Source organism: Triticum urartu, chromosome 7A (genome assembly GCF_056163025.1).
Source record: "Triticum urartu cultivar PI428250 chromosome 7A, HENAU_Tu73, whole genome shotgun sequence".
In the NCBI taxonomy this organism is placed as follows: Eukaryota; Viridiplantae; Streptophyta; class Magnoliopsida; order Poales; family Poaceae; genus Triticum; species Triticum urartu.
In genome coordinates, this window is record NC_141879.1 from 671,692,859 (window position 1) to 671,837,037 (window position 144,179).

The 144,179-nt window shown below is 47.3% G+C and overlaps 6 protein-coding genes, 1 long non-coding RNA gene and 3 pseudogenes across 7 annotated transcripts in view; 2 read left to right on the forward strand and 8 right to left on the reverse strand.

The window, feature by feature from the left end:
• Positions 1–6,105, reverse strand: part of LOC147961281 (MADS-box transcription factor 30-like) — a 7,934-nt gene extending 1,829 nt beyond the window's left edge. Inside the window, exons 1-2 of the mRNA XM_087535510.1 lie at positions 5,500–6,105; positions 5,166–5,370 (exon numbers count right to left, since the gene is read on the reverse strand). Coding sequence (XP_087391636.1) covers positions 5,166–5,370; positions 5,500–5,731 — 437 coding nt within the window. The 5' untranslated portion in view covers positions 5,732–6,105. The remainder of the gene's footprint in view (positions 1–5,165; positions 5,371–5,499) is intronic.
• Positions 6,106–7,327: 1,222 nt separating this feature from the next.
• On the reverse strand, positions 7,328–8,439 carry LOC147961282 (uncharacterized). The gene is made up of 2 exons (XR_015610811.1): positions 7,900–8,439; positions 7,328–7,772 (listed from the first exon to the last, which is right to left on the reverse strand). It is a non-coding gene; the product is annotated as an uncharacterized LOC147961282 (long non-coding RNA).
• A 7,821-nt stretch (positions 8,440–16,260) lies between these two features.
• On the reverse strand, positions 16,261–19,600 carry LOC147961283 (aspartic proteinase nepenthesin-1-like). The gene is made up of 2 exons (XM_087533745.1): positions 19,594–19,600; positions 16,261–17,718 (listed from the first exon to the last, which is right to left on the reverse strand). Exons 1-2 carry the CDS (start codon positions 19,598–19,600, stop codon positions 16,442–16,444), a joined length of 1,284 nt encoding a protein of 427 aa, XP_087389871.1. The 3' UTR covers positions 16,261–16,441.
• A 671-nt stretch (positions 19,601–20,271) lies between these two features.
• Positions 20,272–21,807, reverse strand: LOC147961284 (aspartic proteinase nepenthesin-1-like). The gene has a single exon (XM_087535166.1). It carries the CDS (start codon positions 21,785–21,787, stop codon positions 20,456–20,458), a length of 1,332 nt encoding a protein of 443 aa, XP_087391292.1. The 5' UTR covers positions 21,788–21,807; the 3' UTR covers positions 20,272–20,455.
• Positions 21,808–45,055: 23,248 nt separating this feature from the next.
• LOC147961285 (uncharacterized) lies at positions 45,056–46,674 on the reverse strand. The gene has a single exon (XM_087535777.1). It carries the CDS (start codon positions 46,288–46,290, stop codon positions 45,196–45,198), a length of 1,095 nt encoding a protein of 364 aa, XP_087391903.1. The 5' UTR covers positions 46,291–46,674; the 3' UTR covers positions 45,056–45,195.
• Positions 46,675–65,180: 18,506 nt separating this feature from the next.
• Positions 65,181–66,598, forward strand: LOC147961286 (uncharacterized). Its single transcript, XM_087531701.1, has 2 exons — positions 65,181–66,327; positions 66,564–66,598. Exons 1-2 carry the CDS (start codon positions 65,181–65,183, stop codon positions 66,596–66,598), a joined length of 1,182 nt encoding a protein of 393 aa, XP_087387827.1.
• Positions 66,599–71,191: 4,593 nt separating this feature from the next.
• Positions 71,192–73,794, reverse strand: LOC125530485 (nuclear transcription factor Y subunit C-4-like). Its single transcript, XM_048694879.2, has one exon. The coding sequence runs from the start codon at positions 72,493–72,495 to the stop codon at positions 71,737–71,739; it is 759 nt and encodes a 252-aa protein (XP_048550836.1). The 5' UTR covers positions 72,496–73,794; the 3' UTR covers positions 71,192–71,736.
• A 1,545-nt stretch (positions 73,795–75,339) lies between these two features.
• LOC147961287 (pentatricopeptide repeat-containing protein At1g43980, mitochondrial-like) lies at positions 75,340–76,597 on the reverse strand (annotated as a pseudogene).
• A 3,550-nt stretch (positions 76,598–80,147) lies between these two features.
• LOC147961288 (uncharacterized) lies at positions 80,148–81,277 on the forward strand (annotated as a pseudogene).
• Positions 81,278–96,587: 15,310 nt separating this feature from the next.
• On the reverse strand, positions 96,588–97,858 carry LOC125530486 (auxin response factor 13-like; annotated as a pseudogene).
• Positions 97,859–144,179: the final 46,321 nt, after the last annotated feature.

Below are 144,179 nucleotides of genomic sequence, written 5' to 3' on the forward strand. Positions count from 1 at the left end.
ATGGGCCTGGGCCTCACTCTAGACTATGGGCCTGGGCCTGTACAAGACAAACACAACATATATACTTAACACCCCCCTTCAAACTTAAGGTGGGTCAGCAGCATCTGATACACCAAGTTTGAGAGTGTGAAACCTATGCTGATCTCTAGTTTGTGCCTTGGTGAAGAAATCTGCGACTTGAAGCTCTGATGGGACATATTGTAGCTTGACAGTTGATTGTTGACAATGAGATCGAGTGAAAAAGGCATCCACACCAATGTGTTTGGTCAACTCATGCTTGACTGGATCATTAGCAATCTGAATAGCAGCAGTGTTGTCACAAAGAAGAGGTGTTGGTGTATGACATAAGACACCAAGATCATCCAATAGCCAGCGAAGCCATACAATCTCTGCTGTAGTAGTAGAAAGAGCCCTAAGCTCTGCCTCGGCGCTGGAGCGAGACACAGCAGTTTGCTTCTTTGATTTCCATGCAATGAGAGATGTACCAAGAAATATGCAATAGCCAGTGACCGAGCGACGATCAATAGGATCACTCGCCCAAGTGGAATCAGAGTAAGCATGAAGCTGGAGCTGACTGGAATTAGCATAGAACAAGCGGCAAGATGTAGTTCCCCTTAAATACCTAAGGACTCGGAATAGGTGACCATGATAAACTGAGGTGGGAGCACAGACAAATTGACTGAGAATATGGACTGCATGTGCGATGTCAGGTCTGGTCACTGTGAGGTACACTAGACTGCCAACAATGTGACGATAGCGAGAGGGATCCTCAAGAGGAGTGCCATCAGTAGGACGCAACTGCAGATGAAGCTCCATAGGTGTAGCAGCAATGCGCGTGTCAGTGAGACCTGAGCAAAGAATCAAATCCTGAGTGTACTTTTGCTGGGAGATATAGTAACCATCATCAGTATGCTCGACCTCAATCCCGAGAAAATAGCTGAGAGACCCCAAATCTGATATCTGGAATTGTTCACTCAATTTTTTCTTAACAAAATCAATATACCCAACATCATCTCCAGTGATCAACATGTCATCTACATAAAGTAGAAGCAATGTACGGCCATGCTCAGATGTATGAATGAAGAGTGCAGGGTCATGTTCACAAGGAGAAAAACCGGCAGCTTGAATCACAGAACTAAACCGCTCAAACCAGGCACGAGGGGCTTGCTTAAGCCCATAAAGAGCCTTTCGAAGACGACAAACATGACCTGATGGAACCTTGATACCTGGAGGTGGCTGCATATATACTTCCTCATGTAAATCACCATGAAGGAAGGCATTCTTCACATCCATGTGGGAAATTTTCCATGACCGAGTAGCAGCCACAGCAATTAGAGTTCGAACTGAAGTCATGTGAGCAACAGGAGCAAATGTCTCATCATAATCTTTCCCATGAGACTGCTGAAAACCTCTTGCAACAAGGCGAGCCTTGTAGCGTTCCACAGAACCATTTGACTTGGTTTTAACCTTATACACCCATTTGCAAGTGATAGGGACTGAACGAGGAGGTAATGGTACCAAATCCCATGTACCAGTACGCTCTAAGGCTGCAAGCTCCTCAGACATAGCCAGTTGCCACTCAGGTGACACAACTGCCTCCTGATAGGTACTAGGCTCAGAAACAGCCCCTGCATATAAGTCCTTTTTGTATCGCGTTGCTAGAGAAGAGCCGTCAGTGCAAGGATCAGTAGTACTGGCTGGAGGAGTAGAAGACAAAGGCATAGATGACTGCGTGTCACATGGAACTTTAGAACGACGAGTGTAATGGAAAGTATTGACTGGAGGAGTAGAATAACGACGAGTGTAATGGAAAGGAAGACTATCTAGAGGTGGAGCTAGTGGAAGAGAGAAAGGAGCTGGTGAGGAAGGAGATGAAACATGTGGTGGAGATGGTTCTGATGTTAGGACAGAGGAAGGTTGTTCAGCTATGGACTCATCTAAAAAGATAGGTGGAAGTGAAAGAAACGAGGTAGACTCTAAAGAAGTTGAGGATGATGGTTTAGTGGAAGGGGAATAGAAGAAGGGTTGATCCTCAACAAAAGTGACATCGCGAGAAAAGCGAATGCGGCGAGCAGAAGAATCATAGCAACGGTAGCCCTTATGTTCAAGACTATATCCAAGGAAGACACACTGAGCAAACTGAGCAGTCAACTTGGTACGCTCACGAGGTGCTAAAAGAACATAACAAGTACAACCAAAGACACGGAGGTGGTCATACGTGGGAGGAGAACCAAACAAAACCTCACCAGGACACTTGCCTTCAAGGCGAGTAGAAGGTTGGAGATTAATAAGATAAACAGCAGTTGAGATAGCTTCACCCCAAAAATGAGTGGGGACAAAGGAAGAAATCAGAAGGGTACGAGCTGTCTCAACAATATGGCGATGCTTACGCTCAGCAACGCCATTCTGAGCATGGGCACCAGGGCATGAAAGCTGAGGGAGAGTACCCTCAGATGAGAGAAACTCACGAAAAGCAGTAGATAGATACTCCCCCCCGGAGTCAGAACGAAAAACACGAACAACACTGGAAAACTGAGTATGGACCATATGTACAAAAGCCTTATATATAGAAAACAACTCAGAACGATGCTTCATAAAATAGACCCAAGTATGTCGAGAGTGATCATCAACAAATATGACATAATGTTTGTGGCTACCTTTCGAAACAAAGGGGGAAGGACCCCATACATCAGAGTGCACTAAATCAAAAGGATGACTAGAATGAGTAGTGCTGGAAGAGTATGGAAGCTGTATTTGTTTCCCTAGCTTACAACCCTTACAGTGAAAACCAGCATCTATGGAAACATGACCCAAAACACCTTGTCGAACAAGGGTAGATAAACGAGAACCACACAAGTGACCTAAGCGATGGTGCCACTGGGCAAAAGAAAACGACGAAGTGGATCTTGATGTTGATGCAGCCATCTGGAACGCGGATGTGGTGGAAGCTGAAGGAAGGTGTAAGGTGTCAAGGATGTAGAGGGATGTGGATCCTCTACGGCGATGGCCAGTTCCAATGACCCTCTTGCTCTGACGGTCCTGCACATAACAAAATGAGTCATCAAAACCAACAAAGTAGTTCATATCAGCAAGCTGGCCAACAGACATAAGATTCATGGACAGCTCTGGAGCAAAGGAGATGGCAGGAACAGAAAACTTGGATGTGCAAAGAGAACCCTGATGAGTAATAGAACAAGGTGTACCATCAGCAGTCTGAACAGAGGCACCATCCCGCACTGGCTGGCAAGACACAAGCTGAGAGTGATCAGAGGTCACATGGAAAGAAGCTCCAGAGTCCAAAACCCAAGGCTGGGTTGCAGCAACAGCGGGCTGAGAGAGAACAGATGTAGAAGCACCCCTCGCTTGTTGCTGATAAGGAGCTTGCTGCTGATAAGGAGCATGGGGTGCACGATGCTGCTGATTGATGGCCCGTCTAGCCTGAAACTCAGCTAACAACTCTGGATGAAGCTTGAAACAACCATCTCTGTGGTGTCCTGCCTTCTTGCAGAACGAGCAGACGACAGTTGAAGGTGTGGCCTTGGAGGCACCTGGCCGTTGAGGAAAAGCCAGAACACTAGTGTGTAGAGTCTGCGCAGAAGTAGCCCCAAGAGAACGGAGACGAGTCTCCTCAGCGATCAAGCTAGCAAGTGCCTCTGTCAAGGTGGGAGGAGTCGTACGACCAAGCAATTGAGTGCGAATGTTCTCAAAGTCTGGCTTGAGACCCATCACAAACTGAAACATGAGAGTCTGATGGTCATACTTTTCCTTTGCTGCACATGACTCACAACCAGAATTACCCTTTGGAACCATGGAACCTAGCTGCCCAGTGATGCGAGTGAAAGCTCCATAGTACTCTTCTATGGACATGTCTTCTGGCTGCCGAGTGTTGTGTAAATTCTGCAACAAGGAGAAATGAAGTGCACTGCTGGGCTGAAGGTAGCGCTGCTCAAAGTACTTCCATATCCCTTTAGCTGAAGTGTGATGCTCAAGACTCATTCGGAGTGAGGGTTCAACACCCAGAATTAAAACTCCCATCACACGATCATCGATCTTTTGCCAAGACTTCCTTGCTGCATCATCATTTGGACTAGGTGGATCATCTGTCAGATGAGAAACAAAATCAGCTGTCCTCAAGACAGTCCGGGCAGAAAATGCCCATTCCCTGTAGTTTGAACCATCAAGCTTGATATCTATGATCAAAGAACCAAATTCGAAATCATTTCTTGCCATAGTGGTGAGCGGTCAGCAGCTGGAAACACCCAATCTGATAGCAGCTGCAGGCAGCAACAAGAGAAGAGCAGCAGACAGCCACAAACAGAAGCTGGATCTGGATCTCACTGGATAGAAGGTGGAGCTTGTTGGATCTTACTGGATAGAAGGGGAACGCTTGGAGCTTGCTGTAGAGCAGGGAAGGCACCAAGAGCTTGCTGGAGATGGCTGCTGGAGAGCAGGGGAAGTATTCTCACAGAGTAGCTGTGAGGACACACAGAGGAGCTGCTGGAGAGCAGCTCCTACAGGTTGATGACGAAGATGGGATGGGGCAGCGATGTGGATGTCTCCTCACCAGACAAATCCGCCTGAATCACCTCACCGGCGGTGATTTCATGGGTGGCGGCTGGAAGAGGGACTAGGGTTTGGTCCTGCTCTGATACCATGTTAGAAAATGTGAGAAAGAAAGAATGACCGAACAGTTTTCTGTATTGAGGAGGAGAGAGATATATACAAGGTTACATGGGCCTGGGCCTCACTCTAGACTATGGGCCTGGGCCTGTACAAGACAAACACAACATATATACTTAACAATACTAATGTCATACTCTCTTTCACACAAATGACAAATTAATGGCGTCTGCACAGCAGATCGATTGGCATTGGATAATTCTTAAGGTTTTCAAGTGACTTGAGTAAGTTAATCTGAAGAGAATGCAGAATCTCGCTTGTCGAGAATGAATCACCGGTGCACCACACACATATAAACTTGTACTAGTATTAAGAAGAGAGCAATCCGATAGTAAACACGGCAGAGGGGGCACCAAGCTAGACAGAGCATCGCAGAACCAAATCCAGAGTACTAGGCTTGAGTGACAGAGCAATCCGGAATGAACCGAGACGGTGGAGCCATGAGACTGGGCTGAGAAGATGGAGGAAGGAACGGACGGGCGAACCTGGTGTTGGGGCTGCAGTAGTGGGCGTGCCTGCCGCTGCCGGCGCCGTCGAAGACGAGGACGCCGAGGTCGACGTCGCAGAGCACGGCGAGCTCCCGCGCCTTCTTGAGCAGCCCGGCGCTGCGCTTGCCGAAGGTGGCCCGCCGCGAGACGTCGTTGGCGATCCGCCTGATCTCCACCCTCCCGCGGCCCATCTCCTCTTCTCCTGGAGCGGCCGAGCATGCAAGGGAAGCGCACGCCGGTCAGTGGCGGCGGTGACGGTACCATCAAGAAGAGATTCGCGGCAGGAGGAGAAGCATTGCGGGTGTCGTAGACAGGTTTGATTGATTGTTACCTTGTGTTGCACGTTTGCTACGCTTGGTCGAACGCGGACGCGGCTGCTTTCCTCTTGATCTTGTCGAGTTCTTGTTCCTTCGGGGCCAAACCTGAAACTGTACTTCTGAAACGAACCGCAGAGGTAGCAGCAGGAGCAGGGGGGCTATATGCAGGGAGCAGAGCACCAGGAAGGTTAGGTCAGGTGGCTCCTCTCCTGCAGTGAGAGAGAGCAGAGTACGTACCGGCGACATGCAGTGCAGTTTCCGGGAAGCTTCGTCCGCGACTGACTACCGGAGTGGAGTGGCTTTGACCACTCTGCTCCTGTGGTGGCAGACCGGGGCCCCTCCTTGTGTATGCAACAGTTTATCGGCTTTCAGCAGTGTATCCCCGCCGGCGTGACCGAGCGACTGTAGCAGCAGAACACAGTAGAATTCAGAAGCGGGCGCGGGCGCCTTCATGCGTTGCCAATCCGGGCAACTCCTCGGGTCGGCGCGCCTCCTTCCGGGCCGTGGAATTTTGCCGTTTACGGCCTATGAAGCCAACCTCCGTGCTTGACCACCGGCGACCGATTTTTCCTGCGTCACCAGCGCACTACAGGTAACCGCTTCTCTTTCTACGAGGTACGTGGGCACAGTAATTTTTTTTTTTAGGATCGTGGGCACAGTAATTCAGTCGGTAAACTATTCTCCAACCGCGTACGACTATCTGCCAGGGGAAGCTCATCGTTCTTCTTTAATTTCCGGCCCTTGTTCTGAAGATTTATTTTGTGGACAAATCATTTCAATTATCTTTTTTTAAAAAAAAATTCTGATATATTCATCAAACATCATGACAGTACAGAGAAATCGTTCCAACCGATTCACACGAGTATTCGTGTTGGATGGTGCACTGCTTATCATCCTCCGCTGTCTTGTCTCATACTTGAAGCTCACCATTCGTATCTGTATTTTTCAAATTTCATCAAGGAGTTTCTGTTTATTACACTTGGATTTTACCTAGATCAAAAATAAATCTTTCACCCCATATAGAGGTTTCTCGGTTGGGCCAAGCAACTCTATCTGTCAAAAAACTGCCCTCAGAGGCGATTACGACGAGCCTCCGTTCCCCACCATCCACAACCGGCCACGTTGAACCCATCCATGCCCCCCACCTATCTCTTATGTGTGATGTGAGGGGTAGGGAACCATGATACCTCTATGCATAGATAGGACCGGATTCCATGATGCCCGACGGAATATCCTTGACGTTGTTGGCCGCCTCAATCTAGGGATAAGTTCTCCTGGCCAACTAGAACAACCGGAAAAACAAGAGTCCCTTATATGTCGCCCTGATAGGTGACTCCGAGGCTCGCCTCCCGCCGACATCCCCCCCCCCCCCCCCCCCTCTCTGCCACCACCCTGCCTTCTCTCCGAGATGATAGGTCTACAAGTGTTAGTGTTACAACCTGAAGGGAACCGTAGAGTTCGAGCGGGCACACATGTGGAAATGAGGGGAAACAACACTATCAAAAGCTAAATCCTTCGATATGCGTGCACAAATACGTACAATTTTACTAACCTCTCTCTCCCCAACACCACTCGAACAATTTTGGGTGGTGACAAAGTGACGTCCATTACGACCAATTCATCAATTCGTGGTGTACTCACGTACACTAATCGCGGCCCTCCCATTGAAGCACATATTTTGGATAAGGAAAGCACGTTTGTTGATTACGACACATGTTCGCATTTTCCCTCGCCTTCGCACAACGAGAAGTCGAGTGTAGTCCCTCACAAACAGCCACTATCTGCACGATGTGAATCCAATGACGGAGAGGCGTGAGCATGCCGGTAATTACAACAAGATGGTGCGCGGGCAGCAAAACATATTTTCCATCGAAAAAATCATTGAAGAATTTTACATAGCAGTAACTGCAGGCATGCAAAACTTAGGTCTAGCCGCCTTTCTGTCCTTCTATTGATGCATGTATATAGATTCGAGCATTTAATCTTTGTCTTATGTGCTGAACAAATCTCCGATAGATCATATTGTACTACAAATCCATAAGAGAGAAATAACCGGCATTATGATGGTAATTGCATTTTTTTTCTTAGAAGTATATAAGTAATTTTTTGCTGAACCGACCGAAAGACAAAATGGTAATTGCATTCTTTTTCTTGGTTTATCACTTCCATTTGAACTTGCCAGAAGACTGTTCTTCATCTTCAGCCAATACAGCTCCAAGTACCGTAACTGCGCCGCTAGCGGCACCGGCGAGGAATGAGCCGAAGCCACCACCCTTACCTTTTTTTCCTGCATACATGGTATTTCAATACGTGTCTTATGTATGTCCCAAAATAAGGTTTTGCATTCCGGCCCTTCCTAGCAAGGTAACCATGACAAGCAATGACATGGAGAATGCGAAAGATGTGAAAAATACCTTTCTTTGAAGACTTCTTCTTCGATTTATCATGGACGTCATAGCCAGCGGGCTGCGCATGGCCATGTTGTTGTGGATACCCGGCCGGAGGGTATCCTCCGGGTTGAGGATACGCACCGGGTGGAGCTCCGTACCCTTGCACCGGAACAAATGGCATAGGGTAACCAGGCCAGCCCGGCGGAGGAGGGTATCCGCCGGGGTAGAATGGGGCCGGAGGACGCAGACCAGGAGGGCCTTGCATGCCTTCCCTCTTTGATAACTACCTGGATGGACCAGAGAATTCACAAGGATGAAGCTACGATCATGGTAATTCGAAATGCATGTGGACGATTTGCAAGAGATGATAAGATGTTACCGGTGAGGCGACGGGGAGAGAACTCCGAAAAAGATGGTGCCGGCGATGATGAAACTGGAAGATTGGCTTGAAACTTGGGAGAGAGATTGGTGCTGGTTTTTCATACGGTAGCTAGTAGGTTCTTCTCCTCATGCCGGGGATAACAACTTGTGAGCACGGCTGAGAGCAAAACCAGGGCCAGTCGGTGCAAAGTTTACTATCTTTAGCCATTCTATTTGTTCATGTGGATGCACATCAAGATAGGATCCTGGAGGGGTTCATCTTGACTTCTTCACCATGCACAACCTTCTTGAGCCAGACTTCTTTTTGGGGCTTTTGACTGGGCCTTGTGCACACCCGTGTTGGTCTGATCGTCTCCATTTACTTCATTTTACCCGTACTTCTTTACCGGCCGATCCAAGATTCCCAGCCCAAACTTGTATCGCACGTTAAAAAAAGTTGTTACCCACATCGATGTCTGAATTCAGAGCATGGATCGACGAGTAATCATCTGAATTCCAACGGCCCAGAGAAATGGAGTAGTACTCCTACTACATCTTCTTTTCTTTAGCCACACAGGGAGGGAGTGCATGACCAGCGCAACGACTCCTCTGCCCCGGGGGTGCCTCCCTCCCTGCCCGTACCGTACCTCCGGACGTACGACACTGCTGGTCTCGGCGAATGGAGGAGATGCGTGTCGGTGCCCTTTGCTCTAGCACCAAAGAGAAGCATCAAGGAATGAATCAGACGCTCTCTCCTCCACATTTTTCGTGCCTTGCACCTGCAGGACTAGCATCTTTGACTGCCCGGCCGGTGCGTCGAGCATCTTCATCCACGTACCTCTAATTCGACCCCTCCAACGTCCGCGGATACATCCGGTCAGTGACCTGATGTGTCCGTTTTAAGACCCTATTTATTCATCCGCGCAGCTACTCATTTTCTTCCTCATATGTTCGGTCACTTGCACGTGATTGATGGAGATGAAGAAAAATATAGAAAAGAAGGAATAAAGAAAGAGAAAAGGTGAAAAGAAGGAATATGTACAGGCAAAAGGAGTCACAAAGCCAAGGCCAACGCAGCTGCCTCCTCCTCCTCCACCAAAAAAGCTAGGGTTTGTACCTCTCGCCGGCTCCGCCGCAGGTTTGCCTCGTCTCCGGTGGTCCTAGGGCCATAGAGGCGAGGTGGATCCTGGCAAGGGCCGGCAGGAGGGCTCCGTTGTTAGTCGTTTCTTTCAGATTTGTTAGGGTTTGTGTCCTACTCAGAAAGACGAGACGGCGGTGGCTCTCTGAAAATGGAATAAAGGTCTTCCCATCTAGCCCTCGTTCCAATGGTGCGTCTAGCATCATTGGTGGGCGTGTGGTGGTGTGTCTCCGGCGGATCTATCCTCGGTGGATTTGCTCGGATTTGGTTGTTTTTCGTCCATGTTCGTGTGTCGTCGGATTGGATCGTTTCGATCTACGTTATCTTTCATTGGCGGCGGTTGCTGTTTTGGTGCGCTGGTCCTATGGGGCCTTAGCACAACGACTTTCCGACTATCTACTACAACAAGTTGTGCTCGACTCCGGCGAGGGAGGGGCGCTGACAGCGGCGCGCCTTCGGCTTGCTTCAGTGCTTGTAGTCGTCGTTAGGTGGTCTACGGATCTGGATGTAATTTTTATTAGTTTTGGTGTTCGTTGTACTGCCATGATTGAAGATGAATAGATCGAAAGTTTTTCGCAAAAAAGAAAGAAAGAGAAAAGGTGATCCGGGGTGGGACCGTGTCTTACGTGGTGGATTGACCAGGCGCGCTCGGGTCTGTGCGTGAGCCCTCATATCCTATCCATATTTAAGATGGATATGATGGTTCGCGGACAGTCTGAATATATAGGAAAGATATGAGAAACGGGTCCCGTTGGGTCAACTTTTTACTATTTTTTACTTTTCTCTCCTGTTCGATCAATGGTTCATGTGTTCGTTCAGTCAATTTAAGAAGTTTGGTTGTAAATGCTCTAAGGGAAATGAAAGATGCGCCAAGAACGCCGTGAGCTGAACGGAGAATTACGGTTCGCAATCATGAGTGTGTGTGATCACTTGCTGTAGCCGTACACCTACGTACTGTTCCGCTACGATGAGCCATGCATGCATCAAAGTTCACATACGATGGTGAATAAAGATACACACATCTCGTCCAAATGCTCGTCTAATAAGGTGCTCAACAATCGTATATACTTTGATCACATATCTAATTCATCATGCTTCCTAATTTTAGGCCCTCTCGTTTGATTAGTGTTCTATTTTGAATTTGGTTCACGATTTTAACCGGGTTAACTATTTCTCAACGAGCTTTCTCATTTAGTTCGGATATTTTAATTTTGGATTTCATTCACAATTTTAGTTGGATCAATGATTTCTCAAATTTATTGGCAGCAACCAGCCTGTAAAAACACATTGGTCCCGTCCATCCTCTCATCGTCTAAAAAGAGAAGCGCCAAGATCGGACATTATATAGAAACGATATAAGTACATGCGGCATCAATGCAAAAAATTCCCCCACATAAGTATTGGTTGATTAGCAGAAAACACGGAATTACACCGCCGAGAAAGCCCACTAAAACACCACATTAAAAAGGAAGAAATCACACTATCATCTTTCCCACGCGTTAAACCAATTTCTTTTTCTCTTTATGGAATCCTAAGAACATCAATATGGTGCAACGAAGCGCACCCAAACCTTCTAGTAAATACTCTATGCTCCCTATTTTTGGAGCTCTCTCATTCAATTCAATTGAGATGTTCAACTTTGGATTTGTATATAGTAAATCCCAAGCATCCAGAAGTCTGTAAGACCTTAGGAAGGTACTAAAAATCAGCGTAATTAATTCGACCATGGATTAACCTATCGGAGGAAGTATTCCTACTCCTTCTAGGAGGAGTCACGTTCTGTTATATTGACTGAGGCAGGAACAGCCATTAGCGTGCTTACAAGATTGAAATGATCACATAGATTCGGTTGATATACAGAGAACATGGTAGCTATGAGAGAGGGGATAGAGATAACGGTAGTTGAGATTACAATGAGTACAAAACGTACCGTCTAACATCTTCCCTTAATCTTAGCTACCCTAAATTTAAATTTCTATTCAATTCTTCAAATGACCTTCTTGGAAGAGCTTTAGTGAACCCGTCTGCTATTTGATCCTTCGATGAAATGAATCATATCTCCAACTTCTTTTATGCAACTCTTTCTCACACAAAGTGAAAAATCAAACTCAATATGTTTTTTCCTGGCATGGAAAATAGGATTAACAGACAAATAAGTTTCTCCTAAATTATCACACCATAAGAAGCGCTCACAAAGTTCCTTGATTCCCAGTTCTGCAAGCAAGGATTCCACCCAATTGATTTCAGCAGTGACATTTGTCTAAGATTTGTATTCAACCTCTGTGCTTGACTTTCACACCGTGGCCTGCTTTCTACCACTCCAAGAAATAAGGTTATGCCAAAAAGTACTGCAAAACCTCCTGTTGATTTTCTTATCATCATCCCAGCAAACACAATCAGCATCAAAGAAAGCACTAACAAGTGTAGAGTTGGATCGCCATTTGAAGCCTAGTACTCATAGTGTGCTTTACATATCGTACAGTTCTTTTGACAGTTGTCAGTGTGCAGTGGTAGGTGCATGCAGATATCAACAAACCTACAACACTCATGTATTTCGTGCTCTCTTATTCTTTGAGGGGCTCTCCTTCATATGTTGAAAGCTTTTTTGAGAAAGACAAAGTTGTGGGTGAAGGCTTGCGGTCCTTCATTCTCGTACGAGTCAGAATTTCAATGGCATATTTTTCTTGCTTCAACATTATGCCATTAATCCTCCAAGGCAAACGTTGAGCTCAAATCATGAAGTAGAGCATTAATAGCACATTGTGAGAAGCTTCTAATAATTGTGTCATCAACATATATCAACACAAATATTATAGTGTTTGCCTTGTTATAGACAAATAAAGAGTTGTTAGTTTTGAGTTCAACAAAGCCAAGACATTTTGGGTGTGTTTGTTTTAAGTCTTGGGACACGTTGGCCTGCCCTGGAAGCTGCCTGAGATGTGCCTGGGTGGTGTTTGGTTTGCAACCTGGAATCTCAGACACATGCCTGTCCTGGTGGTCACCTGCTCTTGATTAGTGTGGCTAGTTCTCAGGAAACTTGTTTAGCCTGGTCCAGGCGGATGGAACCGGACGCCTGGGTTCCAGGCATCTTGTTTAGCCTGTACTTGATACATGCATGTTGTACGCTCTGTCACATCACACTGGCAATCTGTAATTTTTAATGTTTAAACATTTCTCCCAGTCCAGGCTTCCAACCAAATAGCACATCCACACACATGCCTGGCTAGGCAAATTTCTTCTTTTTCCCAGGGCAACACCAGGCATTGATTTTTCGCAGGCATGAGATCCAGGACTTGAACCAAACACACCATTTAACTCTGAGCTTAACCTGGAGTATCATGCTCCAGGTGCTTGCTTTAGTCTGTAAAAAACCTTATCCAGTTTGCACACATAGTGACGTGTTTTCTTATCTTCATATCCTGGTGGTTCCTTCATGCGAACCTCCTCTTTCATGACACCCCGTGAAAACGCGTTTTGTGCATATAGCTGACTCATGCTCCACCCCTATCATACAACAAACACATTTCTTTCTAAGTCATTATTTTTCTAGTTTTCTTAGTTTTTATTTTATTTTCATTTTTTACCTTTTTGTATTGTGCCCCATATCTTCCAAATACACAAACAATTTCAAACTTGCAATATTTTTGAATTTATCAACAATTTTCAATTCTCACATATTTTTTAAAACCTCAAATATATTTTGAATTAACGAACATCGAGTTCATGAACATTTTTTTTGAATTCATCACATTCTTTGAATTTATGAACTTTTTATATCGCAAACTTATTTTGAATTCATGATTATTTATTGTAATCATTAACATTATGAATTTTGTGAACATTTTCCCACACTTTGTATACTATTTTTTAATTCTTGACATTTTTTAAGTTCACAAACATTTTTCAATTCACGAGCATTATTTGAATTTGTGAATGATTTTTTATTTTTGAAAACATTTACAAATTTGGGAACAACTTTTTAAACGTGTGAACATTTTTTGAAATCACGAACACATTTTGAATTCATGTTTATCTATTCATGAATATTTTTTTAAACATGAACATTTTTTGAATTGCGAACAATTTTTAAATTCTCAATTGTTTTTAAAATCTTGAACATTTTGGAATTCACAAACATATTAAGAGTTCGTGATCATTTTAATTCATGATTTTTCCAATTTCCAAACATTTTTTAATGCGTGAACTACATTTTAAATTTTCAAACCTTTTTTGAAATCGTGAACATTTTTCTTATTTGTTAATATTTTTTCAATACGTGGATATTTTGTGAAACCATGAACAGATGTTCTATTCTGAAAGATTGCAAGCATTTCTTAATTTGAGTTTTGAAAAAAATTGAGAACATTTTTTTAATTTGGGAATTTGTTCTTGAAATTTATAGCATTTTTTCCGTTCACGGATGTGTTTAGAAGTTACAGACATTCTGAAAATTCATTAACATTCGGAACCCCATAACTTTTTGTGAATGCATGGAACACATTTTTTCCCCAGTTGTGGCCTAGAGACAGTAGCTGTCCAAAAAATTTCTTTTTCCAATGAGGCGTCGTACAAATCAGCAAACCATATAAACAAGTGGAGCATTGATAAAACTTTAAACAAGCGGATGAAGAAATGGACCGGCCCGATGACAGTCGGGGAGCGCTGACGTAACGTTGTCGCGAAAGGAAAATAAATGCTCCCCTCTCAACAAGTAATTTTGTTGTTTTTTATTTCTTCTTCTAATGGTAAGTTTAATGCACTCTTCTCTAGGGTTACTCTATAATAGATAAGTGTCTGTGAAAACTATAATAAGAATAGAATGTTTTTATCAACTTTTTTTTATTTTAGTTGGTTTTACATAACAATTTATGCTAATATGAAAATATATTACTGTATATTAAAAACAATTTGTGAATTCAAAAAATATTCTTGAAATAAAAAATTATATTAAACAATTCTTGATTCACAAAATGCTCATGAACTAAAGAAATGTGGGTGAATTTGAAATGTAATAAAGAATTGGAAAACATGTTCACGAATTAAAAAAATATGGGTTCAAGAGATGTTTATTATTTCAAAAAATCTGAATTTTAAAAATATTTGAGAATTTAAAAATATTCTTGTAATAATAAATGTTCACAGATTTAAAAACATGTTCACTGATTTGAAGAAGCCTTTGTGAATCCCAGATATGTTTATATACTGGAAATAATATCGGTGAATTCAAGAAATGGCCACAGATGTAAAAATGTTCGAGAATTTGAAAAAATGTTGACTGATTTCAAATAAAATTGCTAATTAGATAAATATACACAAAAAGAAAAACATATCCATGAATTTTCAAAATGTTTGTGAATACCAAAAAAAATATTTAAAAAATTCCATGCAATTGAAAAAGTTTCCGATTTGCAAAGAAGTTTGCAAATTCGTGAAATTGAGCAATATTTGCGCTACAAAATATCGCGTCTTTGAAAAATGTTTGTGTGTTTGATTTTTTTTAGAAAATTGAAAAACTTTTACTAACTTAATTTTTTTTTGCCAAAAATGTTTTACTAACTTCTACAAAATATCCATGAATTAAAAAGGGTAATATAAAAACACAAAAGAGAAATCGAACAAAAACAATGATGAAAATGAAGGGAATGTTCCTAAAATCAACACAGAAGCTTCCAAAAATCTGTTCTCGGCTTGTCGCTGATAACGCGAGTGTTTCGGTTCTAATGGCCCGGCCCACCTTGGCATGGTAGTGGCTGATCGCGAAGGATACCGCTATAAACGAGAAGCAATACATATCATTTTCAGTGGGGTAGCCGTGCGTTCTCCTGGGGAGTTGATTCGACCATTGGGTTGGGCAGTCATGGTTGGGCCCATTGGACGACGGCGACGATGGCGCCGCTCCGGCACTAGCTCCGGAACTTCCAGTGTTTTGTGCTAGTCCGAGACTGAGGCAGTTTTCTGACGAATGGTGCTTGAAGACCATATTTGCAATGCATAAAAGACCAGGTGTATCTTGGCATGCCCCGATAGTTGCAATCGATACGCTTGATTCTCCACATGTGTCAACATTTGATAGGAGCTGAAATACCTGACGAACTTGGCATTCGCTAGCTACACTAGTGAAGCTTGAATGTAGGGCTGAACTCGAAGGAATACCTAATCACTGGCGATGATGAGCGATCAAAACATTTGCGATTTGCAAACTCCTTCATTTCTGTTGAGCTTGATGCAATGTTGGTGGAGAAGTGCAATCATCAGTTTGCGGTCTTCAAGCCGTTCATGCAAATTGGAGCCACAGGGAGTATGACTCTACGACGCCAAAGTAACAAGGTTGATGTCCATACAGAGGGAAGAACATCATCATCCCAATAGCAGAATCATATGTATCCGAATTTCGTCAACGATATCCGCTTACTCCACTTTACTGGGGCAAGAGCTGATGAAGCATCGCAGGTACCACTCGAAACACTGATTGACCTTTTATGTTTGAAACACTTGCACCGTTTTGAAAGAAATTGGATATGAAGGAAGAGCAAAGTCTACCTTATAATGTACTCCCTCCATTCACACGTATAAAACGTTTTAGATAATTTATTAATACAAAAGGTATACAGACTAAAATGGGTGAACAAACACACTAAAACACATCTCAAAACAGATCGAAGTGAACAAAAGCAACTCAGAGTACAAAGAAAGGGAAAAAGAGGGAGAACAAACAACAACAAAGGGAAGAGCTACACATCCTTTTTTCCTTGCATTCCAAAATGCCAAGTGCATATAGCTTTTAAATCAACAATTTAAAACTTGACCACAAAAAATATTTGATTGAAGCAATTTCTTGGAGAGCAATTGCACAATGCACATAACCTCAAATTCTAATGATTACCAGATCGAGAATTGCAATTCAACATAGAGTGGTAGCAGCAGGGTGATTGAAGTGGAAACTCGAAATACTTGTCCGAGCAACCTGACGCTAAGCATCACCCAAGGACGGTTATTACATTTCACCTGGCTACTTCACTCTGCAACCTGATGGTAATTTATTACCCGCAAAGCACGATCTAGCTGGAACTAGAAGAGGAGCACCCAGACTAGTAAAAGCGTAGCCAGCGACACCTGCGCCGGCGCTGGAGCTCCCGAGAACGTCAGCTGGCCGCCGCCGTCGCCATGGATGTCGTAGGTCATCGTCCTGCCGGTCTGCAGCAGGCTGCCTAGGACGGACCCGCCGGTGGTCGACGGCAGTATGCTCAGGCACGTCGTCTGCCCGTCAGGGACGGGCAAGAAGTAGTTCTGCGCCTTGAGCTCCATCGTCGCGTGGGCGCCGTCGAACACCAGGGCCAGCTTGGGAACCTTCTTCAGCTTGGAGAAGTGCTGCGTGAGGAAGCACAGGCTGTGGCCGGCCGTAGCGTTCACCGGAGCCAGGCCCTGCGATCGGATCCTGCTCATGAGCTCCCGTCTCAGAACCGTGTACGCGGCCGGCTCGAGGTAGGTGAAGGGCAGGGTGGTGCTGAGGAACACCCCGCCGGAGCCGTTCGGCCGGACGTCGAAGGTCCCCGCCGAGATGTCGGTGAGGAGCTGCCCGTCCACCTGCAGGCCGGTGAGGTTGACGTAGTACAAGTAAGGGTTCTGGTTGGGCCTGGCCGCCAGCAGCGGCGTGTGGCTGCCCTTGACGTCGGCGTGGTGATATGCGGCGTCTCCCCAGCTCAAGCTAACGAAGGCCTTGCCGTTGTCGGGGTCGTCGGGGAGCACGAAGAAGTAGGAGAAGCTGGAGATCTGCCGCTGCGAGACGAGGGAGAGGGGGCCCCTGCTGAATCCGACGAAGCCGGAGACGCCGTCGAGGCCGTCCCGCAGCGTGACGTTGTCGCTGCAGCCGAACACCATGTCGGTGAAGACCCTGTTCCCCAAACCGAACGCTTCGGTGGCGAGGTAGCCGGACGTGTTGCCGGCGCCGTAGATGGGCTCTACGTACCCGCAGCGGGCTGCGCAGCCGTGGTCGCCGGGATGGCAAGTCCGGTCGGCGTAGTGGATCTGGCCGAAGGAGCCGGAGTTGTTGCGCACGGATGATGGGCAGGGGGCGATCGGGGCGAAGGTGCGCCTGAGCCCGGGCCCGCACTGCACCCAGACGAGCTCGCTGGAGATGTCCATGACGACCGAGAGGGTCTGCAGGCCGACGGAGAGGTCGAAGGTGAAGGCGCTGAACGTCTGCGCCGGGATGACGAGGCCCTCCTCCAAGTGACCCCTGTTGGCCCAAGCCGACCAACGGACACCATCGATGACGCACTCACCGGCGGCCACCGGCGCCACCAGAAGGAGAAGCAGAAGAAGCGAGCAAGCTGCAGCTGGGGCAGCTGCATTTGAGCAACAAGCCTAGTGACCCTTATATATGCAGCACAGGCACGTTGAAATTTCCATGCGCTCTCCTAGGTTGTGATCCCTTTTCACAAAATAGACCTCCCAAGTCTTTTTTTTCATTTAGGTTAATCTACCTCTTGTTTAAATACACAAATCTGTAAAAGAATATATTACAATAGCAAACTAGCCAGATCAACAGGCCCTAGTGATCACTATATATACACACTGCACTATCATCTTTCTAGGTTTAGGCTGTACTCTTCCTCCTGTTTAAATACATCTACTGGGTTAAAGCGTGAAGCTTGAAGGGAATAAATCAAAGGTGTATTTATCAACCATGTAAGCATGTGTTCTGCATTTATCAATGCTGCAAAGGCACCACAGTCCACAGCCCCCCCCTCCCCCCCTCCCCTCTCTCTCTCTCTCTCTCTCTCTCTCTCTCTCTCTCTCTCTCTCTCTCTCTCTCTCTCTCTTCTTGTCCCCTTCTTCTTTTTTTGCCTGCAGCTAGCACAAGGATAGCTACCTAGAGTGGAAATCAAATCAAATCACTGCCAAGAAAAAAAAGAGAGAGTGAAAATGGAATCAGACATGGCCGGACTAGCTGTTCATGCTTGAGATTAGTAGTATCACCAGTTGGATATCAGACATAATGCATGTGGATGCCACTTCATCAAACCCACATTGTCCAAAACTGATATATATGATCAAGGTGTGAACTCAGCTGGTGGAAATCACAGGGTTCAAAAAATAAGTGGAAATCACACGTCCGATGGGGGTGGTAAGCGAGAACAAATAATTTGCGGGGTTCATGTGAGCGGTGTGAGCCCTATTGTTTTTATCAATAGCATTGACCAATTTAACATCATCATCATCATGTCATAATTTCTTTTTGGTACTTTGCACATAACTATGAACTAGTACCTTGTGAAGCACCTCGCAAGAATATCCATTAAACATGCTCCAAATTTATTCTACCTGAATTAAAACACATATTAGAGATAATGTTGAGGTTTAAAATGCATTTTTGAAAAAAAAATTCATCAAAAGAAAACATAAATCAACATAAATGTGATCAATGAAATGTCAAATTTTCCATGGGCTCATACTATGGCCTTAGGAGATAAGTGAAAAAGCCTAGCGAGGTTTGACACAAGTACGCTTCTACTTTACTTTGTAATGGGTGGATCTCCTAGGATGATACTTATTAAAGTCAAACAATGAGGTCTCTAAGGACAGTTTATTTCCTTTGTACATGTACCTTCGAAAATACACTGAAACATATACTTTACATTAGTATCGATAAATTTAACATCATATTTCAAATCTTTAAATATCTATCCACCATACTCCATACTTTTTTTTGCATGATCTAAACGAGTGATTAAAGGTAATGTCAATTTGTAACATTTTTTAGATTAGCATGCTAATTTTTACGATTAAAATGCATTTTACCATTTTCATCCAAAAATAGAAACTAACTTGATGTGATCAGAAAATTGTAATTTTTTGCATGTGATCATATTTTGTGTGTGCGCACTAGGTAAAAAGTCTCACGATAGGCGGTACACATGATTTTCGGCAGGGTAGCCGTGTGTTCTCCTAGGCCATTGATCCGGCCCATTGGGCAGGCCAGTCATGGCTGGGCCCATTGGACGAGGCGACGCTGGCTGCGCTCCGGCACCTGATCCGGAGCTTTTAGTGTTTTGTGCTCGTCCAAGATCCGAGGCAGTTCCTAATGCATGGTGCTTGACGACCGCTACTACAACACATAGAAGACCAGGTGCTTCTTCGCATGTTCCAATAGTTGTAGTCGATAAGCTTGATTCTCCATAGGTGCCAACATTTGGTAAGAGCTGAAATACCCAACGAACTCGGCATTCATACGCTGCAGTAGTGAAGTTTTAATGTAGTGCTGAACTCAAAGGTGGATCTAATCACGGGTGACAACAAGCGATCAGAATGTTTGTAATCTGCAAACTCCTTCATTTTCTATTGAGCTTGATGTACATGTTGATTTGCGGTCTTCAAGCCATTTGTGCAAATTGGTTGACACGGAACTTATGAGTAACAAGGGTGATGTCCATACAGAGGGAAGAACATCAACGTCTCAATAGCTGAATCATACATACCCGAATTTTGTCAACGGAATTCACTTATGAACGTGGATTAACCTTTTCTATTTGAAACACTTGTACTCCTTAAAAAAATCGGATATGAAGGACGAGCCCGGTCCACCTTATAATATACTCCCTCCGTTCATAAAAATTAGATGTTTTAGTTGCTTTAATATGGACGACATACGGACTTATTTGTTAACGGAGGAAGTATTTCAAAACATACCGAAGTGACAAAAACAACTCAGAGTACAAGGAAAGAAAAAAGAGGAGAACGAACAAAATCAAAGCGAAGAGCTACATCCCTTTTTTCGCTTCCATTCCAAAATACCAGGTGCGTGCATTTGGAGTAAGTTTTAGATAAACAATTAAAAACTTGACCATAAAATATAGTTGATTGAAGTAACTTAGGAGAGCAATTGCACAATGCACATAACCTCAAATTCTAAATCAATACCAGATCGAGCACTGCAATTCAACATAGATTGGTAGCAGCGGGATGATTGAAATGAAAACTCGAAATGCAATACAACAATATACTAGTACTTCTCTGAGCAATCCGACTTCACTGAGCAACCTCACGCTAAGGTTATTGCCCGGTGGCATGATCTAGCTGGAACTAGAGGAGGAGCACCCAGATGAGTAAGAGCGTAGCCAGCGACACCTGCGCCGGCGCTGGAGCTCCCGAGAACGTCAGCTGGCCGCCGCCGTCGCCATGGATGTCGTAGGTCATCGTCCTGCCGGTCTGCAGCTGACTGCCTAAGATGGACCTGCCGGTGGTCGACGGCAGTATGGTGAGGCACGTCTGCCCGCCACTGAAGTTCCAGAAGTAGTTCTGCGCCCTGAGCTCCATCGTCGCGTCGGCGCCGTCGAACACCAGGGCGAGCTTGGGAACCTTCAGCTTGGAGAAGTGCTGCGTGAGGAAGCAGAGGCTGTGGCCGGCCGTAGCGTTCACCGGAGCCAGGCCCTGCGATCGGACCCTGCTCACGAGCTCCCGCCTCAGAACCTTGTACGCGGGCTCGTCGAGGTAGGTGAAGGGCAGGGTGGTGCTGAGGAACACCCCGCCGGAGCCGTTCGCCCGGACGTCGAAGGTCCCCGCCGGGATGTCGGTGAGGAGCTGCCCGTCCACCTGCAGGCCGGTGAGGTTGACGTAGTACAAGTACGAGTTCTGGTTGGGCCTGGCCGCCAGCAGCGGCGTGTGGCTGCCCTTAGCGTCAGCGTGGTCTGCTGCCCAGCTCAAGCTAACGAAGGCCTTGCTGTTGTCGGGGTCGCCGGGGAGCGTGGTGAAGTAGGAGAACCTTGAGATCTGGAGCTGCGACACGAGGGAGAGGGGGCCCCTGCTGAATCCGACGAAGCCGGAAGCTCCGTCGAGGTCGCTCAACATCGTGACGTTGTGGCTGCAGCTGCAGCCGAACACCATGCCGCTGACCTTCGTGTTCCCCAAACCGAACCTGTCGGTGGCGAGGTAGCCGGACGTGTTGCCGGCGCCGTAGATGTTCTCCACGTACCCGCAGCGGGCTTCGCAGCCGTGGTCGCCGGGGTTGCAGGTCCGGTCGGCGTAGTGGATCTGGCCAAAGGAGCCAGAGTTGTTGCGCACGAATGATGGGCAGGGGGCGACCGGGGCGAAGGAGCCGGAGTGGTCGGGCAGGAAGGTGGGCGTGGGCCTGAGCCCGGGCGAGCACTGCACCCAGACGAGCTCGCTGGAGATGTCCATGACGACCGAGAGGGCCTGCCGCCCGACGGAGAGGTCGAAGATGAAGGCGCTGAACGTGCGCTCCGGGATGCCGAGGCCCTCCGTCAACTGCTCCGAGTCGGCCCAAGCGGCCCAACGGACACCATGGATGACACACTCATCGATCTTGGGATTCCCGGCGGCCACCGGCGCCGCCACCACAAGGAGAAGCAGAAGAAGCGAGCAAGCTGCAGCTGGGGCTGGCATTGCTATGGCCATATCGTAGTATCGTCTCTGGATGTACTACAAGCCAAGCTAGGCGTAGTGACCCCTCTATATATGCAGCACCGGCATGTTGAAATTTCCATGCGCTCTCCTAGGTTACGAAAATACACCTCCCAAGTCTTCCTTTTTTTCATTTAGGTTAATCTTCCTCTTGTTTAAATACACAAATCTGTATAAGAATATATTACAATACCAAACTAGCCAGATCAACAGCGGAAGTACCTTTCTACACCAATGCTCCTGGTATGAATAGTAAAATCAAAAAATAGAAAAAATGTTCAAAAAATTCTGAAATTATTTTGTGACATACTTTCATATATGTTTGTTGTGCACGCAAAATTTCATCGCGAAATCACATTGGTGGAAGACGTGCCAAAAAAAAACAAAATCAGAGCTCCAAAATGCTTTTGGAAGTAACATTTTCAGAGCATATATTTTCTTTTTTTACCACGCCTTCGACCAATATGATTTTGCGATGAAATTTTGCAGGCACAACAAACATTTATGAAAATATGGCATAAAAAAATTTCAGAATTTTTTGAATTGCTTTTAGTTTATTTGATTTTACTGTTCACACCAGGAGCATTTGCTCCTGGGTGTAGAAACTCCACGTCCGATCAACAGGATATAGTACTCTCTCCGTCCTACAAGGTAAGATGTATTTGCAAGCTGGGGAGTATAATATACAGTTCACTCTCGTCTCTCTAGGTTTTGGCTGTAATCCCTCTTCACAAAATAGGTCTCCCATGTCTTTTTTCTATCTACAGCTAGGTTAATCTTCCTCTTGTTTAAATACATCTATTGGGTGAAAGCGTGAAGCGTGAAAGTATCGAAGCAAATTGGATCAATCATGAAGACGCGGGTGGGAGGAAGGATCCGCGAAATTTCTGCTTCAACCAACCAACAAAGATGGAGGCCAAGAATTACTCTACTGCTACTGGGCAACGCATGTGGCACTGGCCATGGCTTTGGCTCTGCTGCCTTAATATAAGTGGCCGGAAATGGTACTACGCGCTTTTGGCTCTGCTTCTACCCATGATGCTACTGTACTCAGCCGTCACATTTACTGCCTCCCTCGTTCACCCTTCCTCTTTTTTTGCCTGCAGCTAGCACAAGGGTAGCTACCTACAGTGGAAATCAAATCAAATCACTGCCAAGAAAAAAGAGAGTGGCACGACTAGCTAGCTGTTCACGCTCCCAAGATTACTAGTATCACCAACGGTATATTAGACATAATGCATGTGAATGCCACTTCATGAAACCCACGTTGTCAAAAACTGATATGATCTACAGGAATCAGCTATTTTGCCGTCTGCCACGACGGACGGTAAAGGCATGAACGGCGGACGGCAAAGACCTTTGCCGTTAGCCGCGGACGGCAAAAGGCTCCGGCAAAGTAGGCTACGGTAAACAGCTACTTTGCCGTCTGCGGCGGACGGGAAAGAGAGCGGACGGCAATAATTGCGCTGTCAGTCCGTTAAGTGGCTAACGGCAGGCCTTTGCCGTCCGCCGCTGACGGCAAAATTTCTAGTGTCTTTGCCGTCCGCCGTATGATGTCATCTACACGTCACTACATGGCAGGTTCTTTGCCGTCTGTCACTGATGGCAAAGTGCAGGTTCTTTGCCGTCTGCCACTGATGGCAAAGTCTTTGCCGTCTGCCACTGTAGGCAAACTGACCAAATGGGTCAGCTCCCAGGAAGCACAGCTGGATGCCACGTGTCTTCTTTGCCGTCCGCGGCAGACGGCAAAGAGCCCGTTGCCGTCGGTGGCAGACGGCAAAGAGCCTGCATATTGGCTCTTTTATCTGTTTTTTATTAAATCCAACAATTTTCATCACAAATATATATGACATATATAGATATATTTCAAAAGGCCATTACAGAGCAAACATATAAGATATCCAACACATAACTTCATCATCCAACCATATATATTACATGCATAGTTCCATCATACATAACAAGTTCAACATAGAGGCATCCAACCATATATATTACAATAGTTTCATCCAACGATACATGCATAGCTCAACGATACAAAAGAAACAGAGAAAGGGATAAGGAGCACTCCATCTATGCAAGCTTTCGTCAAGTGAATGAAATCTGCAAAATGAAAAATAAGAAAGTTAGAACAAGAAGAGTAGAACAAGAAGAAGAGTAGAACAAGAAGAAGACTAGAACAAGAAGAGTAGAACAAGAAGAAGACTAGAACAAGAAGAGTATGTCATTTATGAGCTAACTTACGTGAAATGGATCATATATGAGCTAACTAAGTTGAAATGGGTCATTTATGAGCTAGCTAAGGTGAAATGGATCATTTATGAGCTAACTTAGTTGAAATGGATCGTTTATGAGCTAACTAAGGTCAAATGGATCGTTTTTGAGGAAACTAAGGTGAAATGGATCGTTTTTTAGCTAACTTAGGTGAAATGGATCATTTATGAGTTAACTTAGTTGAAATGGATCGTTTTTGAGCTAACTTAGGTGAAATGGATCATTTATGAGCTAATTTAGTTAAAATGGATCTTTTTGAGCTAACTTAGGTGAAATGGATCATTTAAGAGCTAATTTAGGTGAAATGGATCGTTTTTTAGCTAACTTGGTGAAATGGATCGTTTATGAGCTAAATTAGTTGAAATGGATCGTTTATGAGATAACCTAGGTAAGATGGGTCATTTTGGAGTTAACCTAGGTGAAATGGGTCAATTTTAAGCTAACGTAGGTAAAATGGATCATTTAGGAGCTAATCTAGGTAAAATGGGTCATTTTTGAGCTAACTTGGATGAACTGGATCATTTATAAGCTAACCTAGGTAAAATGGGTCATTTTAGAGCTAACTTAGGTAAAATGGATCGTCTATGAGCTAACTAAGCTAATTATGCAATTTTTGACATAAGTAAGCTAAGTACAGATCGTTTTAGAGCTAACTTAGGTAAAATGGATGGTTTTGGAGGTCAGTAAGCTTATTAAGTCATTTTGGAGGAGAAGAAGCTAAGTCTAGGTCATTATGGTAAGCATTGGAGGAAATAAAGCTAAGTCTAGGTCTTTATGCATGTGTTAAGCAAAACACTAGATAAACTTACCAAGATCCAGGAGGTGTAGGAGCGGGGTGGCTCGTGTCGATAGCTGGAAAAGGATCATGCGATGCTTGTCTGGAGTGACGCTGCACCAAAGATCATTTCCAATGTCTTGTTAGCATGATGACACTCAAATGTTAAGACTAGCAAGTAATGTCCATTCAAATAAAACTCACCGTGGTCCCAGGAGTAATCACTGGCATCGGCGGAGCGGTCTGACCTGTCTTCTCGCACACAGACTGCACATTTGGTTTTGACGACTCAGTCATACTAGTTAGTAATGAGACAAACACTACATGAATGTTTTGGCTAATCTGCAGAAGAAACTTACCACAAGGAGCTCGTACATGGCTCTTGCCTGCATGTCATTCCGTGCCCTCTCCTCCTCCATCATCTTTGTCGTCCTCTCCTCCAACTCCCGCTGCCTCTCCGCCGCCTCCGCCAGAAGTTTCTCCGTTCTATCTCTCTCACTCTGTATAGCAGCCTGCAACACCACTCACATGACCATTTGTAATCATTGATCAAAGCGCACACAATGTAATGGAGAAAGATAACTGAGTACGTATCACTAACCATGATGGCGAGTTGCACTGGCCGTTCACGAGGCCTTATCTCAGGAGCGGAGCTCGGCTGGCGCGCCTTGATCTCCGGGAGAGTGCTAGGACAACGGATAAGTCCATCTCCAATGGCTATGGAGCCATGGGACCTCCCGCCACCAGATATCATCACCAGCTCTGGATCAATGGGACCCTGGCTCGGGTTAAAGTCCTCCCCTTTCCTCGCCTTCCCCTCATCTCTATATCTCACGAGCTTGTTGTGGGAGGAGATGTTGGTGAAGTTGTTTGCATCATCGAGGTCAGACTGAGAGAAAGCCTTGACTTTCTTGAAAGAGGCAGTGTGGGCCATGGCATACAGGTCGTACACCTCTGGCACCTTATCCGCCTTATTGTAGCGTGCCTGAAAGAGAGAAACAATGAAAATTAGTAATTAAAGGGCTCAAGCTAGCATGATGAATGAATTGCATGAATCATGAAGCAAACCACATACCCAGTTGCGCCCGAACTGATATAAGTTGGAGCTGCCTTGATGGTGTGGCACACCTTCCATTTGGGCACGTTTGTCCTTGGCCTCGTTGTGGAGGGCTAGCCATTGTTTTGAGCACCACTCATCGACCAACACCTCCCAACAATCCATCCGATCCGCACACCATCTCGGAGGCGCCTAAGTTAGCAAATAGAAACTTGAGCGCTACGGCTAAGAATTACTAAATGAAGGAACTTAAGTAGAGAAGGCCTTAAGAATTAGCTTCATGTACTGCTCCTTACTCAGGAACTTATCGCGGCACGCCGGCTTGGTCTTCTTGATACCACGCAAGGCGTAGCAGTCTCGAACAGCCTGCACCCGAGCCTCGTGCCGTAAGTTCTGGAGTAGGCGCTTGCAGACGTTCTCGATAACATGTGCCGCGTCCTCCTTGTATCCCTCCTCACACCTGTAGAATGTCTGCAATCAAATGAGACAATATTGATTAGTACAATTAATAACTAGCTAGTTGAAGATTTTTAAATGTGTAAAGGAGAAATTACCCAGAACTTTCTGATCACCATGTCTGCCCTCGTGTCGCACACGACACCGTCGATAATCTCATCCGGCGGGGCCGGGGCAGCCACGTAGTGCTCCCAGCTCAATCCAAGCTCTGGAAGCCGACCCTCACTAGGCAACGTGACAAACCCCGGGAAGTTTTGCCGGCAAAGAACTCCAAGGACGGAGTTGGGCCGGCGGACACTATGATGGTGGTCCCAACCCCTGCAGCATGACAAGGCCAACGCATTAGTTATTTGAAGAAACGTGAATGCAGAAGGTACAAAAATATTAAATGCACTTACGTACCTCTCCCCATCAGGGAAAATCAACCACCACTGCTCGCGGGTCACCGGCACGGACGGGAGCCGTGTAGCACCACGCTGGTAGACGTTGCCCCCCCTCCTCCCCCTCCTCATCAGTCGGCTCCCCGCCATCATCAGCATGGCCACTCGGCTCCCCGCCATGCTCAGGCTGACCCGACCAGGTACCCCATCCAGACGTGTGCTCCTCCGGGGTCTCGTGGGCCCAAGTCTCGTGGGCCGAAGGCCCGTCGACCCGAGGCTCGTGGGCCGAAGACTCGTGGACCGGAGGCTCGTGGACCGGAGTCCGTGCAGCCTCCTCCTCAGACGAGTCCACCCTAGCAGTCACGTGCTCGGGTGAAACAGCTAGGGGCGGTGGCGAGGAAGGCGCCGTAAGAGTCACCCTACCTCCTCTCCCGCGACCACGTGCTCCACCTCCTCTCTTCTTCTTACCTCGTCCCCTGCTGGGCACCGCGGTCGACGAAGAAGGGCCCGGCGGTGTCGCCATACTGTCCAGCAACGCTCGGCGGAGAGGTGCGTGTGGAATGGAAGACCTCGCACCACGCGCCGACGAAGAAGGGGCCTCGGCGCGCTCCCGACCAACGCCCACCATCTTTCAACACCTGCCATGACAAAGAATAAACGAAATTAGTACAACATAAAAAAGTACCGACATGAATAATAATATGTATATCACTTAAGTGTATCATCATCAAGTACAACATAAAAAAATTGAATACCTGACACTACTAATAATCTCGATCAGTATCATCAATAAATGCATAATCATCATCATCACTATAATCAATGATGGGCTCATAGGGTTCATTGGCATCAACATGTGCAAGGCCACCTTGACGTAATCGGTCAAGCATTGACAGGTCATCCGCAGCAGTAACCTCTTCTTGTTTCAGCTCTTCTTGTTCCTCCTCTGGGGTGATGTCGGATTCATTGTCGCTGTCTACTTCAATGTTTTGGGGTGAAGTATAGCGGTTCTTGAAACGCTTTTTGGAAAGACGTGTCTCTTGGAAGAATTCTCCTTCATATGTGTCTGGGTTAATGTGAGGTTCATAATCCTCTTCCTTTGGGGAGAAAGTCTAGCACGTGGCGGCACTTCATAAACGACATCCCAACCTTTCAGATTTGGATTAGTTTGGCAGGCCCACGGTAGATAGAATACTTGGGTCGCCTGTTGAGCCATAATATAGACATCAGGAACATCTAAATGAGTGCTTTGGTTGATTTCAACTAGCCCTATATGTTCATGAGTCCTTCTAGTCTCCTTCGGCTGAAACCAATAACATTTGAAGACTACGACATTCGGTGGGTTTTCACCATAGAACAGAAGTTCATAAATTGCTTCAACTCTCCCATAATACTCGGTACCTCCTTCGCCGATAGCAGATACACAACAATTTGTAGACTTTCGGTCGGCCATAGATAGCTCTTTGCCATAGGTACGAAAGCGATACCTGTTGATGTCGTACTTGTCAAATGAACGGACCTTATAGTCAAAACCATTAGCGACTTGTCTCAATTCGGCGTCCATAGACTTTGAATTAGCCTACAAGTTTAATATGAAAGGATTGTTGCATTATGCACAAATTAGCGAATGAAATGAAATTTTCTAATAGAAATTACCGTTTGTTTGAACCAAGAGATGAAACCGGGATAGCCACCTCCTTGCTTTGCGAGAAGCTCATACTCTTCGACAGAATCCTTTTGGATCTCCGCTCCATACGAGAATATGGCGACGTATCGACTGTATGACATATCCAGGAATAAGAGCAGTTCAAAGGAAATAGAAGTTGCGAAACAATGTACCGAGAAGTTACTCGATGTACGGCCGCACTTCTATCAGGTTGTTGAAGATATACAACTAAATGGTCCGCCATTCTTCGTTATCCAAAGATACTGGATGTGAAACACTAGCTGGTGCGAGATTCCCTTTGAATAGGCTGAGGTTGGATCCACCCTTTTTAGGCTCGTCAGCATTGTACCGAGGCTTCGGATTATGCAAATGACGATTTTTGGCTTCGTAGTGCGCTGTTACGAAGTTTGCCGCCTCCTCTGTGATGAATGCCTCAGCCATCGATGCTTCAATTCTATGTTTATTTTTACATTTTTCTCGAAGCGTCTTCTGCATCCTCTCAGTTGGGTAGCACCAACGATTTTGCACGGGCCCCCCCAATCTTGCCTCGGTCGGGAGATGCAAAATCAAATGCTGCATTGGATTAAAGAAGCCCGGTGGAAAGATCTTGTCTAACTTGCAGATCAACTCCGGCGCCAACTCTTCCATTTCTTCTAGCACGCCAGGCGATAGTTCTTTCGCACAAAGAACACGGAAGAAATAGCTGAGTTCTGCCAGTACTAGCCATTCATCCTCAGGGATGAAGCCACGCAACATCACCGGCATTACCCGCTCAATCCATATGTGCCAATCATGACTCTTGAGACCAAATATCTTCAGTTTATCAAGATTCGCTCCCCTCTTTAGATTCGCTGCATACCCATCGGGGAACATCAACTGCTGTTGCACCCACAAGAGAATTTCCCTCATAGCTGGCCTTCCAAGATTGAACCATGCCTTTGGCTTCGTCCAGTTCTGCTTTCCTTTCGGTTCTTTCATGTTTTGTAACGGCCTATCACATAGCGCCTCCAGATCGACTCTAGCCTTATTATTATCCTTTGACTTCCCATCTATGCCGAACAATGTACCAAAAAGTGCCTCGGCGATATTCTTCTCAGTGTGCATCACGTCGATGTTGTGTGGGCAAAGGAGGTCTTTGAAGTAAGGCAGATCCCATAAGCATGTTTTGTGAGTCCACGCGTGCTTAGTATTATACCCCTTGAAGTACCCTGGACGTTGTGGATCTGGCTCGAGAGCGTTTAACTGATCCAGGGTCTGTTGGCCTGTCAATGCAGGTGGTGCAGAGTTTTTGACAACTCTACCCCTGATGAAGTTCTTCTTGTCTTTCCTGAACTTATGGCGAGGATCCAGGAACTGTCTATGCATGTCGAAGCAAGAAAACTTGCGACCGGCCTGAAGCCAATGAAACTCAAGAGCTCCCTTGCATGTGGGGCACGGGAACCTTCCATGCACACACCAGCCAACGAATAGCGCATACGCCGGCAAGTCATGCGTCGAGTACATGTACCAGACACGCATTATGAAGTTTCGTTTGCTAAAGGCGTCGTATGTCTTGAACCCATTATCCCAGGCTTCTTGCAATTCGTCCTTAAGCGGCTGCATGTACACATTCATATTTTTGCCCGGATAGTTGGGTCCTGGAATTATCAACGTTAGGAAAATGTTCTTTCTTTGCATAATCTGTCCGGGGGGGAGATTGAGTGGAAAGACAAATACGGGCCAACAACTGTATTGGGCTACCGTCATACCAAACACACTGAACCCATCCGTGCTGATGCCGACTCGAGGATGCCTAGGATCTGCCGCTTTGTCAGCATGTAATTCATCAAACTTTTTCCACGCAACACCATCCGATGTGTGTACCATCATCAGATTCCCATCTGCATCTAGTTCGGTTCTTTTGCCTGTTTTGTGCCATGTCATCTGTCTGGCCGTCTCTTCGACCATGAAAAGACGTTGAAGTCTTGGTACAATTAGCATATACCGAAGAACACTAACGGGGATTTTGGTCTGTGTCTTCTCACCCATACCGTTGTCTACCACAATATACCTGGAAGACTTGCAAATGGGACAATAGTTCAAGTCCGCATAGTCAAGCCTAAATAAGGCACATCCTTTCTCACAGGCATGTATCTTCTCATAGGGCATCTTCAGTGCACGGAGGATTTTGTCCGACTGGTACAGGTTTGCAGGCATTACATGGCCTTTGGGTAGAAAGCGTCCAAATACTTTCATAATTGCGTCATAGCATTCTCTGCCCAAGTTGAACTGAGCCTTCAGAGCCATTACTTGTGAGATGGCATCCAACTGACAAAGCTCAGTGTGCTCGTGGAGCGGACATTTCGAAGACTCCAACATTTCATTGAAGGCCTTTGCAGATTCCTCCATCTCCTCGTCCGAATCCCGAGCATCATCATAGCCTTGCACCATGTTTTCCATCCCGGTACCATGCTCGTCGGTGCGACGACGATCCACCTCAGCTCGGTCACGTTGGGCAGACTCACCATGAAATGTCCACACCGTATAATCGGGCGTAAAACCACTCTTCTGCAGGTATTTGCCCATTTCAGCCTCTGTCTTCTTTTCCCAATTGCCGCACCGGAAACAGGGGCACCAGGTTTTCTTTTGGACATTTGCAAATGCGGCTTGCACAAACCCCTTAGTTTTTGTGAACCATTCAGCGTTCCATTTGTTCTGACCAGTGTGACCGGTATACATCCAAGCACGGTCACTCATCTTGACTTTCAGAGCTATTGGACACACAACAATATATATGTAATTCACCATGTATATATTCATCAGTTGATCTACTTTGTCAATTTTATTACGTCCATGCAACCTACACTCTAATAGGTAATGATAGGTCCTAATCCCACCCGTGTATGTGTAGATTGGGTTCATTTTCCCATGCTATGCTCCGGATCCGACGCAAAATTTCGGCAGCACCTCCCCACTGTTCTCCTGATACACGTCTCTGCAATAAACAGAGAGGATGTGTACCCGGAGAACAACAGGGGAGGCACTGACGAAATATATGCGTCGGATCCGGAGCAAAGCATATGGGAAAACGAACCCAATCTACACATACTCGGGCTGTCCATCGATAGCGTTGGACAATTCGAAAGAATCAAGGTTATAAATATGCAAATGCATGCATATTTATAACTATGACGCTTTCGAACGGGAGACACATATTGGTTACGCATACTGATGATTCAAGACACATATATAGCTAGCTATCAAGTTTCATCGGAATAGATCAAATAATTAATGGGGGAGGAGGACTTGTCATTTGTGCTCACCCACGAACGAAGGGGCAGAGCTCGTCAAACGCACGGCGAGGTCGTGGAACACCAAACCTCGCAGCGATGAAACAACTGCACATTTAAAACTACACGATCAACACAATTATATATGATGTTTTTCATAACAAAATCGAAAAATATATGACCTAACTAATAATTCACAAATATATGACCCCGTCGGCCTCTGGAAGGCCAAAAGAACACCTTTTCGGGAGGTGTCGGTGGTCGGGGTGTCCTGTCGGTGTCGGGGTGCCGTGTCGGGGTCGGGGTGCTGTTTCGGGGTCGGGGGGTCGGGGTGTCGTGTCGATGCCGGGGTAGTGTCGTGTCGGTGTCGGGGTGTTGTTTCGGGGTCGGGGTGTGGTGTCGGGGTCAGGGTGTCGGGTCAGGCTCGGGGTCGGGGTGTCGGGTCAGGCTCAGGGGGTCGGGGTGTCGGGGTCGGGGTGTCGGGGTCGGGGTCGGGATCGGGGTCGGGGTCGGGGTCGGGGTGTCGGGGTCGGGATCTCGGGGTCGGGGTCTCGGGATCGGGGTGTCGTGTCGGGGTGCCGGGTCGGGGTCTGGGTACCGTGTCGGGTCGTTTTTTTTCCTTTTCTTCTTCTTCCTCTTCTTCCTTTTCTTCCTTTTTTTTCCTTCTTCTTCTTCTTCTTCTTCTTCTTCTGCTTCTTCTTCTTCTTCTTCTTCTTCCTCCTTTCCTTTTTCCTCTTCTTCTTCTCCTCCTCTCCTCTTTTTTCTTCTTCTTCTTCCTCTTCTTCTTTTTTCTTCTCCTCCTCCTCTTCTTCTTCTTCTCCTCTCCTCTTTTTCTCTTCTTCTTCTTTCCTAAAACTAAACTAAACCAAAACCTAAAACTAAAAAAACAGAAAAAGGAAAAAACTAAATCTAAACCTAAAACTAAACTAAAACTAAACCTATAAACCTAAAACTAATCCTAAAACTAAAACTAAATCTAAACTAAACATAAACCTAAAACTAAAAAAACAGAAAAAAGGAAAAAAGGAAGCAGAGACTCACCTGGGTGGAGGAGGGGGGCGGTGCGGCCTGGGGCGGCGGAGGAGGGGGGCGGGGCGGCCTGGGGCGGCGGCGCTGGGCCCGGCCGGGGCGGCGGGGCGCGGAGGTGCCTGGGCGCCGGGGCGTGGCGGCGCCCAGATGGCAGGGCGGCGGGGGGCGGCGGGGGCGACGGGGCGGGGGGGCGCCGGGGCGGCGGCGGGGTGGTGAGGCGACGGGGCGAGGGGCGCTGGGGCGGCGGCGGGGTGGTGCGACGGGGCGGTGGCGAGAGGTGGGAGAGAAAGAGAGAGAGGGGGGGTGTGGGGCGCGGCCGTTAACGTTACGTGGGGCCCTCCCTCTTTGCCGTCCGCCACCCTTTGCCGTCCGCCTTCTTGCTCTTTGCCGTCCGCTAGTGGACGGCAAAGAGGGGGGCTGTTAGGTTTTTTTTTTGCAGCTCGTCAGTGGGGCCCCTCCCTCTTTGCCGTCCGCTAGCAGACGGCATGCTAGCGGACGGCAAAGAACTGGCTGATGGCAAATTTGGTCTTTGCCATCAGCCAGTTCTTTGCCGTCTGCTTTTTGGAAGCTGATGGCAAAGAGCTTCTTTGCCGTTTGCTAGCGGACGGCAAAGAACTGGCAGATGGCAAAGTAGCTGATTCCAGTAGAGGAGTGAACTCAACCGGTGGAAATCACGCAGTCCAAAAAATATGTAGAAATCACAAGTTTGAAGGGGATGCTAACTGAGAACAAATTGTTTTCGGGGTTCATGTGAGCGGTGTGAGCCCTGTTTTTCTTTTTTTGTCAATTGCATTGACGAATTTAACATCATACGGCCATTCATCGATCATGTCATAATTTCTTTTTGTACTTTGCATATAACTAAAAACTAGTACCTTTTGATGCATTTTGCAAGAATATCCATTCAACATACTCCAAACAATTTCTACATGAATTAAAACACAAATTAGAGATAATGTCCAAATTTAAGATATCTTATGGCCATGTTTGGTTCGGCTGTGGATTTCTAAAAGCAGCTGTGAAAAATCTGCTGTGAAAAAATAGCTGTGGAAAATCTGATGTGAAAAAGATGTATGTCATTTGGCAAACCAGCTGATACAACTTTTTCAGATTTTGGCCCGCAGCGGAATCAGATTTTGGAAAGGACGTCCTGGGCTGCTTCCGCTTTTGGTTCAAATTTTGGAAGTGGATTTCTGGAATCGGATTCTGCTGGGTTCGCCCTTTGGTTCAGATTCTGCTGTGCGGCAGCGGAATCCGTCGATAAAAACTGAACCAAACAGGACCTATATCTCATTCGCTACCTTGGGTTTAAAATAATTTTTTGGCATTTTTCATCAAAATGAAACAGAAATCAACATAAATGTGATCAGCGAAATGTTAAATTTTTCATGGGCTCATACCGTGGCCTTTAGATGAAAAAACCTCACGAGATCTGATAAAAGTGTGCTCGTACTTTCATTTTTAATGCGTGGATCTCCTAGGATGGTTCTTAGACATTCAAGTAAAAATATAAGGTTTCTAAGGACAAACTATTTTCTTTGTACATGTAATTAAAACGGATTGAAACATATAGTTTACATTATACTCCAGACTTTTTCTGCATGATCTAAACGACTGATTAAAGATAATGTCAAAATTGTAAGATATTTTAGATGTCTTTCGCTAATTTTTGGAATTAAAATGCTTTTTGGTATTTTTCATCAAAAAATAGAAACTAACCTAATGTGGTCAACAAATTGTAATTTTTTGCATGGGATCATATCTTGTGTGTAGGCTCTTGGTGAAAAGTCCCACGATGTTTGATAAAAGCTTTTGTACTTTATTTATATGGATGAATCTCTTAGGATGTTTCTTTGATATTCAACTCAAACTATTACTTTCTAATGACCAATCATTTTCTTTGTACATGCAACTTAAACAATGGTCTAGATCATCTACTTTATCATTAATATTAGCAAATTTAACTTCAAGTTTTCACTCGTCATGTCATGTCATATTTTATTTTTTTCCCTACTTTTCAATACCCAAAACAGGTACCTTGTGAAGCTTGCAACAATATTTTTGCAATGTACTATAGAATTCTTCTACATGAATTAAACTTCATATTAAAGATGATTTCAAATTTTAAGATTTTTTTCATATCTCATTTGGTCCCTTCTAGGCTTTAAGTTCATTTTTGACATTTTTAGTCTTAAAAATAGAAATCAATCTTAACATGGTAAAAAAAATGTAAAAATTTGCATGGGCTCATAATATAGGTTTAGTAGATAGATGAAAAAGTCCCATGAGATTTTTCAAATGATTATACTTTACTTTGTAATAGACAGAGACTATTCTTATTTGAAAATATTATCTAGTGCACAAAATAGGCAGTCACCGATAGCCGGGAGGATAAATGATTGTCACCTCATGCCATTGTTTACCTACGAAATTTACTAACTTTTTCATACCTCCCCACCTTCGAGACCAGATGGACTCTATAACTCACCAACGTGTATCCCAATGAAAAGGAAAACAACCCAAGTGTGTAGGTATACATCTCTCCCTCCGCTGAAACCCTAGTCAATCGCTGCATCTCTCCTTTCCCATCCCGTTCTTCCACCTTCTCCCTTCACTGCTAGCGAGGAGGCTGCATTCACCCAAGTGTGTAGGTATACATCTCTCCCTCTGCTAACCATCTAAACAGATGGCTCAAGCCGCCGCTAGTGAGGAGGATGGCCCGATACCGAAAACCATTAGTGATTTCAGTACGGTGGAGAGCATGGCCGGATGTACAAGAGGGGATCACACACGACGGGTTTTACCTAGGTTCGGGCCATCATGGTCTAGATAATACCCTACATCTACTTTGATTTTTATTAATAGTGGAAACGCCTCGTCTGAGGGGCTTATAGATGGGATGTGGTAATGGCAACCATGTGTCGACCAAAAGTTAGATGCCCCCCGATCTACCCCTGCTCTCGCCTTATAAAGGGGATGAGATCTAGGGTTTACATGTTTCCTAGCTGACCCCGCCTCTAAGTCGGTCGAGAGGACCATGGCTTGCATGCTCAAATGGTGATTATACGGAAGTCGGGCTTCCTATCGAATCAAGGTCCATTGCATGCAGCCTAGCATCCTAAGCCCAGAGCCTAGCCCATTGATTGGCATGTTTGCCGATGGGCCACCCCCGATATAGTACACCATCAGTAGTCCCCGAGCCTATCTCGAGTTTTGAAATGAACCTGTCATCCGGCTTCCTGGTCCTAAGCCCGACCCATTGACGGGCCTACTGGCAATTGGGCCACCCCTGGTACAGTGCATTGTTAGTAACCCCTGAGGGAGCTCTGATCCGCCGCCCCCACACACCAATCTACCACCACCACACGTCCAGGCCCGGCATCCGTGGGGCAACCCGTCAATGAGTCCGGCGTGCGCCCCGACTTGCGAGGAGGGCAGCACGCATCGCCCAGGGCTGCCACATCGGCCTTTGCCCCAGGCATGCCCAGACCCGAGCAGTGTGTTGCCCCCGCAAGGAGCAGAGCGACCTGTCGAGCCCGGCCTCCATACACCCCGTTTTCACCTGCCGAAACACCTGCACGACGAGACATGACCAGCCATCTCTTGGATCCGTCACTCTCAGCTCTACAAACACTGCAAGGAAGGCCCCTGCCACCACCGTTGGCCGCACGGGCTTCACCCGGGGGCATCCTCCGGCGACGGCGTATGGAAGGGGGGGGGGGTGCAAGGTTGCGGCTCCCAGGGTTTGGATGAGGAGCGCCCTTGAGACACCCTAGGCTGGGTCGACGCGATGCATGTTGAAATTCCCATGCACTCTCCTGTCCTAGCCTCGATCTCTCTAGGTTGTGATCCCTCTTCACAAAATCGACCTCCTAAGTCTTTTTCCCATTTAGTTTAATCTCCCTCTTGTTTAAATAAATAAATTTGTAGAGGAAACTAGTGCAAGCTAGAACAATCATGGAGACGAGCGGGCGCGAGGAAGGCTCCGCGAAATTTCTGCTTGAACCAACAAAGCGTGGAAGGATGGAGACCAACATGACTCACATGCAGCACTGGCCATGGCTCTGGACGGGCATGCCGGAAATGGAAACCACGTATTTGCAGCAGGAAGAGGACGTTGGCGGGAAGAGTACATACTGCACGCTTTCGCCTCAACGTGCAAGCACTTATTATCCATGATGCCAAGGGCTGCCACATCTGCCTTCGCCCCAGGAACGCTCGTACCCGAGAAGCGTGTCGACCCTGCAAGGAGCGGAGCGACCTGCCAAGCCCGGCCACCATGCACCCCGCCGCCACTTGCCGAAGCACCCGCATGGCGAGACACTACCGGCCGTCGCCTGTATCCGTCGCTATTACCTCCAGAGACACCGCAAGGAAGGCCCCCGCCGCCATTCTTGGCCGCACGGGCTTCGCCCGGCGGTGTCTTCCGGCGATGGCGGCATGGGAAAAGGGGGAAGGGGTGTCAAGGTTGCGGACTCTTTGGTTTGGAAGAGGAGCGCCCTTGAGCCGCCCTGGGATGGGGCGACGCGATGCATGTTGAAGTTTCCATGCACTCTCCTGTCCTAGCCTCCATCTCTCTAGGTTGTGATCCCTCTTCACAAAATTGGCCTCCTAAGTCTATTTTTTAATTGAGGTTAATCTCCCTCTTGTCTATAAATAAATAAAATACGTAGAAAATAGTGCAAGCTAGATCAATCATGGGGACGCGGGCGCAATGAAGGCTCCGAGAAATCTCCGCTTGAACCAACAATCGTGAGAGGATGGAGGCCAGAATTAATTACTAGGCAGTTGCATGCAGCACTGGCCATGGCCCTACGCTGGAAACGGAACCCAGAATGACTTGAACAGTACATGCAGCACTGGCCATGCCGGAAACGCAAACCATCTTGCAGAAGGAAGAAGACGTCGGAGGGGCGTACTACTACACGATTTTGCCTCAACGTGCGAGCCTCTGCCCTGCATCAATCCATGATGCAGCTACTCTACTCAGCTGGCCAAAGGCACGATGCGTCTCTCTCTCTCTCCCCCGTCACGCATCCTTCCTCTTTTTTCTGCCTGCAGCTAGCACAAGGCTAGCTAGCTATAGTGGAAATCAAATCAAATCACTGCCAAGGAAAAAAGGAGAGTGAAAACTCGGACCAGGCATGACACGACTAGCTGTTCACACACTCGAGATTAGTAAATAACCAGTGGGATGTCAGAGACAATGCATTAGGATGCCATTCATCAAACCCAAGTTTTTTTTTCTCAATTCTGATTTTTTTTGGTAGGGACAGGAAATAGCGGTTTGCAGAAAATCTAAGAATTTTAGGATTTTTTTTCGCCTGGAATTTTTAAACGAATTTTGAATTTGAATATTTTTGCTTCAGAATATAAATTTTTTAAGCCCTTTCTCACGCAACATTGTAGCCGTTCGAGTGGTCAGCCCGTCTTACCTTCCTTCGTAAGCTTGCGGGTTCGAACCACCACTCCAGCTCGCTGCTATAATATTGCGCCTTACCACCGAGCTAAGGAACATCTTATGTTTGCAAAGCAATGCGCGCTCTATTTGATATGAGTTAGACGATTAAATTCAAATAAATTCAAAATTTTAGGACGGTATTCAAACGTTTTTGACGGGTAACGGGAAGGCTTGTTTTCGACCGGTTTTCAAAGATCTCGGCCAAGATTAAAAACCCTGATCAAACCCACATTTTCCAAAACCGATCAAGGGGTAAACTCAAGGAAAATCATACAATTAAAAAACGAAGTGGAAATCATATGTCGGAAGGGGATAGTAAGTGAGACCATTATTTCTGGGGTTCATGTGAGAGGTGTGAGCTCTAGTATTTTATAAACAATCTGGTGACCTAGACACACACACATCTATTCTATCTATGTATTATTGTTTATAAATAGTACATCACATTTTAATCAGTGTAGAGCGAATAATCTAGAAACTCTAAAAGAAAAGTACATTTGGTCGTCTCATTTGCTGGTTCTATATAATTAGATATGTTTAATTAATTGGTTTTTCTGTATATTAAAGAATACATGACAGATTGACCAGAGTAGACAAATAATCTACACACTCTCACAAAATGCAAAGCATCCAGTAGTTGATCTCTGTAAGTGTACTTGGACAATGCACCTAGGGAGCAGCGTAGTAATATACTCCCATCATAATCTAATATAAGAGCGTTTGGATTACTAAAGTAGTGATCTAAACGCTCTTATATTAATTTACAGAGGGAGTACAGTTCAATAAATTTTCTCGTTTCCTGATGCAATATTTCTTTCCGTACATAGATTATTTGAAGCATGACAAATGTATCTCAAGGTTATCAAAACAAACAAATAGAAATTCCGAAATGACTAGACAGTAGCTTTTACTCCTCATGCCTTGGGTACTCTACCAAAAGGGATGGAGTAGTCATTGCTTTGCAGAAAATAAGGTAGCAGTAGCTAGTGTAAGTTTGCTTATCTTTGGAAATACTATTTATTCACTCTGCTCCACATCAAGAATTCAAAATTGATGCTCCAAAATCTTATTTTCAAACGCATTTTGGTGCATCGATTTTTTTTGCCACATTTTTTAAAAATGTCATTACATGATGAAATTTTGTAAACTTTGAAAATATTGGTCAATGTTTCACACAAAAAAGTTCAAAATTATTTGGATTTTTTTTATTTTACTGTTCACTCAAGATTACATGAGCTAAGGCTTGGAGCATCTCTAGCAAACCCCGTATAAGTGGTCAAAGCTGTAAAATAACTATTTTTACAGTTTTAGTCAAAAAAACGGATTCGAACAGACCCCTCAAAATCATCCGACCCTTCAAAATTTTTACAAGACCTGCAAACACAGGGACAGGCTAGGTGTCAGTTGACTGATTTTTGTTTTCCGGTCAGTCGACTGACCAATAACGTTTTCAGTCGATTTGCTCTACTCGACCGTTCCAGTACTACCTGCTCACTTCATCATCCAACTGCTCATTTCACTTCACGCATGCATGTATTTCTTCCTTGCTGCGTCCGCATGTACATATCGGAACATTTTTTAATGGAAACTAACTAATCTTATTCTCATGGTGGCAACTATACGTACGTAACATAATCTGATTCTCCTGTGTAATATTCAAGCGACAATCATGCACGTCCCTATTCAATCGAGCCTAAAATAAAAATAAACTTTCTAAGATATAATGAATTATGAACATTGGGACTGCCCTTTAAGAAGAAAGAACAAAAAATAAAATTTAACGACAAAATTTGTGCATAATTTACACATAAATTGCGGCTTTTCTTAATATGCAACAATAATAATATAATAGTGAAATTTTTGCAAAAGATAAGTTGTATACGAAAAATGAATTAGTCGCATTGGTATTACCCGTAAAAAAATACAAAAGATATTTAAAAATAATAATAATTTTTTTCCTAAGGAAGAATGAATTAGTGCTATAGCTAGTACCCTTTAAGAATAAACAAAATAAAAAATAAATGATCAAAAAAATTGCACAAAGTTTACGCTAAAATTATGTTTTTTAATAATATGCAAGAATAAGCATATAATAAGTGAATTTTCGCAATAAAATTTTTTCAAGAAGAAATGATTAGTGGCATTGGTATTACCATTTAAGAAGAAGATGATGAAAAAATTGCATACAATTTGCACAAAAATGCCCCTTTTGTAACATGAAAAGCATATAATAGTAAATTTTTGTGAAAAATATTTTCCTATGAAGGAATAAATTGATATTACCCATAAACAAAATCAAAATAATGAAGTTTTCTAAGAAAGAATGAAACCCTTTAAGAAAAAAGAAAATGAAAAAGAATTTTTTTTCAAAACTTACACAACAATTTGCACTTACATTGCACCTTTTGAAATATGCAAAGAATAAGCATATAATAGTGCATGTTTCTCATTCTACTATAGTTTACACATAGTGTAACTGAAATAATGTATTTCCTTTAAGAAGTCAGAAAATAAAGAAAAACTTGCGCACAACTTTGCACCGAAATTGCACTTTATCGTAATATGCAAGAATAATCATATAATCATGAAATTTTGGAAAATGTTATATAGTATTTGTTTGTATATAATTACACTCAGCCAAAAAACCACAAAAAACAATAAATGAAAGAAAAAAAAGAATAAACACATAGAAACATAAATAGAAATAAAAAATGAAGCAAAAATACCTACAAAAGACAAAATTAAATTTCCGCAAATAGGGGTCAATCGATTCCACATAGCCCAACTCACCATCAAAATGATATTGAAAAAAACAAAACAACACAAATCTCCAAGCAGAATCGGACGGTCACAAAATCGACTGGTCACTTTTTTTCTTAACCACCTTATAGCCTCATATATTCATCTCAAAGCATGCATGAATACTGTGGACTTTAGCGGCTGAAACTATGTTAGGTTGTGATGCAAGAACACGTACATATAGGCGCCATGCGCACACAAACATACAGACACACCCACATGCATACACACACAAGCACCACACACACTCATCATTAGCTTTTTGGTTGTGCGGATGGAGCATAATTAATACTAAAACTAATACAAAACTAAAGGAGATTTTTAAAGAGAAAGGAATTAAATTCGCACAAATCATTGGCATTGGTATTACCATTCAGAAAGAAGGAAAATGGAAAATAAATTAAACAAATGATGGAAAAATTGCAGATAACTTACACAGAAATTGCATTTTTATAATATGCAAGAATATATATATATATATATATATATATAAGTGAAAACTAAAGCAAAATAAAAAACTGAAATACAAATAAAACAATAAGAAAATGAAGTTTTCTATGAAAGAATGAATTTGTGGCATTGGTATTACCATTTCAGGAAAAAAACCTAAAACAAAATCAAAGTAATGAAGTTTTCTAAGAAAGAATGAAACTCTTTAAGAAGAAATAAAATGCAAAAGAAAAAACTTACAAATCTTGCACACAATTTGTACTGAAATTGCACTTTTTGAAATATGCAGAGAATAAGCATATAATAATGCATTTTTCGCATTCTCCTATAATTTACGCATACTGTAACTAAAATAATGTACTCCCTTTAAGAAGAAGACTTAAAAAAACTTACACACAACTTTGCACTGAAATTGCACATTATCATAATATGTAAAAATAATCATATAATCATGAAATTTTGACACATATTATATAGTATTTGTTTGTATATAATTACACTCAGCGAAAAACCCACAAAAAACAAAAAATAACAAATAAAGGAAAGAAAAAAAGGGAAAAGAGAAATGCATAGAAACAGAAAGCAAAAATAAAAAAATGAAGCAAAAATACCCATAAAAGAAAGAATTAAATTTCCTAAGGAAAAATGAATGGTCGGCATTGGTATTACCATTTAAGAACAAAAAAAATGGAAAAATGATCTGAAACAAACAATGTCAAAATTTGCACGAAATATACATAAAAATTGTGCTTCTTTACAATATGCAAGAATAATCATACACCCACGTGCGATATGGCATGTGAAAAAGGGCATGAGAAATTGGCGAGGAAAGGGTGGGAAGTGAGTGGGAGAAATCTGCGAGAAATCCTACTATAATTTCCATAGTGTAACTGAAATATTGTATTTCCTTTAAGAAGAAACACAAAAAAAAACTTGCACATAACTTTGCACCGAAATTACACTTTATCGTATTATGCAAAAATAATCATATAATCATGAAATTTTGGCACATATTATATAGTATTTGTTTGTATAAAATTAGACTCAGTCAAAAACCCACAAAAAACAATAATAACCAATAAAGGAAAGGAAATGGGAAAAATAAAAACCCATAGAAACAGAAAACAGAAATAAAAAAGTGAAGCAAAAATACCCTTAAATAGAAAGAAAATCATATAAACAACTATATAAAAGAATGACAAAATCTGCACATAAATTGCTATTTGCTATAATATGCAAGAATAAACACATAATAGTGAAATTTGTTGCAAAACAAAATTATCTAAAGAAATAATGAATTAGTGGCATTGGTATTTGATCCATGGTTTCTCTACTTCTCCGGATCAAAATAATGAACTAGTGGTATCCGTATTAACCTTTTAAGAAGAAAAAAGTAAAGAAAAACAATAATGATAACATTTGCACACGGTTTGAATAGAAATTGCGCTTTTTTATAATATGCAAAAATAAGCAGAAACAATGAAATTTCACAAAAAAAATCCTAAGTAGGAATGAATTAGAGGTATTGATATTACCCTTGAAGAATAAAGAAAATGAAATAAAAACTTGAACAAAATTAAAATAATGAAGTTTTCTAAGAAACAATGAATTAGTGTCATTGCTTTCCCATTAAAGAAGAAAGGAACTGAAATTAATAAAACAAATAATGTATTATTCTGCAAACTATTAGCACAGAAGTTGCGCATTTTTAGTGTACATATAATCATAAAATTTTGACACATATTATATAGTATTTTTTTATATAATTACACTTAGCCAAAAACCCACAAAAAACAAAAATAACCAGGAAAGAAAATGGGGAAAAGAAAAACCCATAGAAACAGAAAACATAAATAAATCAAAAAATATCCAAAAAATACAAATAAAACCAAATAACAAAGAGAATCAGAAAAACAAAAGCAAAAGCACATAAAAACATAAAAGTATTAAAAAAATCAAGGGAGAGAGAGGAGGGCTGGATTGCAGAGTTAATGGGCTCCGGCCCAGAAATGAAATCGATTGACCCAAATAAGGGGTCAGTCAAAAACAAGAGAAGCCCACACAACAGACAACACAGGTCAGAAAAAAAAACGCAGCGCGGATCTTACAGAAAAATCCAATGGTCACAAATTTGACTGGCCCAAAAGTGAAATTTCAGCTGACTGAAAAGTAGCTAAATTGGCAAACACACACCCGAGACCCGTGTATCTTCAGTTTCAGAGACAATTTTGCCAGGGCTCTGAATACCAGTCAACGCTAGCAGTTGGGGAATTTCAGCTCCCGCCAACACCTTCCGCCCATAGGCTCGCCAGAGACTGGCCAAAATTCGCGTCGAAGCTTCATGTTGCTGCTGCTTGTGTAGCTGCGCGGACGCGATGGCCGACATCGACCTCACCTTGGCGCCTGCCGCGCCTTTCTCCTGCGGGCCTGGCCAGCAGCGCCCACAGCAATCACATAGCCCGCATCCGGCCGCTCGGCCTTGGGCGCCGCGCACGCCGCGCGGTACGCCTCGTCCACGACTCGTGCGTCATGGAAGGTGGCGGCAGGGGGAGAAGGAGCCAGCGTGTGCGTGCGGCCATGGCGGGCGGGGGGATGCGGTCCGGGGGCGCCAGCTCACGGCGGCGGTGCCCAGGACTGCAGCGGAGAGCATATGGGCGGCGGGGGATGGGCCAGTCGGAGGCGCAGCCGGAGGGGTAGTGGCGGATCAGGCCTCGACCAGTCCGTGTGTGAGGAGGAAGAAAAGAAAAAAATATATGAAAAAAGTGGGTCCCACGCCTGTTTACAGGTTGATTTAAAGTTTCTAATCTGCCGCGCCTATTTTCGGCCCTTATCCGAGACATGTCGTGAACTGTAAACACAATTTTAGAGTTCGCGATAAAAGGGGTCTGCTAGAGATGCTCTTAGAATAGCACTTTTGAAGAGTACACTACTACTTTCATGTGAAACCAACACTTACAAAAAGCACAACTAACAAATGTGACTCCAACTCAAAATAATGCTCTTGTTTTTCATTTTTTTTCTTTCCAACCAAGTTATTTCAGTTTTATATCACAGAATAAAAGAGTGAACAAATTGTAATTCCAAAATGATGATAAATCTTGTCCTCCTATCCGTTCCACGACCTTGTGAGGTCAACTTACCAATATCTATTAATCTTATACGTTTCAACATTCGACATGTTGTGTCTGTCAAAGGACGTACTATGGTTACTTGAGATTCTCTGATGTATGAGGCATTATCTTTTGTTGTATTTGTTCTTTTTAATAGTTAACAGCGCACAAAGGTCGCAAGATGCCAACGTATTTTGATGATTTCCTAAGCAAGCGACCTAACTCCTCGTATTTTATAGTTCCGCAGCAACACACGGGCATTGTGCTAGCTAGTTGATGTATAAATCTAGGCTTGGAATCTGTGTATGGTATGCAGGAGAAATTGACACTGAGAAAAAAGAACCGCTCCATCATTTAAAAGTCACAAGGCTAATTGCAGTTCTTTTGTATGATTACATCCAGTTCAAGTTACTTGAGTTCGTCCAAATGCACATCTGGCTGCTGGGCTGGATGAGAAGAAATTGAACACACTGGCTTGGTTTGCTGCATATTTACGGCAGTGACTAGAGTGATACAGTATAGTTCATCCAAACATGCAAACTGTCCAACATCTTCTATAGGAGTAGAGATATAGTAAATCCCAAGCATGCAAACTGTCCAACATCTTCTATAGGAAGGCACTACTACTAGAAATTAGCCTAATTAATTTCTACCATGGATTAATCATCGCACACGGTCACTGCCGTCGCTTCCTAGTGGCAGTGGCAGTGGGAGTGGCTCGCCCTCGGCCGACATTGGTCAGGTACTTCTTCGCCTCCGTGACGTGCGAGCTCTCCCGTTGGCGGTGGCGGCTCTTGCACACGAAGTAGACCACCACCTGCGCCACCAGCCCCGCCATCACCGCCGCCCACAGCGCCACCGCCAAGGTGATCCCCGCGGCCACCCGGAGCCGGATGCCGAGGCCCATCCTGTCGTCCACAACCAGCGCCCCGAAAGCCAGCTGCACGGCGACGACGCAGCCGTCGGTCGTCCAGAAGACGGTGGCCGCGGCCCAGTACTTGCCGGCGAGCAGCTCGTCGCTGATGTGCATGCCGGGGAAGCCCCAGTCGTCCTCCAGCACCAGCATCAGGCAGGCGACGCGCCACACCGCGCCGATGTGCGCCGCTCCGGCGAGGTACGCGGCGCTGCCCAGCAGCAGCGCCACCCGGGGAAGCTGCGCGCCGCTCTCCTCCTCAACCGGGGTAGCGGGGGCGAGAAGGTGGTGGTGCGCCAACCATGCGGCGGCGCCGAGGAGTGCGGTGTAGCCGAGGAGGAGGAGGAAGGCGTGGAAGGTTGTGACTGCGAGGCGCCAGGCGACCTTGCGGGCCGTCCGGATGAGGCGCGTGGCGCTGCGGGAGTCGCCTCCGAAGACGGACCAGAGGAGCCTGGCCAAGAACCAGGGGACGGTGCGGTAGTCGCGGGCGATCGTGCGCTTGTCGCGGTCGTCGGTGACGCCGTAGCGCGGGGCGACGCAGAAGACGCAGAAGGCGGCGGCGCAGAGCGACTGGGCCACGATGGCGAGGAGGCAGGCGGCCTCTACGAGGAAGAAGAGAGCCCAGTTCGTGTCGAGACGGAGGAGGCTGGCGCCAGCGTGGGAGGAGGAGGCGAGGGCGTCGGAGAAGAGGGCGCGGGAGACGGCGATGTGGGCGAGCAAGGACAGGGTGAGTACGACCACCTGACCGGCCAAGAAGGCGGAGCCTGCTGGAAGGGAGCGGGCGACGCGGAGGGCCTCGCGGCAGATGCCGGCGAGCCCAAGAGCGCCGAGAGCGGCGAACTCTGGGTTCTGCTCCATGGACAAGAGCTGTTGCTTGCTTGTTACTGAGGAAAAGAAGTGGGGAAAGGAACAGGGACGAGCGCTGGTAAGGTGATATGTAGTCAGAGGTGGCCGCCACAGAGCATGGCGATCATCGCACAGCACGGGCGCATCTTGGTCTCTCGCGCAGCACAGGGCATGGCGATCTGTGGGCTTGTGGCAATCCTGAAAGAAATAACCCTGACAACCCACGCCTCTTTATGCTGGGGACGACACTGCATTATCTTCTTGTGTCGCCGAATGATCCATCATTTAACAGTGAGTATATCTGAAGATCTTCTCTTTAGAGTTTACATGGAACAAGTGATTCCAAGATTTTGAGCTCCCTTGTAAGGATAAAGAAATCTTTGCTAACTGGAATAAACTCATGTCTTGTAAGTTGTAACCATGATTTGTGTGGGAATTATTTCCCATTCTCCCAATTCTACCCCTCTAGTTAAATTGGTTAAATTCGTTTCAATTCCAATCAATTTGTGAAACAACAATTTTAAACGAGTTTAAATTATATCCAATATTGGTCTTGTCATCAGACTTTTAAATATATATATATAATCGAAACTAAAATTCTACTTAAAAATATATGAACCATCTAAGAAAAAAAAAGAATGCTAGTAACATTTTCGATGAGAGGTGGGATGGAGAATGGCAGAGTCATGCATGCACATTGTGTCATTTACTTTGCCATCAAAAAAGTTAATGGGACCAATGATGTGGCTTAAATTCGGTATACCAAGCGAGAAGCAAAACAAATACGTGGAATACTACATACTCCCTCCGTAAAAAAATATAAAAAAGTTTAGATCACTAAAATAATGTTCCAAACGCTCTTATATTTCTTTATAAAGGGAGTACATGTTACTTCCTCTGTAAAGTAATGTTAACGATCGAACGCTAGAGAGTTTGTACCTCTCGCCAGCTCCGCCTCAGGTTCGCCTCGTCTTCCGTGGCCCTAGGGCTATGGGGGCGCGGTGGATTCTAGCAAGGGCCGGCGGGAGGGTTCCGTTGTTAGTCGTTTCTTTGAGATTTGTTAGGGTTTCTACCTACTCGGGAAGACGAGACGGCGTCGGCTCCCTGAAGATGGAAAAAAGGTCTCCCTTCCTAGCCCCCGTTTCGATGGTGCGTCTAGTATCGTTGGTAGGCATGTGGAGGTCTGTCTCCAGTGGATCTATCCTCAATGAATTTTCTCGGATCTGGTTGTTGTTCGTCTATGTTCGTGTGTCTTTGGGTTGGATCCTTTCGATCTACATTATTCTTCATGCGCGGCGGTTCTTGTTCTGGTACGTTGCCTATGGGGCCTTAACACGACGACTTCCCGACTATCTACTACAACAAGTTGTGCTTAACACAACGGTGGTGTGCCTTCGGCTCGCTTGTAGTCGTCGCTTAGTGGTCTACGGATCTGGATGTAATCTTTATTATTTCTGGCGTTCGTTGTACTACCATGAATGACGATCAATAGATCGGAAGTCTTTTTGCGAAAAAGGTAATTTAGTGATCTAAAAGCGGAAATTTGCTTTTGGAGGCCTCCAAATGTAAAATTCAAATTTCATGAATATTCATATTATTACAATTTAAAAAATTGTGTAAAAAAATACAGACATACATGAAGGCATAATGCACAAGTGTATAAATTTTTAAGAAAAAATACGTTGAAATGAGTGATGAGTAAAAAAGAAATAAATCTGGAGCTTTTGAACACATGATACTATTCATTCTACCAGACCATGAATTTGTGTTTTTTTGTACAGGCCGCATTTCAATGTATTTCATTCTGAAATTTTACACACATACTCCTCACATCCTTGTTTACTTGTACAAAAATTGTTAGTCTTTTGAAACAAAAAAATTGAATTTTGAATTTTTCAAAAATTCAGCCTTCATGGAGGCCGAGATCCAAAACGCCATACATATCTAAAAGGTCTTATATTCTTGCGAACCAACCTATGGTTCGATGGTTAGGAGCGCAGTGGTATCTCCAGTCCACTGGAGTTCAAGTCTTGTACTTACATTGGTGCTCGCATTTTTCTGGCTTTATTTCTATTAGTATTTAATTAATCCTATTAATCCCTGTTTTTCCTAACCGAGACAATTGCCTCGCATCCCTTCGGTCATACCCCTTCGAGGGCTATATATATGTGTAATCCCATCATCAATGAGAAGGACGGTTCACTTTTACATCTCTGTGTTTGTCTCCTTGGTCTAAATGACGGAGTTTAAATTGAAGGATTTGGGTAAACCAAAATATCGCTCGTTACTACAAATTGAGCATCTTCATTCATACATTATGATGTACTATGTTGTATATATTCAGTTATTCATAATATATTCGAGAAATTCATTGTGGACTAACCTTATCCATCCATAACTCTCATGGTAGTTCATTCTCTAGACGTTGAGATATTGGGACTCAACGTTCCATAATGCCATTGGATCCACCAAACACAATTGTTTGGTACTCAAGAATATCTTTCGATATCTCCAAGGCATCAAACATCTTGTCCTGGTTTTTAGTTTCACATAAATGTGAACACCGATATCATTGGATACATCGATCAGATCGTCACTATGTCAGACCGTAGACAAGCTAAGTATTCCTACTAGATGTGGTAGCCCTCTCATGAAGAGTCTTTGAAACAGACCTCATGGCTACATCCACTAAACCATTATCTCAACGGTAATGTTTCTTGTGTTGTCTGGATGCAAACAGGTTACATAATAAGCAATATTGCTATATTGCATATCTTGCAAGTCAAATCATGTAACTGATTTGCTCATGAAGTCCCTACCAACTTCTATGTTCCAGAAATATATTCATGGAATTGGTATGTGATGGCTTCAAAATTTGCAAGAATCAGGGGAAGTATCTTCCTGAATTGTTCCTATTCAATCCATTATAATATACTCTTTTTCTCTTCATGAGTTTACTATACAGGTTCTCATAAAGGTTTTCAATGAGGTAATATCAACATGAGATCATATGCCATACTTTCTGTTTTCCCCGCCGGGGTTTTTAAGAAAGTATATATGGCATATTTATTGTCCTCTAAATTCTATGGGTTTTCTCATATTGAGTTAAAAGAGGCAATAACTATTATATGTTGCAGCAATTTCTCCTTATTTTTTCCACTGGGTTTGCAGGAGTTTTAGCAACATATCAAACACATGTATCCTCATTTTTCCCACAAAGTTTTGGAGGAGTTTTCAAGATGATTATACTTACACTAACAAGCATGGATTAGGGAGAAAGTTAGGATTTAATTAATCATATTAATCCCTGCTTTTCCTAACCGAGGCGGTTGCCTCGCATCCCTTCGGGGGTTATATATGTGTGTAATCCCATCATCAATGAAAAGGACTGTTCACTTTTACATGTCTGTGTTTGTCTCTCGTTCTCACTCGAAACAATTTCAGGCCTTCCGGCAATGTGCGTTTAGTGAAAGAAGACGTTCCCATCAAGTACGGAGGCGTTCATAAGGGTAAGTGTACGAGCGTCTGTGTATGTACTGTGTTAAAGAAAAAGTTTTTATAATATACTTTTCAAAGGCAGTACATGTGATTTCAACATTCTTGGATCTTAAAACAACTGGATGGCGGATGCTTGCCCGGTATAGATCGATATGGACGAGATAGAGAGTTGCTGCTACTGGGAGAAAAATCTGCTTGCTTCAAGGTTTGGGCTTGGACAAAGGCAGAGCTCCTCCGCGTGGACGCGCATGTGCAGGGCAGGGTGAAAGAAGTTTCGTAGCACCATCGCACCGTGTAGCTCCCTCCCCTCTACAATCTACATTGCCGATCTGGGCAGGCTATCGCATGCATGGGCCACTCTCCGGCTCAGCTTGCCGTTTGCATGTCATCTTTAGGTTGGGAGACGACACATCTATCAGCTTCTGGTGTAGTCCTATTCCTAGCTCGATCGGACGAATGCGAGCCTAGCCAGCCATGCATCCTGCTACAGTATTTGGGAAGGGCATCGGGGAGGGAGTTTCTTTGCACCACGGTCGTCTTGCTCTCCAGCGCCACTGATACGCGGCGTGCGTGCAAAGAAAGCCAAGCCTGAAGCCCCTCCCTTTCTCTCCCTCCCTCCCCCCCTCAAACACGGACTGATGCCAACACCGCGTACCCCCTAGCCGCTACAGCATTGCCGATCTCGGCAGGCTCCCTCGGCTCGGCTTGCCGTTTGCGGCGAAGAGCTATTGCAGAGCACTAGCGCGCATGTGACCACTGCATGCATGGAGGCAAAACAGACAGAGAAAAGGCGCGGGGGCGCGGTGACTGCTCAAACCGCGTCGCCACTCGGCAACCACTACGAACGAACACAAAGCAGCGGTCCAGTCACTGTATTTCACCGCCATTAGCGAAGCTCTTTTATGATGCTTGTTTACTCTGGCCCTGTGTGAATCTTCTTGCTCTCTTATGAAGTTCTCGGGATTGTTCGGCTGGGCATAATGCAAGCATGTAGAGATATTGTTCGATCTCGGGATTGTTCGGCCGGCCAGCAGCGACGGCTGGCATATCGATCATCCCACCGGGTTGTGATAGCGGACGTGGACGGTGTCAGTTTTGAGGCTAGAAACGGCATGCCCTTTTGGACATGTCGGTTACTTACTTGAGGTGCTCCAGCTGAATCACCAATCATGATTCCACTGTAATCTCGCAAAACACCAATGGACACTCGGTTTAAAGACGGACTCAGCTGGAACCGCAACATGGACTGAAATTTCGTACGAGACGATAGGAACCGCAAGGAAACAGGTCACTGAACAGAGAGGTAGCACGCCACTCAACGTTTGCATGTCAAAAAGGGGCCATTGCCAGATGCCAACTAGAAGTAGTAGTTTGATGGACACGGTATGGTGAATTTCAACCAGTTGGTTCACTCGATGTAAATACAAATGTTTTCTATCGTGGCGACAACCCATGATGCTCTACAACTACAAACCCCCTGCGAATTCAGTTACTTGCTTGCCATGCTTCGGCTGAACGACAGATCATCCAACTGCATGTGGTTTCGCAAAACACCATGGGACATTCAGCCAAGACCAAATCAGCTTCACCAGGATCAGAAAAACTTCATACAAGAAAAACACATCACAGAAACAGAGCTAGTATGGCACTCGAGCTCGACGATTGCATATTGAACAGACATAACCGGAATCCAGAGGCCAACTTTCAGTTTGGAGTAATGGAAATGGACACGGTATGGTAAATTTTAACCAATTGGTCTCGAAGGATAATCCCTTCGCTATAGACACCGCAACAACAACAAAACTTGCATGAAGGAACCTCTTTAGATATAATCTATTACGAAACCTCAAAATTGGTTTGGAACTTTGGATTTTGTGGCTAAAACGAGGATACTGAATTTTAGTGATGGCTCACATGTTGTCAGCCACTTTCAGATTGCTCATCCTCCTTCTCTTGCTGTTCCTGACAATCTATCCACACATGCGGCAAATGGCCCTGCGACACCTGCTGGCCACCGTATACCATTGCTGCGCCTGGCACCTGCAGCTGGGGCGGTAGTAATACGGGTATGCGCCAACCGGAGCCCCCAAGGGGGCGGCGGCAGCCTGACTCTGTGAAGCCGGAGCCACCAAGAAGTCGTAGACATCAGTCCAAGCAGCAGCAGTGGCAACGTCACTCTTCTTCAACATCCGGCGCTTGTTCTCCTCGGTGACCATCCATGACGTCATCATCATCTCCAGAGACGTCATGATCTGTGCCTGACCATCCGCCTGGATCCATCGCCTTTAGATCCACAGACGTCACGAGGAAGGCCCTTGCCAGTTGCCACCACCATTGGCCGCACATGCTTCGTCCGGTGGTGGTGCAGGGAAAGGGGAGGACCAGGCGATTGATCCTAGGGTTTGGAAGAGGAGCGCCCTTGAGCCACCTTGGGATGGGGCGACGCCAGGGCCGACCCTGTGTTTCCACAGGCCCTAGGCGAACTCAGTGACATGGGCCCTTATATAAATTTCAACCAAATTTGACTATAATAATTCAACTGACTCCATCAACAACAGTAATAACTAAATTCGAACCGACTCCATCGACAATAATAATACTAAAAAGATAGCAAAATGAAACTAGCATGCTATGATTACCTCAAATAAGAACCAAATTCAACTGACTCCATCAACAACAATAATACTTCATTGCTTCAAAAAAAATTCTTCGGACGTTTCTTGATGCAATAATACTTTCTTTCTTTCTTCTCCTTTTTTCAGCACCCAACAATTGCTTCTTCTTAGGCAACATGGCAGGATATTGTCCTAAAATCATGAAGAAAAGAGGGTACAAAGAATTAAGAATTTATACATCGGATGATTGGAACCCTAGACATACATAAGGATATAGTTGAATACGTACATATTAAATAAAAAATAAAATATACTACTGAAATTGTCAAATTGGGATCTGGGGGGATGGATCAGGTCATCAAGAACATGAATGGATCATGGATATGTATACGTACTATTACTAACTCTGGATTGTGGTGTGCTCATGGGCTAAAGAAACTGACGGATGGAATGGATCATGGATTACCTCGTTGGCTCGTTGCAGCGGCGAGCCGGCGGCGGCCGTGACGGCGAGGCGCCGAGCGCCGAGCGGCAGGTAGGACGAAGAGATTAGAGACGAACCGTCCAGACTCCAGACGAAGGAAAAGAAAAAAAAATCCCAGGCCGTGGCACTCTCTGCCTGACACCACGGAGAAAGCAGTTTCAGCAATGTTCAATGCGGCCTCTGCGATCTTACTCGGTGATGGGGCGTCTGAAAGGTTCTGGACAGATAACTGGCTCCCGGAGGTCGTTCTATCGCAGCAACAGCACCTGCGTTGTTCTCTTTTGTCAAAGACTCCGGCTGCTCAGTCCGGGAGGCTCTCCATAATCAATCTTGGATCAGGGATATCTCGGGCGGAATCTCGGTGCAAGCTCTAGCGCAGTATCTATCAGTTTGGGATCTAACCTCCGATACAAGTCTAACGCCTGGTGTGAGGCATCAGGCCCGCTGGAAGCTTATTAAGGGGCAAGAGTTCTCGGTCGGCAGTGCGTACAAGATGTTGTTCATGCTCAATATTCGTTTTGCTTGCAACAAGCCAATCTGGAGATCCAAAGCATCACCACGATGCAAATTCTTTATGTGGTTGGTCGTCCATGGCAAGTGTCTGACGGCCGATAATCTGGAACGAAGAGGTTGGCCTGCAAACACATCTTGCTCCCTCTGTCTGTCAGCGCCGGAGGACTGTACACACCTATTCGTTCACCGCCGTTTCGCCCAACACCTCTGGTGTCTATTCAAGTCTTCTATTGGGGCACATTTTACGATACCGGATGACTCTGACGGCTGCACTGAGGAGTGGTGGCTGCGCGCGAGAGCAGGCATTTCCAAGCCAATGCGCAGGAACTTTGATACTATTACAATTCTGTTGCACTGGAGGCTGTGGAAAGAGAGGAACTCCAGAGTTTTTGACCAAGTGACGAGCAGTGCTGAAAGAGTCCTGGACTTGATACGGGAAGACATAGCAATATGGCGCTCAGCAGGCTGCATATATAGCAGACTTTGGTTCCTAGCGAGTCATTGGCATTTGTACGGTGTTGTAATCGTTATATTGTGGGGTTTGTCAGACTCTGGTTTCCAGATCTAATTCGCCTAGACTGCTAACCGCGTTGTACTTCTTCTTTCTTTCTAATAAAGATCGTCCAAGGGCCCTTCGAGACGAAGGAAAAGAAAATGAGCAGCCGGTACCGATAGCTAAGACGCTAGCGTAACGCTTTGTAATCGATCGCATGGGCCTCGCGCCCTAGCCCATCTTTTTTTTTACCTATTTTTTGTTGGGCATTAGTATGTACTAGTAAGTTGCACGTGCTGAGCACGCTAACATATAAAGACGACACCCGAATAATCCATCATTTTTATTTGTAATGCTTATCTTAAAAATACTCAATATGTCTAGAAGTCTAATGCCGCATTGCAATTTTGTGAAATCCATATTCTAATGTCAAATTTCCCTCGCTAGGTGCTCTGGTTCATTGGCCATCAAGCGTGACGCTTAAGTATTGCACCCCAATGAATGTTACATATTAGTTATGTGCGTGCATAGACATTTCATTTGACATACATTGTTTTTTATATTGCTCACCATTCATGCCTAATGGTCCAAATACATGCGAGATGCAATGCGTATTTTTTGCATAATACATCTGACGATGGCACCTCTCTCAATATGCACGTGGACGAATCAGACCAAGTTAGGACCTGCAACCCTCAAAAAAGAAAAATTAGGGCCTGCAATGACCACTTACCTACTTTTATGATTTAGATGTACATTTTCATTCCTATATGACCTAGTTGAACCTTAAATAATTTTAGGACCTTGGTTGTATTTTACATTTTTACATATCAATATGAAAAAAATTGGATTTTTTTTGGAATAAATACATATTACATAACTTGAATACCTTCAGAATACAATAAATGTTCCGACCCCATCAAGAGATATATGATGGAAGAAATCTTGGGTTATAATAGCGTAATAGAGTTTTATGAGTTATACAAAAACGTGTTCAGGTGAATGTAAATAAGATGACACAACTTAATTTTACCGTGGACAACTCAGTATCAAGATGTGGCTGTTATAACATTTCAAATAAATGTAAAGAGTAGTTTTAACCGTACAAACTCTTGATTGAATTTGTCGCCTAATAAATTAATTGCAGCAAGTTTCAAATATGAATTGCAGAGTTGTAGCCAAATATTTCTAGTATTATAATAAAAACATATTTTAATACGTTCATGTCGGATACAAATATTTAATTTACTCATGTTGATGATTGTTCATTTGATGGTATATAATTTTCGTAAATTAACATCTCAAATTTGAAGTATTGTATTCATTGCACATTTATTATTCCTTTAGTTTTTACCTGTGAGTTCCGATCCAACAAATGGCACATCCAATTCCATGGCCTAATGTATCATCTAAAATCTGAAACAGTGAGCATTAGAACGTGAAGCATCCCTTTAGTTTCTTCTATGTTTCTGGTATTAGTAGAATCTCTTGATGATTGTTCATTCTCTTGATTGAATTTGCCGCCTAATAAATTAATTCCAGCAAGTTTCAAATATGAATTGCAGAGTTGTAGCCAAATATTTCTAGTATTATAATAAAAACATATTTTAATACGTTCATGTCGGATACAAATATTTAATTTGCTCATGTTGATGATTGTTCATTTGATGGTATATAATTTTCGTAAATTAACATCTCAAATTTGAAGTATTGTATTCATTGCACATTTATTATTCCTTTAGTTTTTACCTGTGAGTTCCGATCCAACAAATGGCACATCCAATTCCATGGCCTAATGTATCATCTAAAATCTGAGACAGTAAGCATTGGAACGTGAAGCATCCCTTTAGTTTCTTCTATGTGTCTGGTATTAGTAGAATCTCTGTCTTAGCTTGGAAGAATGTGAATGTGACTGGTACTGCTACCTGGGCCAACTGCCCGCAAAATATCCTGGAGAGTGGCGCGTCATTTCTTCTTTTTACGACAGCTAAATCATACTCCAGGTTATGTGACTTTTTAATTTTTAAACACAAAAAAGGTTATACGACGACTCCAGGTACTGGCTTGGTCCAGCAAAAAAGAACACATTCAGTGGGACCGGCCAGAATCCCTTGGAGAGTGGGGTTGCATGGCATACGTTTCTAGAAAAGTCTTCCAGCTTCTCTTTATTTTACTCCTGGAGAGTGGGGTTGCAGTGGAGTATTACTTCGTATAGGAAAATCGCCTAGCTTCTAGATGCTCCGCACAGCTGGTTGCATTTGGGACAGACCTGCTACTCACAGCGTGAGAGGCGAATCCAGCGCATGCCAGCCGTTGGATTCGTAGCACAGATGACTGATGAACGGTAGATTTGAGCATACTGTGAGAAATCAATGGCTCGTATCAGTCCAATGTCGTTCTGGCGGGAAACTAAGAGGCAAGTGGTAAATCCAAATTCAAAACTGCTACACTATAGTAGTAGAGATATGTACTACATCATGGGCCCCCCTCCCGCCTGGGCCCTAGGCCGCCGCCCCACCGGCCATACCCCAGGGCTGGCCCTGGGCGACGCGATGCATGTTGAAATTTCCATGCACTCTCCTGTCCTAGCCTCGATATCTCAAGGTTGTGGTCCCTCTTCACAAAATAGACACCCCCAAGTCATTATTTTCATCTAGGTTAATCTTCCTCTCGTTCAAATAAATGAACCAGTAGAGAAAAATAGTACCATAAGCTTGATCAATCATGGAGATGCGGGTGCGAGGAAGGCTCCGCGAGTTTTCTGTTTCAACCAACCAACAAAGAGTGAAAGGATGGAGGCCAGAATCACTCAGAGCACTGGCCATGGCTGTAGCCGGGCACTGGCCATGTACCACTTGTTTCCAGCAGGAAGAGGACGTGGGAGGGATGTGGCACGCGGGCTGGTACGCAGTGGCGGAGCTTAGTGGAGATCAAGCTGGGCCATCGCCCCCCCCCCCCCCTACCTAGGAGATTTGTTCATATTATCATAAGTAATTGCCCATAGATTCATAGAAATCTAGCCTAAACCTGATGTTAGTTGTCCCCCTAGCCCATTTGCCCCTCCTAAGATGTGTCCCAAGTACGTACGTGCTTTCGTTGCCTCAACGTGCACGCATCTGTTGTGCATCAATCCATCATTCAGCTAATCAACCCTGGGTACGTAGTCATAAGTAGTACTACTTCCTTGATATTACTCTCAAAAAATATGTAATAATGGTGGTAGTAAAATGGCAAGAAGAAATTAAACACTCTTGGATTGGTTGGGTGGCTGTTACTAGTGATGCGGCTAATCTCTCCCCCCCCCCCCCCCCCCCCAAAAAAAACTAGTGATGCAGCTAATCCAAAATGCTCAACAATCATACTTATAGTGGTACATACTCCTACAAATCTCAAGCATGCACAATGGCATTTTCGTAATAAAAAAAGTAAAATGGCATGAAGAAATTAAACACTCTTGGATTGGTTGGGTGCAGAAGGCGGTTACTAGCCAGTGATGCAGCTAATCCAAATGCTCAGCAATCAAAGTTTCTTGATCTTGTGCACAGTGGCGGAGCTACAGTACCAAACATGGACGGGCCGGTACAAGGAAAAGCCCATTATTTTCCTTAAATTGGCCCAGTCTAATATGAACCCCCCACTGTTTTTGCTCTGGGCTGGGCGGGCCGTGGCCCATCTAGCCTTGCTGAAGCTCCGACGGTGCTTGTGCAGAAAGGTACTAGAAATTAGCCTAATTAATTATACCATCGGTGCTACATAGGATTACTAAAGCCGGCGGCTGACGTTGACGACGCTCTCGTGGGGTGGCTCTTGCACACGAAGAATACCAGCCCAGCCATCACCGCGTGGAGCAGACGGCGATGTGGGCGAGCAAGGACAAGGTGAGCACGATAACCTGGCCGCCCAAGAAGGTGAAGCCTGGGGGGTGAGAGCGGGCGACGCGGAGGGTCTCGCGACAGATGCCGACGAGCCCGAGAGGCCGGAGTGCGGGTGCGGCCTCCTCCATGGACAAGCTGCTGCTAAGAGATCGAGAAGAGAGAGCCGATGCAGGGGAAAATAAGCAAAGAGAGACGATGGATGGACCAGAGACTGGACTGACTCACCAACAGAAGAGGCCATATATATAATTTGCTTCTAATTAAATTTTAGTGGCCACATTTATTCTTTAAGTACATTATCTCAGTAAGCTAACACTGTTATATATATATATATATATATATATATATATATATATATATATATATATATATATATATATATATATATATATATGAGACTAAGGGCCGCATGCATCATCATGATGCTGAGGCCAGGGGTATACCTCCATTTCCAAAAAAACGTAGGCAATGCTGAGCTGAGGGTGTACCAATCTGTATCTCGTGCACGATTCATGTAGACATGTTTTGTTTAGCACCAAAAATGTATGTCTCTGCCTCGTTATTTTTGTTCTAGGGCAACGCAGTTGCTAAAACAAAAATTTCACGACTTTTTGATACGTGAAAAGTAGTACTACATCTTTAGCACTATCACACGTAGACGGAGGGACGGCCACTCGGCGTCGACGTGTGCAAGGCATGGGGGAGGAAGTTTCGTAGCACCATCACACGGCCGGACGGCCATCCGGCTCTCGGCCGGACACCAGTGCACGCCCTGCAGAGCGGGGCCCCTGCTTCATTCCCCGGTACACCAAACACGTACGGACACATGCGAGTAACAAGAAGAGACGCACACAGACACCGTGGCTCCTTCTCCCCCGGTACATTGCCGATGTGAGCACTGAGCAGGCTATCACGCGCCCGGCTCATGTTGCCGTTTGTGGCGAGAGCCACTGCAGACGCCACGATACACGATTTCGGCATGTGAGTTGTGACCCGTCGCTAGGGCCTTTGGCCCAACAGAGAGAGAAAGGCACAGCACGCGGTGGCTACTCAAACCGCGTCGCCACTCCGTTACTACTACTGCCACAAACCAATGGCTGTTTTTACATATCACATTATCACAAAGACTAATAAGCCGAAACTGAGAAAGTAACTCTATGTATCATCACAATTACCGTGGCGTTAAAAGAATCCCAAGCTGGTGCTACCCCCTCCAGAAAATCACAGACTGCACGGCAAGCATCCTCGCGAACCAGCGAGTATAACATGGCCGGAAGCCCATCTGCCCCGGTGCCTTAGCTAGAACCATGCATCTAAAAACAAAGTCTCCTCAATTTCCTCGTCCGAGATACTAGCAGTCGTTAACATGTCATTCGTGTCATCCGTGAATACAGTGATAACGTGGCCACCATCTCCCGCATCGCCTCATCCGTCGAACGTTTTGTCACGTCCTCTCTCGGAAGCGCCTTGACCGTGTTCTTTCTTTTCTGATGTGATGAAGCGCGTTTCTGAAAGATATGCAAATTTAACCCCAGTTTGCATAATGATTCAAACGAAATACAAATAGAGTTTCACAACCAAACAAATATATCATAGTTTACAAAGACAAATAAAATTTAAATTGTCTCAAATAAATTTCAAAAAAGATACATCTCTTGGTTGCCAACGTGAGCTCACATATACTCAACCAAATTATTCTGCAACTGCATGTGAGTTTTTCAATCACACATTTGATGATGAAATTGGGTGAACTATGCAAACGTTACCGCTCATCCATGCTTACTATTTTCACCCTGAAACCCTTGGTCATAGATATGTTCCAGGCGCTCATCATCTACGATCGTATTGTGCATGGTCACACAAGCAGTCATCACCTCCCACAACTTCATGGTGCTTCAAGTTCTAGCAGAATATCAGATGCCCCGTCGAGATTGCACAACACAAAAGGCACGCTCCACATCCTTCCTAGCACTCTTTTGCTCTTGGGCAAATCTCTTCCTCTTCTCTCCTACAGGGTAGGGGATTGTCTTCACAAGAGTAGTCCACTGAGGATAGATACCATCAGCTAGGCCATGGTTGTTAACATTGACCTTCAGGCAGTTGCCTTCTGTCATCCTTGCGAACACCGGAGAGCGCTAAAGCACGTTGATGTCATTGTGAGAGCCGGCCATATCGAAGAAAGAGTGCCAAATCCAGAGATCTTGTGAAGCCACGGCCTCGAATATGACGGTGCAAGTTTTGTCATGGCCCTTATACTAACCCTGCCAAGCTAAAGGGCTGTTCTTCCACTCCGAGTGCATAAAATCTATGCTACCAAGCATCCCCGGAAAGCCCCTGCTGACATTCATCGTTAAGAAGCGGGTTGTATCTGCATCATTTGGCTCTCTCAAGTACTCAGGGCCAAACACTGCTATTACAGCCTTGTAGAACATGTACATGGACTCTAGGCACGTGGACTCGCTCATACAGACATACTCGTCAATGTAATCACCGGGAACTCCATATGCAAGTATCCGAATAGCCGAAATGCATTTTTTTATAAGATGAGAAGCCAATCTTTCCCAGGGCATCCTCCTTGTACTCAAAATAATCATCGTACCCCACCAACCCCTCCCGGATATGGTTGAACACATGTCTAGCCATATGGAAACGACGCCGGAATAGGTGGTGTTTGAACAACGGATTGGTGGTCTCAAAGTACTATCCAGAGAAGGAAATGGCCGCTCTCTCGGTTGTGATTCAACGCCGGAGTGTGCCCCGAGATTGAGCCCCGGAACATCGGTCGCTGCCTCTAAGGTGGTCATGGACGACCAACACACCAGCCACAAAGCTCCTCATCGTCCAACGAGGAATCATCCGAGTCGCAAAGGAAAATGTGGAAAAAGAAATCATCGTCGGAGTCCATTTGTACCTTGCAGGCAAACTGTCGAACAACTGCGGGTGTCGTCAAAGAAGCTCGTCGACGAATAGCCTCGCGCTTCCGCTGGACCTGGCAGCAAGCCCTGTTGGTGTCCGGCACGCATGGCGGTGTCCGGCGAGCGTGGTCCCCGCGCTTTGTCCGCTTCAAGCAAGGCCGGGGGGCGCGAGGACGAGGTGGTGTTGGCGGCGATGTTGGGGAAACAACGGCAGTGTGGCGATGAGGTAGTGGCGGCGACGACGTTGGAAGGTGGCGTGCTGCGGGGGGGGGGGGGGGGGGGGGAGGGGGGGTGCTGGCTGCCGATGCGAGGAAAAGAATGGCTATGTGGCATCGACTGGTGGGCTGGGGGAGTAGGCGCGCGTCGCGCTTCCGTTTCATGTTCTCGCCGATGCAAACGAGGCCTAAATTTGGTCCCGGAATGGGTCGCCTGACGCACAAAAAGCGAACGCGTGTCCGTCTGAGTCGGCAGGTTGGGCTGACTTTTGTGTCCCAAATAGACATGCGCGGATGAAATGGGTCAACGTTGGAGTTGCTCTTCAGGCTGTTCACACTCAGGCCGGACCGGACGTCGTCGGTCCGCGTGGACGTGTGCAGGGCAGGGCAGGCCAGGGCACGGGGGAGGAAGTTTCGTAGCACCACGGTCGTCTTGCTCTCCCTCCGGTGCCAGTCATGCGCGGCGTACGTGCAAAGAAAGCCAAGCCCCTCCCTCCCTCCCTCAAACACGGTACTCTTGGACATGAAAGAAACACGGGCTGATGCCAACACCGCGTGGCTCCCCTCCCTAGCTAGCCCCTACAAGAAACAATGCCGATCTCGGCAGGCTACCGCATTGCATGGGCCATGCCCACGCCTCGGCTCAGCTCAGCTTGCGCAAAATGATAGAGAGAGCTTCAACCTTAGATTAAAAAAGTTTCAACCAAATGATAAAGAGAGCTTCCGTCAAGCGCCGCTCAAGAACGAAAACAGTTTCAAATCATTTACAGAAAAGTTTCGATCGTGGATGGAAAAAGCTTCAACCGTGTATGAAAATAGCTTCAACCGTTGGAAAAAAAGATCCAACCAGACACTCCAAACCAAAGAAAAGTTGCCAACGTTGAGAGAAAAAGCTTCAACCGTATATGGGAAAAGCTTCAAACGGCTATCCGCGACAGAAAAGCTGTGGTTGCAGTCCGCGGTCACCTCGGTCATCGCCGTCGCGCACCCCGGCCACCATGGGGTTGCAGCACATGGACATCGTCGTGGTAGCACCCCGTCGTCCCCGGTTGTAGCATCTCCCGTGGTCACCCCGGTCGCCGGTTCGATCTCGCGGACACAGCAGCTTCGTCAACACCCTGCATCACCGCATCTAGCCCCTCGTCTCCGCCATTGCAGCTCCTCCTCTCCCATCTCCTACCTTGAATCACCGAGGGTTGGCGCGGCTCGAAGCTCACCGGAAGCCATGACCATGGGGGAGGGGTGGAAGAGAAGGAGGAGGCCACGGCGGCAAGCATGGGGAAAAAGGAGAGGAGAGTGCCCGACAATGGAGACGAGCACCGGAGCGAGAGGAGGAGCGCGGCCATGGCTGCCCGCATTGGGAGAGAGAGAGAGAGTTCCCGAGAGGAAGAAGAAGATAGGAAAAGGGCGAAGCGGTACATGTGGGCCTGCAAGGACGCGTGGCTCCGTGGTATTGCTGGGTGTGCTAGGCGCGCGGGAGCGAACGACACGACCGGCCGAAGCTTCGGCTGGTCTGCCGATGGGAAACGTTTCCCTATTAATTAAGCTAATTAGAATTAAGTTAACTGTTAGATAGGTTGTTTGGTTCTCAAGCAATCATGTACTTCTGTGACTCTCAAGGCAACTATATAATTCCTTGACTCTCAAGTAACTATGTGTTTACTTGACTGCCAAGTACCATGTGTACTTCCACCTCACATGGGCTGGCAGTAACCTCAAATGCCCAGCCAACGAGTCGACGCCCCGTCCTCCCCACTTCTATCATCAATAAAGACTAAGAGCATCTCCAGCCGCGCCCCCAAGAAGGCCCCCCAGGCGATTTTTCGGCCGCGGGCGCCAAAAAATCGGCGCAGTCGCGCCCCAAGGGCCCAGTTTTCGCCGGCTCGGGCCGAAATTGGCGCCGGCGGACCCAACCCGAACCCGGCGCGCTGGGGGTCGCTCGGGGGCGCCGGGCGAATCGTTTTTGGCGCGAAGAGCCGCGGGCCAACCGCGTCAGCGACTCGACTCTCTTCTCGCCGCTTTGTCGTCCTCATCGCCTCGTTTCCCGCGGCGAATCAATGCCAAAGCTGCGCGCTGCGCGCGCTGCCGCGCCGGTCAGCCTCCATTGGTGCCTCACGGGCGGCGCAGTGAAGGCCGGGCGACGCGCGTCCGCTCGGCTGCCACGCCATCAAGCCACGCGTAACGCGCCGGCCAAGCCTACCACGCGGCTCCTCCGCCTATATAAGCCGACCACCAGCGCGCCGGAGGCACGCACAGATACTGCACCGCCGACGCGCCCATTTCTCCCCTCCTTCCTCCTCTCGCCGTCTCCAATTCAGAAGAATGGCCGAGCACTTTCCAGGCGACGGCGCGGCGGCGAATGGCTTCGGGTGCCGCCATCTTCACGAGGACGAGGCTCGCCTCCTTTTCGAGGCCGAGTACTCGGTCCCGCCGGACATGCGGGTGCCCGGGGCTTGGAGGATCAGCGCCGGCGGCGTGCCGGTGCCACCACCACCCATCGGGGCGGGGCGGCGTGCGGAGATCGCACGTATCGGCGCGTCCCTCCGCGGGCGGCGAGGGAGGGGCCACGGTACGTCCCCGACAGCTCGCTTTGGGAGCCCTACTTCCGCCGCCGTCACGCCGAGCAGCTCGAGGCCACCAACGGTGTCGTGCCCTCCGGCAGGCTCAACTCCGAGGGCCGGCGACGGTGGTGGGGCGTGCCCGGCCGCACGTTGGAGGCCGTCCTCGAGTACACCGAGGGCGGCAACACGCCGCGCCTCGAGTACCCCGCTCCCCCGTCCTTCTCACGCCGCCGTGGAAGCTCCTGGACGCCGAGGCGCATGGAGCAGCCCGGGGCGTCCTCCTCCTCGTCCGGCCGCTCGTCGGGCTCTCCCTGCCTCCGCCCCGTCAAGCCGGAGCCCCAGGACACGCCTGTCAGCGCGCGCACCCGCAGCTCCGGCAGCCGCATCGGCGACTCCGCCCCCTTTTTTCTTTTTTTGTAAAATATGTTTAAATTTGAACGAACTCGCCGATATTTGCATTAAATTTGAGCCGTGTTTGCGCCGTATTTGACTTTTTCAAAAAAACGTGGGCGCCGCGACTAGGGGGCATCACGCCCCCAGTGCGCGGTTTAGCGCCGGTGCGCCCCAAGGGGCGATTTTTAGCCCCTCCTGGAGGGCCAACGGCTGGAGATGCTCTAATGGATCATCTTTCATTCAACTCTCTCGTTTTTTTACTTTTTACTTCAAACAGTTCGTTCGTCTGCACACAAGCATGTAGGTAGAGATACTACTGTGCATGGCCGGCTGGGCGCTGCACATGGCCAGCCAACAGCAGCGGGTTGTGATAGCCAACGTGGACAGTGCCAGTTTTGAGGCTAGCTAGAAACGTACGTGATATCATCATCCAGCTGAATGACCCATCATCTACTGTACGTAATTTCACAAAGCAAGCACCACTGCACATTCGGTTTAAGATATATAGACTCGGCTGGAGCCGCAACATGATCACAAATCTCGTACGAGACAATAGGAACCGCAAGTAAACAGGTCACTAGTACGCCACTCAATGCATATCAGAAAGGGGCCATTGCCAGATGCCAACTACTCCTAGTAGTTTGATTTTCACGGTATGGTGAATTTCAACCAATTAGTTCAGTCGATGGAAACACAAAGCTTTTCTGTCCTCACGACAAGCTAGCCATGATGCTCTACACTCTACAGCCCCCTGTGCATTCAGTTGCTTGCTCGCCATGCTTGCCCGGTGGATCGATATGGACGAGATAGACAGTTGCTGCTACTCGGAGAAAGAATCTGCTTGCTTCAAGATTTGGGTTTGGACAAGGTTAGAGCTCCTCCGCGTGGACGTGTGCAGGGCAGGCTGAAAGAAGTTTCGTAGCACCATCGCACCGTGTAGCTCGCCCTCCCCCCTACAACATTGCCGATCTGGGCAGGCTATCGCATGGGCCTCTGCCCATCTCAGCTTGCGGTTTGCAGATCAGCTTCTGGTGTAATCGATCCTAGCTCGATCGGACGAATGCGAGGCTAGCTAGCCATCCTGCTATTTGGTAGGACCTCACCTTTTCTTCTTGATCGCTATTTGTTAGCGAACGTGTGTTCGTGTCCTCTGTGCATGCCTAGTTTTTAGCCTAGCATCGGTTGAGTCAGTTGAGCTGTACATATATAAACCAGTGTAACACCAGATGATGAATACAAGAGCTGTTGCACGCCCTCTCTCTCTATATCTCGCTCTGGCTCCAACATGGTATCAGTTTAACTGAGATCCGTTTCTTCCGCTGCCCCACTCTTCCCACGCCATGAGCTCCTCCTCCTCCAACTCTTCCACCGGCGACTCCTCCTCCGACGAGCCGTTTGATCTTCCGGTTGCCACCCAAACCCTGCCCACTCTTCAGGTCCAAAGCCTTCGCATCCGGGACCACGTTCTCATCACCCTCGACTACGAGAAAGAAAACTACGGCCTCTGGCGCCGTCAGTTTCTCTCCGCCCTCGCCAAGTTCGGCCTCACCAATCATGTCGACGGCTCGCCGGCGCAGGCTACATCCGACTGGGCGCTCAACGACTTCGCCGTCCTCTCGTGGTATAACGCCACCGTGACGCCCTCAACCTTGGAGATCGTCCAGGAGCGCAAGAACTCAGCGTACACCATATGGCGCTCGCTCCGCTCGCTCTTCCGTAGCAACCGCGATGCGCGCATCACCTATCTCCTTAATGAATTTCACAGTTTTCTTCAAGGAGATCTTTCCGTCGTTGAGTACACTTCTCGGCTCAAGCAGATGGCTGACACCCTTCGGGACCTCGGCCATCGCATCAAGGACCGCGACCTCGTCCACAACGTCCTCCGCGGCCTCGACGAGCGCTTCCAGCACGCCGTTCCCCACATGACGAGTGGACGTCGGCCCTCCTTCATCAAGCTGCGCTCCTTCCTCCAGCTCGAGGAGCAGCGCCTCAGCCGCCAGGCGCGCGTGGCCGCGCGCACCGCACTCATCGCCCAGGCCAGCGCCTACTACGCGGCGCGACCTCCGGCGCCGGCGCCGGCGCCCGCTCCGGCCTCCTTCAACCCGGCCCTGCTCGGCCCTCTGCCCCACGCCGCCGGCAGCTCGGCCGGCTCCTCCGGGGCACGCGGCCGCCCAAAGAAGCGCAAGGCCAACCCAGCGGGGCCTGGAGGCTCCTCTTCCGGCGGGGTTGCTCCTGCTGGGCTTCTCCCTAGACCGCGTCCTCCTACTACTGTCGCCGGCACCTTCCAAGGGATACTTGGTGCCCGGCCACCTGCCCCGACTCCGCCCCAAGCGCACCAGGCCACAACGGTGGCGTCGCCTTCCCCACAATGGGATCAGGCGGCTCTCATCGCCGCCCTCAATCAGATGGCGCTGCATCCGCCCTCTGCACCCGGCGGCGAATGGGTCCTCGACAGCGGCACTTCGTCCCACATGAGCTCCGGTTCCGGTATTCCCTTCTCCCTACCCAACCCATCCTCTCCTTCTTCTATCATCGTCGGCAATGGTTCTCTTCTTCCCATTACCGGCGTCGGCTCTACTTCCTTCTGTACCCCCTCCCGACCTCTCTCCCTTCTTGAAATTCTCATCTCTCCCTCCCTCATCAAAAACTTAGTTTCCGTTCGTGCTTTCACTCGTGACAATTTAGTTTCAATTGAATTTGATCCCTATGGTTTTTCTATCAAGGATCTGGCCACAAAGACGGTGCTTCTCCGATGTGACTCCTCCGGCGACCTCTACACCTTCGCCCCGTCAAGCCACTGCCTCACCGCCGCCGTCACCGCCGACTTGTGGCACCAGCGCCTCGGCCATCCTGGAGCCGCCGCCCTTGCCAAAGCCTCTTCTTTTTTTGATTTCAGTTGTAATAAAACCTCGACGACACATTGCGAGGCTTGTCGTCTAGGCAAACACACTCGACTTCCCTTTAGTTCTTCTTCCTCTCACACTTCTTTTCCTTTTGAACTTTGTCATTGTGACTTATGGACGAGTCCGATCTCAAGTGTATCTGGTTATCAATATTATTTGGTCATTTTAGATGATTTCACACACTATGTCTGGACCTTTCCCGTACGCCGCAAATCTGAGGTTCATAGTCTCCTTGTTCAGTTTTATGCCTACGCTCAAACACAATTCTCCCGTCCTATCCTTGCCTTTCAGACCGACAATGGGCGTGAATTCGACAATCTCGCAAATCGCTCACTCTTTGCCTCCTACACGCCTCCATGCCTCCTCGTTGGTGGGCCGAAGCCCTTGCCACGTCCACCTATCTCCTAAATCGGCGTCCCTGCAAAGCCAATCTCCTCACCACACCATACGAACTTCTCTTCGGGACCCCACCCGATTTTCGTCATCTCCGTGTTTTTGGATGCCTCTGTTATCCCAACCTCATTGCTACCGCCCCACACAAACTCTCCCCTCGATCAGCGGCTTGCATTTTTCTCGGTTACCCGGACGAGCGAAAAGGCTATCGTTGTTACGACCCCATTACCCGGCGCATCCTATTCTCCAGGCACGTAACTTTCGTGGAGTCTATCTTTCCATTTAAAACGCTGCCAAAATCTCCTGAAGACTCGCCCGAATCAGCTCGTGATCCACCTCCCGCGGACTACGTCGACGTTGCATGGCCACCGCCTACCCCGACCCCTCCTGGATCGCCACCTGGCCCACCCATGCAATCCCCGCCTCCCACTCCGCACTCCACTCCTTTCCCCACGTCCCCGCCCGGGCCCAACTCTACACCCGCTGGCCCACCTACCCCACCAACTCCCATGCACCACGTCTCTCCAGAGCCGCCTCCTGTGCATGTTCCACACCCAATGCTCACGCGTGCACGCCATGGAATATTCCAACCGAACCCAAAATACGTCAATCTGCATGCCACCACAATCTCTCCAATTCCCACGTCCGTTCGAGCTGCTCTCAACGACCCGAACTGGCGCTCTGCCATGCAATCCGAATTCGATGCTCTCCTCGCCAACTCCACGTGGACCCTTGTCCCTCGCCCACCTCACACTAATATTGTCACGGGCAAGTGGGTTTTCAGGCACAAAACGAACGCCGACGGATCCCTCGAACGGTACAAAGCTCGTTGGGTTGTCCGCGGCTTCACACAGCGCCCGGGCATCGACTTCGGCGAGACTTTCTCTCCGGTGGTAAAGCCAGCGACGATCCGCACCGTGCTCACTCTGGCGTGCTCACGCGGCTGGCCGGTGCACCAGCTCGACGTGAAGAACGCCTTCCTTCACGGCCTCCTCGACGAGCAGGTCTACTGCTATCAACCTGCTGGATTCGTCGACGAGGCTCGCCGCGATCATGTGTGCCGCCTCTCCAAGTCCCTATACGGCCTCAAGCAGGCTCCGCGGGCTTGGTTTCATCGCTTCGCCACCTTCGCCGCCACCATTGGGTTCACCGCCTCGCGCTCCGACGCCTCGCTATTCATACTACGGCGGGGCGGCGACACCGCCTATCTTCTACTGTACGTCGACGACACCGTCCTTGCTGCCTCATCGGCGGTCTTGCTTCGCACCATTGTCGATCAGCTTCAGCACGAGTTCGCGATGACGGACATGGGTGCTCTCCACTACTTCCTCGGCATACGCGTGCAGCGCACCTCGCGTGGGTTCTTCCTCAACCAGACCCAATACGCCGAAGACCTTCTCCGTCGCGCCGGCATGTCGCAGTGCCATCCCGCTTCCACTCCGGTTGACACGTCGCCCAAGGTTGCTGCCGACGTCGGCCGCCCCGTGGACGATCCCTCGGAGTATCGCAGCCTCGCAGGCGGGCTGCAATACCTCACTATGACACGCCCTGATCTGGCGTACGCGGTCCAGCAGGCGTGCTTGCACATGCATGATCCACGGGACAGTCATCTCGCCATCATCAAGCGCATTCTACGCTATGTTCGCAGCACCTCCACCCACGGTCTTCTACTTCCGATCTCTCGGTCGACTGAGATCATCGCTTACTCCGACGCCGACTGGGCTGGCTGCCCCGACACCCGCCGCTCTACCTCTGGCTATTGCGTTTATCTCGGTGACACGCTTGTCAGCTGGTCCTCGAAGCGGCAGGCCATCGTGTCACGATCCAGCGCGGAAGCAGAATACCGCGCCGTCGCCAATGCCGTCGCCGATTGTGTATGGCTACGGCAACTTCTCCATGAGCTCGGTGGCTCACCGCCGAAGGCTACCATCGTCTTTTGTGACAACATCTCGGCCGTGTATATGTCCACCAATCCCGTTCATCATCGGCGGACAAAACACATCGAGTTGGACATTCATTTTGTCAGAGAGAAGGTGGCCCTCGGCGATTTTCGCATTGTACATGTACCAACGACTCAACAGCTCGCAGATATCATGACCAAGGGTTTGCCAACATCGGTCTTCCAGGCTTTCCGGTCCAGTCTTTGTGTCTTGCCAAGCAGCGACGACACGACTGCGGCGGGGTGTTAGCGAACGTGTGTTCGTGTCCTCTGTGTATGCCTAGTTTTTAGCCTAGCATCGGTTGAGTCAGTTGAGCTGTACATATATAAACCAGTGTAACACCAGATGATGAATACAAGAGCTGTTGCACGCCCTCTCTCTCTATATCTCGCTCTGGCTCCAACACTATTCGCTAGCTGGTTACTTGATGCAAAGTTTATGCCGCTGTGTTTGTTACTTACTGCTGTGATGCCAAGGAACTAACTCATGTACATAAGAATGTGCCTTAAGATCAGTTACTCTGATGTTGCCAAATGATCATGTAACAGCGGGGCCAGCTATGCACAAGTTGCCAGAAAATTTATTTTGGATAAGTCGATTTTCTAGGTCGTTAGACTAATTACCGTCTTTATTTCTTCTTTCTCTAACTTTATTTTTCTCTTCGAACCGTTCCTTCTCCCAGAAAATTGGCCTACTCAAAATGCAGATTCAGTTAACTTGCCTATATATAGCTATTGTGATAAAGAAATCTTTGCTACCTAGAATAAACTCGATCATGCATGTCTTGTGACCATGATTTGTGTGATTTTTCTTCTACTTTTCCCAGTTCTACCCATCTAGCACATATACTGCCTGTGTATACTACTCGTAGGATTTAGTAGTAGATGAATCTCACATGTTAAAATGACAAAATGCTTACTTACTTACATGCATCCGTCCGTCAGGGTGTAGCGTAAAAGAGCTGACGACATATGAGATAGCGTGTCTCGTCGGAATGAACCTTTGCATGTTACAGAACGGGAGTAATTTGTATGTTATCCAGTGTTGAGGGTGCGCCAATCCGTCTGTTGGTGTCGTGCATGCATGATTCAGCAGCTAGATATGCATGTTTAGCTTTAGCACCAACAATTTATGTATCTTGTGTCTTCCAAAACTTGCAACAGCCTCTGTACATACAAAAGCTATCATTTCACGCTAGCTAAATGAAACCGAAGGGCTCGATTCTTGGAACAAAAGAAAAGATGGGAGTACTCTGAACCCCAAACGGTTCGTAAAAGCTCCATGCATGAGGACGGAAAGAAAAAAGGAGGCAGGCAGGCGATTGATTTGAAGTACGTACTAGCTAGCGTGCTTTAGGGCTGTTCACACTCGGGCCAGTCGGTCCGCGTCGACGTGTCGTGTGCAGGGCAGGGCGGGGCGTGGGGTAGCAAGTTTCGTAGCACCTGCACCACGGCCGTCTTGCTCTCCGGCCGGCGCCCATTGCCCTGCCCTGCTCTGCCACTGATGAGATGCGCGGCGTACGTGCCAAGAAAGCCAAGCCCCTCCCTTTCCCTCAAACACGGCAATCTTTATCTTGGACATGAAACACGGAGTGATGCCAACACCACGATTATCCAAGCTCTTTTTGGAACGACTCATCGAGCCAGTCGGTCTCGGGACTGTTCGGCTGCACACAAGCACGCACAGACACTGGCACCCCACATGGCCGGTTAGCAGCGGCGGCTGCAATATCATCCAACCGGCATGGATAGTGCCAGTTTTCAGGCTAGAAACGGCATGGCATTTTGGCCGTGTGTCGGTCACTTGACGTGCTCGACCTGAATGCCCGATCTTCAACTGTAATAATTTCACGAGGGAAACCACCATTGCACATTCGGTTTAAGACAGACGACTCAGCTGCACCCGCAACATGATCTGAAATTTCGTACGCCACTCAACGATAGGAACAGCAAGCAGACAGGTCACTCCACAGTCAACACAGAGGTACGTAGTACGCCACACAACGACGTTTGCATATCAAAAAGGGGGCCATCGTCACATGCCAACTATTCTAGCTAGTAGTTTGATGGACGCAGTATGGTAAATTTCAACCAAATGGTTCAGTCCATGGAAACACTTAAGCTTTTCAGTCCTCACGACTCACGACAAGCCATGATACTATATACCCTACAACCCCCTGCGAATTCAGTTACTTGCTTGCCATGCTTCGGCTGAACGACCCATCATCCAAGTGCATGTGGTTTCGCAAAACACCATCGGGCATTCAAACAAGACCAAATCAGCTTCACCAGGATCACAAAACTTCATACAAGAAAAACACACATCACAGAAACAGAGCTAGCATGGCACTCGACAATTGCATATCGAAAAGACATAACCGGAATCCAGAGGCCAACTTTCAACTTGGAATAACGGAATTACGGAAATGGACACGGACACGGTACAGTAAATCTTAACCAACTGGTCTCGAAGCGTAATCCCTTCGCTAAAGACACCGCGACAAGAACAAAACTTGCATGAAGGAACCAGTCAATCTCTCCCATACCGACAGACCAAACAAACGATCATATAAGCTATTGCAAAAACCTGAAATTAGTTTGGAACTTTGCATGTCCTGGCTAAAATGAGGATACTGAATTTTAGTGATGGCTCACATGTTGTCAGCCGCTTTCAGATTGCTGATCCTCCGCATGATGCTCCTTCTCTTGCTGTTCCTGAAGATCTATCCACACATGCGGCAGATGGACCTGCGGCACCTGCTGGCCACCGTGCACCATTGCTGCACCTGGCACCTGCAGCTGCGGCGGGTAATAATACGGGTATGCGCCAGCCGGAGCCCCCAAGGGTGGCGGCGGCCCGGCTCTCTGAAGCCCGACTCCCTCCTCCTCCATCTCGTCCATCTGGATGATGTCTGCCAGGAAGTCGTAGACGTCGGTCCTAGCAACAGCAGCGGCAACGTCACTCTTCTTCAAGATCTGGCGCTTGTTCTCCTCGGTGACCATCCATGACCTCATCGTCATCTCCAGTGTCAACATCTCGCATGCTTTCGAAAACACCACCGGAGCCTCTGCCGAGATCATGTGAACGCCCTCATCGGCCTTCATGATTTTCCTTATCCTTTTGAGCTGCACGGGGTGCTTCTTGATGCCAGTGGCCTGCTCGATCTCTGACCGTTGTTGGGCCCAGAACTGCTGGAGCCGCCTCTGGTGCAGTTGCTGGAGCTGCTGCTGATACTGCTGTGACTGCTCGTACATAAGCTGGTTCTGAGCACTAAGCTGAGCTGGATTTGCAGGGAATATATGGTGGCGTTGGCTGTGAACCGGCAGGACAGGAGTGATGCCAGGAGGTGCAGCCACTGTTGCTCCAGGCGGATAGGCTGAAGCAGGATACACATGTGATCCAGCAGCAACATCACCCATTGCAAGCTGACGTTGCCAAAGACGGTCTTTCTGGCGCTGTGAAAAAAGAATGGAAAGTATTCCTTAGCTCAATCATAAAGTATTAATCAGCTTAATCTTACAGTACAACAATAGTGCTAGCCTCCTAGGTTACAAAATAAAATTATGTGCAGTGCCTTTAGGTGAATGTGAACATTTGTGGCTCTCTTTCAAGATAAGTTTGACAATGAGTTTGTTTCTTTGTTATGATCCTCCCAAATAATTATAAAAATGATAACTATCTGCTAGTACAAACTAAGATCAGTTCTGAGTAACAGCACCAGAGCAGAAAATTGCATAGTTAAAATACTGAGAATACGCATGTACAACCAAATATACATCGGCAAGAACTAACAAACTAAATGGTTGACAGAAATCAATAGAATAAATCTGGCTACAAAGCTGACTGTAATCGAAACTTGAGATCCTGTATAGGCAGCTGGGCCATTATAAGCCACCACAAATTTAGCATCTTGTTTTCTGTTACATCTTAAGTGCAGTGCCCAAGCATCTAAAGGTATATAATAAATGGCTTAGATTACACAAGCAATTGATAGTGGTAATAGTGGTTTCTAACTCCAGGCAAGCCCCACACGTGCTCCATAAAGCACATATAGCTAGGAAGTGGATAACTCGGTTGAATATACCCCACAGATGGTTTCGAACAAAGAAAAATGAAAATAAGATGGTCACAACGGTGGAAACGGATCAAACGCGGCTGGATAATAGAAAAACCATATTCACATCATAGCCATTTTAAAAAGATGGGTGAATATGGTTATTCAAAAAAATATACGAATACCAGCAGTGTACACGAATATACAGAGCAGAAAGAAGTACAAATATCTGATATATAAGACATATTTTGTGCATCGATATTAAGACGCGTATTCTGATATCACCATCCACACTTGTATCCCCTTCAGAGATGGCATCATTCACACGAGGTTGTCACAATCCGCCTTCCAATTCATCTAGTAGATCCCGTGGGACCGTTTCGACCGATAATTCAATACAAAGAGTAAGATTTGATATTGATAGTGATACAGATCTTCGGGTCACAATCTTCCTGCAACCAAATCATATGCTAACCCGAGAAGAATCATAACTATCGGATCATGGCAACCATCGATATCTATACCTACTTGCGTCGCCGATGATTTTTTGTTAGATTTATGACCTCCTAATAAGAAATTCAACGGCTGCTAATACCATATCGATACTTAGATTTAGAACTCTAGAGAATAGCCATTGCGGAGGCTGGATCACAAAGATCTAAAATAGTTTGTACCAAACCAAATGACTAGACTTATGCAATCCAAAAATTGACATGGAAGTGAGAGAAAAATCAAACAAGCTTGTACATACCCGTGCAATACAGATTTCTTGCCCACCTAAGAAATTATCTTTTCGATTAGCACAAAGCTGTGGGCCAAGAAAACTGTATTTATATACCTTGATAGCAAGAGCCGCAGGACAGCACAGCTGTAGAATATGCATGATTTCTACACACTAATATGGTAAGCAATTAAAGACATAGGCTGTCTTTCTCTTTTTGAAACTTCCTAGAAATTTCCAGAAAGTATAGGTTGATACATTTCCCAAGCATTTATTTATGACTGAAGATTCGCAAGATCTTCCTTTAATTTTAGATTTTTCTAGGCGGATCCGCTTTAGTTCCTGTGATAGGCACAGCTGTGGCAGCAAGCTATATTTGACTGCACAGGTTTTTTTTTAGAAAGCGTTATATAAGAAACTTGAGTTGCTAATGTAATGGTAAATAAAAAAAAAGTAGTGCATGATGTGCAGATGATGATAATAGGAAATGATTGCCTTGGCAGAGCACCAACTTTTGCATCGTTCTTTATATTCCCATGTCTGTTCTTTTCTTGATAATCAACCCCAATTTTCGTATTTCTGTCCTTTGAGCAAAAGGATCAACAACAGGCTCTGTAACAGACAAATATCTATAATTAGAACCGTAAAATATTGAGCAAACAGTTCTGAAAACGAATACATTTCAGAACAAATTAAATTGTTAGATTCAAGTGATTATAAATGGAAACAGCATAGGATATTTAAAATGAACACTGGACTAATCGGTGTACATAAGCAGAAGCATGATAACCATAATGTGTACTCAGCGCAGGGAAAGCTCGGAAAAATTACTAGTCTTGCTACAAATATAAAATAAAATTCACCAGCAATAGATGCAGAAGACAAGTTGCTAACCATCTGTCATTTTGGCTGCAATGATCCGAATGTCTTTATCGTTATTAACAAAATCATAGCCATAAGTCCATTTCCACGAAGAAGTTTGCTCATCCCATTCATGCTTGTTCTTCTTGCGATTTATAATCCCTACAAGTATGTTTCTGTTACAGAAAGATTCAAACATATACACTTCCAATAAAGACCACTGAGAAAGCCAGCAAGAGCAATAAGTTCACCTTTCGATTTTGCAAACTGCTCCTACTTAGTAGGGTTCTTCGACCTTGGTAACTGGTGACACGGGCTTTCAATTTAATTCAGGTACGCGGCGTGCAGCCAGTCCATGTTTAGCTAGTAGATCTAAAACTACATACGAGTTAGCTTCGCTTTCATGATGTAATATTTTTTTCATATCTAAACACATGAATCTCATCTTTGATGCAGAGCCAGCTACATCCCTCAACCTATATGTGCCTAGAGCTTCCATTGGCCTCCTCATCCTGGTCATGCTTTCCCACCTACTCCCTCCGTTCCGAATTATTTGTCTTGGATTTGTCTAGATACGGATGTATGTAGACTCATTTTAGTGCTAGATACCTCCGTATCTAGACAAATCTAAGACAAGTAATTTGGAACGGAGGGAGTACATCTCACAAGATCTACCAAGCTACAAGTAGATAAAGCTCCCAATAGTAATTCTATCTGGCTTGACACCACACATCAATATTCACCAAAATACTCAAGAGCTTCCCTACATCTCCCATTCTGCGATAATAGCAACGATCAACAAATCTTTGACACAAACACCATTGAAGAGTTCCCCGGCATGCTTTAAGGAACCTAACTTACAATTATATCATCCTCAAACTCACGTTGATATACCAGTGCATGGATTTGGCCACCCTGCTTCAACAGACCAAAACATGAGCTCCATCTCAGCACATTTGCAAAGGTGAACTCGGTTGGAAGAACACCATTTCGCAGAGCCATCACAAAGAGGCCCAGAGCTTGCTCCACTAAACCACTCCTGGCATAGCACGATATCATCACATTACATGTTTCTAAGTCCCATTTTTTCAGTTCCTCGAAAAGCCTAACGGCATCAGGTAGTCTGTCAGACATGGACAACATGCCAATAACAGCACTATTAATGGCAGAATTTGGCAGGAGTCATGTTCTGATGCAAAGGGCCAAGAGCTGGTAACCCTTAGCCAAATCCTCGATTCTGTGCACATGGTAAGCACCATTTACACGCTACATCCGTCAACCAAAAACCATGGCTTCTAATCAACCGGAAACACTCAAACACTGCATTGCTCTGACCATCATCCTTGCACACTGGCATGGCATGGCAGAATTCACTGACATGACGTCCTGCTCATTCGCACTCCAAACGACATGCACTGCACATCAACAAGGTCTTGCCGACTACAGAGTTCTGTTGGGGAGAGCCGTGATGGACAGCAGCTGCGTGAACCATGGGAAGCAGAGCAGACGACCAACCAAGCGATGGAGAAGGTGAGGCCGCTAGGCCTGACACATGGCCCCTTCATCCTTAGTGCAAGCCGGAGCTCCTCGTCAGCACGTCCACTTCCAGCGTAGCCAGAGATCATCGGATTGTATTGCAGGCGACAGTGTCCCTGTGAGGCATTACATCGAACAGCCTGCGCGCCGCCCGGAGGCCACGGGACTAGAGCAGTGCGGCGAGGAGGATGTTGTGCGAGAAGCGGTTGGCTGCTGCGGCGCTGGGCGCGTAGGGCGATGGCGGAACGGGCGGCGCCAAGGCGGGAGCAGGCCGCGGCGAGGCAGCTGGCGGAGGCGGGCGTGGAGGTGGAGCGCCGCAGTGGCCGTCAGGGAGACGCAGCGGACAATGAAACGGAGACCGCCGTCAGTTCTCTGCATCTTGTACACTCATTTTTCTTTCCTGCATACCGTACACTGCAGTATACACTCGACTGTGGACTGACTGTTCTAAAAGTCACTTTGCAAACATATTAAGACAGTGTTCACCACCATGATATACAAACATAGATGTAATGTAATTATGCGCATAGTTAGCACACAAGAAGTAAACTAGAATTTCATCGCGGGAGAATCCTACGCCTCGTCCAATCGTCGCCCACCATCGTCCTCCGCCGCCACCAAGGCAACTTCGGAGAAAGAGGGGAACCCCAACCATACCCAAATCCGGAGGAGCAACTTCGTATACGAAGATGTTGTTCGAGCCGATGAGGCAGAACGTCGAAAACGACGATATCGAGGCTTCGTGGCACGCCAGTTGTGGTTCCTCCCTTTGACCATCTGATCCCGATGCCATCAAGTTCATCCTACCCGGCCAAACGTCGTCGCCTGCCGCCATCCACATGTACCACTTCAAGACACCAAACACAATCGCGGCAGCCTACGCCAACAGGCTATGCCTGATGTCTGGTTCCATCATGTGCACAAATTGGAGTGCCTCGTCGGCACAGTCACTTTCAGTGTAGCTAGATATCATTGAGTTGTAAGAGACGGTGTCCCTGTGAGGCATCCCATTGGACAACATGCATGTCGCATGGGAGGTCACGGGGCTCGGGCAGCACAACAAGAAGCGGTTGGTTTGCTGCGGAAAGGGGTGGCGCCAAGGTGAGAGTAGGCGGTGGCAAGACAGTTGGCGAGGAAGGGATGGTTGAAGAGGCATGAGGATCGGAGGAAGTGGGTGTGGGGCGCCATAGCCTGCGACAGCGAACAAGAAGCGCTAAGAGGGCGGCAACTGCGGGAGCTAGGGGTGGAGGCGCTGGGTCATCATCCCCGTTTAGATTGTAGATGGAAAATGAAGAGGCGTACTATGCAATAATTTTTACCGCTATACGTGATGCAAGGATAGATCAATCTCACCAACATGAACACAACAGAGAGGAAGAAGATGTTAGTGACGATTTGTCGATTCCCGCGGCTAGGCTAAACCTCCCAGCCACAAGAAATTCTCCACTGATCGAGAGTCGAAGTAGACAACCCCTCTGTGTTGTCCACATGTCTCGAAGTAGTGGTTCGGCAGCACTTCGTCGTCCAAGACAAAGATCGCTGAGAGAAACTAGAGGGAGAAGCAACCTAGTGGCGTGCTTTCTAGTTCTAGACTAGATAGAGAGAGAGACGGGGCGGTGCAGGGCAACGGGAGGGGCGGCTCCAAATCTTGGTATGCCAAGGGGTTCACCCCTCCTCGATATTATAGGTGGCTAGGAGGTGGTATACCTTGATGTAGGGGAAACCCCCAAGGAGGTTGTCGACCTATGGAGGAGAGTCCTCCCAGGACTGCTCCCATCCCATGCACCACTTGCCTTGGGCCTCCAGCAAAGAGGTGTGCCCCACTATTGGGCCAATTGGGCCCATGTGGTGCATGCCCCTTTGCCCAGCCAAGTGGCAACCCACTAGGCCCCGGCCCTTTAGAACTTTCGAAAGCTTCCAAAGTCTTCTATAAAATACCGGGACTCTCCAGACAACCGGGGACGCTTCTTGACCCATCTGGAACACTTTCGAAACTTTTTGGTGCCCTTCTCTCATACTTTTATGGTCTCTTAATTCTCTTACAAATCGCTAGTCCTTGAGTGTGGGGCCTTGGACATTCGATAATATGCAGACAAGACCTAAAACACCTTTCGATCAATAATTAATTAACAGTGGGATATAGACACCCAAGCTAACTCCCACACATACATGAAGATCTTTATCTGGTGAACCTTTTTGCCCGTATGCACTCACCTTTGCTTCGTGATACTTCTACAAACCCCGAGATGAGACAGTATTTTCATGACCAACACTTTGATCACTATACCTGTTATCATCATTTCTCCTTCCTCATCTCCTTATTTTCGGTATCCCTGTGACCACTACCACTATGCACTACTGGGAAAAGGCTTATAGGTGAACCCTAATGAGTGGCGGGCAAGGTGGGGCACCCGCCACTACCAGCACTCACCCGCCACAGCTAAGGCCGCTTCAGTAGCGGGCTCTAGTTTCCGTTCCATCATAGGTAGGCTCTTCCAAATCACTAGCTCGACAATGTAGTGGCGGGCGGCCAGCCGCCACTGGTTCTCCCTTGTCTATGGCGGGTGGCGGGCGGCGCTCGCCACAACTCTATATTGGCAAACCATGCCAAACGCATCCAAAATTTATTAATACTTGCGGTGGCAGGCACACTAATACGCCCGCCACAGCTATTCTGCTTTGTGCTAGGCGAATCGTCACACCCGCATCTATTTTCGGTTTCCCCTCGTTCACTCACTCAGTCAGTTCCTCTTCCCCCTCTTCCCCTTCCTCGCCATCGTGCGCCTCGCCCGCCGCGTGCGCCGCCGTGCCTTTGACCCGCACCACCGCTGGATCTGCAAGCCGGCCCGTCCTTCTTCCCGTCTGCCGCTAGATTTGCTCGTCGTTCGCCTCCGACCCGCGACACTGCAGGATTTGCTCGTCGTCATCCGCCTCGACCGCCGCCGCTGTCGTCCGACTCGACCGACCACCACCATCTTCCGCCTCGACCGCCGATGTCGTCATCCGCCTCGGCCACCACCGCTGTCATCCACCTCGACCGCTGCTACCGGTGTAATATTTTCATGTTCTTCCGTGTTAATTACCTTCTTTATTTGATAGAGAAATTTATAGACCTAGGATCAAAAGTAGGAACCTCATGGATAATAGAACAAAAATGCGATATTTTGTATGTAATAGAAGAAAATGTAATACCTTTTGCATGTCGGTAAAGATGAAATCTATAATCAAAGTGTTTTAGGATCAGTTAGACTCTAAATATGACAAGTGCCATATTTATTGGTGTTAGCTTCTTTATTTGAAGGAATGGGGTTGCATTCGGGTCATGGAATTGATAGAGAAATTTGTAGACCTTGTTATGGTAAGCTAATTTATAAAGTGTTAATTGCATTTTCTTACGTTTGACAACTTCTTGGGCTTATTAGAGACTTGAAAATGTGTGCCAATGTTTTGGTGAAACGTTGATTAACTCCCATTTCATGAAATTTCTGGTACTCAATATATTCAATATTAAGCAAAGGTCCTGCCAAATTTTTGTGTTCTTTAGTGTTAGCTTCTTTATTTGAAGGGATGGGGTTGCATTCGGGTCATGGAATTGATAGAGAAATTCATATACCTTGGTACGATAAGCTAATTTATAAAGTGTTAATTGCATTTTCTTACATTTAACAACTTCTTGGGCTTATTAGAGACTTGAAAATGAGTGCCAATGTTTTGGTGAAACATTGATTAACTTCCGTTTCATCAAATTTCTAGTACTCAATATATTCAATATTAAGCAAAGGTCCTGCCGAATTTTCGTGTTCTTCGGTGTTAGCTTCTTTATTTGAAGGAATGAGGTTGCATTCGGGTCATCGAACCAATTATAATTAATCACTGCTTCAAAATGATTATTAGGGACCATGAGGCGTAAGATCTGCAAGGTTTGCCAACATTCATGTATGGACAGTCTTGAAATTGTAGTGCAGTTTGGGGTATTTTTGAGAAAGGGATTTCAAAAATCAGTGGTAACGGTCTTTAACTTGAATTTGTATTGAATTCTATTAATTTGTTTAACTGTTTTACTAACTTTATTATTTATTATTAACTGCTGGATAGTGTGTCCCGTGCAACATAAGAGAGGAGTTCAACAATTCATATGGTAACGTGTTGTATTTTGAGGATGATGAGGAGCGCGAATTCGAATTGGATCTGTGCAAAGAAAATAATAAAACCATCATATATGGTGTTGGATGGGAGCATACATTGCAATGAACAGTTTTAAAGGAGGAGAACTCGTAGCCTTTTCCTTAAAAGGAGAGGTGAATAGGTTAAAGACATTATATGTCGACAACGATGATGATGACGATGACCAAGATGACTAGGATGATGAAGATGAAGATGGCCAAGATGACAAAGATGGTCAAGATGATGAAGATGACCAAGATGACCAGGATAATGAAGATGAAGATGATGACATCCAATATGAAGACGAGGACAACCAAGATGAAGATGAGGACATCGAAGATGAAGATGATGGTCCTATCCTTTCTACAATTTTTTCTCAAATGATCAAGAAGCTTAGTCGGGACGAGACAACTAATGTGAAAGCGATGTTGCCATCCTCTTTGGCCTTCTTGTGTAAGCCCTTTGTGCACCATCTAACAAAAACCAACATGATCAAAAAAGTTATGGTGAGATGTTTTATATTCTTTCATCTCTTTCTGGTCATAACCAAGTATGGCGAGATGTCTAACATTGTGTGCTTTCTATTTTCTCTTAATGATGGGGAGTTCAAAAGTTACCTCTGAAGATGTTTTCCGGAGTGGAAATCCCCGCCGTCGGCACTGCTGGAGTAATCTATGGACCAAGAGGGCCTGTCATGAACGTCCAATACAAGACGAAATCCGACGGGCGCATATCATTCCATGAGTCCAGCTGGCGGGAGTTCATCAAGGGAAAGAGAGAACTGAGGGTGGACATCCTTGTGGTAATCACTATAAGGAGGACCAACCACAATGACTATCAGATGACTCTTGTGGTAATCCCATGATCTCCACCGCATGGTGCCGGTTGTGGCCTCTCCATGCGAATAGCTATGGATCAGTGGCAGAGCTACTTGGGGGCCAACCTGGGCCATGGCCCCCAGCTCATAGGAAAACATGCACATATGCCTTAATATTTGGTCTAATTTTCAACTAAAATCAGCCTAAAGCAATCATGTTTGCCCCCCCCCCCTTCAGCCCATGCCCCCCCCATAATTTCATCTCAAGCTCCGCCACTGCTATGGATGGTGTTGAGTTCACATGTCGAGCTCCAATACAAGAATTGATAGTGTGAAATCATGTTTTGCTGGACCTTTTTAATATGAGTAGATATAATAAGCTTGAACATGCTTGCTAGGAAATGTTGATGTCGGGATGGTTAAAAGGGGGTAAAGAGGTAATTGCAGCCCTAGCTTTTCTCTGATTACACACTTGATCGATAAATACCTTGCGAATTTTGAACTGTGTCCTTGTCTTTGAAGCGAATTTTGGATCAACCATGTCGCTGTCTTTGAAGTGAAATTTTGGATTCATTGTTAAGGCTGACAATAGGATTAGGGGTACCCGGGTAGGACAAGCTATTAGGCGATAGAGCGAATCGTAACATTGGTAGGAGCGAGGTTGTTAGAATCTCAATTTTGCTGTACGATTTTACATTCCAAACTAATCCCTTTGAATGTAAGATTTTCATTCATAGAATCTACGTTTTAATGATCTTGGTATTTGAGATTCTACGATTTGCGATCCTACCATCGAAGCTCCGACCCGATGCAAAATTGTGATTCTGACAACCTTGGGTTGGAGTAGCCCTTTTGAGTTATGGCACTGGATTGAAGTTTAATAAATTTGTGGGAGATCAATAGTTTGATTATGTTCCAAATTTTTGGATTTGGGGTTGTGGTTCCATGTCACCAATGATTGACACGACGAATGTTTGTGACGAGAAGTAAATCAAATATAAAATAGAATTTTACCATTGGTTACCTATAAACACACCTATGCTCTTTGCCCGCATCCATAAACCTATTGGAGCATCCATGACCGTCGTGTTCTTCAACCCAGGCTGCTCTGCTCCCCACCACCATTGGCTTCATTTGTGGATGATCCGTCGGTGAGCACCGGCCCAACCGCCGTCTTTCACTGTTCGTGGCCAACATCATTGTCGCCTCGCACCCCTGTCGTGCCAAACTTCCTCCATCGTCACCCGGCTCTCCTTCCTTCCAGGCCGGGACGACTACATCTGGAGTATGTGTGTGGCTGAGTGGGGAGAAGAAGAGGAAGAAAGAGCAATCGAAAGTAGGTGTAGCAATGCAGTGTAAGGGCCCACTCAGAAATGCAGGGTTGATAGCGACGAACTCCCTCCGATTGGGTTTATAAGTCAGACATGAATTTTTAGGTTTTCAATTCGACTGATAAAACATGTGTAATATGCCAAGAAGATTATGTTTAGAAAATTCGCATGATGACGAATCTGAATATATATCTTTTCTGGCATGCAGCATATGTTGTTTCGCTGGTTATCAGATTTAAGACCTAAAATACTCGTCCCGACTTATAAACCCAACCGGAGGGAGTAGGTGTGGATGAGTCAGGGGAGAAAGTAATGCTTTTGCCCTTGGTGCAAGTCATAAGAAAGTCAGAACATGGGAAGGTGTTAACCCCTTTTGTTGTATATTTGGGTGCATTTAGGGAGCTAGAAATTTTTTCATGCAAATGAAGTCTGGCATAGGTACTAAGAGTAGTATGTAGATGCCATGAAGTAGAAAATAATTGTAAAAGTGCAAGTCATAAGAAATTCAGAACATGGCTGGGTGCATTTAGGGAGCTAGAATTTTTTTCATGCAAATGAAGTCTGGCATACACAGACAACCAGGTAAAACGATGCCATGAAGTAGAAAATAATTGTAAAAGCGCAAGTTGCAACAACAGCGATGTCAACGCAAGCAAATAAGCACTAGTAGAAAACAGGGCTTTGGTCCAGGCCGGGTCAGCCCATTAGTCCCGGTTCAGTCCAGAACCGGGACCAATGGGGGCATTGGTCCCGGTTCGTGAGCCCAGGGGGCCGGCCGGGCCACGTGGGCCATTGGTCCCGGTTGGTGGGATGAACCGGGACCAATGGGCCTCGCTCCTGGCCCACCACCATTGGTCCCGGTTGGTGGCTTGAACCGGGACCAAAGGCTCCCCTTTAGTCCCGGTTCATGTCACCAACCGGGACCAATGAGGTGCCTATATATACCCCTCGCTTGCGAGCAGAGCACCCCAGTGCTCTGTTTTTCTCTGGCCGAGGGGGAGAGGGCTTGGTGGTGCTCTAGCTCACCTCCTATGCACACAAGGTGTTCGATGGAATGCCCGAGCCACACTACTTAAGATTTCTCCTCTCCAAGCTCGACCTCCAAGCTCCATTTTCCATAATATTTGTTTAGGTTTAGCGGTCTGTCACGCCCCGTCCCCATCTTCACCGCCGTCGATCACCCACGCCGAGCTCATCACCGGCACCACCGTGGTGAGCCTCTTGTTCTTATCTTCTTTCTGAAAGGAAAAATATTCTTACTTGTATGTTTACATAGATACTTGTATTATTTTCTTACTTTTATTATTGCATCTTATATAGTGCGATGGTTTTGGTATCCGCCCCCGTCGACCCTCGTCCTGTCTATGATTCGGATGTGGTATATATATTATCTTTATAACTATTGGTTCATTTATTATTTATGAAAATTATGCCGACCAACGTGACATAGATTTTATTTATGTAGGATGTATGTGAATCGGAAATGCCAACCGACCCTATTGTCGAGAGGCTAAATTTAGTTGAAGAAGAAAACAATTTGTTGAAGGAAAAAATAAAAAAATTGAGGAGGAGAAGATGATATTGGAGTTGCATGTTGTGGATGTCGTCGATGATCACAAGATCAAGATGGATGCAATGCGCTTGAAGATTAGAAAGATTAGAAAATATGCCATTCATACCGAGGCTTGGTATCATTGCCGTTGGATCAATTGTTACCTTGGTTGCGATTATGATCGCATTTGTTTTCGCATTGAAATGTTTTACATAGTTTCAATGTATGGTATAATTAATTAGATGCTCTGGAGAGCTAAATGTTGTTAGATGAGAACTATGTATGCACTTTGGTTTTAATGTGATGATGAACTTCTATTAATTTGGACACTTAATTATATATAATGCACGCAGATGAACCGGCAATGGATGTACGGTGACAGACACACCTGCGAGTACATTAAGGGCGTGCATGAGTTTCTCGATGCGGCTGAGGCAAACAAGGAGAATGGTTTTATGTGTTGTCCATGCACTGAATGTGGGAATACGAGGTCTTACTCTAACCGGAAAATCCTTCACTCCCACCTGCTTTACAAGGGTTTCATGCCACACTATAATGTTTGGACGAGGCACGGAGAAATAGGGGTTATGATGGAAGACGGCGAAGAAGAAGAGTACGATGACAACTATGTGCCCCCTGAATACGGTGATGCTGCAACGGGGGGAGCTAGTGAAGATCAAGAGGAACCGGACGATGTGCCCAATGATGCTGCAACGGGTGAAGCTGCTGAAGATCAAGAGGAACCAGACGATGTGCCCGATGATGATGATCTCCGCCGGGTCATTGTCGATGCAAGGACGCAATGCAAAAGTAAAAAGGAGAAGCTGAAGTTCGATCGCATGTTAGAGGATCACAAAAAAGGGTTATACACCAATTGCGAAGATGGCAACACCAAGCTCGGTACCGTACTGGAATTGCTGCAGTGGAAGGCAGAGAATGCTGTGGCTGACAAAGGATTTGAGAAGCTACTAAAAATATTGAAGAAGAAGCTTCCAAAGGATAACGAATTGCCCGGCAGTACATACGCAGCAAAGAAGGTCGTATGCCCTCTAGGATTGGAGGTGGAGAAGATACATGCATGCCCTAATGACTGCATCCTCTACCGCGGTGCATACAAGGATCTGAACGCATGCCCGGTATGCGGTGCATTGCGGTATAAGATCGGACGAGATGACCCTGGTGATGTTGATGGCGAGCCCCCCCAGGAAGAGGGTTCCTGCGAAGGTGATGTGGTATGCTCCTATAATACCACAGTTGAAACGTCTATTCAGAAACGAAGAGCATGCCAAGTTGATGCGATGGCACAGTGAGAACCAAAAGAAAGATGGGAAGTTGAGAGCACCCGCTGACGGGTCGCAGTGGAGAAAAATCGAGAGAAAGTACTGGGATGAGTTTGCAAAGGACCCAAGGAATGTATGGTTTGCTTTAAGCGCGGATGGCATTAATCCTTTCGGGGAGCAGAGCAGCAATCACAACACCTGGCCCGTGACTCTATGTATGTATAACCTTCCTCCTTGGATGTGCATGAAGCGGAAGTTCATTATGATGCCAGTTCTCCTCCAAGGCCCTAAGCAACCCGGCAACGACATTGATGTGTTCCTAAGGCCATTAGTTGAAGAACTTTTACAGCTGTGGAATGGAAACGGTGTACGTACGTGGGATGAGCACAGATAGGAGGAATTTAACCTTAAGGCGTTGCTGTTCGTGACCATCAACGATTGGCCCGCTCTCAGTAACCTTTTAGGACAGACAAACAAAGGATACCACACATGCACGCACTGTTTAGATGACACTGAAAGTATATACCTGGACAAATGCAGGAAGAATGTGTACCTGGGCCATCGTCAATTTCTTCCGACCAACCATCAATGTCGAAAGAAAGGCAAGCATTTCTAAGGCGAGGCAGATCACCGGAAGAAGCCCGCCATGCGTACCGGTGATCACGTACTTGCTATGGTCAATGATCTACACTACGTAATCTTTGGAAAGGGTCCCGGTGGACTAGCTGTTCCGAATGACGCTGAGGGACACGCACCCATGTGGAAGAAGAAATCTATATTTTGGGACCTACCCTACTGGAAAGACCTAGAGGTCTGCTCTTCAATCGACGTGATGCACGTGACGAAGAACCTTTGCGTGAACCTGCTAGGCTTCTTGGGCGTGTATGGGAAGACAAAAGATACACCTGAGGCACGGGAGGACCTGCAACGTTTGCACGAAAAAGACGGCATGCCTCCGAAGCAGTATAAAGGTCCTGCCAGCTACGCTCTTACGAAAGAAGAGAAAGAAATCTTCTTTGAATACCTGCTCAGTATGAAGGTCATGATTGGCTTCTCATCGAATATAAATGGAATAATAAATATGCCAGAGAAAAAGTTTCAGAACCTAAAGTCTCATGACTGCCACGTGATTATGACGCAACTGCTTCCGGTTGCATTGAGGGGGCTTCTACCGGAAAACGTCCGATTAGCCATTGTGAAGCTATGTGCATTCCTCAATTCAATCTCTCAGAAGGTGATCGATCCAGAAATCGTACCAAGGCTAAGGAGTGATGTGGCGCAATGTCTTGTCAGTTTCGAGCCGGTGTTCCCACCATCCTTCTTCAATATCATGACACACATCCTAGTTCATCTAGTCGACGAGATTGTCATCCTGGGGCCCGTATTTCTACACAATATGTTCCCCTTTGAGAGGTTCATGGGAGTCCTAAAGAAATATGTCCGTAACCGCGCTAGGCCAGAAGGAAGCATCTCCATGGGCCATCAAACAGAGGATGTTATCGGGTTTTGTGTTGACTTCATTCCTGGCCTTAAGAAGATAGGTCTCCCTAAATCTCAGTATGAGGGGGGACTGACTGGAAAAGGCACTCTTGGAAGAGACTCAATAATATACAGGGACGGATATTCTTGGTCTCAAGCACACTACACAGTTCTACAGAACTCTACCTTGGTGACCTCGTATGTCGATGAACACAAGAACAGTCTGCGCTCCAAACACCCATAGCAGTGCGACGACTGGATTACATGTGAACACATCAGGACTTTCAGCAGTTGGTTGGAAACACGTCTCAGAGGTGACAACACTGTCTGTGATGAGTTGTACTTGTTGTCCAGGGGACCATCTTTGACTGTATGGACTTACAAAGGATACGAGATAAATGGGAATACATTTTACACGATCGCCCAAGATCAAAAGAGCACCAACCAAAATAGCGGTGTCCGCTTTGATGCAGCAACCGAGAGCGGAAAGGACACATATTATGGTTACATAGTGGACATATGGGAACTTGACTACGGACCTGATTTTAAGGTCCCTTTGTTTAAGTGCAAATGGGTCAATATGTCAGGCGGCGGGGTACAGGTAGACCCACAGTACGGAATGACAACAGTGGATCTAAAAAATCTTGGGTACACTGACGAACCGTTCGTCCTAGCCAATGATGTGGCACAGGTTATCTATGTGAAGGACATGTCTACCAAACCGATAAAAAGAAAAGATAAGGAAGCGAATACATCATACGATGAGCCAAAGCGCCACATAGTTCTTTCAGGAAAATGGGACATCCTGGGAGTGGATGGCAAGACAGACATGTCTGAGGATTATGAAAAGTTTCATGAAATTCCTCCCTTCAATGTCAAGGCTGACCCAAGCATCCTGATAAACAATGAAGATTATCCATGGTTACAGCGCAATAAGCAAATGACACAAGCGAAGAAAAAGTGAAGACTTTCTCACGCAACTATTATGATGATACCATGCCAACTTTGTAACACACGAACATGCTACCATTGTCCGTTTTGTACATGCACATGCTATGTGGGTGAAATTATGATACCATGCCAACTTTCAACTTTTTCAGAGTTCATTTGAAATGCTTTCATGTCTTATGGTTTGGCCCTCGTAATACCATTATTCAAATTTTAACTATTCAAATTTGAAAACTAATGGCACTAACAGAAAGTTTATAATTTTTTCTAAAACTGATGGCACTAACAGAAAGTTTATAATTTTTCTGACCTAAAAGCAAAAATAATTAAAAAATGCAAAAAACAAAAGAAAATAAATAATGCAAAAAACAAAAAAAAACTGGAAAAAGTAAAGTTAATCACAAACTTGTGATTCAAACAAATATCAAAGAATTCAAATTTTAACTATTTAAATTTGAAAACTAATGGCACTAACAGAAAGTTTATAATTTTTCTAAAACTAATGGCACTAACAGAAAGTTTATAATTTTGCTCCTCGCCCCTGGCCCATGACTATTAGTCCCGGTTTGTGCCACAAACCGGGACTAAAGGGTTGGTCATCGTTGCGGGCAGAGTTTAGTCCCACCTCGCCAACCGAAGGGGGCTCACACCGGTTTATAAGCCCTTCCCTCTCTGCCTTGTTGAGCTCCTCTCAAAGTGAAAATAGATGCCCTAATAGAGAAAAGTTTAACCTAAATTCATAGTGAATTTCTCTGAAATTCATAGTGAATTTCTCTGAAATTCATAGAAATTTAGTATGAATTTAGGTTGAATTTTCTCTATAAGCGCATCTTTTCTCATTTTTTAGTAAGTTAATCACAAACTTCACAAATTTCAAAGAATTCAAATTTTAACTATTCAAATTTGAAAACTAATGGCACTAACAGAAAGTTTATATTTTTTTCTAAAACTAATGGCACTAACAGAAAGTTTATAATTTTGCTAACCTAAAAGCAAACAGAATTAAAAATTAAAGCAAAAAACAAAAGAAAATAAATAATGCAAAAAACAAAACAAAAAAACTGGAAAAAATAGCAATAATAAGTATTTTGTTGTAAGTAGAAACAAAATAAAATAAATAAAGCAACAAAGAAAACAAAAAACAAAAAAAGTGTTTTCAAATTTGAAAACTAATGGCACTAACAGAAAGTTTATAATTTTTCTAAAACTAAAAGCAAAAGGAATAAACAAATAAAGCAAAAAACAGAAGAAAAAAATAAATAATGCAGAAAACAAAACAAAAAACTGGAAAAAAATAGCAACAATAAGTATTTTGTTGTAAGTAGAAACAAAATAAAATAAATAAAGCAACAAAGAAAACAAAAAACAAAAAAAGTGTTTTCAAATTTGAAAACTAATGGCATTAACAAAAAGTTTATAATTTTTCTAAAAGTAAAAGCACAAAGAATTAAAAAATAAAGCAAAAAACAAAAGAAAATAAAATAAATAAAGCAACAAAAAAACAAAAAAAATGCCACCTACTGGGCCCCCATGACCTGAATACAACTAGAAACCCATCCAAGGGCCAGGATTCAGGCCCACAGGAGGCCCAGTAGGCCCACAGGCATAGCAGTGACAATTAGGCCCGTAAGCCTGCAATGGAGAGAAGCTCGAGAGGGGTGCGGCAGTGGGGCTTATAAACCACTGAGCACCCCTCTCAACTAGCGAGGTGGGACTAAACTTTCGACGCCGCAGCAGCACAAGGCCTTTGGTCCCGGTTGGTGGCACCAACCGGGACTAAAGGGGGCATTGGTCACGGTTGGTGCCACAAACCGTGACCAATGCCCCCCTTTAGTCCCGGTTGGTGCCACCAACCGGGACCAAAGGCCGCCGCTTTCCGCCCTTTGGGCTGCTGAAAATTGGCATTTGGTCGCGATTGGTGGCACCAACCGGGACTAAAGGGGGGCATTGGTCACGGTTTGTGGCACCAACCGTGACCAATACTCTGTGTATATAAGCAGGACTTAGGAAAATTTGACGAACTCATCGCCAGTTGCCCCCCGGCCCGCCCGACGACGCCGAGCTCATCGACGCCGCAAGGCTGCCCAGATCGACGCCGTACGCCGCCCCCGAGCCCGCGCGCCCCTGCCCTCGCCCCCGAGCGGGCCTTCACCGTCCGCCGTCCCCGAGCCTTCCTCGTCCCCGACGCCACCTCGCTGTGAGCGCCGCCCGTTCCCCTGCTCCTCCCCTTGTACTGGCCGCCGTCGCCACCACCCCTGCCCTTCGCGCGCTGCCGCCCTGCGCCGCCCCTGCCCTGCGCGGCCGCCGCGCGCCGCCCCGCCGCGCGCCTCCCCTGCCCTTCGCGCGCTGCCGCCCCGTGCCGCCCCTGCCCTGCGTTGCCGCCGCACGCCGCCCCGCCGCGCGCCTCCCTTGCCCTGCCGTGCCGCCGCCCCTGTGCGCCCTTCATTTTTATTCGTTTTTGTTCATATATATATATAATGTATATGTGTATGTATGTGGCTATGTGTATGGCTATGTGTATGTATATGTGTATTTTTTGTTCATATGTGTATTAATCTTTTTCCATATATGTAATTTTTCTGGTTCATAGAAAGAAGAGGAAGAAAGAAGAATATTTTGTTCATAGAAAGTTTTTTGTTCATATATAGAAAGTTAGAAGAAAATTTAGAATATGCTAAAATTTAGAAGAAAAAGAAGGATATGAAAGAAGAAAATAAGAAGAGGAAGAAAGAAAGAAGAGGAGAGGAAGAAGAGAAGAAATAAATAAGAAGAGGAAAAAAGAAGAAAAAGAAGAGGAGAAGAAGAAAGGAATAGAGGAGAAGAAGAGAAAAATAGAATATATATATATATATATATTCTATTTTTCTATATATATATTCTATTTTTCTCTTCTTCTCCTCTTTTTTTTCTTCTTCTTTTTTTTCTTCGACACGTGGGGGGGGGGGTCGAGAACGTCGGACATTCACGAGAGAGGCGAGGAAGAAGGGGAAGAAGAGGGAGAAGAAGAGGAGAGGAAGAAGAGGAAGTCTTCTCCTGTATTCTTTCTTCTCTTCTTTTTTCTTCTTCTTCCTATATGTATTAGTTTTTTTATTTAGGTTGTTAATTAGTAGATATTAATTTTGTTCATATATGTATGGATGCATGTGATATGTATGTATGTATGTATGTATGTATGTATCGGGTATGTCGTTGTCGATATACCCCCTACCCGATAATTTCGACATGAGGGGGTCGAGAGGGGGTCTAGGGTCGCCGAGGGGTCGAGGGTCGTCGAACATGAGAGGAAGAAGAGGATTAAAAAATAAGAGGAAGAAGAAAAAAAAAAGGAGAAGAAAGAATAGAGGAGTTCTTCTCCTCTCTTTTTTCTTCTTCATCCTCTTTTTTTATCGGGAACGAGGGTCGTCGAGGGTCGCCGAACGGTAGAGGAAACCCTAAATAGCAAGTATCGTGGGTGTGAGATACATGTGGCCGTCGGTGTCGGACACTACATCTTCTCTTTTTTTTCTTCTTCTTCTCTCTTTTTTTATTCTTCTTCCTCTTTATTTTATCGGAAATGAGGGTCGTCGAGGGTCAGGGTCGCCGAGCGGTAGAGGAAACCCTAAATAGCAAGTATCGTGGGTGTGAGATACATGTGGCCGTCGGTGTCGGACACTACATCCACGTCCCACAAGTGGCGCGGGCTTCGACGCCCACGTCACTTGTGGGACGTGGATGTAGTGTCCGACACCGACGGCCACATGTATCTCACACCCACGATACTTGCTATTTAGGGTTTCCTCTACCGCTCGGTGACCCTCGACGACCCTCGTTCCCGTTAAAAAAAAGAGGAAGAAGAATAAAAAAAGAGGAGAAGAAAGAATAGAGGAGTTCTTACTCCTCCATTCTTTCTTCTCCTCTTTTTTTTTCTTCTTCCTCTTCTTTTTTTATCCTTGAAGCGTTGTCGAGGCCACCCCAAACCCTAGAGAAGCAGCGTCGAGGCCACCCCAAACCCTAGAGAAGCAGCGTCGAGGCCACCCCAAACCCTAGAGAAGCAGCGTCGAGGCCACTAATTAATATTAGTTCTACGTTTGCCACTAATATATCCATCTGTCATGTTTGAATAATAATTTCCATGTTGTCAATATTTGTAGAAACTATGGACACCGCCCGAGATGAAGTACAAGAAGAGTTGTTGGGGGACATAATCGCACGAGGAAGTGATGCCGTCGTCTCGTTGTTTCTCAACGACACCGATGGTCTGGAAGCAGCTGGCTATGATTATGATGGCTCCGGTGACCTAATGCCGGTGCAAGAAGGAGACCGTGAGGACGGCTCCTGTGACCCAATGCCGGTGCAAGAAGGAGACCGTGATGACGTCTCCGGTGACTGAACCGAGTCCGGCCAGGTATATACATTAGTTAAGCTTCTGCTGACTAGCTAATTGATGCATTCATTGTTTTGGTATATACACATATTAATTAAGTCTTTGTTCTTTTTTCTAGCCCTCCGGATCGAGCACAACTTCGGTAAAGAGATGAGGCCTGAAGAAAAAGTTGAGCTCGGATGAAAAGTTTGACATCATAGCAATCGCGCCCGACGGCCAACCGATTGAACCCCTCCGGACAAAGAGCGCATTTGTTGCTCAGTGCGGGGTTTTGGTTAGGGACAAGATCACGATCAGCATCCAGCAATGGTTAAAGCCGGCTACAGAAGACCCTGAGGTGTCTTATGTCAATGATATGCAGAAAAATAATCTTTGGACTGAGATGAAGTCAAATTTCACCCTACCGCCAGAGGATGATCCAGAGAAGCCAGTTAAAGAGTAATTAATCAAGTATTTTGCTCTTAAAAGGATGGCAGAACTATTCAGGAGGTGGAAGAAAGAGCTGAATAAGTTTGTCGAAAATAAAGAGACACCAGAATTCAAGGGCAGATATGAGAAGATCAGAGATCACTGGCCCGCATTTGTGGCCCACAAGACATCGGAAAAGAGTAAGAAGATGTCGGTGACAAACAAGCAAAATGCTGCGAAGAAGAAGCATCACCATCGCATGGGGTCAGGTGGCTACCTCGTAGCCCGGCCTAAGTGGGCCAAGACTGAGAATGATCTGGTTGATAAAGGGATCGAACCAGAGACAATTAACTGGCCAGACCGTTGCCGGACTTGGTTCTTCGGGGCTGGCGGAACCTTGGACCCTGTAACAGGGAAGTGCATTTGGACGAACGATCAAATGGACATACCAGTCATGAAGCTTCAGCAGTATATCGAAGCAGCATAGCAAGGGACGTTCTTTCCAGACAGAGAGAACGACGAGCTCACAATGGCCCTCGGGAATCCTGAGCACCCTGGACGGACACGAGGCACGCCAGGCTCCATTCCGTGGAAGGTTGGGTTTCCGGACGCAGGCGGTTACAAATCCCAGGAGAGGAGGAAAAAATTGTAGCAGACCCAAATGCAGGCGCTGCAAGCAAGGGTACAAGCGATAGAGGAACGAGAAGCAAATCACAGCAAACGTACTGCCGAAGCTTCCCCCGAAGCTACCCCGCCATCTCAGCGGAGAAGCAGCGTGGCTTCCACCGAGCTGCTTCAGCCGGAGCATGCCTTGACGGCTCCTGCCAGCTATCCCGTGGATGCTATCACGGAGTCTCAAAATTGCCACCTTATGACGCAATGGATGAATTTGAAGGTCAAGGCGCCTGTTAGCTCTGTTTATCCTACTGAACCCGGTGCAACTTTTCACTGCCGGCCGATTCTAGAAGGATATGCTAGGGTGATGGTGGATGAAATAACGGAGGGATTTGAGGACCTCTAGCTTGACCACCCTACCAGTGAAGGGGAGACTAGGCTGGGGTCTGCTCTGAAGACTCCATGTCTATGGCGGAAGGAGCTCATCAACCTTCTGAACTGGACGCCTCCGCCTCCTCCTCCTCCTCCTCTGGCAAGTCAGGGCACTCCGCCTCCTCCTCCGGCGAGTCAGGGCACCCCGCCTCCTCCACCGCCTCCTCCTCCGACGAGTGACGATCAGGGCACTCGACCGGCTCCTTCTCCGGCGCGTGGCGACACTCCGCCTCCTTCTCCGCCTGCGCCGATGCGCCCGAGCAGCCAGCCTCCTCCTTCTCCGCCTCGTCAGCAAGGGCCGAAGAGACCTGCCGCCGCTCCGACTGCTCCGGCGCGTCATAGTCCTTCTCCTCCGCCTTGTAAGCAAGTAAAGAAGACAACCGCTCCGTCTGCTTTGCCGGCGTCTAGCAGTACAGCCAGAGGCGGGAGGAAATACAGATTCGGTCCTTCTCTGAAGACTCCAGAGAAGTTACCATATGAGAGGACCCCGGAGGAGAACGCCGAGATCACACGAGAAGAAGTGAGGAACTACTTTGAAGGGGTGAAAGCAAAGAAGCATCCACCTCCGGAGGAGAAGGTAGATCCGGCGAAAGCGAAGCGCACTCTGGCTGCCCTGACAAAACCACCCAAGTCTCCGCCGAAAGGAAACTATGAGCGCATTATTGGAAAGGAATTTGCCGAAGCCGAGCGGTCGGGAAGTACTGTCAGTGATCAAAGGCTGAAAGAACGACGAGCTGGGAAACAAATTGCCCAGCTCGGCGAACAAGCGAAGCAATCGTGCCCCTCGCTCAAGGTGCCTAGCGACAACGTCGCTAATGATCCGAGGATGGTGCCCGATTATAGCAATCTTGGCGATTACCTGCCCGACGATGTACATTATGATTTCATGGAGGTGCAGATACAAAGATACGAGTACGTGAAGCCTCTCGTCAAAGATGAAAGATCTCTATCAACGATGATGCGAAGATTGCATGATTGGTACTTGAAAATCTGCAGTGACTCTGGGGGGAGAAGTACTTTGTATGTGAAAGTTAAAAAGGAGCATGACCTCGTTGGAATTGAACTGTTGCCTGTTCCATTTGAGGAGTTCTTTCAGTTTTTCAATCAATTGGCCCTCGATAAAACAACGGTCACCTGCTACTGTCTGTAAGTAGTACTACTTCTGTCATTAAGTCTCTCTATATAGCTCAACTCTTTCATTGCATGTATTTATAATCATCCTCACTATATTATGCAGATTGAAGATCGCCGAATTGAAGAAAAGACAAGTCGGTGATATTGGGTTCATTAACACATATCTCATAGATGCAACTCAGGTTAAATTTCATGCCGCAGCTACCGAGGCCAACTTGCTATGATCGTTGGTAATAAATGAAAACAAAGATATAATACTCTTTCCTTACAACTTCAAGTGAGTGTTACTGTCTTGTGCGTATTCGGTTTCCCTTATATATTAGTCAAGGTTATAGTAATGTAATTGATGAGTTATGCATGCGTGTGCAGTTACCACTATATTCTCCTAGAGATTAAGCTTGAGCAGGGACTAGTAACCGTCTTAGACTCAAGACGAAAAGATCCCCAGGACTATGCGGACATGACTCAAATGCTCGAGAAGTAAGTTAAATCGATCATTATCCACCATATCAGCAACTTTGTTCATTTCCTGATATATCAAGTAATTGTTTTCTTTGTCTGGCAGGGTTTGGAAAAAATTCTCCAAAAAAGCTTCAGGACTCCCGAAGAAGCTGCAATTTAGACACCCGAAAGTAAGTACTATAGTAGCATGTTCCGCGCATCTCCTATTGATTCAAGCGCTAGTTTCATCAATACCATTTGGCATTCTTGCTTATCAGTTTGATTGACCTCTATTTCTTGTAAAGTGGTTGTGGCAGGAACAAGGGAATGATTTCTGTGGATACTACGTTTGTGAGTCCATCCGCAACACGACCTATGAGCGGGGCTACACTGACGAACAATATGAAGTACGTAAATAACAACATTCATAATTTTATTTTATTACCATCATTTGTGTTGAGTTTCATTCATTCATATATATATATATGTATTGACCCTCTTCTTCAAATTAGATGTTTCGGAAGCGGGATGAACTCCTAGCACCAGCTCGCATGCGAGCAATTCAAGAGGAATTGACGGCATTCTTTCTTGACCACGTGATCGCTGAAGACGGAGAATACTATGTGGACCATGAGTCCGTATGATTATATTTATAAGAGATAATTATTGTATATATGTAGCCGGTAGTGTCGGATAGTATACGAGAACTTGTTGTTCGACCAATCTCTCGGAGAAGGAGAGGTGGTCGATATCACTTCTCTCTGTATGCATATATGTTCATGACGATCTTCTGTTTCCTTCGTTTGCTTACTAGCTAGCTAGCGTGTCTAGTCCTCTCTATACGTATGTATAGTACGTAGCGTCGACCAAGCACGAACATAAGAGAGGACACTTCTCTCTATTAATTATAGCTAGCTAACATAATATATGAAACACCTAAATTAACCCCCCAACCCCCCCCCCCCTTTCAAAAAAAAAACAAAAACCCCAGCCACAGAAATGCTGACGTGTGGATGCCTATTGGTCCCGGTTGGTGCCACCAACCGGGACCAAAGGGTCTCCTGTCTGGGCTCCGTGCACAGGCCACGTGGAGGCCCATCAGTCCTGGTTCTGGATTGAACCGGGACTAAAAGGGGAGGCATTAGTACCGACCCTTTAGTCCCGGTTTAGGAACCGGGACAAAAGGCCCTTACGAACCGGGACAACAGGTCCTTTTTCTACCAGTGAAGTTTGGGGCCACAGGTACTCAAGAGTAGTATGTAGCATCAACATCGATGTGACCAACAGGTGATGATATGACAAACTAGTCTGAAGAGTGAAACACCAGTTTTACCCAACCGATGCTAACATGCAAAAAAATGGTATTTTGGGTACACTAGCTCGTGGAGCCACTTCCTCCCTCTGGAACAAGGGTCCTGCCAAACAGCTTGATTCCTCCTTGGGCTGTCGATGCTACCGGAGGCACAGTATCGGAGAGCCTGCGTCTCTTTGCATCACGGCTTCCTTCGGGTTCAACTTGCCACTTGTTGACAGCAGTTGCAGCAGGTGCTGAGGATGTGGAGCCGTCCCAATCAACCTGAACATGGACAAAGACAAATGTAGTGGCAGGATAAGACACTCCTGAACAAATTCAGTAAACAGTCGCAACAGAGCAGCCAGAATGGCCCCTATCCCATCAATCACTAGTTCATCACAGAGGATTTCTGACAAGGAATTACGGCGGTTACCTGGAGACTGCGCCATGTAGTAGCCCCTGGTACGACTGCACCGATGGTGCCTCTTGCAATCACGCCGGACGCCGAGCCCTGTTGCTGAACATGCACCACCTCGTCCTTGGGTAGAAGGCGAACCGGCATGTCCACCTCCCAGTCTCTCTCGGCAGCGGCATCCACCACCGCTCGCGGCACAACGAACGATTCCACGCCGCGGCCTGGGTAGTACGTGACGGTAAAGGCGCTCCCTTGGATGGCCAGCTGCGACGCCTGTGCCACCTCTTGACCTCCCCAGTCCCTGTTCACCGGCGTGGCGCGACGTAGGTCGACGAGGATCCGGCCGTCGGGGCAGCGGACGAACACAATGATGTCGCGCACGTTGACACCCTTCTCGCGCACAAGATTCTTCCAGTACCTTGACAGAGAACGCATCGTGCCCCGATGCGCATGCTCCATGTTCCACGAGTTGCCGCTGATGTCGTGCAGCAGCAGGTCCTGCTTGTCCCCCCCGGCCTGGAGCGGCGGGAACAGCAGCTCGCACTCCTTGGGCACGTGAAGATAGGACCTTGCCCAGTCGGCCTGCGGCATCAGCTTGGCGTACAAGACAAACCTGCCCGGCGCGGGGATGTCGATGGCCGCAGGCGGAGGGTTGTGGTGGGGGCGCAGGGTTCCTCGCCATCTGTGAAGTAGTCGACGGCCGTGACCTCGCAAGGGACGCCGTGGGCGTGGCCCTCCGGCGCGGCGGGGAGATGCGGCCACTGCTCGGCATGGCCCCGAGCGAAGTAGAAGACCTCTGTGCCCGGCGGTGGGAGACGAGAGAGCGCGACCACGGATGAGACCCAGCGGCCGTCGACGGCGATTTGCGCGGCCATCGGTTGAAGCTGGGTGGACGACGGTCGGGTGCGCGGAGCAAATGAGTCTATGCTGCCTCACAAACGCAGAGAAACAGCTGCTTTCTCTTTTCGGCTCAGACCGGCCAGGCATGCGATTTTACAGAATAGCCCCCGCTGGAGCTGGCGCTGACAGACACAACCGGAAGCCTCTGGAACGATCTGGAAATGCGATTTGAACTGCTCCTCTATTTACTCATTTGTATTTTACTAATAAAGCTAATCCATTTACTCTTGTGCTAGTTACGTACTACTCCCTCTGTAAACTAATATAAAAATATTTAGATCATTATTTTAGTATTCTAAACGCTCTTATATTAGTTTACGCAGGGAGTACTTGTAAATCTTAGCCACCATGTTTACTAAGTTAACATCACATCTTGACAGTACAATTTATCTTATTTCGTTGCACAGCCACAAACAAAACGCCAGAAGCAAACAATTACCCAACGGTCACTACTTGTGGGTGGCATTTTTATAGAAAACGCCCGCAGGTGAGGGGAAGGGACATCCATCTTAGCTACAGTTATAGTAGACAACTAAGACGAGTAGAGATGCTTGTGCACCGACAAAAAGGTGCCCCCGGCGCTTGCTTTGGGATTTGAGCCAAGTAAAATTGGAATAACTTAGTTGTCGATAAGCATCTATGTACCGGGAGTAAATTGCTCAAAACTATAATACGTGTGGCTAGAGTGCCATTGAGGTTTTGACAAGAATAACAAAACTATGATATGTGTGGCTAGAGTAACAAATTGCGATTGAGGTTTTGACAAGAATAACAAAAGCCGCGTGCTGGTGAAATAGTAGCTTCTCGAGAGACTGCCTCTATGGCGACTTCCGGCGATGGTCCGGTGAGTGGCATGATGCCAACTCCTCCCTTCCTCTGATCTCCTCTTTCCAGCTCCAAATGAATCGTTGATCTCCTATCTCCGCCTTCCCTTTTCCATGTTCTCTCAATCTGGTAACCTCTTAGTGATCTAGACCATGTTCCCCTTTTGCTATGGGTCCTCTTTCTTTTCAGTTGATTTGTCTGGATCCCTCACTATCAGTGTTCCTCATCTGGTTCTTCTCCTCTTCCTTTTGTTGTTTGTTGATCTCTAGCATATCTGCTTTCATAGGTGTATTCCCCTTCCCTGGTTGGTCCTGCTTGCCACTGGTCCTCCCGATTCCTTTTGTTCAAGGCTATCTTCCCTTTCCTACAACCCTCCTGGCGGCACTTCAATTCAGGCCCTTCTATCATAGGTAGGTAGACGAAGTGTGACCTAGTGCTTAAGGGCCCTCGGGCTTGTTAGTTATCAAGTCTCCACTCTGTAGCTACTGATTGCTTTATCCCTTCCTCTGTTTCGCGGGTACCTGGTGGTCGTCCTCATCTAAGACAGCTATCCCAAGTAGCATCTTGTCTCTGCTGGTAATCTATTGTCGGTTGAAACAAGCTCAATGAAATTCATAGCCTGGAATTGCATAGGCAAGGGCAAGGGCACGAAGATGGTGTACCTTGACAATCTGATGAGATCGACGAAAGCTCGGGTAACCTTTATCTCAGAAATAAAATCTGAAGAAGTTAATTCTGGTGATTTAGTTAATCGGTTTGATATTGTTCAGAGGGTTGTTGTGCCGGCCAGGGGAAAATCTGGTGGTCCTTGGTTAATGTGGACAGATGAGGCAATATGATGATTTTCATATGATCCTAGCCTAAGTAGTTAATGTAGTTACTAAGATAGCCTTCTCCCTAGTATGTATGTATGGAGATCCGTATCATCGCTATACTAGTTAGATTTGGGATCGTGTTGCCTCTTTTGTGTATGACAATCGAGGCAAACCTACTCTTTGTATAGGAGATCTTAATGAGCTTCTCTATGATTTTGATAAAACACTACAAAAAATACACTTATGTAATGATACGTGTTTGTCACAATAGGTCACGTTTTCTGTCATGCATGTACATCCATGACAAATTTATGACAGAATCAAGATAGTCATACCTGTGCTGTCGTAGAAGTGTTCCATGACATTACCAAAATTATCATCACGGAAGTGTCCACTTCCATGACGATAAATCGCGCGTCATAGAAGTGCTTTCGTCAAGGGTGACCGACACGTGGCATCCACCGTAACGGAACGCCGTTAAGCTATCGGGTCCGGTTTTGGATCCGATAACCCGTTAACAGCCCCGACCAATGGGGATTTTCCATGTGTAAAATCATCATTGGCTTGAGGAAACACGTATCGGCTCACCGTTGGGACAGATGTCATCCACTCATTGGACCCAAAGCGCTTATGATACGTCGACACATGGCACGACCCAACAGAGGCCCATTCCTGTGAAAAGGCCGGCCCGTTTGACTTGGTCAAAAGGTGGCGGGCCGGCCCACGGCAAGCCTGTTAAAGGTCTGTTCGCATATAGCCCATTTACAGCCCGCTAACCCAGGGCCCGTGTACGGCCTATCCGAATTAGGCCCAGTAGCGTCACCTGGGCCGTCCAATATAATTCCAGCCCGTTTTAACTTCCGGCCCATGTATGGCCCATGACGTATTCCGGCCCATATGAGTCCCTATGTAACTTTTGGCCCATTAATGGCCCATGACGTATTCCGGCCCATATGAGTCCCTATGTAATTCTTGGCCCATTTATGGCCCGTGGTGAAACCAGCTCGTAATGAACAGTGTATCGCTTTATACCCATTAGCGGCCCATTATTCCATTGGGTCGTTTCCAGCCCGTGTTACCTTTTGGCCTTCTGAGGGCCAATTTATTCTTGGGCTCATTCCAGCATTCGGTTACTTACGACCCGTTACTGGCCTTTTCTGCTTGTGGCCAAATTCAGCCCGTGGATACAGTCGGCCCGTTTGTGGCCCGTTAATCTGTTGGGCCAATTTTATAGCATCATCAAATACAGCCTATTAACGGCCCGTTATGGTCAGCCCATAAAACGTACGATTTCCACTCTAGCCCATCTACGGCCCCTTACGGCCCGTACAAGGCCCATAGATGAGACGGCCCGTAGAAGGCCCATGGATCCTACAGGACGTAGAAGGCCCATTGACCCGATGGCCCATAGAAGGCCCATTGATCCGACGGCCCATAGAAGGCCCATGGATCCGCTGGCCCATGGATCCGACAGCCGATAGAAGGCCCACGGATCCGACAGCCCATAGAAGGCCCACGAATCCGACGGCCATAGAAGGCCATGGATCGTCCGTCCCGTAGATGGCCCATGGATCGTACGGCCTGTGGAGGGCCATGGTCACTACAACGTTTAGGCGAGTTGGCCCCCGTTTTAACGATATAGCATATTCAAAGAATTATCCTACTCTATACTATCACCTCAAAAAAATATACACTATACAATAAAGAGACTAAGGCATAAAAACGTAGAATAATCCTACACTATACAATAAAGAAATTACAGCCGATTATACGGCATTATGGTTCGGCACCAGTGATAATAAAGCATACACAAACAGCAAATTACATACACTGGGCAAATACAGCTCATACATCATGGACGCGCATCAACATAACTGACCATTTGAACTATAATCTCTTCAGAAAATAGGATTGGCCAGATTTAGATAGCACAAATTTCAGTCTGCTAAATCTCCAATTCCTTCGTTGTTACCTCATTGTCTTGTTTCATTTTTTGACTCCTGCATCTAATACCTGCATGTCTAGTCTCAACTTGTTGATTGTACGTTCAGAATCATGTACATGTTGTCTTGCCACCTCTAGTTGATGCTCGAGAACATCAGCACATTCCAATTCCAATCCATAATCATTCAGTAACGGCCATGCCGCACTGCTCGCAGATCTTTGTGTTGATGTCACTTCATCCTGAAATGTTTCTGTAAGTACACATGACTAGGGCAAAAATATAGTTACAACAGTGAAGCGAGCAAGACAGACTATTTTGTACATGGCAAAACAGGACTAACAATAATGTTACATGTCATGAAGCATAAGCAGGTGATATTTTAAAAATTATAAAAAGGTAGTCTGTGCAGCCTGCATACAGAAATCTCTCTTAGCTCACCAGAGGAGCATGATGTTGGGGCCCAATCCAAAACACAGACAAGTTACAAATTTAGACAGCACGTTGCATAGAAGTAAGCAAGCAGTTGGCCATTCTGTAGCTCAATTAAAGTCTTAGGGAGCATAATGAACAGCAGATGATTTCATACAAACATACTACAGCAAACAAAACTATGCAATCATTAGCCTAGTATAAACTAGATTGTGAGGCTCATTCAATAATAGTTGGTTAATAGACTTCAAAGCTTCAGGCACACTTCGGCAGAATAATTTAATGGTAAGGCCTTTAATTATGTCAAATAATAGTTATAAAAGTACCCAACATCAGGCATCATTCTTTGAGCATCTCATTAACGGAGGACAAATAAAGCAATTGAAAAGAGCAAATTAACTATGCCTGAAACAAACAAGGAATTGAACTATTGAGTTGGATACAGTGACTTATCTTAACAGGTTGAAGAGGCTCAGTGCAGCTCCTACTTCTCTTGCAAGGCTCCTTCCTAACATCTTGTACTTGGAAATCCTCAATCTTATCTTCATTGCACCCCCTCTGCAAGGTGACACAAACTAGTTACTCGTCTCCTTGGAAGATAAATATGCATACTTTCCAGTCTGTGAAAACAAAAGGATGAGATTATAACAAAACAACACCACATAATGAAACATGCCGCATCTCTTGCACTTGCACACAATGAAATGAGCATTTACTATGTCTGCACTATGTAAAAACTAGGCATACCTTCAAACTGGATCTCCAAGTACTCTTGGAGAGCCTACTTTAGTGTACAGCCAAACCTTTATGTCACCTATGAGTTAGAAAAGGCCCCACTACAGCAGCCCTTAGGGTTTAAATCGTTGACAAGCTCTGTTAGAGTGTTAGGTCAAGAACAAAAAGTAATCAAAGCAAACAGTCCTAGTATGGCTGGCTGATGCAAACAAGCAATTGAATATATGTGTGAGCAAATCTTAAATATCAAGAAAAGAAGCAAATAAGGAGGCTTAAAGACCATCACTTGACTGACCAGATTTAAGGGGCATTTAAACATCATGTGCAACGTATGAACTAACATAAACATTGCATATTCCAGATTCTACAATGGAATGCACATGTATTAGGTTATGTCATGTATGATGATGCCTAAATGTACACTATAGCAGGCAGAAGTGATTCAACATTGCATGCACAATTGAATTGCAGGTTAAGGGCTAGTTCTATTCCGCCTTTTCAGGGCCTATTGTCAAAATAAGCCATAAAAGATGTAAAGAAGTCATTTTTGAGTTATGGGCTTGGGCTTAACTAATTTCGCTTTGGAGGGGGGTGTTTCGGGTAGAACCTCACTAAAAATTGAAGGGAAGGGGAATAGTGAAATGACTCTGTTGTCTGCCTATATTACACTCAAAATGCAACTGGTGACGCCTGCGTCACACCTCACCCTCAAGTAAAAACAAACACGCAAGCGTTCATTGCCCTGCCCTCTTGCATCTCCTCTCCCCTTTCCCTCTACCTCGATCCCCTGCCTGCAGCACTAGGGTTCCTCCAGCAAGCCGTCGACACTGGTCCCATCTGGCCTGGTCCTCGACGATGCTCTGTCCAGCTAGGCTACATGGCCGGTGGGTAGGGGCAAATCTCCCTGGCTGCTCCTCCCTCTGGTGCCGCCCCTCATTCTCATGGTCTCTAGCAGCTGCTCCACTATGGTTCGTCGAACGCACTACTCCAGCAGGCGCTGCACAACTACGGCTGATGCCACACTGCGGCAGAAGGCACCTTATTCCCCCTCCCCACCTCCCAGGCCATGGCCTTGAGGTGTTGTTGAAGGATGAGCTCATCCAAAAAGGTGAGGATCTCCTCTGATTTTTTGCCAAATTTTCATTCTAATCCACTATACGATGAATTGCTATGAGCTGCTTCTGCTGCTGCCATATGATGCATTGCTATGAGCTGCTCCTGCTGCTGCTATATGATGAATTGCTATGAGCTGCTGCTGTTATATGATGAATTGCTATGAGCTGCTGCTGTTATATGATGAATTGCTATGAGTTGTTGCTGCTATATGATGAATTGCTATGAGCTGCTGCTGCTATATGATGAGTTACTATAAGCTGCTCCTGCTGTTGTTGTATGATGAATTGCTATGAGCTGCTCCTGCTAATGCTATATGATGAATTTCTATGAGCTGCTCCTGCTGCTGCTATATGATGAATTGCTATGAGCTGCTCCTGCTGCTGCTATATGATGAATTGCTATGAGCTTCTACTGGTATATGATGAATTGCACACTACTGCTGCTGTTGTATGATGAGTTGCTATGAGCTGCTGCTGCTATATGATGAGTTACTATAAGCTGCTCCTGCTGTTGTTGTATGATGAATTGCTATGAGCTGCTCCTGCTAATGCTATATGATGAATTTCTATGAGCTGCTCCTGCTGCTGCTATATGATGAATTGCTATGAGCTGCTCCTGCTGCTGCTATATGATGAATTGCTATGAGCTTCTACTGGTATATGATGAATTGCACACTACTGCTGCTGTTGTATGATGAGTTGCTATGAGCTGCTGCTGCTATATGATGCTTTCAGGTGGTGCTGCTATATGATAATAACCAGCCACTTGGACCATCAAATTTCAATAATTAATTTTTCTTCATTTAAATGTGGGTCATGCATTTCTCGTTTAAATTAGGCAATGGGATCTCTATGGAAAACATTGACCAAAGTAGATTGTGCCAAGTAGATGGTTGCCGGGGTTGCTGATCCACGGGCACCTATGGGACCGGCGGACCGGGTCCCTTTCGGTTCGGCGGGGGCGGAGGTCGCGCAAAGAGCAGATCGAGGCGAAGCACGCGAGCGATTTACCCAGGTTCGGGCTGCACGGATGCGTAAAACCCTACTCCTGCTTTGTGGATTGGTATTGATTTCTAGCTCGGGAGCGCGGAGTGCTACAGTACACACCGGCGGCTGGCAGGACCGAGCGTGAGTGTTCGAACTGGCTCACCCCCCCTTTTGTTGCACACGGGCCTCCTTTTATATGCTTAAGGGGTTACCCACAGGTGGCAACGGAGGTAAAGGGCAAAAATGGAAAGGTGATGTGGTAGGTACAGCTACCTGTTACAGTGTATCATACCTAACCCTGACGGCAGGGGACAAGGGCATTAATTGCCCGTCTGTGTCGCCTAAACAGTACCGAAAGGGACCGCTAGGGACGCCACCGTTTGCCACGATGGTTATCTTGTCAGCGCCTGCTTGCCACCTCGCACCCCTAGCTGCACGGCCCCCTGCCACGTGTGCTTGGGAGGGTCCTAGAGCGACACGTTGGCAGGTGTGCTGGAGCGCGGGCACGAAGTGGGGGTTTCCCGCGGCAAGCTCCTTGCCGCGATCGTCGTCTTGTCATGTTCGGGAGCTTGTCGCTCACCGGGCCTTGCCGGAACGCGTGGTGCGCCGCGGCAAGTTCCTTGGAATGCCTTGAGTGGCCTTCCCGGCAAGCTCCTCTTGCCGGGGTCTTGGTTTCCTTCCCGGCCAGCTCCTTTTGCCGGGGCCTTGGTTCGAGTACTTTGTTCTTGAATGGCTCCAAAGGAACCACGGAGGATCTTGGCGGTCACCCGGCAAGCCTTGCCGCGGGATGCTGCGACTGCCCGTGCACAAGTTCGGGATACTAGGGTACCCCTATTCTAGTACACCGACAGGAGCCCTCGGGCCTGGGCCATACACGGTGCCGAGCGCTTTGGGCCAGGCCCAAAACAGGGCACGGGCACACGCGGCCTAGGTTACGCCGTATCTTACTCCGTACCCACCGCGCCCACCCCGAACGGCACGCGTTGAATGCGGCGTCGTGGGCGAGATCATGGGTGGTTATTTTATTCGAAAATGCGGAACGTCCGCCCCCTTCTCCTTTATAAGCAGGGGAAGCAGGGGCAGTTGGCCCACTCGCCCGTTGCCGTTCCCAATTCTCAGAAATCTCCGCCGCTCCCTTGCCTCCCCAAAGCTGAGAGAGAGAGAGAGCAACGCTCCGCCCCCCATCGCCACTGGCACCACCAATGCCGTCAACCTCCTCCACTACTCCCGCCATGGCTCCAAAAGCCGACAAGGGGAAGGCCGTGAAGTCGACCGAGGCGCTGCGGAAGGAGCGGGCAGTTTTCCCCCCAAAGCTTGCCGCGAAGGAGCTGAAGGAGAAGTACTACCTCTTCTGGTCGGCGGAGACGCGCGCGCATCCGCGCACAAAGGTACTCCCCGCCATTGCTTGGAAGAAGGCTCCGAACGGATACCCCTTTTTTGCTCTGTTCTTCTACTGCGGGCTCTGTCCGCCCTTCTCTGATTTCTTCTGCGACATCATGAACACCTATGGATTCCATCTCCTTGACTTCACTCCCAACGCCGTCCTGACAATGGCAATTTTCGCACACCTTTGCGAAAACTTTGTCGGAGTCCTTCCCAACGTAGCCCTCTTCCGCCACTTTTTCATACCCCGAGTAGAGAGAGGAGAGCCTCTATCCGGTGGGATTGCCTGGATCTCAAGGGCCGGCAAGAAAGAGACCTATCTGGAGGGACAATTCCGCGGCAAGTGGGAGGAGTGGAGAGCTGATTGGTGCTGGATTGACGAGGAGAGCCCGCAGCCATTTACCATCTGACGCCAAACCCCAGTAGCACGCGGCAGCGATTGGAGCGACATGGCCCCGGAAGACGACAGGCTGAGAATTGCCGTCACCAGGATCCTGCGCCTCAGGCTTGCCGGGCTTACTGTTGGCGCTGTTGGCGCAGACTTCCTTCGCCGCCGCATCGCCCCCCTGCAGGAACGGGGGAGGCCCACTTGGGAGTTCAAGAACGCGGCAGACATTATGAGGCTGCGGCCGGGCCTCAACTATAACTTCACAGTCCTGGAGCTCAACGCAATGCTGCAGGAGTTGTTCAGATATGACCCCCAACATCCCGAGGTGTTCAGGTTGCCGGGGGGCGTCGTGCCGTTGTGCAACAATTCCTCGCTCGATCGCATCCGTGCAATGATGCCGGAGTGTGACTCGCATGGAATTGTGCCAACTTGGCAGGAACCTGCCGACGAGGTCGTGCAGCAGTTCTTCGACGACTTGGTGGAAGTGCCGATCCGCCTCGACGAGAAGGACGGCCTCACCCGCGACACCACGGATGCGGAGTTGGCGCTCATCGCCACCAGGATGGAGGAGGCAGCGGCAGCCGCAGCCGCGGGCGAGTTCGGTTTTACTGTGGAGGAGGCTGATGCAGCGGAAGCGGCAAGCCGTGCCGAGCGAGGGGAGCCTGCCGGCAAGAAGGGGCTTGCCGGGCAAGACACCGAGCCGAGCGAGCCCGCCAAGGGCACGAGCGGCTCGTTGCAAATCGACTCTTCTTTCACCTCGTCTTCAGACAGCCCACCAGAGGCAGAGCCTCCATCCCCACCAAGAAGGCGCCTCCGCAAGGATGGTGATGTGGCGGAGCGGCAAGCGGGCCATCAGTCGCCACGCCGCGTGACACGCTCGACCACGGCAAACACCGTTGCCGCGGGAGCGCCTCATGCTACGACGGCAACTGGAGCGGAGTCTAGCCGGACCACCACTTCAGTCCCTGCCGCTACTCACGCTGCGCCAACAGCCGGAGCGGGGTTGTCTCAGACCGCCGCCACTGCTCCCGCCAAGCGGCCAAGGGAAGCTTCTCCTCCGCCTCCTCGCGCCGGGCGCGCGCCGGGCTTCGACTTCTCCGCGTTAAGCTCCGACGAGGAAGAAGAAGAAGAGTAAGCTTCTCTTGTTGTACTTGCATTTCTTCAAATCTTGCTGTTTGTCTTGTATCTCATTTGCTTTGCTTCGAATTTGTTCCTTCTTAGGACTCTGGCCCAGAGAGCGGCAAAGAGAGCCAAGGCCCCGGTGATCGTTGTCGAGGACGAGTCCACTGCGACAGCAGGTGGCGCGCCCGAGACAAGCTTGCCGGACCTGGCGACTTTCCTCCATGGCAGCCCCCAGCGTAAGTGTGTGAATTATTTTCCGTGGCGAGGTGCGCATGGGTACTTGTCTTTGCTGATATTTGCTTGTTGACTTGTGTAGGAGCCGAGCAGCCCCACCGAGAGCCAAGGGAAAATCCCCCGACAAGGGAGAATTCTCCGGCAAGGGAGGGCTTCCCGGTAAGGGAGAAGTCTCCGGCAAGGGAGGGATCTCCGGCAAGGGAGAAGTCTCCGGCAGGGGAGGGTTCTCCGGCAAGGGAGGGTTCTCCGGCGAGGGACAACGCCAGTGGCCCCCCGACGGCGAAGACCGCGACTGCAGGTACTCCTCTTGCTTCAAAACTTCCCTTGGGTTCTTCTCTTGATCTTCTTGAGTTTTTGCTGGATTTTGCTTGACTCTTCCCCCTTTTCCGGTCGTCAGATCCACCCGCTGCGGAGCAGATGGAAACCGAGGTCGCCGCTGACGAGGCAACCGGTGGTGGCGACGTCACCGGCGCAGAGGCCGCCAAGGCAGACGCCGCGGCAACTGGCGAGGGGTCCGGCGATCGCACTGACGGCCCTGAGGCCGCAGGAGCGCCAGGCGCTACACCGACCGCCGATCCGTCCGCCGCTGCCGCAGCGCCAGGCTCCGGAGAGCCCCAGCCAGGCGTCTACCTGAAGGCCGGTGACGACGTCTTCATCAATCTTCCCTGGGCATCAAGCTCCAGAGCGCCGGTCGAGGGGGAGATCTTTGACGGAGAAGTGCTTGCCTCCACGGGGTTGACGCTGGTCGACGCGCCAAGCAGCAGCAGCAACGAGCCCGAAGAAGAGCGGCTGCTGCGGAGGTTGATGTCGCTCTACCGCGCGCGACAGGCCAAGCTGGAGTCCCGCGAGGCACTTGTCGCAAAGGCGGGGGCAGACATTGAAAAGCGCGCGGAAGAGCTCGGGGGTTTCCACCGGGAAGCCCTCCGATCCCTGGCGGAGGAGCGTGAGCGGCTCGTTGAAGCGCAGAAGGTCTTTCTCCTCGAGAAGGCTGAAGCCGAAGAGCGCCAGCGACTTGCCGCTGTGAATCTAGCCGCGGAAGAGGGCGAGCTGGCGCAGCGGAAGGTCAATCTTGACGCCCACGAGGAGGAGCTTGCCTCGCGCGAGGAGAAGCTTGGCGGAGCCCTCAAGCAAGCGGAGGACGCTGCCGCCGCCGCTGAGGCCGCCAAGGAGGAGTTGAAGACGAAGGTGGCGCGGCTGGAGGCCGATCTCTCCGAGAAGGGCAAGGAGCTCAGCGCCGCCAAGGTCTCCAACGTGGATCTTGAGTTGAAGCTAACCACTTTGACCAAGACTCTGGACAGCGCCAAGAAGCGGGAGGCGGCCTTGAAGGAGGAAATCAAGGCCGACAAGGCGCTGCTGGAGAGCGCTGCCACCGCCCAGAACGCCTTCAGGGAGACCGTGACGCACTGGACGGAGAGCCTTGTGAACGCCGCCACGGACATCGACAAGGAGCTGGCGCAACTGGGGGTGGAGGATCTCGGGTATTCCACCGACGACAACCTCCAACCCAGCGCCAAGCTCGTCCTGTTCTTCAAGGGCGTGGCGACGGCCCTTCAGCGACTCCGAGAGAGGATCCCCAAGCAACTAGCTGACGAGTCGCGCGAGATCTGCGCAGGAGCCCTCGAGAAAGTGTTGATGAAGGTGGCCTTCCGCAATCCGGGTCTCCGCCTCACCAACATCCTTAGGTCCTTGCCGCCAGAAGCTGATCTGGACGAGCTCAAGGCCCTTGTCGCACCCATTGTGGACAAGGTGAGCGGGATCAAGCGGGTCGAAGGCGATCGCGTAGATTAGGCCGCTCATTTCTTCTTTTCTTGTCGCTGCCCATCATGTCATGAAAACAATCTGTTAGAGCTGCGACAAGCTATCTTTGTAATGTAACTTTATTCTGGGTATTATTGCAACGTTATTCCCTTTACTTGACTCCTTGCTTTGTATGCTTTTACCCTACGCTTTTAGGGAACTTGCCGGCGCAGGCACCCGAGCCGCGAGCGCTGAGTGCGGGACGTCAGCAGCCTGCTGGCGGTGCCGCTGCCGACAAGAAACCTTGTCGCAACTAGTTGCAGCTCACTTAAATTGCTGAGCGGACTCGAAACAAAGTAAGGGCGCTAGCGGCTCACATAAGTTGTTGAGCGGACTCGAAACAAAGTAAGGGCGCTGGCAGCTCACTTAAGTTGTTGAACCGACTCGAAGCAAAGTAAGGGCGCAACTAGCTATGAGTTGGTTCCTCCGCGCACAGGTTTCCCATACAAAGTGTGGTCGTTCAAGGGAGATAACTTAAATTTTAAAAAATTTGATTGCTCAAACTTTGGGAACTTATCTTTTCTGTTGTTTGCTTCCCGGCAAGGTGAAATTCTTGAACGACGCCTGGTCCATACCCTTATCTTCTCCTTCCCCCCGGCAAACTTGTGGGCGAGGGAACCTTCCTTTCCTTGCGAAAAAGAAAGAAGAGAAAATACAGATATGGAGCCTTATGGCTCATTATTGCATACCGTGGAGTAGGTGCTGCACAAAGTGTCAGATCATATATGCCAGAAAATAGAAAGCATAAAATTGACAAAATGTGCGGAGCACATGAGCTCTACTTATGCACGGGATCTACGCCCGGCTTTGTACAAAGGATCACATGCAACAGCGGCAAGACTTGTACAAAAGGGTGGTTGCCGGACAGGGTCCGGCAACCGCGCCTTACGGGTAAAACTTACGAAGATGCTCGATGTTCCAGGAGTTGCTCACCGGAATGCCATCTTCGGTCTCAAGGCGGACAGCGCCAGGCCTAGTGACTCGTTTCACCCGGTAAGGGCCTTCCCACTTCGGCGTCAACTTGTTGGCATTCTTGGCGGAATGAACGCGCCGAAGAACAAGGTCGCCTTCCTCACGTTACTCCCTTTACTTGATTCCTTCCTTTGTATGTTTTTGCCCTACGCTTTTAGGGAACTTGCCGGTGCAGGCACCCGAGCCGCGAGCGCTGAGTGCGGAACGTCAGCAGCCTGCTGGCGGTGCCGCTACCGGCAAGAAACCTTGTCGCAACTAGTTGCAGCTCACTTAAATTGCTGAGCGGACTCGAAACAAAGTAAGGGCGCTAGCGGCTCACTTAAGTTGTTGAGCGGACTCGAAACAAAGTAAGGGCGCTGGCAGCTCACTTAAGTTGTTGAACCGACTCGAAGCAAGGTAAGGGCGCAACTAGCTATGAGTTGGTTCCTCCGCGCACAGGTTTTCCATACAAAGTGCGGTCGTTCAAGGGAGATAACTTAAAATTTAAAAAATCTGATTGCTCAAACTTTGGCAACTTATCTCGCTCGGTCTTGATCTAGCGAACGCATGGTACCGTGAGTACCATGACGCTGCCGGTCCCGCGCCTCCTGAGATGGGCGCGGTGCATGCACGGACGCCGAGGTCTTGGAGTGTGCCCGGTCATTGTGGGAGCCGGCTACGCCGCCGATGGGCAGCGCAGCCTTGTCTTGGGACCTGGCAGCACCGTGAGTTCCCTCGTCGACGCGTGTTCTTCCGCCGGTGCCTGCCCCACCAACCGTTTGCTCCGGCGGTGGCTGGCTCGGCGCGGACGGAGCAGCTGCCTCCGAAACTTTCTTCTTCGGCGGCATGTTGATGAAGATGATGAAGATCTAGCTCGTGAGAACGCCGGATCTGGTTCACACAACTTCGACGCCCCCTACCTGGCGCGCCAGAGATGCCGGGGTTGCTGATCCACGGGCACCTATGGGACCGGCGGACCGGGTCCCTTTCGGTTCGGCGGGGGCGGAGGTCGCGCAAAGAGCAGATCGAGGCGAAGCACGCGAGCGATTTACCCAGGTTCGGGCCGCATGGATGCGTAAAACCCTACTCCTGCTTTGTGGATTGGTATTGATTTCTAGCTCGGGAGCGCGGAGTGCTACAGTACACACCGGCGGCTGGCAGGACCGAGCGTGAGTGTTCGGACTGGCTCACCCCCCCTTTCGTTGCACACGGGCCTCCTTTTATATGCTCAAGGGGTTACCCACAGGTGGCAACGGAGGTAAAGGGCAAAAATGGAAAGGTGCTGTGGTAGGTACAGCTACCTGTTACAGTGTATCATACCTAACCCTGACGGCAGGGGACAAGGGCATTAATTGCCCGTCTGTGTCGCCTAAACAGTACCGAAAGGGACCGCTAGGGACGCCACCGTTTGCCACGATGGTTATCTTGTCAGCGGCTGCTTGCCACCTCGCACCCCTAGCTGCACGGCCCCCTGCCACGTGTGCTTGGGAGGGTCCTAGAGCGACACATTGGCAGGTGTGCTGGAGCGCGGGCACGAAGTGGGGGTTTCCCGCGGCAAGCTCCTTGTCGCGGTCGTCGTCTTGTCGTGTTCGGGAGCTTGTCGCTCACCGGGCCTTGCCGGAACGCGTGGTGCGCCGCGGCAAGTTCCTTGGAATGCCTTGAGTGGCCTTCCCGGCAAGCTCCTCTTGCCGGGGTCTTGGTTTCCTTCCCGGCCAGCTCCTTTTGCCGGGGCCTTGGTTCGAGTACTTTGTTCTTGAATGGCTCCAAAGGAACCACGGAGGATCTTGGCGGTCACCCGGCAAGCCTTGCCGCGGGATGCTGCGACTGCCCGTGCACAAGTTCGGGATACTAGGGTACCCCTACTCTAGTACACCGACAATGGTATCTTTGTATTTGCATTTTGAGCAAATAGTGATGGTCTGTTTTCCTATCATATTAATTACTACACTGGGTTCAATTTGTGATGTTTGCAAGTCAAATTAATTTTCATATGGGCAACAAAATGAAAAAATATAATGCAATCTAGACTTTTCACTGATCATACCAAAGATAAGCTGAAAACGCAATGAAAAGAACTGGTTGGCTTATTACATGGAGCTTATATCACAGGTGCTTTTTTTCTTAGGATAACTCGTAATAACTGTCCCTAAGAAACTTGGCCAATAGAACTGACATACAAATAACATGTCACGATGATTGCAATGGAGGAGTGACGTACCATAGCACACTGTATAGGCTCACCGCTGGCTCTTTTTTTTGCGATGTTCCATGAAATTGCCACATACATCTTGTACTTTTTCACTGTGTAACCCTATCTGCAAGTTGACACGGCTAATTTCAGACATCTCTACATGATAATACATTGCATATCCCTTGTGCATATTTAAACCACCAATTAATGATTGTGTGCGTAGCATAAACTAGCCATGACTCTGTGTGCTGGACTAGCAGGCACTCTAAGGGAGCCTAATGTAGTGTATTGGAATTCCTACATGCCACCTACGATTTTGTGTAATGTACTGCCTCTGTCCCTAAATATATGTCTATGTAGAGATTCCAGTATGGACCACATACAGATGTATATAGATGCATTTTCGAGTGTGGATTCACTCATTTTGCTCCGTATGTAGCCTATAGTGGAATCTCTAGAAAGACTTATATTTAGGAACGAAGGTACGAGGTAGTATCATGTATGACATCTAGATATCTAATTTAGCAGCCAGTAGTAGAAATCATTGTCTGCACAAAAGGATTACTGGTCGAAGATCCTAGCAAAGCACGCAGGCAGGCACAGAACAATACAAGAGAGAGAGAGAGACACGCTTACAAGATCATAGCAATGCCTCGGTCCAGGATCTTGGTTAGCCAAGCTGTTAGATCCAGAAGAAACATCGTCCTTGTAGTTTATGCCAGCTGCATAACAGGTAACAGCGACCTGTTAGTATATTTGAAGTACATCGGGCAGGTGATGCTGGACGGGTTTAAAGGTGACAAGTACCTAGGCCATGGCGGGTGCTTGGCATCTTGCCAGACGGTGGGAATCAGGTTAGAAACGTCAAGGGTGATGACGCTACGCTGGCTGTCGGGGTCCGGCAAGGAGATCTAGAACCGTCGAGTAGGGTGTTTGTGGAGAGGCTCCGGTAGGGTGGACTACGGTGTGGGCGAAGCGGATCTGTGGCCGTGGACGAGGGCGTAGGTGAAGCTGCTCCGGTGGTTGGGTTAAGGATGGTGTCGACGATGCGGATCTGCGGCTGTGGACGGGGCGTTAGAAGCTGCTTCGGTAGGTTGGATAAGGGTGCGAGGAAGCGGATCTGAGGCCGTGGACTTGTGAGTTGGCCGGTAGGGTTGAAAATGGTATAGGCAAAGCTACTCCGGTGGGGTTGACGATGGTGTCGGCGAAGCAGCTCTGGTAGGGTTGAGGAAGGTGTCGGCGAAGAGGATCAGAGGCCGTCGACGGGGGCGTCGGTGGGGCGGTTCCAGGGGGTGTGGACGAAGCGTCTCCAGTGGGGAGTACGAATGAGCCGCAGCAGATGCGCTGCGGTTGACGAGAGTACCGGCGAAGCAGATCCGGCGCCGTGGACAAGGCCGGCACTGAATGGGCTGTGGTACAGTGGTGGATGAGCAGTCTACTTGTTTCTAGGGGAGGTGGGAGGGGTAGATGCGGCCGCAGAAGCAGATCCGGCGAGGTGGACGCCGCTGGCAGTGAATGGGCTCTGGTACGCCGGTGGATGAGCAGTCTAGGTTTCGAGAGGGGAGGGGAGAAAGGCCGATGAAGTACGGACGGCGTGATGTGAGATGCTCTGGTGCTGTGGAGTTAGTCGTGTTTGCGGGAGGGGGAGAGGAAATGGGGGTGCCGTGTAGTGGGGGGAACCGAAAGTTACCAAAGCAGCCCCGACCTATTATGTAGATGAGGGCGGTATTATAACTGTTGGTCTCCGTGCACCAAGGACAAAAGGGGAATTTCGCATGCTAAATACTAAGGTGGCGGAAATTTTAGAAGGAGGCGGGAGATTTTGCCGCCCGCGGGATCGTTCGTATCCAGTTTCAACTAATTTTGGACTATGCTAGCGGAAGGTCATGCGAGACTATGTACATGGGGCATGCGTGAGCAATTAATAACTGGTGTGTCCACTCGAGAAAAAAAGACAATAACTTGGGATGATGCGCCGATAACTTGGACGTTCACACGGGCGTGGCCAATCGTATGGGTGTAATGGCGCGTTCACAAAAAGGGATCAAACCCTCTATGTATTTCTCTTGTAAATAGATAATTTAGTGCAATTGGTTATTTACTTTAAACATAATGCATTGACGTGTTAGTGTAGAGGCGCACAAAAAGAAATGGATATTGTAGTCCGCTACTTAAAAGTGTTACCTTATATGATTACATAGCCTCCATTTCATAAATTGCGTACCCGTTGAATTCATATATGAATATTACATATATTACTTCATAATAGAACCTTAAATCATCCAAGACTAATGATTTTGAATGCAAGAGTAACAATGGTGCATGTACATGGTAGCTACATTGGTTGTTTGAAGAAAAATCACTGTAACTTTGGCATGCACAATTGAAAAGGTTTATTTAAATATAAAAAAATGTGATATGTGAGTGTCCAATCTTTATAGCGTTGAAACGATATTGTACCTTTGGCCACGATACGAAGTAGATATTGATTTATGTTCAAGCGATGCACGTCCACGATCGCTAGATAGTGATACGCGAATGAATTGTGCAATCTCTCTCACACGCATACATATCTCATTTCCCTATGGCCATCGGAATCACACACGCGCACTTCGTGTAATTCTCTCCCTCCGTCAAGGTTAGAATTCGTCTTTCTACCCCGTCCTACAAGTCTCTCACACAGAAACACACACGCTCTCTCTGTCGAACACGCCCACCCCTTTAATTCCGCCCACCCACAGCCACTAATGTCTCAAAGTATAATAATGTCTCTCACACATATGCCTAAGGTTAACTCGAGTTCCGGAACCATATGAATACATACAATGGGATTCCAACAGAGCACCTTTTGTTTTGAGATTACGCTCTCTCTATCTCTCTCTCCCTCTCTCCCTCTCTCTCTCACACACGCGCGCGCGCACACACACATTGTTTCTCGCTTCATTTTTTCCGGCACTTGCATGCACACAATTTTGCTTATCTTCGTTATGCTTTAAGTATGCCCCGCACAAATGCTATCTACCTATCCCTTAATATAGCTAGATATGTGTCACACAAACTCCTTCTCCCTACTAGCAAGATGCCCATGCGTTGCACCGAACATCAAGATGCATTTGTATGAGTAGTTTATCTTGTGGGAGAAAAGGATGAACGAGGGAATGCCTTATTTGCAAATGCGGAGAGGGGTGTGGGTATCTTTTTGCAAAATTGCCACAGTTTCCTTCCTTTCCGCCGGGTATAAATCGGATGGCCTATATTGCAGGATGGTAGGAACACCATCATCACCAACTCTGTTTTTATAAGGGTAGGGATATGTAAGTGTCACTGCCCCCCGACACACACACCCACACCCACACAACCACACACACACACTTCCCAACACCGAAGGAGTAGGGTGACACCTCGATCTTGATACTAATCTATCGACTGGCTTCTCTCTCAAACACACACACACACACACACACACACTACCCGACACCGAAGGAGTAGGGCGGCACCTCGATCTTGACAGTAATCTATCTACTCCTCTTTCAAACACACACACACACATACACACACACTCGCTAGTTGTGCCTCTGTGCCTACCGCGTACACTCTCGATACGTCTTTCTCTCCCTCCCCCTCCCCCACCCCAACAATGACAGCAGAAGGGTGACAACTCAGTCTGATCGTAATCTGTCAATTGGTTTCTCTCTCGAACATTGTGTCACTGTGCCTCGCTCAGTAGCCCCCTTGATATGTAGACTTCTCGCGCACGCACAGCTGTAGTGACGATGACGTTGAACCCAGTTTTTACCGGCCTCATGTGATAGTTTTCACCTTGTTTTATGTTAATTAACAAGGCAACCTTTTCTTTGTTACTACTAGTGAATCCGAAATCATTCGGGGCAGACATAAAATATATCACTTCAACCCAATTATCACACTAACTATTTTAAAAGAAGCTAGCTAGATGCCCGTGTGTTGCACTAAACATCAAGATGCATTTGTATGAGTAGTTTATCTTGTGAGAGAAAAGGATGAACGAGGGAAGGCCGTATTTGCGAACATGAGAGGGGTGTGGGTATATTTTTGCAAAATTGCCATAGTTTTTCTTCCTATCTGTTAGATATAAATCTGACGGCCTATATTGCAGGATGGCACACACACCATCATCGCCAACTCTGTTTTCTACTCCCTCCGTTCCTAAATATTTGTCTTTTTAGAGATTTCAACAAGTGACTACATATGAAGAAAATGAGTGAATCTACACTCTAAAATATGTCTAAATACACATCCGTATGTGGTAGTCCATTTGAAATCTGAAAAGGACAAATATTTAGGAACACATGGAGTATAAGAGTAGACATGGAGATATATCTCCAGCATGGTCTACAACAAAAATGTGCTGGACTGGTTAGCGTCGGATGCTCGCAATGCGATGACATGAGTTCGAATTCTGTCTTTAACTTTAGATTTTTATATTATATATTACTTATTTAATATATACTTCTTTTGCTACTGTACTGACACTGGAACCCACAGAGTACTTAGAATACAAGATTAAGGATGGACTTGTTTCTTTTTAACTTTTTGTACGAAGCTGTAGCCACCCTGCAAGTCACGTGTACACTGTACATGCAATTAACTTTTTATAGAGGGACAATCATACACGCAATTAACTCAAATGGATTGGATGTCACTCTATTATTTCCAGCATAAGAGCATCTCCAACGGCAGCTGGCAAATTTCCTCCCGCTTCCTTCCGCGGAGGACAACATCAAACGCCAGCGGCATACATTTTCACAACTCTAACCAATCAGATGAAATTCGTGCAAACACGGACTGATTTCGTATAAGCATGAAGGATTTCGTATAGAAAAGCCGGATCTTCATATAAACATGATGGACTTCATTACATTTACATGAACTAAGCGGTGCCAATCCGGCTCTCTTGGTATAATTAACACTCCCCCCGTCCGTAAATACTTGTCCTAGAAATGGATGTATCTAGACTTATTTTAGTTCTAGATACATACAATTTATCCATTCTTAGAACAAAAATTTCCCGCCAGCTGGAGAAGGAGTACATAATCTAAATGGCTGCTTGCGGATCCCTTTGTCTTCCTCATGTCCGGCAGACACTTTGCGGGGTCGACGAAGGTCCTCGGAAGAGACGAAGAAACAAAGAAACCACCTGAATGCGCAGTCGTCGCCTCGGCGGTGGCCTTCATGGGACCCAAGTGGCGGCGGCCTCCCACGTTCTACTTCTCCTCGATGATGGCGGCGGACAGAGAGGCGCGGTACGACGCGCAACGACGACGCCCATACCAGTGTGCTCGCCGCCGTGCTAGCATGGAGCAACTCGCCACTCCTCATCGAGCTGAACTGGAGTGGCGAGTTGCTGAACCACGCGCCTGCTTGGGGCGGCAACTGGCGCCGTCGGGCCAAGCGAGGTTGGTGAAGCACCGAGCAGCCTCGCCCGTATCCGGAGGGCTCGGCGGGCCACCCAGCCGGGTAATATGCTGGTTAAGGGCTCCTCGGAAGCCATCGGAAGAGTGGAGAAAATGGTGAAGGAGGAGACGGGGGAGCGGCGGAGGGGTGCGATTCTTGCCCGCTGTCTATCTGGCCTCGTGTAAATAGAGGGCGGATGGTACGAGCTTGGCCGGCGTCTAGCCTCGTTTAAACTAAGGGCGGACGGGAGGAGCTCGACCGGTGTTGCGTTTAATTCCGACCCGCTCATAAACGGACGTGTGGCCGGAGTAGGTTTCTCGGTTTGCATGCGGGTTTAACGGAGGGGTTTGATGGAGGTGAGGAGGCGTGTTTAGCCGGGCGTGCAGCGGGCGGCGCAGTACTATTCGATTTGACAGCAGGCGGCGCAGTTCCCGATACGGCTTTAATGCAGACGAGCGAGGGAGTAGTGGTTCCCGAAATGTTGAACGGCCAATGCATCCACCTTCAATTAATGCATGAGGGAAGTAATGGGAGGACCAGGAAAAGAGGCTGCACGATGTGAATGCAACGCAGTTTGCCCTCATATAAAGGCGCCCCTCCATTCCAATGCATCTACCACATCATACGCACCTAAGCATTTGCCTAAGCACCTACACTAAGCACAAAAGAGCTCACTCCAGACCCATGGCGGCGATCCGCGCGAGCGGCCAGCAACTGTGCTAGATGGTCCACGACGTCGGCCTGCAGCATGGCGCCGAGGATCGTCTCTAGACGGTGTTGGACACCGGCTGGTGGATGGCCGCCGCCAGACGCCAACTACGACTCTAAGTTGGACCAGATGATCGTTTCCACCACCAACAAGTTCACCGTCCTCAAGAAGTTCACGGACGACATCGCCGTACTCCTCCAGCCCGCGCGCCCGGGCTCCTCATTGCCTGCCACCCTAATCGGCCTCCATGGCCGGACCTCTTTCAAGCACTGGTGGCCCTGTGACTGCCCGCCGACGCCACGAAGAATGTCCACCTGGAGGTCGCGCTCGCCGCGAGGCGCCTTGCCCTGCAAGAATTCGTCGACCTACACATCCACGTGTATGAGAAAATCTTGTACATAGGTATCTACAAGGCCAGTGAGGACGCTACGATGTTGGCCTTCCTCAACCGACTGGAAGCCTTGGATGCCTTTGCTGAGAAGCACCTCAACCTCGCCACAAAAGCCGCCACTCCTTAGCCGCCGGTCGGTGGCGCGACACACTAAATTGAGGAGCAGGAGGTCGTACGTTGATGGATGCATCTTTCTTCTTGAAAGAAATATGCCCTAGAGGCAATAATAAAGTTATTATTTATTTCCTTATATCATGATAAATGTTTATTATTCATGCTAGAATTGTATTAACCGGAAACATAATGCATGTGTGAATACATAGACAAACAGAGTGTCACTAGTATGCCTCTACTTGACTAGCTCGTTGATCAAAGATGGTTATGTTCCTAACCATAGACATGAGTTGTCATTTGATTAATGGGATCACATCATTAGGAGAATGATGTGATTGACATGATCCATTCCATTAGCTTAGCACAGATCGTTTAGTATGTTGCTATTGCTTTCTTCATGACTTATACATGTTCCTATGACTATGAGATTATGCAACTCCCGTTTACCGGAGGAACACTTTGTGTTCTACCAAACATCACAACGGAACTGGGTGATTATAAAGGTGCTCTACAGGTGTCTCCGAAGGTACATGTTGGGTTGGCGTATTTAGAGATTAGGATTTGTCACTCCGATTGTCGGAGAGGTATCTCTGGGCCCTCTTGGTAATGCACATCACTTAAGCCTTGCAAGCATTGCAACTAATGAGTTAGTTGCGGGATGATGTATTACGGAACGAGTAAAGAGACTTCCCGGTAACGAGATTGAACTAGGTATTGAGATACCGACGATCGAATCTCGGGCAAGAAACATGCCGATGACAAAGGGAACAACGTATGTTGTTATGCGGTCTGACCGATAAAGATCTTCGTAGAACATGTGGGAGACAATATGAGCATCCAGGTTCTGCTATTGGTTATTGACCGGAGACGTGTCTCGGTCATGTCTACATAATTCTCGAACCGGTAGGGTCCGCACGCTTAACGTTACGATGACAATTTTATTATGAGTTTATGTGTTTTGATGTACCGAAGGTTGTTTGGTGTACCGGATGTGATCACGGACATGACGAGGAGTCTCGAAATGGTCGAGACATGAAGATTGATATATTGGACGACTATATTCGGACACCGGAAGTGTTCCGGAGAAGTTTCGGATAAAATCGGAGTGCCGGAGGGTTATCGGAAACCCCGGGGGAACTAATGGGCCTTAGTGGAGAGAGAGAGAGAGGGGCGGCCTAGGGCAGGCCGCACGCCCCTCCCCCTCTGGTCCGAATTGGACTAGGAGAGGGGGGCAGTGCCCCCCCTTTCCTTCTCCCTCTCCCTCTCCTTCCTTCCCCCTCTCTCCCTTTAGGTGGAAACCTACTAGGACTTGGAGTCCTAGTAGGATTACCCTCTTGGGGGCGCGCCATAGAGGGCCGCCCGGCCTCCCCCTTGCTCCTTTATATACGGGGGCAGGGGGGCACCCCAAAGACACAACAATTGATCTGTTTGATCTTTCAACCGTGTGCGGTGCCCCCCTCCACCATAGTCCACCTCGATAATACTGTAGCGGTGCTTAGGCGAAGCCCTGCGTCAGTAGAACATCAATATCTTCACCATGCCGTCGTGCTGAGGGAACTCTTCCCCGACATTCTGCTGGATCGGAGTTCGAGGGATGTCATTGGGCTGAACGTGTGCTGAACTCGGAGGTGTCGTACGTTCAGTACTTGATCGGTCGGATCGTGTAGACGTACGACTACATCAACCGCATTGTGCTAACGCTTCCGCTTTCGGTCTACGAGGGTACATGGACAATACTCTCCCCTCTCGTTGCTATGCATCACCATGATTTTGCGTGTGTGTAGGAATTTTTTTAAAATTACTACGTTCCCCAACAGTGGTATCCAAGCCTGGTTTTATGCGTGGATGTTATATGCACGAGTAGAACACAAGAGAGTTGTGGGCGATATAAGTCATACTGCTTACCAGCATATCATACTTTGGTTCGACGGTATTGTTGGATGAAGCGGCCCGGACCGACATTACGCGTACGCTTACGCGAGACTGGTTCTACCGACGTGCTTTGCACATAGGTGGCTGGCGGGTGTCAGTTTCTCCAACTTTAGTTGAACCGAGTGTGGCTACGCCCAGTCCTTGCGAAGGTTAAAACAGCACCAACTTGACAAACTATCATTGTGGTTTTGATGCATAGGTAAGAACGGTTCTTGCTAAGCCCGTAGCAGCCACATAAAACTTGCAACAACAAAGTAGAGGACGTATAACTTGTTTTTGCAGGGCATGTTGTGATGTGATATGGTCAAGATATGATGCTATATTTTATTGTATGAAATGATCATGTTTTGTAACTGAGTTATCGGCAACTGGCAGGTGCCATATGGTTGTCGCTTTATTGTATGCAATGCAATCGCCCTGTAATGCTTTACTTTATCACTAAGCGGTAGCGATAGTCGTAGAAGCATAAGATTGGCGAGACGACAATGATGCTATGATGGAGATCAAGGTGTCACGCCGGTGACGATGGTGATCATGACGGTGCTTCAGAGATGGAGATCACAAGCACAAGATGATGATGGCCATATCATATCAATTATATTGATTGCATGTGAAGTTTATCTTTTATGCATATTATCTTGCTTTGATTTATGGTAGCATTATAAGATGATCTCTCACTAAATTTCAAGATAAAAGTGTTCTCCCTGAGTATGCAACATTGCCAAAGTTCATCGTGCCCAGACACCATGTGATGATCGGGTGTGATAAGCTCTACGTCCATCTACGACGGGTGCAAGCCAGTTTTGCACATGCAGAATACTCGGGTTAAACTTGACGAGCCTAGCATATGCAGATATGGCCTCGGAACACTGAGACCGAAAGGTCGAGCGTGAATCATATAGTAGATATGATCAACATAGTGATGTTCACCATTGAAAGCTACTCCATTTCACGTGATGATCGGTTATGGTTTAGTTGATTTGGATCACATGATCACTTAGAGGATTAGAGGGATGTCTTACTAAGTGGGAGTTCTTAAGTAATATGATTAATTGAACTTAAATTTATCATGAACTTAGTACCTGATAGTATCTTGCGTGTCTATGTTTGATCGTAGATAGATGGCCCGTGCTGTTGTTCCATTGAATTTTAATGCATTCCTTGAGAAAGCAAAGTTGAAAGATGAAGGTGGCAATTACACGGACTGGTTCCGTAACTTGAGGATTATCCTCATTGCTGCACAGAAGAATTACGTCCTGGAAGCACTGCTGGGTGCCAGGCCTGCTGCTGATGCAACTGACGATGTTAAGAACGTCTGGCAGAGCAAAGCTGATGACTACTCGATAGTTCAATGTGCCATGCTTTACGGCTTAGAACCGGGACTTCAATGACGTTTTGAACGTCATGGAGCATATGAGATGTTCCAGGAGTTGAAGTTAATATTTCAAGCAAATGCCCGGATTGAGAGATATGAAGTCTCCAATAAGTTCTACAACTGCAAGATGGAGGAGAATAGTTCTGTCAGTGAGCATATACTCAAGATGTCTGGGTATAATAATCACTTGATTCAACTGGGAGTTAATCTTCTGGATGATAGCGTCATTGACAGAATTCTCCAATCACTTCCACCTAGCTACAAGAGCTTCGTGATGAACTATAATATGCAAGGGATGGATAAGACAATTCCCGAGCTCTTCGTAATGCTAAAAGCTGCGGAGGTAGAAATCAAGAAGGAGCATCAAGTGTTGATGGTCAACAAGACCACTAGTTTCAAGAAAAAGGGCAAAGGGAAGAAGAAGGGGAACTTCAAAAAGAACAGCAAGCAAGTTGCTGCTCAAGAGAAGAAACCCAAGTCTGTACCTAAGCCTAAAACTGAGTGCTTCTACTGCAAGCAGACTGGTCACTGGAAGCGGAACTGCCCCAAGTATTTGGCGGATAAGAAGGATGGCAAGGTGAACAAAGGTATATGTGATATACATGTTATTGATGTGTACCTTACTAGAGCTTGTAGTAGCACCTGGGTATTTGATACTGGTTCTGTTGCTAATATTTGCAACTCGAAACAGGGACTACGGATTAAGCGAACACTGGCAAAGGACGAGGTAATGATGCGCGTGGGAAATGGTTCCAAAGTCGATGTGATCGCGGTCGGCACGCTACCTCTACATCTACCATCGGGATTAGTATTAGACTTGAATAATTGTTATTTGGTGCCAGCGTTGAGCATGAACATTATATCTGGATCTTGTTTGATGCGAGACGGTTATTCATTTAAATCAAAGAATAATGGTTGTTCTATTTATATGAGTAATATCTTTTATGGTCATGCACCCTTGAAGAGTGGTCTATTTTTGATGAATCTCGATAGTAGTGATACACATATTCATAATGTTGAAGCCAAAAGATGCAGAGTTGATAATGATAGTGCAACTTATTTGTGGCACTGCCCTTTAGGTCATATCGGTGTAAAGCGCATGAAGAAACTCCATACTGATGGACTTTTGGAACCACTTGATTATGAATCACTTGGTACTTGCGAACCATGCCTCATGGGCAAAATGACTAAAACGCTGTTCTCCGGAACTAGGAGAGAGCAACAGATTTGTTGGAAATCATACATACAGATGTATGTGGTCCGATGAATGTTGAGGCTCGTGGCGGATATTGTTATTTTCTCACCTTCACAGATGATTTAAGCAGATATGGGTATATCTACTTAATGAAGCATAAGTCTGAAACATTTGAAAAGTTCAAAGAATTTCAGAGTGAAGTTGAGAATCATCATAACAAGAAAATAAAGTTTCTACGATCTGATCGTGGAGGAGAATATTTGAGTTACGAGTTTGGTCTACATTTGAAACAATACGGAATAGTTTCGCAACTCACGCCACCCGGAACACCACAGCGTAATGGTGTGTCCGAACATCATAATCGTACTTTACTAGATATGGTGCGATCTATGATGTCTCTTACAGATTTACCACTATCATTTTGGGGTTATGCTTTAGAGACGGCCGCATTCACGTTAAATAGGGCATCATCAAAATCCGTTTAAACGACGCCTTATGAACTGTGGTTTGGCAAGAAACCAAAGTTGTCGTTTCTTAAAGTTTGGGGCTGCGATGCTTATGTGAAAAAGCTTCAACCTGATAAGCTCGAACCCAAATCGGAGAAATGTGTCTTCATAGGATACCCAAAGGAGACTGTTGGGTACACCTTCTATCACAGATCCGAAGGCAAGACATTCGTTGCTAAGAATGGATCCTTTCTAGAGAAGGAGTTTCTCTCGAAAGAAGTGAGTGGGAGGAAAGTAGAACTTGATGAGGTAACTGTACCTGCTCCCTTATTGGAAAGTAGTTCATCATAGAAACCGGTTTCTGTGACACCTACACAAATTAGTGAGGAAGTTAATGATGATGATCATGGAACTTCAGATCAAGTTGCTAATGAATCTCGTAGATCAACCAGAGTAAGATCCGCACCAGAGTGGTACGGTAATCCTGTTCTGGAAGTCATGCTACTAGATCATGACGAACCTACGAACTATGAAGAAGAGATGGTGAGCCAAGATTCCGCAAAATGGCTTGAAGCCATGAAATCTGAGATGGGATCCATGTATGAGAACAAAGTGTGGACTTTGGTTGACTTGCCCAATGATCGGCAAGCAATTGAGAATAAATGGATCTTCAAGAAGAAGACTGACGCTGACGGTAATGTTACTTTCTACAAAGCTCGACTTGTTGCGAAAGGTTTTTGACAAGTTCAAGGGATTGACTACGATGGGACCTTCTCACCCGTAGCGATGCTTAAGTCTATCTGAATCATGTTAGCAATTGCCGCATTTTATGATTATGAAATTTGGCAGACGGATGTCAAAACTGCATTCCTGAATGGATTTCTGGAAGAAGAGTTGTATATGATGCAACCGGAAGGTTTTGTCGATCCAAAGGGAGCTAACAAAGTGTGCAAGCTCCAGCGATCCATTTATGGTCTGGTGCAAGCCTCTCAGAGTTGGAATAAACGCTTTGATAGTGTGATCAAAGCATTTGGTTTTGTACAGGCCTTTGGAGAAGCCTGTATTTACAAGAAAGTGAGTGGGAGTTCTGTAGCATTTCTGATATTATATGTGGATGACATATTACTGATTGGAAATGATATAGAATTTCTGGATAGCATAAAGGGATACTTGAATAAGAGTTTTTCAATGAAAGACCTCGGTTAAGCTGCTTACATATTGGGCATTAAGATCTATAGAGATAGATCAAGACGCTTAATTGGACTTTCACAAAGCACATACCTTGACAAAGTTTTGAAGAAGTTCAAAATGGATCAAGCAAAGAAAGGGTTCTTGCCTGTGTTACAAGGTGTGAAGTTGAGTAAGACTCAATGCCCGACCACTGCAGAAGATAGAGAGAAAATGAAAGATGTTCCCTATGCTTCATCCATAGGCTCTATCATGTATGCAATGTTGTGTACCAGACCTGATGTGTGCCTTGCTATAAGTCTAGCAGGGAGGTACCAAAGTAATCCAGGGGTGGATCATTGGACAGCGGTCAAGAACATCCTGAAGTACCTGAAAAGGACTAAGGATATGTTTCTCATTTATGGAGGTGACAAAGAGCTCATCGTAAATGGTTACTTTGATGCAAGCTTTGACACTGATCCGGATGATTCTAAATCGCAAACCGGATACGTATTTACATTGAACGGTGGAGCTGTCAGTTGGTGCAGTTCTAAACAAAGCGTCATGGCGGGATCTACATGTGAAGCGGAGTACATAGCTGCTTCGGAAGCAGCATATGAAGGAGTCTGGATGAAGGAGTTCATATCCGATCTAGGTGTCATACCTACTGCATCGGGTCCAATGAAAATCTTTTGTGACAATAGTGGAGCAATAACCTTGGCGAAGGAATCCAGATTTCACAAGAGAACCAAGCACATCAAGAGATGCTTCAATTCCATCCGGGATCTAGTTCAGGTGGGAGACATAGAAATTTGCAAGATACATACGGATCTGAATGTTGCAGACCCGTTGACTACGCCTCTTCCACGAGCAAAACATGATCAGCACCAAGGATCCATGGTTGTTAGAATCATTACTGTGTAATCTAGATTATTGACTCTAGTGCAAGTGGGAGACTGAAGGAAATATGCCCTAGAGGCAATAATAAAGTTATTATTTATTTCTTTATATCATGATAAATGTTTATTATTCATGCTAGAATTGTATTAACCGAAAACATAATACATGTGTGAATACATAGACAAACAGAGCGTCACTAGTATGCCTCTACTTGACTAGCTCATTGAGCAAAGATGGTTATGTTTCCTAACCATAGACATGAGTTGTCATTTGATTAACGGGATCACATCATTAGGAGAATGATGTGATTGACATGACCCATTCCGTTAGCTTAGCACACGATCGTTTAGTATGTTGCTATTGCTTTCTTCATGACTTATACATGTTCCTATGACTATGAGATTATGCAACTCCCGTTTACCGGAGGAACACTTTGTGTGCTACCAAACGTCACAACGTAACTGGGTGATTATAAAGGTGCTCTACAGGTGTCTCCGAAGTTACATGTTGGGTTGGCGTATTTCGAGATTAGGTTTTGTCGCTCCGATTGTCGGAGAGGTATCTCTGGGCCCTCTCGGTAATGCACATCACTTAAGCCTTGCAAGCATTGCAACTAATGGGTTAGTTGCAGGATGATGTATTACAGAACGAGTAAAGAGACTTGCCGGTAACGAGATTGAACTAGGTATTGAGATACTGACGATCGAATCTCGGGCAAGAAACATGCCGATGACAAAGGGAACACCGTATGTTGTTATGCGGTCTGACCGATAAAGATCTTCGTAGAACATGTGGGAGACAATATGAGCATCCAGGTTCCGCTATTGGCTATTGACCGGACATGTGTCTCAGTCATGTCTACATAATTCTCGAACCCGTAGGGTCCGCACGCTTAACGTTACGATGACAATTTTATTATGAGTTTATGTGTTTTGATGTACCGAAGGTTGTTCGGCGTCCCGGATGTGATCACGGACATGATGAGGAGTCTCGAAATGGTCGAGACATGAAGATTGATATATTGGACGACTATATTCGGACACCGGAAGTGTTCCGGAGAAGTTTCGGATAAAAACGGAGTGCCGGAGGGTTATCGGAAACCCCGGGGAACTAATGGGCCTTAGTGGAGAGAGAGAGGGGCGGCCTAGGGCAGGCCACACGCCCCTCCCCCTCTGGTCCGAATTGGACTAGGAGAGGGGGGCGGTGCCCCCCTTTCCTTCTCCCTCTCCCTCTCCTTCCTTCCCCCTCTCTCCCTTTAGGTGGAAACCTACTAGGACTTGGAGTCCTAGTAGGATTCCCCTCTTGGGGGCGTGCCATAGAGGGCCGCCCGGCCTCCCCCTTGCTCCTTTATATACGGGGTGAGGGAGTCCTGGATTAGGGGGTGTTCGGGTAGCTGGACTATACCTTCAGCCGGACTCCTGGACTATGAAGTTACAAGATTGAAGACTTCGTCCCGTGTCCGGATGGGACTTTCCTTGGCGTGGAAGGCAAGCTTGGCGATGCGGATATTCAAGATCTCCTACCATTGTAACCAACTTTATGTAACCCTAACCCTATCCGGTGTCTATATAAACCGGAGGGTTGTAGTCCGTAGGCAATCAACTCCATATACAACAATCATACCATAGGCTAGCTTCTAGGGTTTAGCCTCCTTGATCTCGTGGTAGATCTACTCTTGTAATACCCATATCATCAATATTAATCAAGCAGGACGTAGGGTTTTACCTCCATCAAGAGGGCCCGAACCTGGGTAAAACATCGTGTTCCCTGCCTCCTGTTACCATCCGGCCTAGACGCACAGTTCGGGACCCACTACCCGAGATCCGCCGTTTTGACACCGACATTGGTGCTTTCATTGAGAGTTCCTCTATGCCGTCACAATCAGGAAGGATGCCTCCTCCCGTATTTAAAGACGGCGCCGTTGATAAGGGAGCCTTGGCTGTCGGCCAAACCCTCCGGCTAGGTGGTTTCCTCATGACCGCCTATTCGGCTGTTGCGCCGACGGTGACCTCTGGGGTCATCAAAAGCAACCTACACGTCAGCTCGGAGCTCGTCGAGGAGCTAGATCCAATGGAGCTCTCTTCCGTAAACAAGGTCTTGGATCGCATCGCCGCCCTGGGGGTCGCTACGGATTACGACCAGGTTGGGCTTAAACCCGATCTAAGAGAAATTAACTCTCCCCAAGTCACCCACCACGTTGCTGTGGTAGAGACGTAGTGCGGCGACCCTTCATCTATTTTAAGGACTAGCTACGCCCGAATTCCCGACCCCTCCAAGCCGGATACCCGCGGAGGGGGAGATGTAACTCAAGACCTGAGCTTAGGATCAGGCAACGGGCCAGATTCACTGGACAACATCCAAGAATCCGAACTTCAGAGTTCGGAAACTCTTCGGCCTCCGAATCTTGGATTGGGTGAGGTTTCAGATTCAACGACACCCGCCCACCCGATCATAAGCGATCTCTCCCAAATTAGGCAGAGGCCCGAGGAAACAATACATCATTACTGGGCCAGATTCCTCCTAGTTATGAACAGGATAAAGGATTGCCGCGAGGAAGACGCAATCTCAATTTTCTGCAGTAATTGCACGGACAAGGGAATCCTTAACGCCGTAAGTCGTCGTGATATCACACGCTTCGCTGACTTGGCGTCCATAGTACAAAAATACTGTGCGATGGAAAGCGCCTGGAAAACCAAAATAAATTTTTGGGATAATCCGGCCTTGAATAGTAATCCCATCCGAACTAAGAGGGTGCATTATCACAGGACACCCGGGATAAACACCAAAAAGCCAAAACCCTCTACAGGGCATGGAACCGTACTGGAAAGATGGCTTAATGGACCCTGTAGAATTCACAGTACAGAGGACGCCACACCAACTCACAGCCTTAGAGCATGTTGGATACTCCGACAGGTGGCCAAAATCGGCGAGGACCTCTTAATTCCGGAGGCCGCAAAAAGCCATCCCAAGGACACCAGTACCGTTCTCACAGTCTTCGAGACTTTCGCATCAAACAATGTGCAAAAGAGAACACTCCGCAGCCTCGCCGAAGTCTATCAAGTTGTGATAATAAATCGATGGAGCGACACTGCCATTACCTTCAACGCAAGTGATGAACCTAGATTCCGAACAGCCCGAGCACCAGCCGCATTGGTCCTCAGTCCCATAGTGGATGGCTTTCGCCTCACCAAGGTGCTCATGGATGGAGGCAGCGGACTGAACCTCATTTATGAGGAAACCCTTCAAAAAATGGAAATAGACTAGAACCGCATCGAGCGAAGCAGCACAACCTTTAGAGGAATAATCCCCAGTCGGGAAGCGCGCTGCTCAGGGAAAATCACACTAGATGTGGTGTTTGGCACACCGGATAATTACAGGTCCGAAGAAGTCACGTTTTAGGTGGCCCCGTTTAAGAGCGGATATCATGCTTTACTAGGGCGGGAAGCATTCACAATCTTCCAAGCAATACCCCATTACGGGTACATGAAGCTTAAGATGCCCGGGCCCAATGGAATTATCACTCTAGCTAGTGATCCAGACATAGCACTCCGCGCTGAAAACAAGACGGCCGCATTAGCCCTTGAGGCGCTATCCGAAGCCTTAGCGGCCGAGGAACTGACTGCGCTGCGCTCCACGGTTAACAGGGATGATGTGATACTCGATAAGAGATCCAAATCCACGTCCTTCAAGCCAGCTGACGAAATAGTCAAATTCCAGTTCCATCCAACGGACCCCAATAAAACAACTTCCATCGGGGCACGACTGACCCCTGATGCAGACGCTGCACTGCGAGAGTTCCTACGAGAGAACTGGGACATCTTCGCCTGGCACCCTTCAGACATGCCAGGGATCCCACGCAGGCTGGCCGAACACAGCTTAAATATCCTAAAAGGATTTAAACCTGTCAAACAAGCCCTTCGGCGTTTTTCCGAACCCAAGAGACAGGCTATGGGAGAGGAGCTAGCCAAGCTATTAGAGGCCGGATTCATCAAAGACATAAAACATCCGGACTGGCTAGCAAACCTGGTGATGGTACCAAAGAAGGACAAATCCTGGCGCCTGTGTGTCGATTTTAAAGACCTTAACAAGGCTTGCCCAAAGGATCCCTTCCCCCTCCCCAGTATCGATCAAATTATCGATGCCACCACAGGACACGATTTGTTGTGCTTCCTCGACGCATACTCTGGTTACCATCAAATCAAGATGGTAGAATCAGACCAAGCTGCAACAGCATTCATCACACCATACGGCCCATTCTGCTTAAACACAATGCCCTTTGGGCTGAAAAATGCCGGCGCAACATATCAGCGCATGATCCAGACATGTCTGGCAAACCAGATCGGCAAAACAGTGGAGGCGTATGTGGATGATGTGGTTGTCAAATCAAGACATGTCGAATCTCTAGTAGACGACTTGAGGCCTGCATTCGATAACCTCCGAAAATATGACATCAAGCTCAACCTGGAAAAATGTGTCTTCGGCGTTCCAGCCGGAAAGCTCTTGAGCTTCATTGTATCAGATAAAGGAATTGAAGCAAATCCAGCCAAGATCCGAGCTTTGTCACAATTGGATATCCCAAAGGACCTCAAACAAATACAAAAATTAACCGGATGCGTGGCGGCTTTAAGCCGCTTCATCTCCCGCTTGGGAGAAAAGGCACTACCCCTCTATCGCCTCCTTCGGCGCACCGAACACTTCGAGTGGACGGATGCCTCCACGGCCGGACTTGATGAAATAAAAGCCATATTGGCAACAAACCCAGTCCTGGCCGCGCCGAACACCGGCGAACCAATGTTATTGTACATTGCAGCAAAACATCAAGTTGTCAGCACAGTGCTCATTGTCGAGCGGGAAACGGATGGACACAAATTCCCCCTTCAAAGGCCGGTCTACTACGTATCCACTGTCCTCACTCCATGCAAATCACGGTACCCGCATTATCAAAAGATTGCATACGCGATGTTCATGGCATCCCGGAAGCTACGACACTACTTTCAAGAGTGTTCCATAACAGTAGCCTCGGAAGTACCACTCAACGATATTATCAACAACCGCGATGCAACGGGCCGGATTGCAAAATGGGCCATCGAGCTTCTCCCGTTCGATATAACCTATAAGCCACGGCGAGCTATTAAATCGCAAGTTTTGGCCGACTTCGTCGCAGAATGGACGGAAGCCGAGCTCCCTAAAGAGTACGGCACATATTCAAACTGGATTATGCATTTCGACGGCTCCAAAATGTTGGCCGGACTAGGGGCTAGCGTCGTCCTGACGTCCCCCACAGGAGACACCGTCCAATATGTGCTCCAGATCATGTACACGGATTCCAACAATGCAGCCAAATATGAGGCCCTCCTACATGGTCTCCGGATAGTAGTATCCATGGGTATCCAGCGCCTAGAGGTACGCGGGGATTCAAACCTCGCGATATCCCAAATAAATGGAGACTTCGACGCCAAGGGCCCAAAAATGGCAGCTTATCGCAAAGCCGTCCTAAAAATGTTAGCTCGGTTCGAAGGGCTGGAGTTTCACCATTTAGCCCGAGAAAACAATCAAGCAGCGGACGTCCTGGCACGCATCGGAGAAAAACGCGATGCAGTCCCCCACAACATCTTTTTGGAAAGATTGTTCAAGCCATCCGTAGCATGGGAGGGGGAACCCGCAAATAACAGCCCGGACCCAGCCGCACCACTCGACGCCGAACAATCGGACACAATTGGAGGCTCTGCCAATGAAATTACACCTTCAGCCCACGTAATAATGGCGGTTATCGCCCCGTGGACAGAACCATTCCTAGCCTACCTTACTAGGCAGGAACTCCCGGAGGACCAAAACAAGGCCCGCTGCATAATGCGGCGATCTAAAGCCTATAGAGTCCATGAGGGAGAGCTTTATAAGAAAAGCACTACCAGAGTCCTTCAAAGGTGCATCTCCGAAGAGGAAGGGCGGAACCTTCTGGCTGAAATTCATGCCGGACTCGGTGGTCACCACACCGCTGCTCGGCCCCTTGTTAGCAAGGCTTTCCGTACAGGCTTTTATTGGCCGACGGCTCGGGCAGACGCTCAGGACCTAGTCCAACGATGCGCTGGTTGCCAACTTTTTGCCAACCAAAGCCATATGCCACACACCGCACTCCAAACTATACCCATCACCTGGCCTTTTGCGGTCTGGGGGCTTGACATGGTCAGACCCCTTAAAGGTGGGACCGATAGGAAAAAATACTTACTGGTCATGGTGGATAAATTCACCAAATGGATAGAAGCCAAGCCTGTTAAAACGGCCGAATCCGGACCTGTGATAGACTTCATATCCGGGGTTGTACACCGTTATGGCGTCCCCCCACAGCATCATAACCGATAACGGTACAAACTTTACCGCCGATGAGGTAAAACTCTGGTGCAAAAACATGGGCATCAAGCTCGATTATGCTTCCGTCTATCACCCACAAACCAACGGCCAGGTCGAACATGCAAATGGCCTTATCATGAGCGGCATTAAACCCAGACTGGTGCGGTCCCTCAAGGAATCTAACACGCACTGGGTAGAGGAGCTCGACTTCGTGCTATGGGGGCTGCGGACCACGCCAAATCGCACCACCGGATACACACCATTTTTTATGGTGTACGGCGCAGAGGCAGTTCTGCCCTGCGACATAATTCATGACTCACCTAGAGTGCGCATGTACAAAGAAAGAGAAGCCGAGCTCGATCGGCAAGACAACTTGGACGCCTTGGAAGAGGAGCGCGACGTGGCAAAAGCCCGTTCCGCATTTTATCAATAGCAGGCCCGAAGATATCAAAGCAGAGAAGTAAGGGCCAAAAATTACAATGTTGGCGAACTAGTTCTACGCCTACCGGATAAGAAAAAGGACAAACTCAAGCCCAAGTGGGAAGGTCCATTCATAATCGACCAAGTCCTGACTGGTGGGGCGTACCGCCTGCGAGATGCGTCGGATAACCGACTCGAGCCGAACCCATGGAACGCCACCCATCCCCGAAGATTCTATGCCTAGCGCTGGACTCTGTGTTCGTCTCCTTCCTCTCTCCATTTTTTTGCATTTTTCTATCTTACATTTCTCTCCTTCCCCTCTTTTCTTTTATAGCCCTTAAAGGCTCATCTAGTGACGCGCCACTCGCGCTCATTAAACCTGGGGGCTTCTTTAACAGAAGCTTATTTATACGGGCTTCACGCCCAACACATGTGTCAAGCTTCCGCATGTACCTTTTTCTTCACCATTATATGCATCGATATGACTTAAGTTTTGGCCAAGCTGGGTTGCCTGGCTCCTGTGCTTACCCCTACGTTCCCGATTGTTCGGCTAGGCGGTAAAGGGAGCACCTCTGCGATTGTTACTGCCGGGTCAGCCGGATGTGTACCTTAGACTGTGTGAAGCCGAAAGCTAGCGTTCTTAAGGGAATATTCGGTCGGTGAAATAAAAGATGATCTTTTTACTCATTTTATGCGCCCCCAGATGCTTTTTTCTGCGTCTTTCCACGCAGTCTGGACATGCACTTTAGGGCATGCCTCCCAGCGAAAGGAACCCCTAACGGAACTATTCTCTCTGGAAGATGTTTCTTACTAACCATGTAATATAACATAACTAGTTGGGCACTTGTCTGATAAAGCACTAATGACCCCTACGCCTGGTCTCCACGCATACCCCGGTTCTTATATAACCGCTATGGTATTCGGACACACTCCGGACCGTCAGGTCCCGAGGTTGAAGCGAAAAGGTCGGCAACGACAAACGATCTACAATCCGGCTAGAAGGCATTACACATGTCAATTCAAAATTACATAGTCATTCTGACTGATTGTATTCCTCTTCTATACCATATAACAGGCTATCTAATTTACAGTCCTGCTGGGAATACTTCGCGGCCAACTCTACTTGGCCATATACTAAGCTCACAGGGATCTCCTTCCCGTCAGGCCCCACTGGTCCGACCTCGGCCATGTGGTTTGGGTCAGACTTCGTAAAACGGGTCTTCACCATGGGCCAGGCTTCCCTAACGCCTTGTCGGCAGGCCGATATCTTCCACGACCGGAAGCGCCGCCGAGCTCCCTTCAACTTCTCTGCAAGCTCTCTAAGGCCCTCGGGCATGAAGTGGGCAGGCCATAAGGCTTGGGCAATGCCTCGCATCGCCTGCCGAATCCGCTCGTGCAGTTGCATGAGTTCGGGAAGAAGGTCACCCGTAGAACCGGGCATCTCCTCTGCAGGACAACCTGTGAGCATACCTACAGACATTACTCTGTTAGTCGACTTCCTCGCGGAACTCCTTTTTCAAAGTTCGTTCAAGCACTTACTAAATATGCCACGTCGAAGCCGCTGATTCTCCCTCGTGGAGTCCGACAGCTGGCGACGGACATCTTTAAGTTCGACGTCCAGCCTGGTGTTGGCATCCTGAAGATCATTCTTCTCTCGCCTCACCTTTGTCAACGTACTCTCACCGGCCTTTAGCCGGCGTAAGAGTTGTTGCTTTTCTGGATCGAGTCCGGCGCCATCTGCAAACATGATTTGTCAGATTTGCACCCACACCGCACAATACTAATCTTTCGAAGCATATCTTACCTGAGGGGGTCTCTTTGGGCTCCCCTGCTGCGGCTAGTGCGGCCTCTAGCTGGGCCTTGCACTTTTCCAGCTCCTGGGACAGTATGGTATTCTTCTCTGTAAGAACCTACATATTAAATGATCCTTAAATCAGTTGCTCTAACTGTTTCAAGTCTCGGGGGCTACTGGTATATCTATGTTTGACCAAAATTTTCTTACATGTATGTCTTTTACATACTGCTCCGTGGCTCTGGCTAAACCATTTTGAGCGGCACGGAGGTACGCATCTCCCGAATTAAAGGCATCTAAAGCCTCTTGGGAGAAACAAGCGTCGCATAGAACTGTCCGGCGACGCCTGTGGTTCATGGCACTCTCCACTTCAGAATTTGTGGCAGACAGCCTGTCTGCATCCTCTGTCGGAGGAGCGTCCGGTGCGCGCCTTGTGCTCGCCTCCGCTTCCTGGCCAGACGTTGGAGCCTGGCTGGTGGAGGCGCGATTGGCAACCTCTCCGGATGTAGTCCGGCGAGGTCTCTTCGTTCTAAAGATAGCACGAATGTTAATATGCCCTAAAAGAATAACACCAGGGAAACAGAGGGTGTGCTATACCTTTGCGCCAGCATCTCAGTCCGGACTGCATTCCTTTTTGTCCCACGGGGCCCTGCGGCCCCTCGTTGGCTAGCCGCCGCAGGTTCGGCCTCCTGTCTTGGAAATCTCCCCTGCAAAACACGGTTGTCGTCAGAAACACCGGAATACGTGAGAGTGGAATCTCTCTCAAGGGAATGAGACTCCGGTTTCTGTCACCTGGGAGGCCGGGATTAACCCAGGGTAATTAGCCGTGATGGCTACCAAGGTATTGTCCTTGCTTAGCTGATGGAACACCCCGTCGATAAGCTCCACCGATATGTCCGGATCCTCTTCGGAGTCCGGATCGAGGGACCGTTCTGGGTCCTCGGGCTGTGGAGGGCGGCTGTTTATATCCTTTACCTCCTGTCGCAGTTCCTGCACTGAAGTCGTTAGACTACATATCTAACCGTGGGAGTATAAAACAAACGGGCAAGCGCAATTGTTCACTTACCCAACTTGGAGGATCGTACATAGTAAATCCGGCCTGCGGGTTGACGTGGAGGAATTCCTCCTTTTCTCCCTTGTACAAAGAGGATAAGATCTTTACTAGAGTGGCGGCTGAGGCCGGCCCCTTACGACCATAACGGGTGGCGTCATCCTCCCCGTTGAAATCCCACATGGGGTGGCCTCTATATTGAAGCGGATGCACCCCCCGCATAATGCATGCGGCCATGACTCTAATCATGGTTAGTCCGGAATGAGCCAACAGTCTTATCCGGCCCATCAGGTAAAGGACGTCCCTGTCGCTTTCTCTCTGAGAGCTCCGTGGACGCCAGCTCAAGCGTTTCTTCAATGGAGCACTGCTGAACTCAGGGAGACCGACCCGGATAGGGTCCGGTAGCGGGACGTCATCTGTGTAAAACATTCCGAAGGCCAGTCCTCGGACGCCTTCTTTGGGGTTCCGGATAGGTATCCGGTCCCGGCGATGCGCCATACTTTGGCTCCGCCCACTTGGTATATAGACCCCTCTCGAGAACGGGGCACCAGGCAGAATAACCTCTTCCACAGCGCGAAATGGGCCTCAACACCTAAAAATAGCTCGCAAAGGGCGACGAAACCCGCAATATGTAATACGGAGGCGGGCGTGAGATTGTGCAGCTGGTGGCCGTAGAACTCCAGAAGCCCGTGGAGAAATGGATGAATTGGAAACCCCAGTCCCCTTATTAGATAGGGGACGAGGCACACCCGCTCTCCTTTAGAAGGATTGGGGGTGCCCTCCGCTTGTTTTCCGCCATTATAGGTGGCAAGACCGGCTCGGACCGGGACCATGTATGCCTGAGGGAGAAATCCCTTGGCCTGAAGCGACACTAACTCTCTATGCGGGATGGTGCAACTCTCCCAGTCCCCGGGTTTGGGACCGGAGGGGCGAGGGGAGGAGCTGCGACGGCTGGTCATGTTGGAATGGACCTTTGCTGGAAGCGCTCTGATGATAACTCGCGGAGAGGAGAAGATGTGGTTTGGACCTAAATCCCCATCCCGTTAAATAGGCGGCTTGTTTATATGGCTAGGGGTGCGGATGTAAAAATGCCCTGGCTTTTCGCATTCGTTTGACACGTGGAAGACGGCCATTATTAGGCGTTCAAGCCGAGGAGCGCTACATTACAAAAATCGGACATTATTCCTACAGGTACACAGGATTTGGAGAAGAACTCGCCTTGCAATGCCGAACAATCTGCGCGCCGGACTCATCGTCATTAAAGCCTGGTTCAGGGGCTACTGAGGGAGTCCTGGATTAGGGGGTGTTTGGGTAGCCACACTATACCTTCAGCCGGACTCCTGGACTATGAAGATAAAAGATTGAAGACTTCGTCCCGTGTCCGATGGGACTTTCCTTGGCGTGGAAGGCAAGCTTGGCGATGCAGATATTCAAGATCTCCTACCATTGTAACCGACTTTATGTAACCCTAACCCTATCCGGTGTCTATATAAACCAGAGGGTTGTAGTCCGTAGGCAATCAACTCCATATACAACAATCATACCATAGGCTAGCTTCTAGGGTTTAGCCTCCTTGATCTCGTGGTAGATCTACTCTTGTAATACCCATATCATCAATACTAATCAAGCAGGACGTAGGGTTTTACCTCCATCAAGAGGGCCCGAACCTGGGTAAAACATCGTGTTCCCTGCCTCCTGTTACCATCCGGCCTAGACGCACAGTTCAGGACCCACTACCCGAGATCCGCCGGTTTTGACACTGACACGGGGGAAGGGGGGCACCCCAAAGACAGAGCAATTGATCTGTTTGATCTTCAACCGTGTGCGGTGCCCCCCTCCACCATAGTCCACCTCGATAATACTGTAGCGGTGCTTAGGCGTAGCCCTGCGTCAGTAGAACATCAACATCGTCACCACGCTGTCGTGCTGACGAAACTCTCCCTCAACACTTGGCTGGATCGGAGTTCGAGGGACGTCATCGGGCTGAACGTGTGCTGAACTCGGAGGTGTCGTACGTTCGGTACTTGATTGGTCGGATCGTGAAGACGTACGACTACATCAACCGCGTTGTGCTAACGCTTCCGCTTTTGGTCTACGAGGGTACGTGGACAATACTCTCCCCTCTCGTTGCTATGCATGACCATGATCTTGCATGTGCTTAGGATTTTTTTTGAAATTACTACGTTCCCCAACACTTCTTGCCTTCTGTAACCACCACTGTGATCGCATCATCATTGTGGCCTTAATTCTTATTGTGCTATTGCATTCTCGTTCCAGTCAATACCGACATGTGCGATCCCTTTGCTTAATTATATGCATCACTGTAACTAGTACTCCATCCGTCAATTTATAAGTTGTGCTTACCTTTTCAATCAACTTCGTGCAACGCGCGGGCATCTTGCTAGAAACACTAGAACATGTCGGACCGCGTGTGACCAAACTGAAGATGCGCCAAACTAGCTACTACGTACCCTGCTTATCTGGCGGAAATAGCCCCGCCCTAGCATTTCCAATTGTTATTTCTATCTATCAATCGTGCCAAGGAGCAGAACCAAAATGTTACAATTTATACATGTTTCTGTACTCCTACTCCTATAAAAGACTCAGTTGGTGATGGTGGTGTGTCTTCCATCCATCATTTCTGACCATTAGATCTGCATCTAATGGTTGTGAGGTAAGTCGTGGAATTTTTGCAAAAATAGCCCACTTCTCTGCTCCAATTTGCAGAAAACCCCTTATTATCTTGAAACCAACCACATCCCTCCCTCACCTCATCAAAACAGCCTGAGAAATATATACTCCTATAAAATACTCAGTTGGTGATGGTGGTGTGTCTGCCATCCGTCGTTTCTGACCATTAGATCTGCATCTAACGGCTGTGAGGTAAGTTGTGGCATTTTTGCAACAATAGCCCACTTCTCTGCTCCAATTTGCATAAAACCCCTTATTATCTTGAAAGCAACCACATCCCTCCCTCACCTCATCGAAACATCCTGAGAAATATATTTTGAGTGAAAAGTACTCCCTCCGTTCCTAAATATTTGTCTTTCTAGAGATTTCAATAGGTGACTACATACGGAGCAAAATGAGTGATTCTACACTTCAAAATATGTCTATATAATCCGTATGTGATAGTCCATTTGAAATCTCTAAAAAGTCAAATATTTAGGAATGGAGGGAGTAATATATTAGGCGTATATCAAAACAAGAGTGATTTCTTTCAAGTTTGTGAACAAGTACTACTATTCTACTACTTTGGATCCGTCGCAACGCACGGGCACATTGCTAGTAAAAGGAAAAGGCCCGCCGCGTTCGCGTCGCACTCCCCCCCCCCCCACACACGCCCAGGAATCGGGAGTACTCCACGGCCCGTCCGGCACGACACATAGCTTAGGGAAGGCGTGTTGCCTAGCATTTTCACTTTCATGTGGGACTGCCGTTGAGCAAACCGACTATTGGCAAACTGCACCCCGCCCGCCGTCGGGTTGGAAAACAGAAACGAGAGGAAGATCTAGCTGTAGCACGGAAGCCAAGAAATTTGGTGTCAGATGGGGCCCGTTGATAGAGTAGGAGCATTCCGTACTACTCTACTCCTACTAGTACCAAGTTTATACTATACAACTAGTACTACCACTATACAACTAGTAGGTAAGTGCACGACACAACATCGTAGGAACAAAAAAGGGAAGATCTTGTTTTGGGTGATTTATCTTTTTTTTGTCAATGTAGTATGAATAATATGATGTGGGGGGCACCCATGAAGCTTATGTGGCTTGGTTGTATGGCTATGAAAGGTTAGAGAAAAATAAATAGATAATGTGTTTAGAGTGCACTCCACTAAACATTGGATCCATTGCAACGGGCCGGCACATTTATATCTATACCCCCTATATAGTGTGTGAATAACATTGAAAGTTGGTCGTTGGATGAAGCCAATCCTACGGTACAAAGATGGCAAATCCGAGCACTACTGGCCGTTCGATATATCATCTACATTCCGCCAGATTCTGCCACATGTAGAATCTAGAAGACTCCATGGTTGAACTTCATTCATGACTAACTTTGCCACAACTAAGCTTAGGCAAAGTGTGTCTGAAACAAAAAATGTGGCTAACAAAAGGGCCACCACAAGTGTGGCAGGATTTGGCAAGAAGTTGAGTCTATGACATGTGGACCATGTAGCTAGAAAAGTGTGGCAAGTCACAAGTGTAGCAATGAACCAAACACATGCCTAGTGTGTTTGGTAGGGTGTATGAAGGGTGCATGATCCCAAGAGTTCCCTTCTCGACCCATTTTTAGGTGTTTGGTAGAGTGTATGGAGGGTGCATGAGTCCACACTAGATTAGCACAAATACACTAGAAGCATGCATGAAGAGAGCATACATGAAGAGGGGTGTTGAGTTGAGCATGCATGAAGAGGGAAAAACTATGCTGAGACAGGAACGCAACCAAACACACTTGTGGCACGCCTAAGCTTAGGCGTGGCAACCTTAGGCTGCAAACCAAACCATAACTTTGAAAGTTGGTCGTTGGATGAAGCCAATCCGACGGTACAAAGATGGCAAATCCGGGCACTACTGGCCATTGGATATCATCAACATTCCACCAGATTTTGCCACATGTAGAATCTAGAAGACTCCACATGTAGAAGCATAATGCACAATCCACCAGAATCTCATGCGTACAATGCACGGGTACCTTACTAGTAGTTGGTAGTAGTAAGAAACAAATTCCAGGTTTGGCACGAGCTCGTACTACGGGAGCACCACAAGGCCTGTCGCATGAGTTACATTTCCCTCTTGGGGCCCACGGGGCCGAACTTCAGTGGCTTAGTGCCCGGCTTATGAGTCAATGACATGCGGACCTTAAATGCGCCTGGCCCACATGTCATTCTCATGGTGGTGGTGTGGTTCGCGACTCACTCGTTCGAGATGAACCGGCCGGTGGTGGTGTGGCCATGGCAAGGGTGCCACAGCTGGGCGTCGGGGCGTTACGAGGCATAGATGGCCACACCGGCGGGTACTACTTGTAGTACAGAAGTACTCCAGCTGAGGATTGATGCCCGGGACAAAATGTGTCACAGCCGCTGGATGAAAATTCGATGGTGCGGGACGTGTGGTGTCATGGGTTCGTGCGGTGCCGTGGGAATCGCGTGTGGCTGTGGTAGAAACTTGATGCTCACCGCATTTAAGGTGGCCCACATGTCATGCACACAAAGGCAGAGGGGCGGTGCGGCCAAGAGGGGTGAGGCGCACGTCGGGGGACGTAGTGCCGTGGGTTGGAGCAACGTCGTGGGAATCGCGAGTGGCAGTGGATGAAGCATGATGGTCGCCATAGTTGAACTTCCATGGACAAGCTTTCATGTCTACGGACACATGCATTGCATACCGATCACTAGAAGAAGTAGTAGAGAAAGCTAGGCGGATAAATAGTTCCTTATAGACAAGCTGTCATGTCTACGGACACATGCATTGCATACCGATCACTAGAAGAAGTAGTAGAGAAAGCTAGGCAGATAAATACCATCTATATCAATATACATAGAGAGGGAATATTTTTTTACAAGAGAGGAAATAGTTCATCCATCCATAATGCCCTGCTGCTGGTTCTTCTTCTTCTTCTTCTTCTCATTTTCTGTGGGAGACGGCTTCGCAACAAGTTCTCTGGACCTTGCAGCTATCTCAAAACTCACACGGGCATCGAGGGCAACATATTTTATCCGCTCGTACGTCAAGGGATAATTCTCCCATCCAGACGACCTTAATGCCAGCGTCTCGTCACCCTTCTGAAGATTTGTTGCTACCACAAAATTTGCTACATTGAATAGGGATGGTGTCGGTTTATCACAATCTTCTACAAGAATTTTTATTCTGGTTTGTAGGTCAGCGATGCTTTTCCAATCAAGGTTGTACGGCTCCAACTTCTGTTTGTCCCCTGCGATGGCTGCCCCACAGAAGTATATGTCCTCCCGAGACAAGAAATCGTGAAGCTCACCTTGTATGGAGGGCGCGTGTATGATGTGGTACACCAAAACATCATCTTCTAGGCACAGCTGAAGGAGAGCGGCGCGTTGGATCTTCCCAGTGGCACGCTCTGTGTACTCGGCATCGAGAACGATGACATTCATCTCCACCTTTTGGAGGGAGTTGGATATATTGTTGATCCACTTCCGAACAACCCTTGGGTGGTCGGTGACTGTGGCAACTATGCTCAACGAGCCTTCGACGAGGACATGTTGGACGCTAAAAACCTGCATCTCGATCTCTTTCGCCATTTGGAACCGCTGGACCAGAGGGTTATGGTTTGGAGAATTAGGATTAGATGGCTAGTCTAACTGAAGAAGATGATTATTTATAGGGGCTTCAGAATTACTCCAGGAGGATGTGAAGAGGTTAAAACAATGTGAATGCAGTGTGGTTTGGATGCAAATGAAGATCAAGGAGTAGTGAAAAAGCCGAGGAAAATTGGTTCCCGATGGAGAAGTAAATGGGAGAAGTTATGCGCATGCATGAGGAGAGGTGTGGTGGTTTGACTGCTGCATGCAATGGATTGGACGGGCTCTTCGGTTGCCTTTTTTCTCTCCCACACGCATAGAGTGGCCCACTTGCATGCTGCAGTTTATTGGTTGGAGTCTGGTTGCAGCTGCTCATGCATACACTAATTAATGCTGTGAATGCGGGGAATGGAGGGAAATGGGTGCATGCAAAAGGGTATATACGCAGACTAATTAGAGAAATACTGAAAAAAGTTATGCACAGACAAAAGAGGACCGGAGGGAGTACTACTCATGTTCCTACTACGGTTAAGGAATATGCGGTTATCCTCAAAAAAGAAAAGTCCTTCGTGCTTCCGCATGCACGAGAATTTGGTTCTGCTCGCAATATGGATGATAGCTGGAGAATGAAGTGAACCCAGAGGCATGCTAGCATGGGAGTGTACTCATGTTCCTACTACTCATACTACTACTACTAGTAGTAGTACAACTGTGGTACACTTGATGGTCAAAATACTATTATTCATCTGGTCCTCATAGTGAAGTGACAAGACCATGCGCCCGAGGTGACACCAGTCCAGGCGGTGTGTCCGGGTTACCAAAGTCAGCATCACCTTGTGCACTGTGCAGTCACTGTCACCGCCGCTGTATAGCATGCCTCGCCTCGTCTCCCTCTCCCCTGGCACCACTCCATCTCCATCTCCGTCTTGCCGGAGATCCTGAGGTCACTCTTCATTATCTCACTGTGCCCCCGCATACCCTCACCTCGCTCGCCTCCCCCAGTACCACTATTCCCTCGCTAGCCGCTCCAGCACCGACAGCCTTCTCCCCCATAAATCAAGCACCCCAAAAGCCCACCTTCCAAACTCACCCATGGCCGAACGCGAAACGCGCATGATCCATATGAGCCGTGATTGGAGCAATCTCCCCAGTGACGTCCTCGACCTCTGTTGTTCGTGTATGGATATGTTGAGCGCCCTGCGGCTGGCTGCATGCTCGAGGGGCATGCACACGGCCATCATCGAAGCGAGGCCAAAGCTTTTCAAGACACTCTGCTTGTTGCTATCTGGTCTTGTGACATTGGCTCACCATGATACGAAGGCGTACATGATGCCCCTTGACTTCAATCCGATCTCCATTATCCGAAACTTCTTTGCAGGTATGTAGTGGGTTGCCATACATCATTTCCCTCGACTTCGATCCAATCACCATCGCCCGAAACTTCTTGGCAGGCATGTACTGGGTCGGCATGAACTCCCACTGGATGGCTGCCTTCAGAGAAGACGGTAAAAAGTTGGTGCTCGTGAACTTCCAGACCTCCCATGAGATTATCCTTCCTCCGTTGGATTATATAGAGTTTTACCATCGCGGTCCTAGTCATCTAGATTACCACGTCAGTTGGACGGACCTTGTTTTGCAGAAGATTGTAATCTGCCAAGTGCCCACACGACATGTGAATTATGCAGACTTCAGGCTAATTGCCTTGTTCGACCGTGGACTCGCCTATCTTTACTCTGGTGCCTTCTTTAGCTGGAGACAACTCAGCTCGCAGTGGATCATCGTCAAAGCTGATACACACTTCTGTGATACTATTGAACACAATGGCATCATCTATGTGATCGACAAAGCAGATGGCACCACGTATTGCTGGGACGACGCGTGTAAGTTGTTTCCG

Coding starts and splice junctions, on each gene's coding strand:
- LOC147961284 (XM_087535166.1), bottom strand. CDS start 21,787: ATGGCCATAGCAATGCCAGCCCCAGCTGCAGCTTGCTCGCTTCTTCTG.
- LOC147961286 (XM_087531701.1), top strand. CDS start 65,181: ATGAGCTCCTCCTCCTCCAACTCTTCCACCGGCGACTCCTCCTCCGAC. Junction 66,328..66,563: donor CCACATGAGCTCCGGTTCCG/GTATTCCCTTCT, acceptor TTTTCTATCAAG/GATCTGGCCACAAAGACGGT.
- LOC125530485 (XM_048694879.2), bottom strand. CDS start 72,495: ATGGGTGATGTTGCTGCTGGATCACATGTGTATCCTGCTTCAGCCTAT.
- LOC147961285 (XM_087535777.1), bottom strand. CDS start 46,290: ATGGAGCAGAACCCAGAGTTCGCCGCTCTCGGCGCTCTTGGGCTCGCC.